This window comes from Macrobrachium rosenbergii, chromosome 28 (genome assembly GCF_040412425.1).
Source record: "Macrobrachium rosenbergii isolate ZJJX-2024 chromosome 28, ASM4041242v1, whole genome shotgun sequence".
Taxonomy (NCBI): Eukaryota; Metazoa; Arthropoda; class Malacostraca; order Decapoda; family Palaemonidae; genus Macrobrachium; species Macrobrachium rosenbergii.
In genome coordinates, this window is record NC_089768.1 from 17378582 (window position 1) to 17502500 (window position 123919).

At 38.3% G+C, this 123919-nt stretch overlaps 3 protein-coding genes across 4 annotated transcripts; 2 read left to right on the plus strand and 1 right to left on the minus strand.

The window, feature by feature from the left end:
• Positions 1-22815: 22815 nt before the first annotated feature.
• On the minus strand, positions 22816-91094 carry LOC136854088 (WASH complex subunit 1-like). 2 transcript variants are annotated; one of them, XM_067130242.1, is made up of 12 exons: positions 89359-91094; positions 85237-85382; positions 81393-81554; positions 77333-77424; positions 70676-70816; positions 63080-63234; positions 61399-61525; positions 55970-56075; positions 38653-39041; positions 37714-37839; positions 33751-33819; positions 22816-23336 (listed from the first exon to the last, which is right to left on the minus strand). In XM_067130242.1, exons 3-12 carry the CDS (start codon positions 81532-81534, stop codon positions 23169-23171), a joined length of 1515 nt encoding a protein of 504 aa, XP_066986343.1. In that variant the 5' UTR covers positions 81535-81554; positions 85237-85382; positions 89359-91094; the 3' UTR covers positions 22816-23168. The 2 variants fall into 2 exon arrangements, with proteins under 2 accessions (XP_066986343.1, XP_066986345.1); XM_067130244.1 differs by lacking the exons at positions 77333-77424; positions 89359-91094 and having other exon boundaries at positions 85237-85374.
• On the plus strand, positions 87886-92963 carry LOC136854090 (uncharacterized). Its single transcript, XM_067130246.1, has 3 exons — positions 87886-88278; positions 91091-91275; positions 92255-92963. The coding sequence occupies exons 1-3, from the start codon at positions 88002-88004 to the stop codon at positions 92687-92689; spliced, it is 897 nt and encodes a 298-aa protein (XP_066986347.1). The 5' UTR covers positions 87886-88001; the 3' UTR covers positions 92690-92963.
• Positions 92964-105634: 12671 nt separating this feature from the next.
• LOC136854089 (very-long-chain 3-oxoacyl-CoA reductase-like) lies at positions 105635-117815 on the plus strand. The gene is made up of 7 exons (XM_067130245.1): positions 105635-106014; positions 108679-108725; positions 111117-111192; positions 112673-112844; positions 115048-115210; positions 115436-115651; positions 116994-117815. Exons 1-7 carry the CDS (start codon positions 105873-105875, stop codon positions 117120-117122), a joined length of 945 nt encoding a protein of 314 aa, XP_066986346.1. The 5' UTR covers positions 105635-105872; the 3' UTR covers positions 117123-117815.
• The last annotated feature ends 6104 nt before the right edge of the window (positions 117816-123919 follow it).

Sequence of the window (123919 nt, forward strand, 5' to 3'; positions counted from 1 at the left end):
GTGAAAACCAGACAGCCTTTGCTTGTGGTGGGCTTTAGTGTCTGATATAGTGGTCCCTTTCTGCCTTTGGGTTGGGAAATATTTATTTTAAAAATTTTAATTCTTTTCTTCCAGGTTTGGGCAACTAAAGAAGGAATTAAGTCTTGACATTTGGTAAGTTTTTGACACTAGTGGAACATTGTTCTTGAGATACCTTCCATAGTATATTTAGTTAAAAATTAGGATTTCAACTTCAATTAGGTTATTAGCTGTTAGTTGCATTCACCATTAACTTAATGAGTAATGTCTATGTATTTTGCATTTGATTTTGTCTTGCTAGTACAGAGAAAATTTTCTGTGATGAATGTTCTTTCAGACCTTAGTGATTGAAAAAAAGAACGGCCATCTGAGCCATAATGAAAATTTATGTAATAAAAATTAATTTTACATGTTTTACACCCTTAAGTTTTTGTATATTCCAGATCCAATGTTGGGAAAGGAACACCTTTCTCCAGTTGACATGTAAGTTAATTTTCTCAGTGCAAAAGTTTTGTTTTAAAAAGCATATGTGATGAGCACTCTTCTCCACATTTGAAGATTGTAATGAAAATTGAAGTATTCTGACAACTGTTTAGAATAGTAAATATTCCTTGTTGCCAAAGGTATATTATTTGGATTTACTATTATGTTCTCAGGGTGCAGACCTTTGAGAAACCGGTTGCTGAACTCTAGGAAAATAACCAAGTTTATACATGGTAAGTAGGTAGAACTCTGAAAACTATTATTTCCCACACTGAAAGTAAATAGTCTTATAAACAACCTGTACATTTAAGGAAGGACTAGGTACTTTGGGGGAAAAAAATCATTAAAACTTGGAGATTAACTCTAATGCCGAGCCTCTATTTACAAAAACGTCTCCCGTATGCCGGCGGCGTTCGGGAGTTAGCGCCAAGCAGAAAAAAAGTTTTTTCAAAATATCACAGCATGCGTTTTTAAGTTCATTTTTTTTGGCTCCTTTTTTGTCATTGCCTGAAGTTTAGTATGCAACCATCAGAAATGAAAAAATATATATAAATATTGAAATATATGACTGCAAAAAAAAAATTTTTCATACATAATTTTATACAAATCGCGCTGTGAGCAAAAACGGTTAAAGCTAACGGGTTATTTTTTTTTTTTTGTATTGTACACTAAATTGCGATGATTTTGGTATATAACAAATTGTAAAACGATCAAAGCAACACAGAGAAAATATTATCACAAAGTGATGCATGAATTCGTAACGCTCGGACGTAAAAAAATATTATTTATTTAATTTTTTTTTTTTTTTTTTTTTTTTTTTTTTTTTTTTTTTTTTTTTTTTTTTTTTCAAAAATTCACCATAAATCGAAATATTGTGCTAGAGACTTCCCGTTTGTTGAAAAATGAAGCTAATTGATTGAATATTACTAGACTAAGTTTTTTAGCTTACAATTGCAGTTTTCGACCATTTCGGTCGAGTTAAAGTTGACCGAAAGTCTAATTTTTTCTATTTATTGTGATTTATATGAAAATATTTCAAAACTGATAAAAGCTACAATCATGAGTTATTTTCTGTTGTATTCTACATGAAATTGCACACATTTTCATATATAAAAGTTTATGTAACGACTAATATAAAACGGTGCAAACATTATGACAACGTGACAAAAGAATTTCCGAGATGTTCAGCCGAGTTACCGCGCGGACGTAAGGAAAATGTTTTTTTAACAAAATTCACCATAAATCGAAATATTGTGCTAGAGACTTCCAATTTATTGCAAAATGAAGGTAAATGATTGAATATTACTAGAATGTAAGAGTTTTAGCTTACAATTGCGTTTTTTTACCATTTCGGTCAAGTCAAAGTTGACCAAATGTTGAAATTTTTTGTAGTTGACGTACGGTACGTCCACTCGGCACCCAACAGACAATTTTAGTCGACGTATGATACATCCAGCCGGCGTTTAAGGGTTAAGGGTTAGAACTTCATATATAATTAAAATGCCCTGAGTTACGACATCACAGTCATAGTGTCGTAACATTATAATTATATAAATTTTTTCTCAGAACAGCTCGAAAGTGTGTAAATATTTCGAGAAAAGCTGATTCTGTACTGTGATCACTTATTTTACCAGGTAAAATGATCATTTTGGTTGAGTAACTAGGAACAGTTTTTACTATGCAGCAGGCTGTCTGCACCTTTATACCCCAGATGGCCCTAGGGACCCCAACAGCCCACCAGCTGATCTGTGGTGTTTGTTCAATGGAATCTTAAATGATTTGGGAAGAACTTTAGACATTTTTTAAAATAAATTTTTTTGACCCCAAAGTAGTTAGTCCCCCTCAAGCTCTACAGTACATTTAAGTTTTAAACCATAAGTATACCACGTATTGTTAGTTTTTGAAGCCTTTAACATTTATAGTTTATCTCAGTAATTGAAACATATAGTAAATATGGAAAATAAAAAATTTGCCAGAATAGTTATCCATTGATCATTATCAATTGAAGGAAGTTTTAAGGCCATTTGTTAGTCATTTACGTTTAATTCCCAGATTAATGTAAGTTTGCAAGGTAGTGATGATTTCAATATCCAAGGTGAACTAGGGAATAAATTCAATATTGACTGGAGATTGGCCTAGAGTTTGTGAATTATACGTATGGTCTTATGGAGTTGTTCTGAAGGTATAGCCAGATTTGAGGTACTGAAGGGAACTCATAAGAGGTGAACACAAATTTTGGTATATAGGTACTCTTTAGATTCGAGATCAGAGAATGACAAGTACTGGTTTAGTGGATTGCAGACTTCATATCTAACTTTACTTAGACAAGCCTCTTTCTCTCTATGGTGAAAGGCTATTGCACAGCCTTATCTCAGGTGCTCAAACTGAAGAGTTTGAATCTTGTCACCTTGTGGAATTATCTTTACTAATGTTGCCTATGAGACTTGAACAATCTTGTGAATGATCTCTCCAACCTACATTGTTCTTTACAAGCACTTAAGTTTTCTAATTTTTCTCTTCACAGACCTAAGGAAATCCCCTGTGCATGCACAGCTGGGAGCATGACATTAGCTTGTGGAATCCAATTCCAGACAGTGGCAGGATAATGTGGTGTTTTCTATCATTGTAGTTTATAGAGTATGAGGTTTTCCGTTGTAGGTAGGGAATATAGAATTAATTTGGAGAGTTGAGGTAATCATTGCAGTTAACTATCTAGTAAGGATAATGATGATGAAGGTTCCATTAACTTTGTCAGGCCAGCATTGTTAGTCAAGTATTTATAACTTGCTGGGTTAGCTAAACTGTTTTGCAGTCTCCCATCCCTCTTTCAGACCAAATACTTTTGTGCCATGAGTATGAATATAGAAGAAATGTTAGTGTAATTTATGTGTATATGTATATTTTTTCTTTTTAGGTCACAGTAGTCTGGTGGAACCCAGAAAAACGTCAAGATGATGAATACAGGCATGTTTTGGGTAAGAGAATTTAAATGGGATTGTCAATCATTTGCCGTATGTCCAGTTGTGATGATACCGAATTACCGTTTGAGTTATATGAAACCAATTTAGAGCTGCTATTACTATCTGAAAATTGTTTAATGGATAATACTGGTTTTGTGAAATGAAATCTTACTAATTCAACTTTGAATTTACAGGTCTATTCTGAAGACAAAGAATCCTATGGAAATCTTTTTAGGCAAGTATTGGTTGAAGGTTGACTACTGATTATACGGTTTAGATAAGAGTCTGTCCCTTCGGCCCCTAGCTGCAACCTCCTCATTTCTTTTACTTTGCCTCCATTTATGTACTTTCTTCGATCTGACTGCCTCCATTCATATACTTTCTTCTATCTGACTTTTCACCTTCTGAAAATGTTTCCAAGTGCAACTGCGAGGTTTTCCTCCTGTTACACCTTTCAAACTTCTTCACTGTCAGTGAAACTTTCAGCATTGAATGACCTCATAGGTCCCAGCACTTGGCCTTTGGCCTTAATTCCATATTCTATTCTATCTAAACTACACACAAGCATAGCTTTGTCTACAGAGCTTTCCTTGAGGAACTCTATGGAGGTTTGACCTTAGTCAGGTTGCTGTGGTCAGTTTTGAATATTTTAGATCACTCATAGTGATTTACTGCCTCCACTTCATCTGCCCCATTTACTCATGCATTTCAGGCCTTGAAATTTTACTCCCTTGTATATTTTACTCTGCCACGTATGGTTTACGTTGCTAAATTCACTCCAGCACTCAATGAATTTTCCGAAATGCACTAGCTCTTTCAGTCACCTTTTGGTTCATTTCAATCCTGTCATTTATGCTGGTAAATATAATCCTTAATTGGAACCCAGTTACTTTTTCTTCCTTCCCATTTACATAATTTTACAATAGGTTTAAAGTACATTTTGTCAAAGGTAACAGGTGCGTGAAAGGGCTATGACAGGAAGTTTTTGAAGTAATGTTAGCTGTTCCAGTCAAGTTTGAAGTCACTGCTGTTTAATGCTGGAGCTTTTGTAAAAATGAGTAAAGTTGGTGCTGCTATAACTAAAGTTCAGGACATAGGAATGCACTATATAATTGTATGTTGAGATGGTGTAAATTTAAATTCAATACAACAATCTACAGTACTTTGGATGCTGAAGAACATGAATATCTTTGGGCAAGTTTAAACATTAATGCTAGAAAATTACCTTGACTGTTGTAATATTGTAGAATTAAGTTTTGTTTTTAAGATGAAACTTGGAAGAGCCTGACGATATTTGAAGATAAAACTAATAATCTGAGTTACAAATGATAGTAGTAGTGTTTATGTTTGGTGATTAGTATTAATGTCATTTTTGTATGCTGGCAGATGGTGCAGAGGATCATAAATCCTGTAATGGTAGAAACAGATGCTCAAGACAGCCAAGAGATGTCAAGGCAAGTTTCATTACTGGAGAGATGTATCATAGCAGTATTCCCCACTTAACATAATTGAACTATTTTCTGCCAATTGCTATCTGTGAGATCTTATGATGAACAAATTGAACACCTCTTGGATGATATATTCATGAAATTACTAAAAGCTCTGAGAAAGCACCTATTATGCAGTAGGTATGCCTCAGGAAATTATTTAATACTTTTACTTTTACTTTTACTTTCTAGGTTTTGCTACAAAGATGGCACGGTTTTCAGCGATATAGAAGGGATGGTGCAGCATGTCGGGTTGCTCACAAGTAGGTTTTTACAAATACTTTTGCTTGATGTTCTTTAGGATTTTGGGTTAGGGTAGCAAACAGGATGTTAGTGAGAAATGTTGTTGCCATGAATTGTGGGTTACGATAGAGCCGTTATTGAGAAATATTGCCGTGAGTTTTGTGGCTTTTAGATTTTGTCATGTTTCATGTGAGGAATTATGGATCAGTAAATGATCATTGAACTTGATGCATGGTTGTGAAAAATATAAACAATAGTGGCTACCAAGCTTTAGATAACATTTCCAGTAACATTACTGCTGCATGGCTGGGAAAACAAAAAATCCTATGTTTCGGTAGTGTTTTTCCAGTATTGTTTATAAATAGTACTGGCTACCAAGCATTCGATAAAATATCCGGTAACATAACCGAATAGATAAATTGTATGATTTTCAAATCTCCATCACCGCATAGTGCTTTAGTCAGTCTGTATTTAAATAGTGATGGAGGACCTTAAATTTTGAAAACCCAAATAAAGATTTTTGGGGCTTTTGAAGTTACTAATCTCCTTCCTAGGAACTGGTCAGGAAGTTTTTACTTGAAGAGATGTTAATGCAAGAAGACTTTTCTTGCAAATTGCCTATGCACAGTGATAAAAGGAATGCTTGGTTGGCAAGGTGAACCAGAGTGGTCGATCTGTGCTAAGGGTGAAACCGCAGGTTCTTTAATCACCAAACTATGTGCATTCTCCTTCACAGGTGTTGGCAGAAGTATCACTCATAACTGTGCTGTTTAAGAGAAATTTGGAAACCTTCTTAAAGATTGGAAAAATCTGTCTGTATAGTGGCTACTTACAATTTCAGCTTTATTCTTTTACCTACGGAAATCAGAAGCATTACTCATAACTGTGCTGTTTAGAGAGGAAGATTGGAAAAATAGTGGCTACTCCTCAGTAGCTAAAAAGTTTAAAGATATGTAATATCTGTTTGAATCTTTATTTGATATCTGTAATGGGAGAAATGTTATTTGGGTTGTTAACCATCCATGCTAGACAACCACGCCAGACCATTTTAGAATAAGTTTCTGTATTTAAATAGGATGAACAGTTGTTTCTGAAGAGATGTGCAAGACGACTGATGCCGGATGACCCTGACAAGTGAGGATTGTTCAAGGAAAAAACCTGTGCATGATAAAAACCACACTGTTATTTATAATATCTGTTTGGTAACCATCCATGCTGACCAAATAAGTTTCCAAGGATGAACAGTTGTTTCTGACCGGATGACCCTGACATGTGAGGATTGTTCAAGGAAAACCTATGATAAAACCAAAGCTTGGTAGTTCTTTGATGAATGTGGAGTCATACTAAAAGTTGGATAACAAAGAAATTTACTTAGATGTGCTACAGTCTTGTGTGTACATTAAATCACAAAGTGTTGTACTCTGCTGAGTGTACTGTGCAATTGTGAAGTTGAACATATATTTGTTGTTTAGAATTCACTCGGTGTGGATTGTGTAATTGCAATACATAAGGTTATTTTGGTTGAACTTTAATTTTTTTATTTAACAGGGAAAGGCGACATGTGATCTACATAATATTACTGTGTTCTACTACTCACTATAAGGTAAGGACACATGCTTAAGATTTTCAGATTTATAATTGAAACAGGAATGATCAGATTCTAGAAAGTAATGAAATGCATTGAAAATGTGGCAGGATTTAGTGGTTTGCATTAATCATTGATAAAGAAATTGTATTCTATTGTTGCTTTTAAAAATTTCAACTTTCCATTGTCCCCACATACTGGTAAAGATGTTCTGAGAATTGGTATACCTGCAGTTCTGCTAGCAGGATGAGTAATGATGAGAAATTTTAAGACTGAAATGCTGTGTTGATTAATTTGGCTTAATCTTTGCTGACAAAATTGAGATTTGAACCCTGGAAATACCTTGTCCAAGGGGATAGTAACTTATACCAAAATATTTTCAGGACTAGGAAGGAAGAGGATTACCAGAAAACTGGCATTTTACAACCAAGGTTTGTATCCAATATTGATATCAAGTTTCTTTGCCAAGTTCCTTATTCCCCAGTGTTGGTTGAATACCAGCAACAAGACATATGGTGGGAAAAAGTTGTTTGTGAACCTATCCTCCCAAGAGGAAATATTGCTTTCCACATAATTGTGCTCTACAGCTGTTATGTCACTTAGTAATCCATGCTGCATCAGCTTATTAGATCAAGCCCACCTTGAATCAAAACTGAGAGGGGCTGCAGGGTTGTGAAAGAAAACACACAAATATAGGTGTGAATTTTGTGAGGCCCTTTGTTTCTTGTAAATATTTGTGAAGTATATATTTGCCAGTTGGCTTTCTTTCAAATATTCTATACATAGTGGAAGGTTTTGATCTTATGTCCCAATTTGTTCATTACATGAAGTTTGTGGTAGCTAGCTACATGGTTGTCAGGATAGGAAGTTTCTGCATGTGAAACTGTATTCGAGGATGTATTGAAAGCATGTCTTATTATATCTGTTACAATGGGTATACCATGACTTGTTCTTGTTTTCATAGATTGAGAAGGAAGGCTGGTTTTATAATTTTTCTTTGAAATTTCCAGTAATCAAGGTATTTACTAATGGAAAAGCTGCGTAAAATTTTTGAAACCTGGGAGTTGTATGTAGCTTGTCAGTTTAGCACAATTTCCTGAAGCCCATATGGTTTTTTTTTTTTTTTACCTGCTGATGTGTGCTTAGATTATAATTATTCATTACTTGAATGTAAAAGAACACATTTTGTGGGTATGGCAGAAATGAGCGATTTGTTGTTGGGAGGGGGAGCCAGCGCTGTATGGAAAAGATAATTTTCATACATCCAATTGCTGCAGAAGTGCTGTCCATTGTTGCCCCATCCTGTTGACCACAGAGTCGCTTGTTTGTTAGATTGCAACATGAGTGCTAAGATTGGTCAAAGAACAATCAGTGTTGATCACAGAGTCACGCTTGTTTGTTAGATTGCAACATGAGTGCTAAGATTGGTCAAAGAACAATCAGTGTTGATATCAATCACGCATGTGTGATGTTTTGTGAATAATGTTAACAGTGACAAATGATTCAATGGTGCTCACTTTTTTTTTTTTTTTTTTTTTTTTTATGGATGTCTGTCTTATGCCTAAGATTTTTTTTTTTTTTATTTTCATGGATGCCTGTCTTATGCCTAAGTTCAGCAAGCCATCTGTTATGCAAAATTGTGATCTATGGGTTTTTTTGGGTTTCTGAGCTTTTCCTTTTGGAATGCTTTCATATGCTGCAACCAGTTTTTTTTTTAATTGCACCGTAATGTAATAACCTTTTGGTCAGGAGTTAGTAATTAATTTTTTTAGTGAGTATAGTCATTGTTTTCACTCATACATGAATTGTAATCATGATATTGTATTTTACAGGTTTGCTCTGCTGATTAGTGCAGGTTCACATTTAACAGAAGAATGAAGAGGAAGCTGAGGTAGAACTAAAGGTGATATTATGCTTATATAAGTTTTGCATGGTATTTATAAATGTTATGGGATGAGACGATGACGAATCTGACGTGTTATCAACCTCTTGTAAGTGAAACAGTTGGCCATGTTCTATGGTTGCTGCTTTTAACTGCTAGGGATTGATGCATCTTTCAAGATGTTTTTAAAACGAGGCATTTGTCTGAAAAGTGAATCTCATAATTCTTTTACTGTAAAGTTGCTTAAATATTTATTCAGTGTTTAATTTTTCAGGACATTTTGCTTAAACGTGGAGTGGCGTGTACTCATAACAGGCAAGTTTCATATATATTACCTTATATAAGTAATATACGTTAAGTAAATTGTGAGTAGTTTGAAGGGAAGAAGACAAATTCACCAAAGTAAACAAGTATGAAAGCAAGAAGAGGAGCCAATGAATTTTGGGAAAGGAATTAAATACAAAAGGTCTAAAATGGATAAGGGTTTATAATTAAAGTTGGAATAGGTAAAATCATGAAAACTAACTTTTCAGTTTCCTACATTCAGAAATAGAAGTAAGAGGACAGTTAAAGTAGTGATTGCAATCATGTTATAAAAAATGGGAGCAAGGTGTATACAGTTCACCTTTCTTTGCTGCTTGTTTTTATTGCCTGAAGCTGAACATTTTGTGAATGCTTTAAGGATTGGTTCTGTATGAACTGCAGCTAGAAGTCTACTTAATAGTATTTAAGTAATAATTGCAAATTATAAAACTACGAAGGTGGAATATATCGTGTAGCAATAACTACATATGTGCGTTGTTTTTTTTTTTCCATCAAATTCTTGCGGTTTGACAGCAAAGGATGAAGCTTTATATCACTTCAGTGTATTAGGACTAATTATCACCACAAGGTTACTTATTTTTGTTAAATTAGCCTGGGATAGGCAGTTTATTGTGTAGTGTGTAGTTGAGCCGATTGTGGTTTTCATTGCATGAGGTTATGAAGGAAAAAATATTTGCTTTTTATGTAAGTGAATTAAGAGTTGCATAAATCCTATGTTGGTTCCTTTCAATTAGTGTATTACTACTGTATGCTTCATAATTAGGAATATTGTTGCTCATCCACTGCTACGCTTTCTAGAATGATGACTTTGAATTACCCACATTCTATGATCCTTATGATTTTAAATCATCAGTTCTGAATTACTGTATATGGAAAGCTGAATTGTCAGAATTTTTGCAGTGCCTTCACTAATTTTAGAATTACTTTCAGGTTTACTGGTGCTGTTTGCTGCAGCTTTCCCTAGTAAGTTGGAATGTGTTTTTGTTGCAGAGCTAACCTATAAATTTTGAAGCTTTTCCTGTCAGGTTCAGCATTACTTGAACAAGTATGAGTGCATGTATTTTCTTAGGGGGGATACAACCATTGCCTGGGAGTATTTATCCTTTAGTGCACGCTGGAAACAGTCATTGAACTTGGCAACAAGGTACAGTAGTTAACTTGTGGAGAGGGATGGGCATTCACTATCTGGCCCAGTGTGTAAAGACATGTTTCCTGCTCTACTATTTTGCTCAGAGTGGTGGCGTAGTGTGCTACCTTATTTTTGCCATTACTTTCGCCTTCTTAAATGCACTCTGTTTGAGATTGTTGTATATTATTACTTTGGTCCTGTTTTTATTGCATTGTGGAGGGGGAGATCTGGCTAAAAGCTTGGGTGAGAGGCCTTGGCAACTGCAACTGTGGTAATTTTTGTCCCATTGTGTATCCCATGTAAGTATTGCACTTACTCTGGCTTTCCCAAGTGATGTATGTTCTTGTCCTTCCCCAATGAGAAAAGTCTGGTTAGAGGAGAAAGGAGTACTGCACCCCTTCAGCTCTTGTCTTCACTGACTTCCATTCCATTCCTTCTCCCTCTACTGGATCTGCCCCTTTAAGGGGGCCAGCTCCCTCAGTTGTAACTAGCTTTAAAACTTGTCTTGTCAGGGGATGAGAAAATGTGACAGTGGGAGTCATCATCATTCAATTATCTATAGAAAATCTGGCCTACTTGAAACATTCCAGTCTTTCTGGCTGCAATCTTTGACAACCTGGCAGTAAAGAAGGGCAAGCTGCTGCCTGCTGTTTCTGCATTAATAGACATCAAGCCTCTTTTGCTTCATTTGGCTGTAGTGTGTAGGTTTTTTTGCACTCAAAGGATGGGACACTTGCTCCTTCTGAGTTTGTAGTAAAAACTCAGAGCAGCCTGTTCCCTTCCTTTTGAGACTGGAGACCTGGAAGAAATTCTTTGTCAGATCAATGCTGTTTAGTAATTCTTGTAGGAAGTTGAAGGGGAAAGTGAATGAGAAGATACGAGCAAGTGAAGGGTAACCCCCCCCCCCCTATTTGCACCAATTAACCCTTGGGACGGATTGAGCCTGAGTGTGAAACAATATTACACAACACTGATATGGTAAGAAAGGGGGGGAGAGAGGTGCTAATACTTCTACATGCTATAAATTCACTAATTGCAACTTTTATACTGACCTGAGTGGTACCGATGTTGCCACAGACATCTTTCCAGCCATCAGTAATGCTTGTGACTTGAAGGGGGAAAGTACTGCTTGTAAATATATGAAGGGGTTGCTGTTTTTTGTTTTTGACGTACAAGAGTATGTTGGTTGTAAACGTAATTTAAAAAAAAAAAAATGCAAAAAATTATTAGAAAGCATGTAAAAGTAAAAAAAAAAAAAGTTACAGAGTTCCATCTCGTAAATTTTTGTGTGAATATTTTTCAACAAATGCAAAAAATTTGTTACTGCTTTTATTTCTTATGTTTTGATATTGTGTGAGCAGTAATAATTTTACAAAAATATAAAAAAAACAATTTATAAGAAAAAACATAGTTGGTAAAATTTACAATTGTCTTGTAAATGAAGGGAAAATTTTTTAGAATTTTATTTATACAGTGTAAATGTACGTGTTTTAACAGTTCCATCGAAGGTCTCCAGAGCACACTGAAGGATGTTTGCCTGAAGGGCTCTGGTTCCTGTATCTAAAAGCACGAATTACTCTACTCTATAAATTATTTTATTTGCGGCCTTGTAATTTCTCTTATAGTTAGTGATGACATATTACCCACATTCTATGAGGTTGTGATTCAATCATTTACTCTGACTTAACATTTCAAGTTTAATGCTGTGTGGTCCTTGAACTGTGATTGAATTGATCTGGTCTGTTCACAGATGTGTGTGACCTTTCCTGACATGGTCTGCTTTATGAGATTTGGATGGTTCCTCAGTCTACTGGCCAGCTTCCATGCAAGTATGTCCTTTTTAAATATATATTGTCTTAGCTATTTATTTTTCCTGCCTGTGTTGGCATTGATTTTATAGAATTGGTGCTGCTTGGGTATTTAGTAAATTTTTAATCCCTTCTAAGGAAGTACTAGTTCATATACTTGTCAGTAGAAGGAAGTACTAGCTCATATACTTGTCAGTTTCTCAAGGTTAATCACTTTCTGAACAAAAAGTATTTGTGCATGCCATTGCTGAGGTAGGTCAAATTTGGTGTTCTACTTAGATCATCCACAGGTAGTTTTCAATACACATTTGTATAACATTACCACCACCATTAACTCTGCTAGCATTTCCCTTTGTTTTCTGTAAAAGAAAACTATTGTGATGGCTTTCTGTCCATCCACACTTTTCTGTCCCCTCAATCATAAAAATTACTGAGGCTAGAGGGCTGCAAATTGGTATGTTGATCCACATTCCAGTCATCAGACATACCAAATTGCAGCCTCAGTAGTTTACATTTTAATGAGGTTAAGTTAGCCATAATCGTGCTTCTGGCAACAATATATGATGGGCCACCACCTGGCCGTAAGAGGTTTCATTGGTTCTGGCTCATACAGCATTATACCTAGACCACTGATTGAGCTGAAGTTGCTTGTTCATTCTTATGTCAAAAGTTTTAATTCAAGCTTAGTGATTGGTCTTTCCCAGCCTTTTCATACCCTATCTGCAGTATATGCATTCTTTAGTGTATTCCTGCTGTACTTCAACGGTGGGTAGTGCTATCAGTGCACCTCTTGCAGGCGTTAATTAAGGTTCTTTGCAGTGTCCTTTTGGCCCCTGGTTGGAACCCCTTTCATTCCTTTTACTGTATCTCCATTTGAATTCTTTTCCATCTTCCTCTCCACCCTCCCAAAACAATTGATTCATTGTGTAACTTGAGATTTTCCTCCTGTTACGCCTTTCAAAGCTTTTTACTGTCAATTTCCGTTTCAATGCTGAATGACCTTTAAGGTCCCAGTGGATGGATGGCCTTTGGCCTACATTCCATATTCTGTTCTTCAGTGATGGATCTTGTGAAAAATTGTTCAAGATAAAGTGTCCATTTTCATTGTCAGGATCATGTTTGAGATAAGTCTTTGTTGAACTGTATACAGCCCTGTGAAAACTGAATGTCAGGGGGTTGGTAAAACTGTAATGATAATCTATAGATGGAAATCTTTATTTTCCTCTATCTTTCTAATGATAGGATGATATGTATATCAACCTTAAACCCTGTCTGTGCAAAACAATTTAATGGCAAATGCTGTTTTTAAGATTCCCTGACTATCCATTGAAAATTAATGTTTTTGTAATGCTGACTACCATTAGTAATTAATGATTCGGTACTTGGCTGTCCTCTGGTTTCGTAATTTTTTTAAATGATGAATATTATTAGTGTGATTCAAGAATGATTATAAACGTATTCGTACACTGATGTAAAGTTTTTGATAGATTTGATAAACTTAGGCTGTAAAGTTTTCTCATTAGCTTTTCTTTTATTACAGACTGGTAGTAGTTCAAGAAGGCCAGTGTGAATTTTTGTTTAGAGGGCAAACATCTGCTGAAGGATGGAAATCAAGAGGATTAAAAGTATGTTTTAGGTTTTGTTTCCTGTTTTGTAGATTTTGTTTGTTGTATGTGTATAGGGGACAATAGAACTTACCTTTAATTCCACTATGGCCAATTTACCTTGAATACTACACTATTTGGATAAGATTTGATCACCTTAGGTCACTTTGCAGTACGTATTTGCACCAGGTATTTTCATTACAAAGTTAGTAAAGATTAATTCCTCTCAACTTTGGAGAAAAAAAAAAAAAAAAAAAACACACATGGCTCTGTTTGCAGATATGTTATTGGTTTGTGTAATGTGTGTTGTTCATTTTCCTTTCAGAGCATGATAAGTGGTCATAAATATAGTTTTATCACATTTAATTTTCTGTACTGTGAATGATTGCAAGTTAATACTTTTTTTTTTCCAAGATCAACATTTTTAAAACTAATTTTTTTTTTTTTTTTTCTTTCTTTTCAGGATCACTAACATCATATATTTCATGGCCTACACTTCAGCTTGCAGTGTTGCAAATGTGAGATGAATGAATGATTATGCATTTGAATTGGGGACTATTGTGGTCCATGTGGATTATTCTTTTAAGACTACCTTTTGTAAACTGTGGAAGTAAACTTATATTTTATAGAAGCATCTTCTTTACCTTTGATTTTATATGCTTGTATAACTGGTATTGTAATATTCCTCAACTTTCCCCATCTGTGAAAAATTTTCTTGAGGTGGGGCAAACTCATCAATGCCCTTGAATTGCTATTTGGTACTTTTAATCTGACAACTGCTTAATATTTTACTGGATATTCTCTATAACCTGCTAAATATTTTACTGGACCATTCTCTATAACCATATAGGTTTTACTGGACCATTCTCTATAACCATATAGGTTTTATCTTGAATGCCACAGTGCATTAACAAAGCAAAATTACTCTATAATAAAGCATTGAATAGAACCCTGGGCCAACTGATTTGCACAACATTTTCCTAGTAAAATTCAAGGAACTAATTCTTGATTAATTTTGAGAACCAGGAAAAGAGAGTGTCGAAATAAAAAATTTTCAATACAGTACAGGCAGTCCCCGCTTGTTTGGCGGCCTTTTAGCTGGTACGACGTTCATTTTAATGTCGAGGTTACGATGCTGTTCAAATATATTCAGAAATTATTTCCGGTTTCTGAAATCAGTAAGATAAAACACAAAGGAATTACAACATAAAAGTGAAGAGAGAAGCATTTCATTCCGATACCTGTTTTTACGGAAGAAATTCATGGCTCAAGAAAAATAAAACGGCAGAATAATCATAATTTGAAGGTTTTTTGATATGTGAAAAAAATCAATAAAATCGTATTATGTTGCATCCGTTCTTGACTTTTGAATTGTTTGCAGATCAATGCACCCAAAGAGCATTAAAAGTAAGTTTTTCTTACGATTATTGAAGATATTTTGGTTTTACAACACTTTCACTTTCATATATGTTTGATTGACTATGGACAAAAAAAGAAAATGAAAAATCAAATGGATGCATCTGTAAATTTTTCATTCCTTTTGTTTCAATAGGTAACTGACATGACTATATGTATGATTTTCCATAAATATTTAAATAATGGTAATGACTATGAAATTTTTAATTCTTTTCATAGATAGTAATGACACTAATGAAGCTATAAAATTTTAGTTTTACATAATACATCAGGAATTTCAAAGTAGATTTAAATATATGATCTCTTCAGATTCTCAACCACCATCACCTTATAGTGATGCAGGGTGTGGGAACATTTTTACACTTATAGAAATGTTCAGCAAGGACTAAATGATATCGGAAGAGTGTTCTCTGGTTTATGCATTTATGTACAGAAAATTTAATGACAATATGGTAAATATTGAAAAAACTTCTCATATACAAATTATTCAAGATTTATTTATTTGAGTCAATTACGATGAACACAAACCATTGTCTTTTTTTCTCTTCACTTGATACTCTAAAATCTGAAAGCACCACCGTTGGGTGAATTTATTGTGTGAAATGATTTTATCTGATCGCATGAATGATGCAAAATCAGATATTAAAAACAGGTATAAAGAATGAAATGCTTCTCTCTTCAATTTTACTCGATCCTTTTGGTTTTATCTTACTGATTTCAGAAATCAAGGTTTAGTTGATTAATACTGAATCACCAAAACTTTCCTATCTTGTGTAAAACGAAGATAAATAAGAAATATAAAAATATTTCAAGTTTTCTGAGCTATGACATTAAAAATGAAACGAACCAGCTGAACCTGTACCAGCCAATCAGAGGCTGCCAAACAAACGTTGGCTCAAGAATCTAGCTTAGAATTTCTGGATATATTACAAGTAAGGGGTTCATGGCTAAACTACATCCCCCCCCTCCCTCGTATAGAGGCGACAAGGAAAATGATCTCCATCCCCAACAACAGATGCCACAAATGTACGTTATTGTAACTCGTTAGACTGCAGCATCAATACTGCTCCAAGGGGAAGGAAATCCAGTCATTCCACTTTCAAAATTATAACAAAGCTTACATACATTGGATGAGATACTCACTACTGATCTTGTCTGAATCCAGAGCAGCAAACGGTCACAAGAATGTACCTAGGGTCTTGTGGGTGACATCCCTTGGGTAGAATGAGGTGAATGTGCTCTGAAGATGCCAGGCACCTGTCCTCACACCTAAGAGGACCAAAAACAAGGAACAAACCCACACTCAACTTGTAAGACCTCAAATGGGAAGGGAGGCCAACCTTCTCAGAGGAGGTACTGGTCTGTATTATAGAGGGTGTTTCTAGACACCTTTTGCTTACCTGTATAAACAAAAATGCTCCTAAACCAGTTTCTAAGGGAGGGATCTTTTTCATGGGCAAAGCAACATCTCATCCGGGTCTCTCTAAAAAGTTTTGGAGAGATGATCGTGACACTGGAACTGCTTTGTCTGGGGATTGTCCACAAACTGGTACGATGGGAAATGAAAGATCCCTTCCAAATAGCAGACATGATAGGATGCCGTGTAACTAATCCTTCCCAATGAAGCCAGAGATAGGGTAGGGTAAGAGTAAGGTCTCAATCCATGGAGCACAACAAGGGCTTGAAGGTCACCCTGGGAAGACTCGAGCAACTAGGGCTACATCCAACTCTGGGGCCATAGATCCCGAGGACAAAACTGCTTGAAATACCTCATTAGCATGGACAACACGAGGAGAGATCTAGCCCTCAGTCCGAATACCAGTAACGACAGAACGATGGCCCTTAACTGCAGCTATTGAGAGGAGCCTGTCTCAGTGAAGGTAGATGAAGTCTTGCCAACTGGTAAACAGACTTTGATCATAGAGGTACAACTTCTATAACACCAACTGCAGATCACTTACCATGGTATACAGTACAGTACTTTTGTAGAGGAACACCTAAGGGTACCTGGACATCTTTGAAGCCCAATGAGAAGCTCTCTCGCAGGAGATGCTGGATAACCTCCATGCTTGAAAATGTAGGTAATGTTTGTACTGCCTGTGGCAGAAACAGTAAGGGGGGGATTCCAAAGGGCAGCTCTTTTGATGCCTTGACCAAAATAGACAGAAAATCAGGTGTTCTGCTTGGCATATGGCCAATGAGCCACCACCAGAATCACCCAAAGGCTGGGGGGTGACAAACACTTATATTGCCCTCTGGAGAAGATTAAAAGGTGGAAATACATATAGATCCAGGTTGTTCCAGGGATGCTGGAATGCATCTTTCTGCACTGCCCAGGGATCCAGAATTGGGGAGCAGAAGACGGCAACTTTCCTGTTCAAGCTGGTTGCAGCAGCAGCAACCTGCCACAAACAGTTACCATTTTCTAGCCACAGGTTTAATACTAGGTTTGCTATAGTCTCCCTAGCGTACTTAGTCAGAAGGGGTTCCCCCCAAATTGCTTTACAGCTGACATATCTCTGTTTCTAAGTTACTCGTGGATTGTGGATACCCTTTCCTTCCTAAGACCTTGACCTGTTGTAATCCTCTTTGGTATTTCCTGGTTTTGTTTCTCTTGTAAACAACTGAGTTTAGTGATAACTCTTCTTTTAAAAATGGTATTATCATAAATGAATACTGTATATGTAATCATAAATTAAATGTGATTTTTAAATATTAACTATCACCAGGTAACTCCCCACCTTTCAATGTCAAATCATAATTTTGGACTGCTGTGTTTTTTCACATCACTTCCAGTAATTATTAGCCTCGTTTGTCTCCTTTTAATCAGTAGAGTTTTTCTTCAGTTTCTCTCGTTTTTTTCTTGCATTTTACGTATTGTCGAGGTTGTTTAACAATTGCACAAATGTCATTTGAAAAATAATCTCTGCATTGGAAATGTGCTCGCTCTCTCTCTCTCTCTCTCTTTTTGCAGATTTCTTTTATTTTTAAATGTAAGTATAGTGTTTATTAATTTTCATTATTTTATGCCATAGTTTTGGTATGCTTTATTATTTTATTATTTGAAGTTACATTGGTCCACCTTTAGGAATTGAAGGGCTCATTAATTTATTATTCATTTGCTTGAGGGCTGATGCTTCATTTTGGGAAGCTATCCATTGTTCCTCATATTGACCTTGAGGTCCTTTCATGGAATCGGCTAATCCAAGACTGCTGACCCAAAACTATAATTGTTTCTTCCTCACCATCGCCGTATGGTAAACGCAGATATGGCAGCACCTGAGGGAAGCGGTGTCACATTGTCTTAATATTTTCATGTTCTGTTTCTAACAATATTATCATCATAAAACTGCCCTCAGTTATAATGAGATCTGTTTCTCGAATAAAGCTTTTTTTTTTTTTAAAGAATCGAAAGGGAGTCTTCAATACCCTTATTTGCACAATGAGGAAAGTATATTTGGCATTGCTCTTTCAACCCCCGAGACCCTCCTTTGACCAAGTACGCTGGGTAGACTATAGGAGTTTTATCTTGGCTAAAACTCAAATGTGAAATATTGTCTTCAAATGTTGAAGAGAAGAGCAAAGTCATTCCTGCTTGCTGCTGAAGTCTCCTGAATTCAAGCGTATCACTTTTACTATTCTCTGCAGGCTGGTTTCCCATTGGAGCTTTCTTAGGTGTACAGTCTATTGACTCTGTCCATAAGGGTTTCAAGCTAAAGATTTAAATAAAGAAAGAAATGGTTCATGCATGGGAGATCCCAATAGCTTGAACAATTTCTTGATCTTCAGTAACATTCTGGCTGCCCAGAATGTATCTCTCAAACAACCTGACAGCATGAGACACCGCCCACTCATACAACTGCACTGCAAACTGCCATAGAGGCAGGGATAACTTCCCCTCCTGACATAAGCCACCACAGTTGGATTGTCACTCATCAACACCACCAAGTAACCTGATAACGGCTCCTAAAGCACCCACAACACTTTGCATTTCTAGGGTGTTGATGTGCAAACGAGGTACATCCTTCAGTTACACACCTGAAACCAACCTTCCTCTCAAGTATGTCACACCCCTACTATACAGTATGCATCTGCAAATGAGCATTTCCAGAAGATGAGAATTCAGTGGAACTCCTTAAGAGGTTTCAGTTGTCTGTCCACCTTACTAAGTCCTACCTTACCTCCCAACACAGGGACGAGACGGGATGGAGGATCCTGAGAAGCACTCCAGAGCCACTAAAGTGAGTGCATGTGGCATTGCCTGTGAGGCACGAGCTTCCCAAAGGATGACTGATGACCCACGACCACCTACCAATGCTGAGTTGGTTGTTCCTGCCAGGACACGAACTGCACCATTACCTCTGTGAGATTGCTTGCACAAGAATCTGTGGGGTAGGCTTTCTCTGAAGCTGAATCTATGAGCATTTCTAGGTAGGTACTTTCCCTGCTGCTTGGGCTAAAGACCCAACTCCTCCCAGTCCCAAACCTGTGGCAAAATGAAGGAGATGATCTCTGTCCTGTAAAAGTAAAATGTAGCGCCTTCAAAGCCACAGAATTAACCGGTTGTCTGGGTATCGCAGTAAGCAAATGCCTACTGAACCCAAGCTGACACCAAGATGATTACCCAGGTAAACAGGCTGAAGGAGAGCTCTTTGAACTGGTAGACATCCCCTCTGCAGACAAAGAGGTACTTGCTGAGATCTCTGATGAATGGGTACTTGATACTACACACACATCTATTGAAATCATGAAGTTGCTCTATCAGATGGATTCCAACACAGTCTGTGCTGTTTCCATCCTGAACTGAGTCTGAAGAACAAACTTGTTCAGAAGGGAAAGGTTGATGACCAGTTGCCAAACCCCAGCCTCCTTCTCCACTAAGAATATGTGACTGTAGAATCCCCCCACTGACTTGCTGTGACATCAAAGGTGCCTTTCTTTGTCACCTCTTCAACCCCTGCCTCTAGGGCACTAAAACATCTATGATCCTGACGGTGGATCTGGAAGACGGGGGACAAACATCCTTGAATGGAATCAAGTACCTGTCCTGAAGGACAGATACTACCCAGGGTTCTGCTCCCTGCTCTTACCACATGGCCAAATGGTGAGACAGTTGCTCTGTACTCATGGCAGCAAGGGGCGACTGCCACCCTCAGTGACCTCCTTCCTTCTTCCCCTTACCACCCTCCTTGGCACACTGAGAAGATTCTCTGCCCTTCTTAGAAAATGGCTGGCCTCTTTGGGTTTAGTAGGAGTAGGCTTCCTAACTAACCTTAAAGTGGAAGGCTTGGCAAAACCCAAAGATTTGGCTAAAGCTGCCTCAGAAGCAGAAGGCTTATAGACAGCATGGGTAATCAGAGTTTTGGGACTACCACTGCTTCCAGTAGGTCACTGAACTATTACAGAAAGAGAGTCTACTCTCTTGCGAGACCTGGTGAGAGAAGAGAGAGACAATCATATCCCTACTACAGAGAACCAGGTTTTCCACTGGTTAGCACTCCGGTGTATCAGGTAAGACCTCTGCCTCCTGACACCAGCAACCTCAAATACACTGCCCTCTCATCCCTAAACAAGATACCTGAAGCAGCAAAGACTGTGGGTGAGTTCAACCACAAGTCGAGCCACAAAACTGTTTAAAGTGTAATCATTGTAATCCCCATTGCAGCTATCTCTGTTGCAGAGAATGAAGCACCTTCCTGACATAACTACTCCAATGGAATGTCATTGGCCAGTCTGCAGACTGATGCACCGAGTGTCAGTGAAGTAGCATCAGCATCCTCAGGTATGTAGTACCTCCTCTAGTGTGAAAAAAGTAAAGGAAGGCGTTTGCTCACTCTACTGGAGGCAAGGGACATTGACCCATATGTCAGGGCATTCACCTCCAAAACACTACAAGTAAACTCAAATCTGGGCAGCTGAAATGAAATTCTCACTTCCGGAGTTGACCCGAAGGTTAACTCTGTTGAAGAGACAGTAGACTGGTATAAAGTCATGGTCAACTCCCCTAGATTATTCTGCTCATGAATAAGAAGATAATCCCTGATAACTGCTGCTCCAGCTCAGCCTGAAGAGGTTCAGGAGGTAAGGATCCACCCAGACCTATAGATCCCCATGGGCATGAGCCACCTCTTCTTCAGCCAAGGGAGGCATGCCAGAACTCTGCTCCCTAAGGTATTCCCAGTCCTGAAACCAGATATAACTCTTACTTGGGAGAATGCACAGGACCCAGCTGAGTTTCTCAGAACCATGTTCTGGCTTTGATTGGGCTGTCCATCTGCTACAGTACCTGGTTGCAACCATGGATAAAGGCAAAGAGGAAGGACAGTCCCTTGCACTGCTCTTCCTGCCCCACTCCTGTACAAGTTGTGAACTGCATGAACGAGAGGTGGAAGAAGCCACTGGGGACCTTTCCCTTGAAAAGGATGACTCTACACAAACACAGAGACAGTGCAAACTTTGAACCCTTTGAAGAAGGCTGAGCTGAGGACCCTACCCAGCTGCTAGCATAGGAGTGATCTGAGGTCCGAACCCAAGCTGAGTGAGCAGGTTGTACATACCCATCCCTGAGCGACCCTGGAAGGTCACAGCAAGAACGACTGTATTGCACACCTGCCTTCCTGTGATCATGCGATCACAACCAAACAGCACAAGCAGAACATGCAGCCTTGTCTCCATGTGAGCCCGAGCTCATACAGTGCGATGAGGAGAAACAGGCCCCGAGTCTAAATGAGCTGGTCATTTGGTGACAGCAACCTTTGGTAACCCCTGGAGTGGGGAAGAGTGCTTTGGAGGGGTCACCTGGGACAGCTTGCACAGTGTCTTAGACTTCCCCTTCCATTTCTGCTGGGGTGGAGTGAAGTTCAGGGGTGTGGTAGGGGAAGACAAGCCTGATGACAAAACGGGAGAGCGCTGCTGGGACTTCTTCCCTTTCACCATGCTGGAGACACTCACCTTTATGCACCAGATGATTGGTCAAGGCTGAAACTGGAGACATCAAAGCACCAAGAACAAGAGTGTCCACATCAGAAAAACCACTGATACACATACCTGAGAGCCTTCTTCTTGGCCAGGTTGCCTAAGAAGGAAGTCAACACAGGGCTTCCCAGGATACTGAGGGAGGGCCATATTATCCTAACAACATACTGTAGAGATGACATATGCCTATGTTAACCAGGAGCATCAGTGTCATAGTCAGAGTGTTCCCAGGCAAACAAGGCTGCTGATGGAGCTCCATCTAAAGCAGCTATTTCCTCGGGAGACAGGCCAAGATGCTTACACCTAGTGTTACTCCCCCTTGATGGTGAAACACTTACAGAAGGAGGAGGAATGGAAGGTGAGGGTAAGGAACTAGATGGGTTCGATGGTGTCACTGGGGGAATGTTCCCCCCTGATGAAGCCAACAAATGCTTCTTGCCCTTAGCCTCTTCCCAAACCTAAACCAAGGCTATCCCATAATACACTTTCCTTGCAGGGGAAAGCTCTTGAACAAGCCCTTCTCCCTGCATGAAATACAGTATGAGGGCAACATGAATCCCCTACAAAGGTGACCACATCCCTTACACTGAAAATACAAAAGACAATACAAACATAATACTGGAAAAAATAGCAATACTCATGCAATCCAACCCTTTCAATCAGTCAACAACAGGAAGCGCAGCAGCATGTCCACCTCTCAGAGCCGCTGCAAGAAAAATGCCAAGTAACTCTTTTAACCACCTGGTTAACTGCCTCATTACCAAGCTTCAGCAAGTTTACAGTTCACACTGAAAGATACTCTTGTGTAAAAGGCGATAGTTTGTATTACCGTAGGAACAAACAAAATTTTAATGTTTTTGAAAGACCTGTCATCATTTCCAGGAAAAACAAAACTTTAATGTTTTAGAAAGGCCTGTCATCATTTCCAGAACAAACAAAATTTTAATGTTTTAGAAAGGCCTGTCATCATTTCCAAGTAAAATTTCTCATACTGCATAATTGTCACTGTAGGTTAACTACAATAAAATATAAATGTTTCAGTTAAAATTTCTGAACTACTGAAAGTAACCTCATACTAACTAGTTTCAATCAAAAGTAGTTCATTTTTATCCAAGTGTCTTTTTACAAATTACTTGCTATTAAAAATTATCTTTGCACTGGCACAAAGACACAAATATGTAATGACAAGTAATGTATATCACATCTACATTCAAAATATCTGATGCTTAAAATCAAACACTATGCAAGTTCACATTAATCCCAGTCATCATCGCTGCCATGATCTTTTTCTGATGCCTCAGTTGCAACAGTTGGTGGAGGTATCAAGGCAGACATTTTCTCCATTGTTGTCATACCTCCAGTATTTTCAGGTGGCTTTGAGTCAACAGCATCTTTACTATCCTTCTGTCCACCAGATATGCCCTGGAAAGAAAGGATAGCTTGGATGGCATACACTTACTTTTACATTCGAACCTGCAAAAAGCTCCACTATGTATCTGAGAAACTTTCATGGTCTGGCTGCATCACTAAAATACAAACTTCCTAGCTAACTTGAATATCAACTAATCAAAATCTGGTTTCTTTTGTGGGTTTGAAAATTAAAAAAAAATATATATCTCAAGGCAGGGGTAGCAATGGGAAACTGACATATTCTGTATTTTTCTCAAAAGTCAAAATATGTTTCTTGTAGTTTGAGAATGTTTCTCTATCATAGAATGAGAATACAGACAGGGCACTGTATAAATAGTTCAATCTAACAATAACAATTGCAGTGCCAAAACATTTTTGCCAATGTATCTACAAGTGTGTGACATCTTACATTATTTACACTACTTGTCAGTGCTTGAAGTTTAAATATAACATATGCTTCCTTTGACTTGAGAATGTTTTGGGTCATATAACAAAAATATAATGGCAAAATACTTATGAAATGGTGGCTTACTTGAATAAAAAGATAGGTGGAAACATTTTGATGAGAAACTTATGTTGCTAAGAGCATAAGTCTTCTCTAGTATGAAGTTGGAATACTGTATACAGTACAAGTACTTGTTCCTCATACTTCTGGAATGTTTGTTTATATGGCAATAAAAAGAAAATATATAATAGTAAAGATAAGCTTAAAATTTTTCTCCTGCCACATTTACCCTACTTGCTTTCAAAGCACTTGGATATTTTGATTTATATCAGACAGCCTAAAGTTTTAGCTATCTAACATTTAATTTTCCACACTTACAAATTCTATGATCTAATGTAACTGGAACAGGAGCATTTATCAATATTTACTACTGCAGCCATATTTTTTATGTAGGGGCCAACAAAACGGACATAATTTCATTGGAAACTCAAAAGCCTAAAATATTTCCTTGTGTGATAACTTTAGTAGAAAACACAATGAAGACAAATATATCATATAAGTTGTCAGAAAAAACAGTTTACCACTATATATATATATTGCTCTAACAAATCAATTTGGCTTGTTTCTTGGGGATACCTCCCATAGGAGGGTAGTGCCATCAGTGCACCTCACATGGTACACTGTAGGCATTACTTAACCGCCTGTGGACAGGTAACATACATATATGTTTACATATAGTTTTGCGGTGGATTCCGGGAAATATACACATATGTTCATGATTTTGCGCCATACAATATGAATAAATTCTGCGGGAAAAGTGCTCAGATCACTTCCATGGGCCATAAGTGAATCATGGCAACTCTTATCCCAACTCTAATAGCTATCTGGTACAGCAGAGAGGGATCAGTTTGCCTTGAGATCTCGTAGGGGAATGTTGTCCAAAATTCTCATCCAATGATGTCTTGTAAATATTTTAAAATAAATATACTCAGAATCTGTTATTGCTTTTAGCTCTTATCTGTTATGATATTGTGTGAGCTGTAATAATAATTTTACAAAGTGAGATAAAATAAAATATTAGAAAAAACTTATAACTTGGTAAAATTAGCATTTCTTCACGAATATCTTTTCAAAAAGAGGCCCTGCACCGGGTTGGAAATATTCACTTTCAACTTTCCCTTGAAGGTACAAAAAAATGGTAGAATTTCTTTACTTATACCATGTGCATATGCATATTTTCCTCTTTCCATTGATGAGTTTTTTTTTAAATTGGCCATCCGTAAGTTTAGCTAGGTCTAGGGGTGTGCTAGTAGAGTATATATTTTGCCCAGACTGTGATGGTTAAGGGTCTTTGCAGCATCCCTTTGGCCTCTAGCCACAACCTCTTTCATTCCTTTTACTGTACCTCCATTCATATTCACTTCCTTCCATGTGACTTCCCACCCTCTCTAACAATTGTTTCATTCCATGTGACTTCCCACCCTCTCTAACAATTGTTTCATTCCATGTGACTTCCCACCCTCTCTAACAACTGTTTCATTCCATGTGACTTCCCACCCTCTCTAACAATTGTTTCATTCCATGTGACTTCCCACCCTCTCTAACAATTGTTTCATTCCATATGACTTCCCACCCTCTCTAACAATTGTTTCAAAGTGCAACTGCAACGTTTTCCTCCTGTTACATCTTTCAAACCTTCTTACTGTCAATTTCCCTTTCAGCGCTGAATGACCTCACAGGTCCAAGCTCTTGGCCTTTGGCTTAAATTCTATATTCTATTCTATTCCTTGGGATGCAAGCCATAGCCTTTTCTATAGGACACTCATGGTTAGAATGAGTCGAGGGAGCTGGGTCACCTTTAACTACTTTCAGAGGGGGTTGTGAGGAAGAGTACATTGCCTTTAGTCAGGAACCTCTTGTACACTGGATGATTATGGCGTGTACCTCCATTTCCCTACAAACACCCTGGAGGAGTGAAGTGGGAAGGATTGCAGCACCCCTCCCAGCATCGTCTCAAGACCAGGCACTTGGAGAGTGCATAACTAGCAGGATCCACTGAGTGAGAATAAGAACAGTCAAGAAGTGAAGGAATGTACCCTCCATCTCATGTATACTGGAACATATATGAGAGTGATGTTCATGTGATGAGCAATGCCTCGAAGATCTTCTACCATGGCTACATTCCATGAGACAGATCTGGCATGAGAGAACCATGATGATGACAAGGAACGAGACGGTGAGTACTTTGTAGAGGACCATTTACACTTTCTCCTTTTCCTCTCTTCATACAGCACACTTGATATCCACTGACCAGGACTTGTAAAAGAAAGGACTAAGGAAGTAAGCTTGTACGGAGGAAGGTCAATAAGAAGGACCACTTCAAGCGATTGTTAATGCTCGACAGACATATCAACAAAACTACCACCAAGGAAGATTTGGGAGATGTGATTGCTGTGTTCTCCACTAAATTACCAAGAAAGGCAGGAAAGATGGGCTTACCTGGAACATTCAGCTTGGCTAATTCATAACTATTATCAGAGGGGGAAAATGCAGCTGTGGGAACATCAACCCAAGATAAGTCTACACTTTCAGACAGGGAGTGGCAAGATGTCTGTGGAGGAAGAGAGCTAACCCAGGGTTCAAAGGAAGTACCAGTGGGTAAGGGGGCAGAAGATTTTGAAAGAAAGGTCTCAGCTGGATCCGCCACATTCACCAGTGGAATAAAAAGAACCATGCTCGTTCTTCCTCTTCCTTGTCTTTGTTACCATCCCCTTTCTTGAGCTCATCACCTCCTGCCCTGGTATCCACCTTGGTCTCAGCTTGGGCTCACATGCTGAGTATTCATCTGTTGTGATACCTGGTAGGTTGGTTAGTCCTAGCATCTTCTAGGAAACAATTTTTACAGGAAAGGATTCTCTTCTCTCCTTCTGTCATAGGCTGGGTATTGTGATGAACTAGAGGAGGTCAACTCTCATCCCCAAGCAGAAAACAGAGTGCCTGGGTATGCTTATGGATTCAGCAATGGTGAGAGCCTTCCTGGTGGACATTTGCAAAAGCAAGTTCAGAGAGGTATAGGTGCAGTTCCTTGTTTTGTCAGAAACATCTCAGCTTTGGCAGGTGGTCCTCGGTAATCAGTTGTTGTTAGAGAAGCTTGTGCCTCACGAGTGGAGTCACCTTTCCTCACTTCAGTGGCAACTGCAGCAACAATGGTCTGCACATTGAGACCCTCCTTCTCAGCTTACGCCTTGAGCCAACAAGTCAGGGAGGACCTAAGGTGGTGGGTAGACAACAAAAGCATCTTAAAGGGAGTTCCACTGACCCTCCCCTCCTCTGACAGTCTTCTGTTCTCAGATGTATTGAAGAAGAGGTGGGTAAGAAGAGGTGGGTGCACACTTGAGAGGAGAGGTTATTTCATGTGTGTGGCCAGGAAACACACCTCATCTACACGTCAACATTCTGGAAATGTTGGCAGGGTACTTAGTGTTGTAATAATTTCAAGAATGGTTAAAGGGGCATCCAGTGGTGTTAATGAGGGACAACACAACCATCATGGCCTACATAAAAAAAAACAGGGAGGGATGGTGTCTTGGACTATGTTGGCTGGTGTTGCAGATGCACAAGTGGGCAGCCCTCCAAGCCATTGAGCTGTTGGCAAGGTTCATTTTGAGCAGGCAGAACATGCTGGCAGATCAACCTGTTATCAGGTCCAAGAAGTACAGATAGAGTGGTCCCTACATCCTTGAGTAGCAGGGAGGCTCTTAGAGATACAGGGGTCTCTCATGTTCAATCTGTTTGTGACCAGACTGAATTGAAAACTTCCGATCTCCTGTTCTCCAGTCCCAGACCCTTGGGCATTGATGAAAGATGCATCCCAACATCCCTGGCACAATCTGGATGTGTATGCATTGCCACTTCTCACTGATAGGGTGATCAACAGTGTTTGTTACCAGGGGCTTCAGATGACGCTAGTGGCTCCTAATGACTGCATGTTGCTTAGTATACGAATATGCTGACACTCTTGGTCGAGGCACCAAGAGAGCCGCCCCTGCAGCCCATGCTCCAGTATCAACCTCATGTTCGCACATACCACCAGACAGTCCACTCCCTGTACCTCTTGCATGGAGGTTATCCAGTCTCCTGTGAGAGGGGGTTTTTTCACAGGGCTGAGAGGGAGATGTAAGGTACCTCTGTTGATCATCAAGGATGTTTTAAGGAAAGAAGGCCACCCTCTGCAATTGGTGTTGTAGAAGGGGTACCTCTCTGGCTGGAGAGTCTGTTTAGTGGACCACAAACTTCCACATCTACATTTGCCAAGACAAGCTCCCCTCAGTTTCTGCAGTAAAAGGCTATCTCACATCCTTATTCAGGTCTTCAGACTGAAAAGGTTGGATCTCTCTGCTTCAGTTGAGTTATCCATGCTAATGAGAACTTTTGAAAAGTCTTGTCTTCCTCAAGAACTATGGCCCCTGGAGTGGGGTGATTCCATTGAGCCTCTGCCACCTACTTTAGACAAAGACCTCACTCTCAAGACTGTTTTCCTCTAGGCTCTAGCCTCGGGTGGGGGAGTTAAATGGCTTGTCCTATCTCATATAACACTCAGAAGCCATCTGTTTCAGATGTGAGATTTGAGAATTTCTTGATTCCATCCCTTTGAGATTTCACTGGTGGGGACACAGACAAGATGCTTCTTTGCTCAGTCTGCAGTCTTGCACAAGAGTACATGAAGTCTGAGCGTGAGCCTATCCCTAGTTTTTTGGAAGAATTTCCGTTTCAGGTAATGAAGGCAGAGGTCTGGTGAAGCCAGACTACCTTTACCTTTACCTTTACCTTTACCGGAGGGATGTCACCCACAAGTCCTTGGATACATTCTTCTTAGGACCTGTGGTGGCTGCTCAATAAGTTTTATAGTCACCCAAGCTCCAACCGAACAGAGAAGTATCTCTTCCGAGTATCTAAGCCCAGTGTAAGTCTAGAGGTATGAATGCTGAGTGCTGGACTCTCCTTCCTTTCTTTTCATTAATAAGAGCAGTGTCTGGGCCAAGGTACATGCTGGAATCAGGTGATATACAGGTGAGTACATAATGAGTACCCAGTTCTAGTTTTGTCTGAGGATGTGTTGCCCTCTGTCCTCTTTCTTTTAATGAAGACAAGTGGGGACAAGGTAGAGCTTATCCTACACCTATTATTGATAACAGCCAGTATAAGCTGCCTGCTGAAATTATATCAATGGGAGATATCATGGTTTTCTGAATTCTTTCCTTGTCTATCATAAAAAACATTCTGGCCAAGGGCCCTACTACCCTGGCCAACATTTTTGCCAGGCCATTAGGGGTTTCAGGAGTCATGACATCCCTGACTAGGAGCATGGAATTCTTGTTTGCTAGGGGACCATCAAATTCAAAATTTTTAAAATTTTCAAACCAAAGAAAGCTCTGCAGGTGGTTACTAGGTTCATACCTGAATGACATCTTACTCTTTTGCTAGGTATACAATATACTATAAGTGTTACCTCTGGCTTTGTCAGGTACTTGACAATTTTATGACTCCAATGAGGAGAATGTCACCCTCTGTACTTTTTCAAGGATACATGGCATCAGGGCATGGGGCCAGCCTTAGCCCTTTCAGATGTACTTTGCTGTACTTTTTGGCAATGAGGGAAGGTGTATAAGATGTAGCTTCCTTTCCTCCAATCTACTAGAGGGAAATCACCCATAGGCCCAATTATATTTTCTTGGGGACTGCAGTGCTTGCTCTACAAGTGGTGTAGGTACCATGGTCTACCTGGGCAAAGTAGTACTTGCCCAAGTACTTTAGCTTAGTGTTAGCCTCATGGATGAATCAATGTGTCTAGCTCTTTCTCTTCTAATTCCTTTCTGAATCACCATCTAGACTGAAGTATAAGCTAAGTGTCTAAGATGAATCTCCCCCCAACTCTCCCTGATAACAGCAGGATTGGGGGGGAGGGGAATGGTATAGGTAGGGCTACTAGCTAGACCAATTTTGGGTTCAAACCAGATGTAGCTGCTTTCTGCCTTGAATTCCCTTATCAGAGATTTCATGATTCTACAATATTTCCTCCTTCCCTGAGTACCTCCCATAAAGCCAAGTACCCTGGCCCAGGGACCTATTGCTTTGGTCAACCATTTCATCAGCCTGGAAGGTCACAGGAGTCATGACATTCCCTGATTGCATGTGCAACCAAGAGCACGGCATTTCCAATGGTGTTCAACTCCATTCAGTTCACAGGGACTACCTTCCACCAAATGGGTGGATCTCCTAATAAAAAAGGCAATACAGTAGCAGTTTGTATTACCATAGGAACAAATAATTTTTAAAAGTAAAATCTGTATTTTTCCTTGGTATGCAACTCAGTCTTTTATATACCAGTTAACAGCAGGGGTTCCGTTCCCAGCCAAGTGCCGCTAACTGAAAATCAGCAATAATAGTGCCGATAAGCCACTTAACAGCGCCGCTAACCGGATATTGGCGCTGATAACTGGTTATCGACGCCGATAAACTGCTTACCGATGCCAATATACCACTTACCGACACCGATAAACAAACTTACTGGTGCCGAAAATCGCTTACAGGCTGAAAATCTGGTTAATGGTATTGCTAGCCAAGCGCTGTAGCACTGAAACACCATTAACCGATGCCAACAGTAAGCGGGGACTACCTGTACTGTGGTTAACCTGCGAATAGCTAAAATCCGCGAATACTTAAAACCCTTCTAAAAACACTTAGAACTGCTTATTTTGATAGTTCAAACACTAAAAAAACTTTAAGAATGCTTATACAGGTATTATCCTACTTATGATAGGGGTTAGGTTCTAAAAACCCATTGTTTGTTGGAAAAAACGTGTATTTAGAATATAGCCTAGCCTACACTAGGGTATTCAATACCATGTATACAAATATGGTAGGCTAGCCTACACTATAAAGTATACTCTATACATACACAGTATAGTAATTATTAATATCAGCTAATTCTAGAGGTTCATGCAGTGACTTACGACAATTCAATAAAAAGAGAAACTGAATAACAAACAAGAATTAGGTTAGCCTACACTACAGTATATCATATACATATACGGTAGCATAGCCTACATTATACTGTACTGTATATTCATATAATATTGTATTATACAAACATCAACATAATGAATATACATCTTTTCCATGGATCTTTTACAATGTTATGCTTTAATTCACTATATCCAATAATACTGTATGTATTATATCGCTTTTCTATTATGAATTGTGATCATAGCAATCAATGTTTTGGTTTGGAAATTGATTACGTGGTAAGTTTATTTCACTGTGTTTAACTCAGTTCAGAGTGCTTTTCTTGCTTCTAGTTAGCATAAATGAATCTCTAGATACTTTATTTATATGGGGCAAGGTTATTTTTCATTATACAAAGTGTTTTTAAGTCAAAATATAACTTAAATGCATCCTGTTATGAAATTAACTTAGCTATTTTTTTTGTTAATATATAACGTTGGTCGTTTGGGGGCACCCTTGTTTTGTGTTAAAAAAAAAATCAAGATTCTGTTCACTATTTTCACTTGATTTCATCATAATATGATCTTTACGTATTTATCTTTTATCGGCGTAAAAACACTTAGAACTGCCCATTTTGATAGTTTAAACACGAGAAAAACCCTGTAAAAATGCCTATACCTGAGTATTTTAATAGTTTTATAACAAAAATGGCATTTATTCATGAAAATTATATGAAAATACAGTAATTAGTGAATATTTCTGTGAAAAATACCGCGTATGGGCGAATTTTCCGGGAATAATGGGTAGATATGTTCCACTGAGAAACCCGTGAATGCGTGAGTCCGTGAATCGTGAGAATGCGAATACGGGGGGTTTACCATACTATAATGATTAACATTTCTTACAATGTCAACTTAACTAGTGGACAGCTGGGGATCTGCCCCTTGTGGTAAGTAACGAAATTCACAAAGTAACAAAAACTGGCATATAACCTACACAACAGGGTACCTTGGAGCTAACTCTCATAGCTTATAGCCTACTGCAATTCCATGTAAAGTATCTAATAGTCTATCCTAACTGGTATTTTTTAATTTTCACTTGATTTAAAGTACTGATTCACTTATCATTCGAATTCAGAGATAATGTCTGCAAAATGAATAGCTTCTAACAATATGTGTATGTACCTCTACCTGTACTTAATTCAAAATCTTCATTATAAAAAGAGAGAGAGAGAGAGAGACACACACACACACACACATACTAAAGAATGTGTAACTACATTAATGTATTGTATGTAGTACAGTAGAGTACAGTACAGTGCTGCATTAAGTAAGAAAAAAAAAGAGAGAGAGAGAGAGTTGAGAGAGGCCCACAGTTAGTGTGTATTGTTTCCCAACATGATTTTCACAAAGAGGAAAGAGTGAGTCAACATGAGTGCGTTTGTTTGTTCACCCTCCAAACAAGAATACCTGGGTCTATTTCTGTGGTAAGTACAAAATACTTTTTATCATTTTTATCAGACTTGGGGGTGTCTGTTAAGCAACAAAATCTGCTAAGTTGAGGTCCGTTAATTTGAGGTGTCACTATTTTTCACATGAATAGCATTATTCATATAACCTAAATGAAAAATGCTGGTGCTGTGTTTAGATACAGTGTACTGCAATCAATTATCAAGTGATTGATTATTGTATTTGTGAATAATTTAGGCACGAATGATCCTAAGATTAAGCCCATTTTCATTCGTTACAAGATACATATCACTTGTTGAACAGTATGTCTCCTATGATATAAAAAATACTTAACCATGTCTACATATACTGTATATTTCAATAATAATAAAAAATCAAAGCCATCCCACAAGGTTCAAATGCCAAAAGCCCCCTTTGCAAAAACATTTGTAGAGGCAAACCCTTAGGTATCAGGTCCTAATGCTTTAACACACACAAAGGTATGATAAGGTTCCACATTCCGAAAACCTAATACAGACCAAAGAACGCACTGAGCAACTGTCTGAAGCCAAGATAAGAAAATGGACTGGCATCTCAATTCTCTCAATTCCACACATCTGAGGGTTTAACAAGTATGTAGGTATTGTAAGGCATTTACAACAAGATTTGATATTCAGACACCTACTAGAGACCAAAGAATGCACTGAGAAACTGTCTACAGCAAAGGTAAGAAAATGGACTGGCCTCTCAACTCTACACCTAACAGTCTAACTGGTATGTATATTTTGAAATTAAGATCACCTGCTAAAAACCAAAGAATGCTTTCAGCAACTGTCTGAAGCAAAGGTGAGTAAATACTGTCATTGCGATTTCACAACCAGTTCCACAACTGTATCCATTCCACCGTAATGAGAAGGGTCCCTTCTCAGACTTAAGAATACTTGAGGCTTAACACTACTTAATTCTTAAGAAACTGGGAGATGAGGGGCTGAATAAGTGGAAACAACCTTTTATTATGGTCTTGTGACATGAATTCTGTTAATGCTCACTTTCCATAAGAATAATAAGACTGAATCAGCTGACTAGGTGTAAGCTAAAAAATCCTCTTGTGACTTTGAATGATTTTAACTCATCATCATTGCCCCCAGCAGTGTGATGCATAGGACCTTTTTTAACTATACCTAATTTTATTACCTGCCATTCACTACTCATTCCTGTTAATAAGGCAGAACAACTAGTAAACACCTGCAGTAAATTCATGTCAAATACTTTTAGAAAAAATGTCACATCCAACACTAAATGTGTAGCCCTCCAGTAACATCACTCCCAAACAATGAACAAATAAATATCTGTAACGATCACTTGATTCTGTTACCAGCATTAATAAAATTAAGAGGGTTTGCATTTTCAGTTACTAAACACTCAGTCTGCCATAACTGGAATTTAGTAAAATTAACAGGATTTGCTTCCATGAATATCTGTAAAGATAACATGACCTTCAACAGTTTAAAGGTAGTCAACCACTTACTTTGCGTCTCTGTGAAAGTCTGTTGAACAAATCACTCATTAAATCACCAGCAGGAGGTGCAGATGCAGTCTGGAAAGAAAAAAACTGGACATAATCTGATTTTTCATACACTAACAACTTTAAATCATACATTTTTGCCACACCATAACAACTGCCTTCTGAGCAAGCCGCTGGATCCCAACACATCTTGACACTATTTATTCAAGTATATGTAAAAAGTGGAGCAAGGTAAATCTAAGGATGTTAGATAGCTAAGTGGGAAAAGATGAAAAGTGAAAGGTCAAAAGCAACATAGCTAATACCTTGAAGACACTGCAAGGAATCCCTAATACCCAGCTACATTGTACAGTAGTGCCTAGAAGGCACACTATATGTGATAACAATTACAAGTTCTAACAAGAATGTTAAATGAAAGCAACATTCCATTATTGTGGTCATCCTGTATAGAGTAAGTATTTTGTGTGCTATGCATAGTGGTGCTGCTTCTTCCAGGAACAAAATTTTATATAGGTATTTTTTTTTCTTATTTGTGGCAGTTTTAATTCCATTAGATATTAAATCTCTTTGATTTTACCTTTTTAAACACTGATCTCAAAAGGTTTTGTTCTGTTGATCCATACAAATCTACTCATTCAATTACATGTGCACACACGTGTGTATCTGAAATATTCTATTTACCATTAACAAAAATTACATAGAATAAAAAATGAATACAATAAAATAAAAAATCAAACATGTTTCATCTCTAGAATAAAATATTTTATCATCTGATGCCGTTGGTAATTACCTTATTTTTCAATTGTCAGTAAGAAAACATAAATGTTTAAGGTCTAATCATAAGGATTTTTGACATTACCTAATAGGCTACCAACCTTAACAGTTGCAATCATTATGCACTGGTTATTATGTTTCAACTGAAAATTGCATCAACTACTGTCAATGGTTGATAAATATCTCAGGATAACTACATTCCAGGCATCTTTTCTTCATACAAATGTCTAACTTATATAATTTTTGACACTACCTAAATAATAAGCAACAAACTTCAACAGCCGTTCAACTGCAATTGTTATCTGGGAGCATCAGCTACCAAACATTCTAGACTGTCTTACATCTGCTCTTCAAGTGCAGCAAGCAGGTACTGCCTGATTTGGGTCCTAAAATCTTCCTTCAAAAGTGCACCAGCAGTAAATGAACATGCTGGGATGGCACTGGAGGAAGCTGTATCACCAAGAAACACCTGAAAACAGAACTCTCTTAACCATTGGTGTGTCAGCAGCAAGTGAAAAGGGAATTGCTGAGGATAAAGAGACAGTCGAAGACTCCAATGTTGATGACAGGGACACTTCCTCCACAGTACTTTATAAACACCTCTTGTAACCTTCACAGGTTAGGTGACCATCCTTCAGTCGACAAGTGAGCTTGGGAGAATAAACTTGACACTGACAACTACTGTGGGTCCCTGTAAAGACTACACTTACAGGACATGGTTTGCCAGGCAAGCCATTACATCTGTGCTGAGACAACTCATGGTAAGTGGAGCAAAGATCGAAAAGAGAATACAATTTACAAAGCAAATACAAAGACTGTATGCTGAAAATCAGCAAGTATACAATAGAAACAAATACCAGAACAAAAGAGGTACAGATTATGTAGACAAGGAAAAAATTTACACATTAGGGCAATGAAACTAAAGAGAAAGCAAAAAATAAAATAATTCAAAGTGCAAATAAGCAAAATCATAATGCACAATTTGAAGAGTGGGAACAGTCAAATGCTGGATGCAAACAAAACTATAAATACTAGTACAATCATACCTCAGCTAACAGATGTCAATTACTGGACAATTTGATTAAAAGAAGTTTTGTCCAAGGAAATATCTGTTCCATTAACGATTTAACGACATAGATAACCAGCTATAAAATATAATATGGGATAAGGCAAGTCATGTATATGTGGTACCCAACTGAAACAAAGGGAGGATTCAGTCTACACATGGGTCTCACTCAGTGCACATCTCTGCTAAACTACCTCCTTTGTCTTTTGTGTATATTTTGCAATTCTAGTGGAAAGTAATTGCACTGTACATGAGTCACCATGGCCCCTAAGAAGGCTAGATATGACAGCGAGGCTGAGCCTGATCTGGAGGATATAGTGTCTCTCTGGGAAAGTCTATGGCCTTGGAGGTAAGTGATGATGTGGAGGAGCATAAAGCAGAGTTCACAATAGAAGAACTGCATGACCTTCAGGGAGAGCAGCATCACACATCATCTGAAGAACTGTCTTTCGAGGAGGAGGAGGAGAGAAGGAAGAATGTTCCTCGTTCACTGATAGAAAAAAAGTGTGCAAAATTGGGGGAAGTGCAAAGTTTTGGTGAAAATATTAGCCTGACAAAGTTGTAACAAACCATATTATAAACCTGCTGAATGACATTGGTATCTCTCACTTTAGGAACACTTTAGGTTGCAGACAATAAAACATCATCACAGGACAGGTTTTTAGTGAGAAAGAGACATTGAACCCGAAGGAGAAAGCAGTAGAAAGAGACAAAAAACCCAATAACATACATAACATCAAAATTACCTGGGTGAAAACCAAATTAATGAGACCAAAGTGTAATTCACTGCAACACATGCCTGCTCTAATCCAGATCATGAATTGTACAACTTGCTACCCCTTTATACAAGAGTAGATGCCAATCTCTCAACATTCATGTGAAGATCATCTTTACTTCAGTAAGCACTGGTGGCACTCAAGTGGTGATTAGTTCTCCCAGTTACATCCTTTTCAGACAACCTTAAGCTAATAAAAATGTATCTAAAATAAATAGACTAGTATTTGTTGAGCATTTTCTTTAAGGGATGTCACATATGACAACATGCCTATAAATGTTTGACTAATAAATACATCTAAATCATCAAATAAAATTCTATCTTTTCTACTATGTCTGTCCCAACAACATAATTACCATAATATTGCCCACAGATGATAATACAGCCTGTAAAATAATAACTTTATGATAAAATACTTCAAACCTAAGCAGAAAGGGTTACATAATAAATTCAATGCAAAAGCTAAAATTCCTCCTGATTTTATTCAAGGCATAGTAATTTAAACTACCTCTATAAACTGGGTTATTGTATTTTAATTGTTCACACCCAATTAAAAAAATCAACAAAAATCTTCCTTCATGTAACAATCTTTATTACAAAAATTTTAATGGTTGCATACCTAGCTCTTAAAATCAGTCATGTTTACAAACCCATTACTGTTATCCTATATACCTTTACTCAGTACAGAGGGCTCGCAACCTCACCAAGTGGACTGATCTTGGAAACAGAAAGCTCATGCTCCATTGGCCTGGAAGGCAATGCAGAATTTCTCCATGTGGCTTCACCAAAAGCAGTTTTACTGTTGAGCTTCTCAGTAATTTCATGAATTAAGGGATTCCTTTATTTTCATTATGTAATTTTTTTTTTCAAATAATTGCTATACACGGTACTGTACTTTATTATATAGTTGTTTCTGTAATAAGACCTTCCTTCTTTCAGAATCTATTGATTCATTATGGCTGGGAGCCATCTGTAAGGAGCCAAGTTAATGATAAAAGGGTTTGTAGAAAAATTTGTTCTATTGCGATAACACTGTTGGATGGTTCTGAATTTTTGGCTGAAATAATTATGATACATAAACTTTTTTTGGTATTTCTGTATACTTCGACACCACATTAAATGGCTGCCTGTGAGTTACTACGTAACTTTCTTTAGGATGACATGACCACATGCAATTAGCCTCATAGAGCTCTTACATTTCAAACAGTGATGAGTATAAAGACTATTCTGAATACTGAATTAAAACAAAATTTCTAAAAATCAACTTCTAATGGCTGTCACAAACCAGTTTATTAGTGACATTGATAATCTATTAAAAAAAATGCTTTGCACAGTAAAACACCCAACTAACCTCTTTCTTGGAATCTTTTTTACGGTCCTTACTGCTCCTAAGCTTGGCTTTGCCTGCCCCTCCTGCTGCCTGAATGGCTTTCATTAAATCACTACGTGCATCTGATGTTACTGCAGCTGGTACACCCTGCAAAAAAAATGTGCAGTTTGTGCACCTTTCCTTTATGGTATAATTAATCTTTTAGTATCTTCAACACCCATAAACATGCAACAACCGTATAACAAATATCTAGGCTAAATTACCATTACTAACAATAAACAGTTTGACCACACCATGGAGTTAAATTCTTAATGATTATACAGCTTGCCCAAAGTTGTTCTTAATAAATACATTAGCTCTTATTTAATAAATTGAAACTCCTTAAAATTTAACTAAAGGATAAAGTCAAAATACTGAAGATTTTGACAAAGTAGTTCAGTATTATCTACATTCTAGGACTGGTTTGTAGATTATTCATCAAATATCCAAGGGTCATAGAAGTGTGATCATTCACAAAACAGGGTGGTATTACTTCAAATGATGCATTCTCTTTGGAATAAATGATATCAGAATCCAACAAAGGGTATAATCTGCATTAATTTATTATCAGACTGATTATTCCACAAAATTTCCATTTATTGAAAACGATAGTTTTGGAGGAAGTAAAAATCTTTTGCAGGAATAGCTATATTTGAACTAGTCATAGCAGTTGCAGCTTTGGCTACTGTATCAGCACCTCAGGTTTTCTTTAATGCCTACAAGAGCATTGGACCAACATAGTTCAACTTTTACAATTAGCTTCATATAATTTGTGAAGTGACACTTAACCTCCTTGACAATATTCTTCTGACCAATGATCCTGAAGTGTTTCTAAAGCACTTCTACCAGAATAACTAAAAATTCTATATTTCTTTAGTGGTATAATTTTAATAATCTTAAGGTCCTTTCTCAAAATCTCACCTTTGGAGCATCCTGCTTTTCTCCGCTATCTTCAGTTGATTGTGCTGGAAGGGAAGCAGGAGGTGGAGGGGGAGGAGGTGGAGGAGGAGGGGGTGCATCACCAAGGGGAGGAGGGGGAGGTGGTGGTGGTGGTGGAGGTACTGCTGTAACACTTGAATTATTAAGAGCTGGAGGAGGAGGAGGAGGAGGGGTATTTGAAACACCTGAAGATGGTGGAGCAACAGCCATATTTGCTGGAGGAGGGGGTGGTGGAACAGATTCTTGTGAAGGTGATTCGGCTGAAGCTGCATCAGAAGAATCCAGTGAAAATGTAGGAAGGTCTGGCATTCCAAAGGATGGAGCAATGGTTGGCCCAATATCAGCACTATAAAGCAGATCATTAGCAATTCCTGGAAATTGTTTCACTAGTTAGTAAAAGACTGAGAAAGCCATCGAGAGCCACTTCATAGTTACTCTTCAACTATTATTATGGTGCTCATATATTACCTAGATTGATAGAACACCTCAAGTTACTCATAAATTACCCAGACTGATAAGACTTATTAAACAATAAGAAAGTACATTGTAATATTACTATCAAGGCAATACTATATACTATTCTTTATCATGAAGTAATATTCAAATCTCTCTTTTTTTTACAATCCCTACCAGTGGTTGTACTCCCTTAATTGTCTTTAACTTTAAATTTCTGACAGTACATTTTTAATTTAAAAGCTAAGTTGTTCACTGCAAACACATCAATCATAAACAGACCTAATCGCAGTGACAATAACCCAAGACATCAATTCTGAAGTCTTCAAATACTGAAGGGGTAGTAGAATGATGAGTGACTATGCAAATGCATCCTTGAGACATCAGTCTAGGGGGTAAGAACCTAGTTCATTTTATAGTGCCTTACTGCTATGTGTTTCATCAAGAGTTGTGGTGTAGCTGTAATTCCAGCTGCTGGATTTCACATATTTCATTGCCATTTTTCCATTTTTTTAATCTCTTTACCTTATGCTTAATCAATCTTTTTTCTAAGAATAAGTAATCAATAGCTTAAAGGCAGTTTGCACATAAACCCCCATTAACTTTCAAGCTTATTCCCTGTTTATTTTTGCTTTGTGTGTGGCATTCCTTATTCCCTATGCTACTGTGTACTTAATTCAACCAAATTATTCTTTTGTGCACTAATACAGTGTTTCAACATAAACAGTAAAGGTAGGTATTTTAATGTTTATATAATATGTACTATGTTTTCAAGTTTTTCAAGAGTGTTTAACAGTTTATGACTGCCTGCTGCCCACAATTATTATGTACTCGTAATGAACCTGTTACCTTCTCTTTCAATTTCATATACCTCAGTTCTGTTTAGGGTTAAAACACTGTTGTGTGTGTTTTACTACCATTTCAGTATTGGATAATTTCTTGCAGCTTAATATTTTTCTATTTATTGCTTGAGACTTCAAGGGTGTCATTCATTTAACCAAGCCACAGTTATTTTCCAGGTGTTTGTGTCTTCTTTGGAGTTGGATACACAACTTCTATGTGTTCCGTCAGGGTGATCGCTGTTCCCAACACTTTATTAGGCCCATAAGTACCAGAGTTCTATGACCAATGAATCAGCTCCCTCTGCTTTGACAGCTTTTCTGCCCCCACAACTCAAGCTCTTTGATAGAGTGTAAGACTGCATGCTGCATATTAATGTGCTGCTCCCTACAGGCTAGCCCTGCCTTCTCTAGCTTCTCTGCCCATTCAGCACCACAACCCATTTCCTTCACTTACTCTGCATGTTCCTGTATCTGATCATTCACCCTCTATGTGTGGTGACTGGGTCCACTCACATGCTATGCCAGTGCCAGTCTCAGCCTAACAACTGTTATTTTATGGTCACAAACAATTATGGTGAACTCTGCTTTTGCTCAGTTATAGGATATTTTTAGATCAATGTCAAGCCATCTGTGCTCTGATATTGCATTTTCCATTTATTCTTTCTGACCCATCCCGGTTCTTGATTCTTCTACTACTGCTGTACCTGTGTATTTGGCCACTCCAGCTCTACCAGCTTTACCCTCTTTGTTAACTTTTCAAGCAGATGTTACATCTTTCAATTCCTGCTTTGTTAGGTGTCTGCACATTGCACATAATTCCTTCTGGTGCAGGCTTTACAGCTACAGCTGCAGGCCCTCCTGCCCACTTGTGCAGCTTTCTTGACCCTTCCCTCAAAAATGACCAAAATTCTTATTGCACCTCTCCTATCAGTGCCAATTCCTCACTCTATTTCTGTAGTAAATGCTCCTGCTGTTTTGACTTCTGTACAATCTGTTCCCATTTTGCCTGTGACTACAACCAGCCAGCTGTTAACAGGACAGCATGCTGAAGCTTTGCTGACTGATGACACAACTGTGCCAACACCTCCCACTACCACTACATTCTTCCTGTTGCTATGCCAAGACTGACTACTATTGCCTTGCCTCTGGCTAGGATTATAAACTGTCACTGCGTAATGCTCTGTCTGTTTAGCACTACTTAATGCTTTGTCTATAGGATATTTATCTTCCTATTGCTCCTTCTACTTTGCCTGGCCTTTAATTACCATACCTGTCCAAGCACAAGTTCACCTGTTTTTAAGAAAAGATCATGGCCACTGCAAAAGCTTACATATCAGACACTCAAAAGTAAGTGGGGAGTGTTTGACACCTCTTTATTTTCCTGTGTCATCACCTTCCAGTGTCCTTGTTTCTACATTGAAGACAGTTACTCCTTGCCCACAGAAACAACCTGCTTTCTCTTGCTGATAATATCTAGTTATGGTTCCCCACCAAGAATCTTCATTTTAAAATAAACTGAAGGCCAAGAATCCTGTTTGTGATAAGCAATGAAACTGAATATATCAATTCTGCTTATTACTTCATATAACTGATTATTATACTGTGCTACTTTTATAACAAATGAATATATATAAAGACTACTACAATCATAATTTCCAAATAATGATGTATTTTGTAAGGTAAAACGAAAAATATTTCAATAAAAATCAGTTTTATACATATAAAGTACTGCCTCAAAAAATATGCTTGTTCTAAAGCGTGTTAAAGAAAGACTCTGATCTGTATGACAGACCAAGAGAACCCCATAAGTAGGGTTAACCACCCAAGTCTTCCTAGCTCCCAACAGTAGATGCTTTTATAACAAAACTCACTTTCTTTTGTGCAAATGATTCTCAAGCACACCAGCTTGATTTATCCTAAAGGACAAAAGATCCCAGTGTGCACACCCAGACAAGAACACTTGAAACAGAAATTCTAGCTTAGGCATAACTGACAGTAGTTCAGAGTAAATAAAAACTGATAAAATTAGCCCAACTTTTCTAAATTAAACCTAGACAACGCAGTCACAATTTATACACAGAGTAAAAAAAAGTCCTCTAAGCTAAACCCTCAGCTTACAATTGACATTCACTATCTAATTAAATATCATAAAACACTTGAAAATGGAACATTATTTAACTGAAAAACTTCAGCTAAAAGAAATTCTATATTTTTCTAAACAACTACACTAACATTAACATATAAAATTTTATTGCAATTTTCATTTTTCCTAGGTGTACAAACCAGAGCCTTATATACAGGAATATCCTTCAGTGCAAGCTGGAGACAAATTGCTGAACTTGGCAACAAAGTACAGCAGTTAACTGGTGTTTATGAGAGAGAGAGAAAGAGAGAGAGACAATGTGGGGTACTTGCAGTGAGAGTATGATAAAAGGCTCTAGTTTGTATACCTGGGAAAAACACAAGTTATTTTCAAAATTTTTTATATATCCATAAAGATAAAAACCTTGGGTGTTGACCAGTGACAGGAGTTGAGCTCCACCTGCAACTGTAACAATATTGGTCACAATAGAGAGCAAGGGATGCAATGACTCCCACTCAATCTGGCATATGGGATGACAGAGCTGTTCATCCTGGAAGCAAACAGGCTGAGTATAGGAGAATCCCACAGCTTTAACAGCCTAGACTCCATTCAAGGTAGTAAAGACCACTCCATCCATGCAACCCGAATCCAGCAACCGAACTAGTATCCCAGAATGTTCTGCCTATCTGCTAGACAGCTTGATGAAATGGAAGAGTTCAGTCACTCTGTATTCACATCCCCAAACTTAAATTACACCAAAGTACTGGGGAAAAATACTTGTCTGTCCAAATGGAGTTGGGTACCTACACAACTTATTGAGCAGCCACCAAAGGTCCCAAGCAGAAGGTATTCAGGGACTTGTGGGCGACATCCCTTAGGTAGAATGAGTTAAGGGTTGTAAATCTAAATGAGAAACCTGCCCTCAATGCCTGGCAAACTGAAAAGTTCCTCTGAAAGACTAAGGAAGGTATCCAACCCCCAACTTCTTGGGCTCTTGCACAAGTAAGGAGTGATGTCTCTCAAAGGAGTTAAGCTATGGACACCTTCTTATGTTTGTTTATGCTAACAAAAAGGCACTGACACTCTGGATGAAGAGCATAGACTCCCTTGTGGTTCTGCAAATGCCAGCTTGCAAAGCAGGATCAAGACCGTTCCCTTTTGCTCTGAAATATTTTACTAAAGGTTGTGTTTTTGCTCCATCAGCACAACCGAGTGATCTATCAACTGTTATTGGAAAACTTGCAAAGCAAGCAATGCTTCTGACATTTACATAAACATGTTATGCAGATGAGGCGTCCTGCACCCACACACATGAAATGAACAAACCGCTAAGGAGTGCATCCTAGCCCTCCTTCAATGATCTGTAAAAACCTGCATTTCAGGAAGAGGCAAGTTTAAAGAAAATCTTGCCAAGGGGTTCCCATTGTCCAGTTACCACACTGCAGGCATCTTCATCCCCACTGGGGGTTTGAAAGACACCCGCAGTGGATCAGGGAGTCTCAGAACTCTGACTTTCTCTTCTCAACCACCTCCAAGCTACCCTTGGAAAAGGAGTACAGTCAACCCCTGCCTATTTGAGGTTCAAGATTCATGGCTTCACCTATCTGCTGATTTTTCTGTGGAACTTATCTCCAAATTATTTATGGAAAATTCAGTAATTCATGGATTTTTTCGTTGAGCAATATTCACTAATTACTATATTTTCATGTTATTTTTGTGACTAAATACATTTTTTATGGTAAAAAAAATTATTTACTAATTCCCAAACATTAATATTAATGTAAACACAGCAAAATATCAATAAAATGTATTTTTTGCAATGTATATTTAAATACAGTACATGTACTTCTTAACTCAGAGAGAGAGAGAATTATGAAAGCCTGGGACAAGAAACAGGTTTGTAAGCTTTGCGCTGATAATAAACTAGTTTTCTCTCCCCTCTGTACAAGAGGGACCTCCTTATTGAAATTATACTAAAGTGATATTGAAATGCTATTAAATTGATATTACTGTATGTAAAGTGTTTCAGATGATAGTTCAAGGTACAGTAAATTCCCCATATTTGCAGGGGATGCATACCGCACGCCCCCCACGAATAGCCAAAATCTGCAAATACTTAAAACCCCTCTAAAACACTGGGAACTGCCTATTTTGATAGTTTAAAGACAAAAAAAATCTAAAAATGCTTATACCTGAGAATTTTAATAGTTTTATCACAAGAAGTGCATTTAGTCATGAAAATTATATAAAAATACTGTAATTAGTGAATATATCTCAGTGAAAAATACCTCGAACGGGTAAATTTTCCGCGAATAATGTGTATATACATTCCACAGAGAAATCTGCGAATAGATGAGTCCGCGAATAGTGAGACCGCGAATACGGGGGGTTTACTGTATACATGTGAACATAATATCAGTTCTCTCTCTCTCTCTCTCCAACTGAGATAAGAGAGGGAGATTTTTTATGTATATTTAACAAGTATGTTTATTTGTTTTGTACTGTATAGTTTTATAGATAAACGTGACGTTACTTTGTCATTCATTTTTTCATATTTTCCATGCTATAATTACAACTTTTTGCATTTCAATAACTAGGACAATATAGTAAAATTAGTTCAGATTTTTGCATAATTCTGTGGAATTCCCTGTCTTTTCTGGTAGACAAACAGGAGGGGGTGTAGCCCTAAATGCCAATCATTTTGACACAGCAATGTGAAGGGTATTACTGTATCATAAACAAAAATACGAAAAAAACCGAAAATGTATGCGAGAAAATGCTGTGCCTGAATACAGGGATAACTTGATTAGGTTTCCCATGTAGCTGTAAGCCATATATTTTTAAGGGTAATGTTGTAAGGTGATTTTGAAATGATATTAAAGTGTTTTAGGATGATAGTTTAAAGTACATTTGGTGTTTGAACTATTAAAATAAGCATTAAACTATTAAAATAGGCAATTTAATGTGTTTTTAGAGGGGTCTTTGGTGTCTGAACTATTAAAATAGGCAGTTATCAGCATTTTCATAGGGGGGTGGGGCAAGTATTCGCCAATTTTAGCCATTAGCGGGTGGTTGTGGTTCCTAACCCCTGTAAATACCAGGGGTTGACTGTAATGCAAAGCCCCAAACAGACCTGCTCCTGTGAGAAGTCCTCTGAGGTTCTCCCTCTTCTTTTTTTTTTCAAAGAGAAAGATGGAGAAGAAGAGAAGAACAGGAAATCATTCAACAACAATAAATTGGAGAAATCTGAAAAGCTTTAACTCCTCCTTGCCCATAGTTTAGGTCTTGTTTCCCCTTAGCACAAGAACTGATCTAGGAATGTATCTGCCAGCGCTGTCATCAACACAGCCATGATTGATTTCTGAATGGCAGGGAGCCTCTGATCTGTTGATCAGGTTGTTAACCTGATCCAAAGCAACAGCAACCACAGCAGTTGGAACAACCTCCTGAGTGGTCCCTAAAGAAAACTCCACTGACAACAGGGTTCAACAAGGAAAGCTGTGGTTACTTCCCTAAGATCATTAGGCTCATCATGAAGGATCCAAACAATCTCTGCACCAAAACTGCTAAAGAAGTTCTAAGAGGAGGACAAAAACCTCCAGGATTAAACAGATTCTCTAAAGCAAGAGTTGGAATATCCCACAAAGATGACAAAGCAATATCCTTGAGCTCTCCTTCAGATTGTGGATCTGAACAATCGGTCTAAATGTTGCCAATCACACAAAATAAACTATTACAGCAGAGATATCCACTTGAAATTGTGGTCTACCAACCTGCACACTTTTGCATAACGATTCTGAGTTAACACTTAACTTCTCAAAATCATCTGTTGAAACTGAATTCTGCTGGAAACACACGCAAGTAATAAATGTACTAGAAAATCTCTCCTCAAGTATCATACCAGAGAGAACCACAGTGCAAACATCCTGTTTATATCTGCATGGTAGAGTGCTGCATGCACACTGAAAGAGAGAGCTGTGTGACTTAACTACACAAACTTCTGGAAAAGAGTAGGTTAAGTACACTGCTCAAGAGAGCAAGTAAAGAGCAAGTAGCAAGTAAAGAGCAAGCAAAGTGTTGTCATGTAAAAACAACTCCAGGTCTGTGGCAAACCACTAGTACTTATAAGTACTGTAAAAGGAGGTCTGTCATACACAAACCACCAGTCTATGTGAATACAGTCCAGCAACTGTACGTATAAAGTCATTACCTAACTTATGAACAAGTTAAATTCAGGATGGCCATTTGTATCTTGAATTGTTCATAGGCTGGGTTTTGATATGTAGGGCATAATTTTTGTTGATGTTTACATTCCTGAGTTAACTTGGGAGTCACAGATTATACTTAAAAATTGATGTTTACATTCCTGAGTTAACTCGGGAGTCACAGATTATATTATTTTCATGCAGTATTATGAAAAATTACTTTGGATGTCAGAAAGGTAAAAAGAAGAAAATTACATTTTTATGATAAAATAAAGTTTTATATATACTTACCCAGTAATTATTAGCTAAGAAATTCTACTCGAACGCCAGCTTAAATTTTGAAATTTGCAGTAGCAATTCTTTTGTTTTGTGTAGGTGACAAGACCCCACCCACTTTCTGGGTAAGATAAAGGAACAACTAAGCCAATAGATCAATTTGTTTACGCAAAAAAGTCCATGCGCGGGGAGGAGGGTGTGCTCCATCCATAATTCCTGGGTAAGTATATATAAAACTTTATTTTATTATAAAAATGTCATTTTTATACAAGTAACTTACCCAGTAATTACTTTGCTGATTCCACATTGAAATAACAATCTACATATGAAAAGTTAATGACCTAAAATAGGCTAACTTTGAGACAATGTTTGTTGTTATCTTACCTGGTGAGAGAGCTGCGCAGATAATTGCTGCCTCTGGTTGGCGCTCATCTCAACCTGTAGAGACGTGGCGGTATTGCCAGAGTTGTCTCTATGGAGGTGGGATATTCTGCATGAAGGAGTGCTCCGAAGGCTGACAGAACATACAGCAGGAACTTTGTGACGAAGGTGAATACAGGTCAACAAAGCTCATATAATTGCCCCTAACCAGGGTGCAGTACCAAAAAACAATAAAAAACCAGCAACAAAATCACCTACACCATAAAAATTATGACCATTACCCAACACTAAAAAACTGGTGGGGACTCCAATCTTCTACCCTTCAGGCTTCCCTAGAACTCAACATCACGAACAAGGCAAAGAGGTAAATATTCAGGAAGGGATACTGCCTACACTTCATCACCCATCACTACTCCAGACACGGACACTGTGTAAACAGTTTGCACATCCCGCAGATATGGCATTGCAAACACCGACTTGCTTCTCCAGTATGTTGCCTGAAGAATGGAGGATAAGGAAAGATTGTGCTTGAAAGCTACTGATGTAGCGACTGCCCTTACATCATGAACTTTGACTTTCATGATTTCAAGTCATTTTCCTCCACTTGGGAGTGAGATTCAATAATAAGATCTCTCAAAAAGAAGGAAATGGCATTCCTCGATAAAGGTCTAGAGGGAGTTTTGATTGAGCACCACAAATTGGAAAACTGCCCTCTAATTTTCCTGGTTCGGTGCAGGTAGTACCTGATGGCTCTCACTGGGCAAAGCACTCCTTCCTCCTCTTCTGTACCTAAAATATCAAATAGGCTCTTAACTGTAAAAGAACATGGCTAAGGGTGTGAAGGGTTCTTGTTTTTCACTAAAAACCTTAATAAGAAGGAACAGACTGCATCTCTGTTTGAAAAGCCGATCCTTCTGTCGATCGCCTGAATCTCACTTACTCTCTTCACAGTAGCCAGTGCTATGAGAAAAATAGTTTTCTTAGTTAAATCCCTCAGAGAGGAAGAATGCATAGGTTCGAAGCACTCACTTGATAACCACTTAAGCACCACATCTACATTCCAAAGGAAATTCTCCTCCTGTCTAGATCTGGTGGTGTCGAACGACTTAATCAGGTCTGAAATATCCAGATTAAAACAAATATCAAGGCCCCTGTGACGGAAAACATTAAGTACCACATCTAGATTCCAAGGGAAATTCTCCTCCTTTCTAGATCTGGTGGTGTCAGATGACTTAATCAGGTCCGAAATATCCTGATTAGAAGAAATGCTGAGGCCTCTGTGATGGAAAACAGAGCTGAGCATTGCTCTGTAGCCTTTTATGGTGGAAGAAGACCTTCCTAGAGAAGACCTCAAGTAAAGAAGAAAATCCGCTATTTGAGGGATAGACTTCTGAGATGATGAAACTGTTTCTTCTGCACCAGGTCCTCAAAAACTTCCACTTTGCCTGGTGGAGCTTGTTGGACGAGGCATTTCTACATTTGGCAATGACCTCCGCTGCCGATCACGAAAATCCTTTCATTCCAACAAGTCTACTGACAGTCGAAAGCCTGTCAGGGCCAGAGTAGACAGGCCTTGGTGGAATATCCTACAGTGCAGTTGCCTGAGAAGACTTGGAATAGCAGGGAGGAGCTTTGGGAAGTCTATGAGGAGATCCAGAAGGTCTGGGAACCATTCCTTCTGTGGCCAAAAGGGGCCACCAGAGTTATCTTCACATTGCTGTGAGAGCTGAACTTTTTGAGAATTTCCCATAACATTCCAAAGGGCAGAAAAGTGTAAAGGTCCAGATTTGACCAATCTTGGATCATCGCATCTGTTGCCCATGTGAGAGGGTTTGAAACAGGGGAGCAGAGCACAGGTAGACGGTGATTCCGAGAAGTTGCAAATAAGTCTAGGGTTGGTTTTCCCCATATAATCTCCAAAGGTTGAAGCAAACCTGACTGTCTAACATCCATTCCATCGGAAGGACTTGATTCTGGCGGCTTAGCCTATATGCCAGGACATTGCATTTGCCTTGGATAAATCTTGGGACTAATTGGGTTTGGTTCTGGTCTGCCCAGCAAAACAAATCTCTTGCTACCTCGCACAGGGAGAACAAGTGCGTTCCCCCTTGATGTTGTATGTAGGCCAAGGCTGCAGTGTTGTCTGTATGTACTGTGATCGTCTTGTTGCAGACTTCTGTTGCAAAATAACTGAGACCCAGGTGAACCGCTTTCAATTCACGTAGGTTGATATGAAGCTGTTTCTCCTTCGGGGACCAAATTCCCAAGATTTTTCAGTTCCCGAGAAGCGCTCCCCAATCCAGATCCAACATGTCGGAAAAGAAGTCTAGGTCAGGGCTCACTGGGAGAAGAGATTTCCAATCTGTCAATCTTTCTTCTGACTTCCACTGACGCAGGTCCTCCTTTATCTCTGCTGTGATAAGAAAGAAGTGAAGATCTCAATGTACCTTCCGATCCAAGCAAGCTCTCAGGTAAAAATGTAGTGGCCTCATGTGCAGTCTCCCCAGCCTTACAAACTGTTCCAATGAGGCCAGTGTGCCTCGAAGACTCATCCACTGAATTGCTGTGCACAAATGAAGGGCGAGAAACAGGTTGACCTTCCTTAAACAGTCCTCCACTCTCTTGGGGGACGGCGAAGCCTGAAAACTCCGAGAGTCTACCAGAATCCCCCAACAGAGAATTCTCTGAGTGGGAGTTAGTTGAGATTTCTGGAGATTCAATAAACGTCCTAAATCTTCAGTCACGCAAATCGTTTTCTGAGAGTCCTCCATGCATTGATCCTTCATGGGAGAGCGAAATAGCCAGTCGTCTAAATAAAGCAAGATCTTACCCCTGCTAGATGAACCAACCCGCCAGGGAAGCTAGTACCCTCGTAAAAACTTGTGGGGCAGTCGAGAGGCTGAAACAAAGCTCTGAACTGATAAACTTGGTCCCTGAAGACAAACCTGAGGTATTTTCTTGAATCCTCGTGAATAAGGATATGAAAGTATGCGTCCAGCATGTCTAGGGAGATCATCTAATCGCCCTGACAGATAGAGGCAAGAACCGACTGTGTTGTCTCCATACAGTACTGAATTTTGTCTTCTCTATAAAGGCATTCAAGGCACACACATCGAGCACCAGTCTCCACTCCCCTGAAGGCACTACAAAGAGCTGAATGTAAAATCCCTTCGACTTGGAGTTCCTGACTAGTTCTATGGCCTTCTTGCTGATGAGAGAGGAAACCTCCCCTGAGAGGGCTGAATACCTCTCCAATCCTTCGGAGTAAGCTGTTAAGGTGACGGGAGTGTTGGTCAAGGGAGGTCTCTCCCTGAAGGGGATAGAATAACCCTCCTTGAGTACCTTGAGTACTTTGACTACCCACTGGTCTGCCCCTCTCGAACTCCATCTCTCCCAGAAGAGAAGGAGCCTTGCACCCACAGGGGCATGGAAGATTGGGGTCTCACTTGTGGGCTGAAGGTTTAGTTGACGACTTCTTGATGGTTCGGGGTGTGAACCTAACTGATCCTCTGGACGATCCCTGCCTGCCCCTGTGAAAGGGCCTTGACAGCAGAGGAGAAGTCCTGGTGGGTACTGCAGCCCAATCTCTCTGTCGCTTCGTCGACTTTGTCAGAGGATCCTGGGTAGACTTCTCATGCAGGCTGCAAACAATCTCACCAACAGTTGTCTGTGGGAAAACATGATGATTGTCCTGTGGAGAAAATAAAAGCCCTGATTTTTGGCACGATGTCACACCTTTCGACATAAAGGAAACCCAAAGTTCCCTCTCCTTGAGTACGCCCATTGCCTATAGCAAAGCATTCTCCTGTGAGCTGTCTCTGACTGCTTTGTCAGTGCAGGAGAGAAAACCTAGAAGTTCCAAAGCGTAATCAGGCGGTAGTAATGGCTCTTGAACTTTCTTGGCAAGAGTGCCTAAACACCAGTTCATGAAACTTAAAACTTCAAAAGTCTTAAATAGGCTTTTCAGGAGGTGGTCCATCTCTTGCAATGAAAAGAATACCTTCGCTGTTGCAAGAGCAGACCTACAGCCTGCGTCAATGAGACCAGATTAGTCCCCCTGGGAGGAGGCAGCCACTCCCAGGGAAGGAGCTTCTCCAGTAGCATAAGATAAGTAGCGAGACCTAGAAGGACGAGGAGGAGGGACACTTAAGCAAGCTTTCCCCTGCTCCCTCTTCTCGGAAAGCCAGTTCCCCACTTCACTAAGGCCCATCTCGGATGAGGACGAGAGAACCAATTTGGGGAGTCTGGCAGTGTCTGAAGGCTGACTACTCATCATGAAAGACGAGTCACAGGAGAGAAGACCTCCGAGAAATTCTGAAGTAAAAACTTCAGAAGGGACGTGTCAGGAGTTGTTGGAGAATCTTGATTGAAATCCTCCTCTTCCGACGAAACAGGAGACAAGGGAGCATCCAACAGAGATGCCTTAGCAGTGGATGGTCCGTGAAGAAGCTGCAGAATGCTATCCAACTTGCATTGAAGAGCCAAAGCTGGATCCAAACCTGAAGCCGACTGACAATTCATCACCGAACTGGATGAAGCTGGCGCTGGAGGCTTAAAAGCTGATGTCAAAATACTAGTTGGTTCCCCCGAGGCACTGGCAACAGGCAGAGGAGTAGATCCACGTCGATGTGTCAGAGCTCTAGAGCGAGCAGATGCGTCAGGGAACTCGGGCACTTCAGGAAGCTTAGCTGAGTCAGGATGTTTATTCAAAGGCTGGCATGCAGGTAATGTATGGCGCTCAGCCACTACCAGGCGCTTATTGTACGAAAGATGCTCATCAAGAACAAGGAGCTTGGCCGAATCCGGGCGCTTAGATGAAGAACTTTGTTGTACATTAGAAGCAGGGTGCTTAGAGAAAGACGCTTCTTAGACGAAGAGCAGTGACTCAATACTAGTTCCTGGCGTCCAGGAGAGGAGAAGCATTCAGGTCTGTCCAAATTATTGCAAGAAGGCTGAGGACTGAGAGGAGGCTCCCTCAACCTCTTGCTGGGAAGCCAAGGGGCTAGGTCCTTGGAAGAAGAACGCCTCTTCAAGGGGCGTGACTCATCGGTCGGGAAAACGCCACTGGCGCCTTCTGTACAGTGAAGAATCTCCCGAACTAGATGATAGCTGATGCACATCCGAGATGCCTTTCCAGCGGCTGTCTCTTGACACAACCTGGGATGCAACAGGCAGGTCTGAGGGGGCGACTGCTTGTCGGCAGACCCCACTGACCTCACCTTGGGCTAACGGTATGCTTCCTCCCTGGTTCAGGGGAGTATGGCAGTGACCAATGCCTAGGAAAATCAGCGGGATGAACAGCTACTTCCTCCACTAACACTTCATTTTCACTTTTCTTATCAAACTTATCCATAAGGACACACATCGATGCCCCTAATTAGGCCACTATACCTACCACCATACTGATTCTCTGATCAAATTTATTTTCCATGCTGGTGAAGCGATCGGGCTCAGAAGTGTGAAAGTTGGGAGTAGGGGTAGTGGTCTAGGAGTATGTACTGATACAGAGGAAACAGGAACAACAGGAAGGGATACAGCGGGAATATCTACATCTTTAGATTTAGGAGTTATCTGACTAGCTAATTTCTCGCCAACTTTAGCGGCTGCCTTCCTCTTGTGATCTCTCTCTAATTTATTTAAATGAGAAGTCAAGATCTTCCATTTACGTTCCTCCCAATCCCTGCATTCGTCGCATGTCAAATCAATGGTACAAACTTGCCCTCTACAATTTGTGCACAGGGTATGAGAGTCATGGGTAATTTTCGTTAACAGGCTGCAATACCAGAAACTAGAAGAGCTGGTGTCTGACATACTAACTAGCTAAAGGTCACAATTAGTAACAAAGTCAAAACAGGAAAAATCAATGTTGGGAAGAAACAACAATTGTCAAAACCAAGCTGCTTAGTCAACACAGTTTGTGGATGATACAAGCGGCAGAAACAAATTGATCTATTTGCTTAGTTGCTCCTCTATCTTACCCTGAAAGTGGGCGGGGTCTTGTCACCTACACAAAACAAAAGAATCACTACCATGAATTTCAAAATTTAAGCTGCCATTTGAGTAGAAACTCTTAGCTAAGTAATTACTGGGTAAGTTACTTAAATAAAAATAAAATTTAGATTCATGCAACATTCAAAATTTAGTTTATTTCATGCTTTGAAAATTATGAACTAAAGAGGATTTTGCAGAAGCAGCATCAGGCATTGGAAGTTCACAAAGTAAACAATGCACACCACTATCTATTGACAAAAATGCATACTAAACATTTCCTATGGGTAGAGGAACTACAGAAAATCAGAATTCATCAAAGAACAAATTAAATTAGGAAGATAGAAATTAGTATGAATGGGTATTCTCATGATTGTAAAAATACATGGTAGTTAATCAAGAGGATACTCAGGATAATCAGGGAAGGGGTTAAAGGAACAGGTTCGTCTTCTTCCTCGTGTCCTGTTCTTTTGCAAAAATTCTTACTAGCAGAATAGGTAAGCAGAGCAAAATTTGAACTTACAGGTGGCAAAGGGGAGCACTCCAAACACACTGTTAACTTGTGACCTTGCCTGTTCATATCTCTCAATGTTCGTAAGTAGAGTGGTGACTGTACATACTGATGAAAGGGAGGAGGTAGAGCTAACTCAACCGTGCATGCCCAGATAGGCACGGGTGACAAGCCACTGCACATGCACCGAGAAGCAGGAAAGTGATCTATTTCTATACCATTTCTCAGTATCATGTCTACATGTGAACAGGTATGCATACATGCACTGACATGCAATCACTGAGCTAGTATGTACTAAGAGGGGATATGTCATGAATGAATCCAGTGTCGCCCCTGCATACATGTACTGACATACAATCACTTAGCTAGTGTGTACTAAGAGGGGATATGTCATGAACGAATCCAGTGTCAACATACACAAGATCTGAGGATCGAGCACGTCAAACAAGTAAGCAGGGCTGGCTCAACCAGAGCTCATTCTCCTGTACTTCCAAGAAAGTACAGTAGGCCAAGTGTGAACAGGATTGCACAGACTCTATCTAGTGTGTTTCTAAAAAACACAGGAGGTAAAGCTAATCCCACTGCTTGCATGTCCCCAGTCCAGAGACCACCAGGAACACACAGACAGCAGGCAGTGCAGGCTCAATCAGGAATACTTCCAGGGAAGCACACGAGAAAAAACCTAACCTGATACCTGCCCTGAGTTGAGCCATGAGTTGAGACAAGACAGGATACTGAGTATGCTCAGTGAGGCCCATGTGTGCCCACCCAAAAACTAGTCGATCACCCATAGGTGCTCAAGAGTTCCTGCTGCCACCTTTCCAGGGGCTGGGTGAGTGCTTATTCAAAGCCATGTAGGACTTCTTCCAAGCAGCCTTCTGGATTTCCCTTTTTGCTTTCTCCTGCGGGAGGTGGGCAGAGGAGACAAGGAGGTGATGGTGGAAGGACAGCACATGCATTTCTCCCCACCACAACAAGGTCCTGCATCCCTCCTCTGAGGAAGTTGCAGTGGTCAATGTCATGGGGCATCTTCCACAGGAAGATAAACCACTACTGTAAACTAAACAGTGCTAGGCTACTATTATTATTCAGTATATGAAACCTATTCATATGAAACAAGCCCACAGGGGCCAATGACCTGAAATTCAAGCTTCCAAAGAATATGGTGTTCATTAGGAAGAAGTAAGAGGAAGTAAAGGCAAATACAGAAAGAAGAGATCCCACTCATTAAAAGAGAGAAAAAAATTAATGAATAGGTATATAGATAAAAATATATAAAAATGCAAAAAAAATAGTGTTAGGGTAGTAATGCATTGCATTTTTGCTTGAAATTCTGAAGTTCCAACTGCACGACACCCTATGAGAGGCTGTTCCACAGTCCAATGGTGTCAGGAATAAAAGACCTCTGGAACTGAGAAGTTTGACAGCAAGGCACATTTACTGCATGTTGGTGCTGCTGTTCAGCGAACCTGGTTGCTCTCGGCAGATAAAGGGGATCAGGGATCAATTGTGAATGTGACAGATCTCTGTTGAAATATAACTTATGAAAAAATGACAAACAAGAGACTACCTGTCAATGGTCAAATTCATAACTGCTACTATTAGGAAATAGAAACCTACCACCATGAACCATTCTATTTAAAAGAGATAAATCTCTGGCAGAAGCAGACATCCACATCAGAGAACAGTATTCCAGTAAAGGAAGTACAAGCTACCTAAAACAGGCTGCATTGATTTTATCACTGTTATAAATATATGAGGTCTTAAGAACAATATCTAACTTTTGTGTAGCATTTGCTGAAAAGTTAGATGCAAGTCAAAAGTTACACCTAGAATAGTTAACGCTTCAGATGCAATCAACAAAGTTCCATCCACCTGAGGGGGAGGATGGGGTGGGAAATCTATATGAGATCTGCTAATCAATAGTGTTTTTGTTTTACTGGAGTTCAGCCCCATAGCGGCTGCAACAACAGTAGATTTAGCACTCAACATCTTAAGGGTAAGTATATGAACTTCCCTTATCTGCGATACCAACCTCACAGGTAGGGGACGTATTCGTAGAAGAAAGGAGGTGGAGAAGGGAGGTTTTTGCAGCTAAGAAGAAGTAGGCTAACTCTCGTGGGCCACCTCCTCCACTGTGAACTTCCCAACAGCAGTAAATTCTCCTCTACACTGGCAATACTGCAGAGTCTGAAGTTACCGTAAGTAAGTAACAGTGGGGATGTACAGTACCTTAGAAAAAACAAAGGGGATGAAGGTTCCACTCACTAAGACCCTTCACACCTCCAAAAATTACCCTAAGTCTTAGCATTGTGGAGGAGGGCAGCAAGATGTCCTCACATGATGGTGGCTGAATAAAAAGTGCTTGGTGATGACAGGTGATTGAGAGGTATTCCCTTACTCAACGCCATAACCATCAGTTAACTACCTTGTTACAAAGTTCAATGGCCATCTTTAGCTCGCACTGAAGGATACTCTGTATAAAAGGCATATGGTGCACCTCCATATGAACAAATGATTATTAATCAATCTCAAAACAATCTTATTGAAAAGATCTCACCTGGCAGAGATGGAAGTTCCATTGGGAGATCCAATTCTGGTAAATCTGGTAAATCTGGCTGATACTGGTATTCATCCTTTTTGACTAACCCAAGATGATCACCCTCCTGTAATTGTTCTATTATAAGTATGTCACAGAGATATAAGAAAAGTAGCATTGACATGATAATAACTACTATATTCCATTAAGGGGGAAGTATTGTCCTAGCATTTTCTTTTACAAATTAAATTATTACTTTGGTACTATAATAAGATCCTTTTCTACCTTAAAATATATCTTTAATCATGTTTTATATAGGATAAAATAACAATTTCTAGTCATCTACACAGATCTACAGTATTCTGATTTGGACTTTTAAACAAAGTATCAGATGCATGTGTCCATGAATCACATGGTTTGTGCATACAGCATACTGTAAGTAAAGGTTTGCACAATGACTACTGGAATATACAATTTACTTTACTTACATTAATGTTGTAAAATAAATACACTGTGCTTCCACTCACAATACTGTATATGTAATATTATATCATTGGTATATTATATCATATATAATATATATAGTAATATAATATAATATATATATATATATATATATATATATATATATATATATATATATATATATATATATATATATATATATATATATATATATATATATATAAATATTCTGCTGTTTGCCCTCTCTGCATTATTTAGTAAGAATATCATTCTAACAAAGACAGGAAGGCGTCTCTGTTGACGCTAAGAGCAAAGGTAGGCTGTGTGTTTTAAAAAAAAAAATAACGTCTTTTAGTAGCTGACAGGTTAGCATCAGGGGGGCTAACCCACAGGGAGGGTTTTACCAAGTCACCTCTATTGAAGGTGGTCTTATGCTTCCTTTTGCTCTGTCCTATGCATTTGGCAATGTCTCTGTCAGTTTTCCAGACTGCCTGGGGGCTATGGTTGAACGTTGGAAAACCAGCCCAGGACTAGAGCTTTGACCTGACCCGAAGCTACCAGAGAGAGACTTGAAGCCGCGCAAAGCACACACGTTGTGCATAACTAATTCATTGTGCTTGCCCTCTTACTGTTTTATTGGTACTAGTGAGGTGTCAAACGGGTCGTTTCAAGACTTCTGATACGTCAGTTGCATGGCAAGCAACCCACGTCAACGGTAAGTCAGAAATTTGGGAGTTTCTTTGTCGATTTACTAGTACTGTATTTTTCCATTGTATTTCATCTTTTCCCTTTGTATTCACCACTTTGCAACCATCTATGAGAACTTGGTATAACCATATTTCTTTATGAAGTCTAGTGTAAGAATAATTAATATTGCCTGGTGAAATTGCGTAAGCTATTCCCGTGCAGTAAGTAGGAATTAGGGAAAGTTAAGGAAGTAAATTTCAGGCAGCCTTGTGTCTCGATCCCACTGTGCGGAAGAGAAATAGCCTTTATCAGTACTAAAACTGCGTACGATATCTATTAGTACGGCCATTCATTGCATTATATTTTCTTATATGGGAGCAGGGAAAATTGACCGTGTCCGACGCTGGCGAAAGCTCAGGTAATTTCCTTGCTATTCCTGCACATTCTTTCTTTGTCGAGACTAACTGGGAAGTAAAGGGGTTGATGTAATCCATTTGTTGCAGAGTAATTCATTATCCCATACATTGTTCCCTGGCTGGTGACCTTATTCAATTAATTGACAGTGTCATTGGCAAAGCAGGGCCCCATAAATTACATTAATTACTCAATAAACTCATCAGCCAAGCCCCACACATAACAATATATATATATATATATATATATATATATATATATATATATATATATATATATATATATATATATATATATATATATATATATATATATATATATATATATATATATATATATATATATATATATATATATATATATATATATATATATATATATATATATATATAATATATATACATATACATATAATATATATACATATACATACATATATATATACGTATATCTTCTTCGTTTTAACGTGCTTTTTCCCATTTTTATATCGGGTAAGCACGATGCCTTCTTTTCGAAGGACTGATTTGGCGTTGGGGTAGGCCGTAGCCTCGATCGGCTGCCCTGCCTGACATTGCTTAGACCCCGGTAACGATGTGTACGTGTATCATACCAATCCCCAGCTCCCTTTCTCCCAGCAGCAAGGAGAACTGGGTGGTTAGGTCGATAGTTCGAGACGTGTGAGGTGTCTGTTATTTTTTTAAGATGTTGGAGTGGCTTTGTTTATGTGTGTATTAGTCTGTAACACCCATTTGCTTTCAGCAAACCTATCCGTTGATTACATACGTAATCCCGGGGTGTGTACACGGATAGCAGAGTGTCCGCCTTCTCTGACCAGTCGGCTGCGGATTTGAACCCGCGCCACGGACCTCTACAAAGTCCTAGGCTGCTGCTCTACCGACTGAGCCATCGAGGCTCCTTGTATATATGTATATACGAGTATATGTATATATATGTATATGTATATATATACATATATGTATATATATACATACAGCGAAAATGCAACTATGAGGAGTTGTGAAACGTCAGCATATTATAATAAAATGCATTAGGACAGTGCCTTTCCCTGACCCGCCTTGCATTGTTCTTTGAGCTGTTGCTCTGGAAGTTAGAGGTATATATATATAAATATATATATATAATATATATATATATATATATATATATATATAAATATAAATATATATATATATAGAGAGAGAGATAGAGAGAGAGAGAGAGAGAGAGAGAGAGAGAGAGAGAGAGAGAGAGAGAGAGAGAGAGAGAGAGAGAGAGAGAGAGAGAGAGAGAATTTTAGGCAACTCAGACAGAAAATTCAGTAGAATATGATTTTGAAAGTTCAAGTTGTTTTGGATGAAGTATTATTTGATTAAAAAAATATCTGTACTATACTACAGTATACAGTACATTATTTATAACATTATTGTAGTTAGTTGCTGTATCTTGAATAGGCTTAAAACTACAGTACCAGAGGTGAACACTAACATGGACAGATAAAGATAAGACAGAAAATGTAAGAGTATGTTGTTAACTTTGTTTGTTGTGTTGTATTTGTTAAAGTATAATAACACTATCAATACTGTAATCTTAATTCAGCAAAATTAACTGTACTCTACCAGCACAATGACTTATGCAGTTAACTTCACTTGCTGTGTCTGACAGATTTATAATAATACTCTAATTTGACCTTACAGTTAAGATTTATGGTATTGTGGCAATACAATGACTTCAGGTGACCAAAGCAGCAGAAACAAACTATTCAAAATAAATTTCAACAGTAACTTGTTTTTTCTATGCACTTTACAAACCAGAGCCTTTCTTTTAACATTCCTTGGCACAAGACAGAGTCACCTGTTGAAAACTTGGTAAAATGACAGTTAGCTAGTGGTAGGAGGGCTACTGAGGCCGCCCCCCCTCCAACCACCTCGTCACAGACCACTTCCTCCAGCATCAGAGGCTGAGTGGGGTGGCTGAGGTGGGATAATGATAAAACTCTCTGATTTGCATACCCAGGAAAAAAAACAAATTACAGTATATTGGCGTCTGGCATCTTCTGATACTTCATAAAATTTTCATGCTCACATCAGATCACTCCTTACTATATTCACATTTAGAAAACCACACTCGTGCCTTAACAACTAGGTTAACACATAAGACACGTGGCCATCGTGCACAACCGAAACATTCAGTTTTCCATAAACTCTTCCCTATGTAGCCTAACACTTTCATCTCTCCTTGTTGTAGATGACATAATGCAAAAACAGAAAACAAGCACAATACCATACAGGAGAAAATCAGCCAAACAGCATAAAAATTACTACCAAAGCCGATTCACACCATCTACACAAGGACATGGCATGAAGAATTCTGACAAGAACTTAAATTCCAGTGCTGCCTGGTGGAAAACAGGTGATTACAGAGACAGTCCTAGTGGGTTAGACAAGCATTATTTTATTTTAAATGCCAATTGCATCTAATGGCATGAAGATATAAGCTGACTTTAACAATAGGTAAGGTTCATTCCAAATAAGTAAGATTAAGTGTCCCACTGCAACCACAGATTCAATGAATAACTATCTAAGTATCGCATCCACGAAAGAGAGATCACTAACGTGGTATGGAACCTTATCATGCAAACCTTAGAAAAACAGCTGCCACCAGAAACCAAGTCTAAAAGGTAGAGAAGCCTGAATAGCACTGATCTAGTGATAAGCATCATAACTAATGCTGTTCTGCCTAAACCTATAATGCCTCAAAAGAACTGCCTGAGCCAGAATGGGAGAGACTCTTTATCACTTACTCCTTGTTACAACCCATGGAAAGAAAAGCCTATAAGAATTTTTGTTGAAATTGGTTTGCAGCGTAATATGATGCGTTATTCCGACGGTAAAGGAGTTTGTCCTCTACATCCTTGGTAAGAGATGATAGATGGGAAGATAAGAGGGTGCAGTGGCTTGTTCTTGGCTACCTAAGAAATTTTTCCTACACAAGGTCTGAAGGTATGATAGTATCTATCAACCTCCAGTCCTTATTCTACAGAGGCGAAGTTCCCCAACTCTATTAAAAATTGCAAGAAGAGGAGGAGGATTGTCTTCATCATTAAGAAGAGCCAGAGAAGCCTCACTAAAGAGCTATACTGCAACCACACTGCAGGTTAGAGTCCTCCCACAGAATCTCAAATTCAAGTCAAGTCCACTCAGTTCAAAACCATAGAAGTGCAGACCTATAGTCATGGATGAGTGGTAACTTCCTATGCCACCTTGAAAACCCAAGGAAAACAGCTATAAGTATAATACAGGTAGCGATCACCCATCCCCTAGAACTACAAAAATTCTACTGAAATCCATGAGAAGTGATGAGAAATTTCTTGAATAACTGCTTCTTACAAATGTGACATTCGATTAATAGTAACTACTACCAGACCTGAAATATTACCAAGCATGAAGACAATATGTGGCAAACCACATTTGGTGCTTAGCCTGATTTTGACATGGGATACCTCATTTATAAATAACACTAAACTGAATAATATTTTCTTTTCGTTTTGTAAGATGATTTCTTAACAATTAAGCCTATGAGCTATATTCACAACAACCAAACCCCTAACAAAGGAATCTGTAACTAGTATGGGAATAAGAGTACCAATGACTTAAAATTACTCTTGTATTTTAATTATAAAGATTTTTAATTATTATTTTACTTATAAATAATAAAAAATTATAAAACCTTAGTAACAGTTCTGCTACACAGGTGTCATAATACTTATCCCTAATACCTAAGGTAATAATTTACAGCAAGAGAGAAAAAAGCTGGTCTAATGGGAAAACCACAATAAAGTAAGAATCTTCCACAAAAAAAACAAAAAACTAATAAATCCTTTTTACCTGAAGAGTTGTAGGAGCATCATGCAAAGTGGGGCCAGAATTAGCAGTGTCTGACCTACTTCTTGCTTCCTCACCACGGGTTCCAGATACTACACCAAGGGGATCCAACACCATATACTTCTTATAGCTGCAAATACAATAGAGAAAACTAACAGATACTGAGCATCATGAATGGAGTTTGTACATGTTTATACATGCTTTGTTAGTTTTGACTTTACACTTTCAACCCCTGAGTATGTTTTGCAAAATTTCAACATTCTTGGAACTTGTCAATTTAAAACATGAGTTTTTTTACTACAGTACAAACTGTAATTATAATCTATTGTTATTATTTCCAACAACACAGTCATCTTTGATTTGGTTTGTTTGTTTGTTAGCAGGACTACACAAAAAGTTGAGTGATTTCTATAACAGTATTATTAAAAGTGGACCTTATGACTGACAACACGGGATTAGTTTTGTGAGATGTAAGAACACACTTTTGGGGACACAAGGATCTTTTGGGGGATGCATTATAAAACCTTGTCTTTTGTTTTGATTAGAGAAGAATTAAACTTTTTCAGATTCCAAAGATGTAATTTTACAAGTGAATGAGTTGACATAGAAGTTCACACACATGATAAAATGTTTTTTGTTACTAGGGACCAACTAAGGAAAATTGTTTTAAACCATTTTTATACAGCTGTCCTTCATAATTTGTGGATGTTATAGTGCCAATATCTTTGAAAATCCATGATTAACTTTTGGCATTCAACTGGTCCATAAGCAAGTTTAGGCTTGGCTACAAGCAACTGAAGATTACTTCAAAATTTATTAACTCATAAGAATATTTATCATTATCATAACATATAAGGTAACAATACACACCAATAATCTTTACTTTGAAGAAACTTACGGTCAAATCCATTAGCATAAACACATTTTAGATTTCTGTGTTTCTGATATTCAGATATAAAATCATGCATCTTATCTTTTGTAAGTTTTTTTACAGTATTATGGACAGTGATACAGTTCATAATGAGCATAAAGTTAAAGTACCTTTAAAATTCAATGAAAAAAAGCATAAACACATTTTAGATTTCATGATGTCTTTGCAGCATGCCCTTACTGTTTCTGATATTCAGATATAAAATCAATTGCCTTACCTTTTGTAATTTTTTAAAAGCAATATGGACAGACATTACAGTTCATAATGAACATAAATTCAATAAAAAAAAATATATTAACACACACAACTGCTAACAGAGAGAAAGAAACAAGATTCACGTTAGGATAACACTGACATTTCATATTACAACTATGTAAATTCATGTAGCCTAGGACATATGGTTCATTGTGGTGCAGTACGAGAAATGAATGCTAACAAAGACAAAGAAGACAGAAGATTCAATGCTAGGCAAACACAAGATGCTCCATAGTCAAGACATGTTTTAGACAGCGAAAACAAGGTTTCTGGAGGGAACCCATTTCACATCTAAATCCTTTAAGGGAAAATGTCAAGGATATGAAATCTTGATACCAACACTGATCAATTTCAATATTACATAATGACCAGTGAAGCTGAGAGTGCAGGATGTTTCAAAACTAATATCTGCAGGGAATATAATGTATGGCTGTGTCATCAAGAACTAATTGTAGAGAATTTTCGCCTAACATTCAAATTAAATTATACAGTACATACGGGTTATGTGTTGTGTTATATAGCAGCAAGGAAGAGACAGATGAAAGATGAGGAGGTAATCTTCCTAGACCATCTGCCTGGTTTGCTTCTTCCAGCCCTCGTCCTTTGTTAGCAGCTCCTTGGCGTTCACGTACATGATAAAATTGCAACTTTTCCTGTGCAGATATGTGGAAAAATTTCTGTTGTCAAGGTGAAACATTGAAAAAAATGTTATATTTCCACAAACTATCTGTTGCGATCTAAATATGATATTTTTATGATAAAATAAGGTTTTACTTATACTTACCTGGTAGTTACATATAGCTGTCGTCTCTGATGTCACGGCAGAATTTTAAATTTCGCGCTAGCGCTATAAACACCTAGGTGATCCCTCTACCAGAGCCCTCTATAGGTAACAAGGAACTATCCCAACAATGTTCTAGAACCCATTAAGTTTTATGCCCACTTGACATGAGAGGGGAGGTGGGCGGGTTTACTCATGTAACTACCAGGTAAGTATAAGTAAAACCTTATTTTATCATAAAAATATCATTTTTACTTATAGAACTTACCTGGTAGTTACATATAGCTGATTGGCACCTTTAGTGGAGGTGGGACCATGTCAGCCGCATACATTGTTAGAAATCAAAACATGAATTTTAGTTCCTTACCTTGAAGGATTGCTGACTCAGCGGTTACTGCCTCTGTAGTCTGCTTATCCCTCGATTGTATAGACAGGATATAAAGGATCCGGGTGTCAGATACAATCTGTTAGTACTTGCCGTAGAGGACAACGCCGTGACGGACAAGACTTAGTATGCCCTTGCTCTGGGCGCAGTACCAAATTAACAATAAGGGATCACCTCTATCATCATAATATTAAAAATTAAAAACTTTCAACCACAAAATTAAAAAGACTGTAGGTACTCCTAAACCATCAAACATAGTACCTACAGACGACGCAACCAAACCCAATTTCCAACATCAAGGAGAAAATGTTAGTCGGATAGGATTGCCCCTCTTTCTCCCTCACCCACCACCGTGTCAGTAACTACTAAAGGCCCTAAGGTACTGCCATTGTCAAAATCTGTCTTCAATTCTGACAAGTAATGCGATGCGAAGACCGACTTACATCGCCAAAACGTAGAATTCACAATCTTTTGCACTGAGAGATTGTGCCTGAAAGCTAAAGATGTAACTACAGCTCTTATCTCATGTGCTCTCACTTTCAGAATTCCCGTGTCTGAGTCCTGACAATTCCCATGGGCTTCCTGAATAACTTCTCTTAAGAAGAAAGCAAGAGCATTCTTGGAAAGTGGTCTTGTCGGGTTTCTCACAGAACACCACAAGTTCTCCGAAGAGCCCCTGATTCCCTTTGTTCGGTGAATATAGAACTTTAAGGCTCTCACCGGGCACAACAATCTCTCTTGTTCTCGTTCTCCCACAAGATCTGAAAGGCTCTTAATGCTGAAAGACCTAGGCCATGGTCTGGACGCATCTTCGTTCTTCGCTAAGAACCTAAGAGAGGAAGCACATACAGCTTTTCCTTGAGCGAAACCAATAGTTTTGTCCAAGGCATGAACCTCACTCACCCTCCTGGCTGTTGCGAGTGCTACTAGAAAATTGTTTTCTTAGTCAAATTTCTCAACGAGACATTTGCCAAAGGTTCGAATTGATCTGAACAAATCCATTTAAGAACGATGTCCAAATTCCATGCTATTTGTTTAGGAACTTTCGTCTTCGAGGTATTAAAAGACTTAAGTAAATCCGTTAGATCCTGATTGTTCGAGATGTCTAGACCTCTGTGCTTAAATACCCGACGCAAGCATTGATCGATACCCCTTAATTGTGCTCAAAGACAATCCTTTTTCCTTATAAAGGGATAGCAAGAACTTCGCTATTTGATTTAGAGAGGTTTTAGAAGACGAAACTCCATGTCTATTGCACCAGTCTCTAAACTGACTCCATCTTGCCTGGTATACTCGTCCGATGACTTTCTTCTGGGTCGCGCAATAGCGCTTGCAACCTCCTTTGAAAAGCCTCTCTTCCTGAGGAGTCGCTCGACAGTCTGCAGGCGACAAGCCGTGAGCGGACAAGTTCTGATGGAACCTTAGGAAGTGGGGCTGTCCGAGTAGATCTTTCCTCGACGGGAGGATCTCGGAAAATCTGCGAGAGGAGGAGAAGATCTGGGAACCACTCCCTCGATGGCCAGAATGGAACAATTAGTGTCATCTTGGTGTTCTTGTGGTTCCTGAACTTTTCCAGGACCTTCCTGATAATTTTGAAAGGTGGAAAAGCGTAAAGTTCCAGGCAATCCCAACTCATTGTCATTGCATCCACCCAAAGTGCCTTGTCGTCCGGATCTGGGGAGCAATATACGAGGAGGCGTTTTGTTCTGTCTGTTGCAAACAGGTCTATTAGCAGACAACCCCACAGATTCCACAACTGTTTGCAAACCTGCGGATGTAAGGTCCATTCCGTGGGCAAGACTTGATTCTTCCTGCTTAAGAGATCTGCTGTTACATTCCTCTCGCCTTTTATGAATCTGGTCAATAACGTGACCTCGTTCTCTTCCGACCATTCTAAAAGTTCCTTGGTCGTCTGATACAGGGAGAAGGAATGAGTGCCCCCCTGCTTTTTTATATAAGCAAGAGCTGTCGTGTTGTCTGACTGAACTAGAATTACCTTGTCTTTTACCTCTTGTTGAAATTGCATCAAGGCTAGATGTACCGCTTTCAGTTCTTTCACATTTATGTGCAGTTCTTTCTGTTCTTCCTGCCACTGGCCCGAACATTCATTGTTGTCTAAAGTCGCTCCCCACCCTGATCCAGGCGTCTGACAAGAGTGTGAGGTCTGGGTTCTTGATATAAAGAGAAATTCCCTCCTCTAGTCTTTCTCTTGAATTCCACCAGACCAGCTCCTTCTTGATCCGATCTGAGATCTTGAAAAGAAAGGAATCCGGATGGGTTTTATGCGTGGCCATTGGCTTTGTAGATAAAACTGCAGAGGCCTCATCTTGAGTCTCCCCAGTTTTACAAACTTCTCCATCGAGGCTAAAGTCCCCAGCAAGCTCATCCACTGGTTGGCTGAGCAAACCTCGCGATGTAGAAAGTCGTCTATCATGCTTAGACAAGACTACTCTCTGTATTGATGGAGAAGCCCGAAAAGCCAGAGAGTCCATCCTCACTCCCAAATAAACCATCTGTTGTGATGGTGAGAGGGACGATTTTGGAACATTGACTAGTAGACCTAGTTCCTTTGCCAGAGATAATGTCTTTATTAGGTCCTCCACACATCTGGCTTTGGAGTGTGCTTTCATAAGCCAGTCATCCAGATACATTGACATCCTTATTCCTTGCAAGTGAAGATTCTTCGCCACCGTTGACAGAACTCTTGTAAACACCTGAGGTGCAGCTGACAGTCCAAAACAAAGAGCTCTGAACTGGAATACTTTGCCTTGGAAAACAAACCTCAGGAACTTCCTTGATTCCTGATGGACTGGAACATGGAAGTACGCATCCTGGAGGTCTATCGAGACCATCCAGTCGACCGGTTGAAGAGATGCCAACACCGACTCTGTCGTCTCCATCGAAAATTTCGTCTTTTTTACAAAAACGTTCAATGCGCTCACGTCTAGAACTGGCCTCCAACCTCCCGACGCCTTCGAAACTAAAAAGAGGCGGTTGTAAAACCCCGGAGAGCATGGGGTCAGCACTAATTCGATGGCTTGTTTCCTTAGTAGTGCTTCTACTTCTTCTCGAAGGGCGCAAAACTTCTGAGAGTCGTTGGAGTACGCTTGAAAAGTGACTGGAGCGTCCGACAACGGGGGCTTTTGTTGGAATGGGATGGAGTACCCTTCCCGAATCACCTGTAAGGTCCAAGGATCTTGAGTGACCTTTTGCCAGGCCTCCGAGAATGACTGGAGTCTGGCACCTACTGCTGTGTGGAGGACAACACACTCATTTCTTCTGTTGAATATTGGAAGGTCGAGTAGAGGATTTCCCTTTCCCACAGAACTTGGAAAAGGGCCGAGAAGCAGACTTGCCCTTGAACGTCTTGGAAGTGTCTGAAAACACTGAAGTTTTGGCGGAAGTTGCTTCAGGAGTAGCCTTCTTCGGTTTCTTTGCTGACTGAGCCAAAAGGTCCTGTGTTGCTTTTTGCGTGAGAGCTTCAGCAATCTCTCGAACTAATTCCTTCGGGAACAAGTGGTCCTTCGACAAAGGGGAAAAGAGGAGAGCAGACCTCTGGTTGCGGGATACACCCTTCGCCAAAAAAGAGCACCAGAGTTGTCGTTTCTTCAGAACTCCGGTTGCAAGAACCGAAGTTAGCTCCAAGGCACTATCGCATACTCCCTTGTCTATGCAGTCAACTACCGAAGTGAAATCCGTCAACTGCACATCCGAAAGTCCGAATTCTTTGACTTTCCTAGCCAGAGCCGCCACTGACCAATCTAGGAAACTGATGACCTCCACAACAGCGAAAATACTCTTGAGAAGATGATCCAACTCTGACTGCGTGAAGAAGATCTTCGCTGACTGAAGAGCTGTGCGACGACTTGAATCCACGAGACTGGAGAAGTCCCCTTGAGCGGAGGCAGACACACAAAAGGAAAAACGTTCCCCAGTCTCGTACCACATGCGGCTGCGATGAGCCAATCTGGAGGGTGGAAGACAAAACATACTCTTGCCTTGCTCTCTCTTGTCTGAGCGCCAGGTATTAATCTTCTTGATAGCCTTCCTGGCCGAAATCGCCAATACTAGGTGTGTAAAAGGAGCTGGATCCGAGGCATTGTCCCTCTTAAACTGCGATCTGGGAGATGCCGGAGTCGAAGGCTTAAAAGAGTCCCCAAAGTTCTTAACGAAAAACTTGAGTAACTTCTTATAACCAGAAGATTTCTCTTTGATTGCTGGAATGTCCTCTTCCATTTCTACATCTTCTTCATCTACCTCTTCTTCAGAAGACACAGGAGACAATTGGTGTGCAGGAACTGTTTCTTGAAACTCCTGACGAAACGTAGGTCGCATGGAATCGAAAGTCTTGCGACCATGCCGATGTGGCGCCGAATCCGCCAGGTGTGGCGCCGCGCCATGCTGAAGTGGCGCTGAATCCGCCAGGTGTGGCGCCCGCCAAGCTGAAGTGGTGCCTCGCCAACAGAACGTGGCGTATCCGGAGTCAGAGAAGAATGCTGAAGCGCCTGGTTGAGTCTCTTCACTGGTGCATGCGAAGTGGGAGGCTCTTGCGCCAAGACTTGTGGCGCATTCAAAGGAAGCGCCTCCGCAACAGGTGCTCCCGAAGCAGCACGAGCGCCACAAAAGAACTGAATAAGATCCGTCAATTTGTCCGTAACTTGAGCGACAAAACGGGGATCTTGTTGACCGGTAGTAGGAGGAGGCACTATCTGCGATGAAGCTGGACGAGATGTAGACACTCCTGGTACGAAATCACGCTTATTACTAGCAATGGTACGCGTAGGTTCCTTCCGACGAGGGGGCGGATCCACTGAAGAGGAGGAGGAAAAAGCTTCAGGATCCTCCCAGAAGCTACAGCCCGCTTGTGGATCCGTCAACGATCTTTTCTTAGGAATCGCTGCAGGAGAGACGGCGCGAGACCTCTTGAGAGGGCGAGAAGAATGCTTGAAGCGCCCACTTCGAGGAGGAGTCAAAGAATCAGCACCACTAGAAGACCCATCCCCAGGATTGCACAACAGGAAAACTTGAGGGGGCGACTGTTCGGGAGCAAGCCCCACTCGCCTCCTTTCGGCTTTCGACATGCCCTCTCCCTGAACCAGGGGAGTCCGACAGAGGTCTAGACCTGGGAGAACGAGTGGGCCGAACAGACACCTCCTCCACTAACACTTCACTTCGAGGAGCCAACTTTTCAATAGCTTGGCCCATCGTCTGGATGGCCGAAAGCACTGCTGAAAATTTAGTGTCCATCTGGACTTTTAACTCTGACACGGTGATAGGACTGGGATTAACAGGGTCGGACAAAGGAGAGTTAATAGGAGAGGGGTTAACAGATTGAATTACCTGCCCTACAGACTTAGCAGATGATGACCTCTGCAAAGCCTTCCTAACTCTGTCCTTTTCTAACTTTCGTAGATATTTCTCTAAGGCTGACCATTCATCCGTTGTTAGATGCATACATTCCTCACATGTATTCTCTAAATTACAAAATTTACCCCTACATGAAGAGCAAACTGAATGGGGGTCGATAGTCATTGGGCAATCGAGTCCTACAGCCTAAAGCACAATATCTATACTGAGATCCAGAATCAGACATATTGTACACAATGAATTAATTCCAACCACAAATTGCAAAGCGCTAGCTAGCAAAAAACCACAAAAAAATACTTAAGTATAACTTGCAGACAAAAAATTCAACCAAGAACGAGACCGTGTTGCCGGTCTCTCGGCAGAAAACTTAATGGGTTCTAGAACATTGTTGGGATAGTTCCTTGTTACCTATAGAGGGCGCTGGTAGAGGGATCACCTAGGTGTTTATAGCGCTAGCGCGAAATTTAAAATTCTGCCGTGACGTCAGAGACGACAGCTATATGTAACTACCAGGTAAGTTCTATAAGTAAAATTAAAAATCCACATCTACAGTCCATCAAGGCAAACTATCCAAGATCACATTTTAATCTGTCTAACTTGTACATCATTCTTATTTTCACAGCCATGTGATATACAGTAATGGAGATCAGTAACAACTGAAATATTGTAGTTCCTTTGTCAGATCAACATATAATTCCAGTTTTCCTTCTTTGCTAATATGAGAGTACATACCTCTTTGTATATGTTCAGAAGGACAAACAATTTTAAGTCATAAATACTATTGTATAACTTGTAAATCTGAATCATAAGGCTTCTTTCCACCCAAACCAGATGATGCTTTTCTGTAGTTAATAAGTAAGGAAAACAAATTTTTCTTCTTAAAATGAAGCATGTTAATTATCTTCAAAAAGATTAAGTGGTCAGGAGTCAAAGAACCTGACAAAATCTACTTGCACCTCTCACATCACACTACAGTACTACAGTAGTCTCATAAAATGAACCCTAAACACTGAGTGAACCAAATTACCCTGGAAAGTAACAGCATGATACCATTACTTATCTGTATCTTACTTTCTATTTTTAGAATACAATTCCAGCTTACTTTCTATTTTTGGAATACAATATACTTATTTATTTTTTCTAAATAAATTCTTTGTTCACTGCGGAGTTATCAAGATACAAGATACAAGATCATAAATATTGGAATATCACTTTTCCCCCTGACTATCCATGGAAAGTTTTTAAAGAGATGAAAAAGGACAAAGTCAAGTGCAGAGTACAGTACTTGGTTCACACTAAGGCCCGTAGCAAAATCAAACCAAGACTGGAGAGCATTTGGAATTTGCAGTATTATTATTACTGTCAATTACTTTAACCAGACCACTGATCCAAAATAAGTAGCAGTGGAATCCACCTTATCAGTGAAGGTCTCATCCATCTAACTAGAGATTCATTCTTCTTAACTAGGAAGTAGGCACTTAGTTTCTCTATTCTGCTTGCATAAACTTGGGTTAAAGTAACAGATTTGTATTTCACATAAATATATATTTTTCTTTCTTACTTGAAGTGCTGCTGGACTAATGGGAATGCCATCTTTCAGCTTAACAGGTGTTGCAGTGAAAGGTATAGGTGTTGTGTTGCTCTGTAGGGGAACATAAGGCTCAAACTTTTCCCCACCAGGAAACTGGGCACATGAAAATACCTGAAATACAGAAAAAAAAAAAAAAAAATTAGCTATTTCATTACAGTAAATGAAACACAGTGTAAACTAATCAAACTGTAACAAAATTTTTATTAAATGTGAATAAAGTAAAAAATACTAGATATTCTTCATTAAATCATTTCACAAAAATGACATTTTTATAATAAAATAAGGTATTATATATACTTACCAAGTAATTACATAGCTATAGTTTCTACTTAAATGGCAGCTTAAGAATTGAAAATTAGTGGTAGCGCTCTTTTGTTTTGGTGCAGTTAAGTGCCCCGCCCACTTTTGGGGAAGAATAGGTACAATGTAGCTAAAGAGCCCAGTTCGTTTACGCTCTAAGTCTGTTCATGTACTGTAATTACTTGGCAAGTATATATAAAACCTTATTTAATTATAAAAATGTTATTTTTATATATGACACTTACCAAGTAATTACATAGCTGAATCCCACATTGATAGGAGATGGGAAGAATGGACATGTGCTACTCCAAAAACATTATAAAGAAATACATTTTGAAATAGAAAAGAAAAGCTAGCATTGTGGTTTGGTAATGCTTGTTGTAACCTTACCTGAGGAGAGAGCAAGAGCAGGAAGATACTGACTCTTGGTCGTTGCTCATCTCGACCCGTAGGGACATGACTGGTAGTGTCAGGATTGTCTCTACTTCAGTGGGAGCTTTGTGGTCAGGGAGTGCTTCTATGACTTGACAAAGCTTAAACACAACCATTGCCCTTGACCTGGGCGAAAAATAGACATTAACTAACATACGACCATAAAGTTATATTACCTGGGCACCATTTAAAAAAAATATATTACCCATCCATTAAAAATGAAGATTGGAGGGTACTCCAGGTACTAAGTACCCCTGGCTTCCCAAAAACTCAACAACCTTAATCAAGGCTAGGAGACAGAGAAATAGGAGGATCACCCCTACCCCTCATTCCCCAGTGACACGCCAGCCACAGAGAATGGACCCAGTGTACTGTAGTCCTCGAACACACTTTCAACGTCACATAGATAATAGTTGGCAAAGACCGAGTGACACTTCCAGTAAGTCGATTGGATTATGGTAGCTAGAGAGAGATTGCATTAAAAAGCCAACAAAGTGGCTACTACCTGTACTTCATGTGCTTTCACCTTTAACAGTAGTAAATTATTCCGAATTCCCAAGTGAGACTTTATAACAATGTTTCCCAAAAAGAAAGAGATAGCATTCTTGGAGAGAGGATGTAAAGGGTTCTTGACAGAACATCAGAGGTTACGAGAATTTCCTCTGATATTCTTGGGTCTCTCGATGTAAAATCTCAATGATCTCAGTGGGCATAATACTCTCTCTTATACAGTTCTGCAAGACTCTGGACCGAAAAAGAATGAGGCCAAGGGTTAAGACAGGTACTCGTTTTTGGTTAAGAAGCCTAAAATATATATATGAGCAAATAGCTGTCTCTTGCAAAAAAGCAACTTGTTTGTCCAGGGCTTGTAACTCACTGACTCTTTTGCTGTGGCTAAAGTGATTAAGAAAAGTATCTTTCGAGGCAGATCCCTAAAGGAGGACATCTGCATAGGTTCGAAAGGCGGGCCTGAAAACCAATGTAGGGCTACGTCTAGGTTCCAAGACACTGGCTGCTGAGATTTCCATTTTCTGGTGTCAAAGACTTGACTAAGTCTGAAATGTCCGGGTCTGAGGAAATAATCACATTTCTATGCTTGAATACTGAGTTCAGCATGGATCTGTAACCCTTTATCGTAGACGTCGAAAGGCCTCTCGAAGATCCTGGGTAAAGTAGAAATTCGGCTAGTTGGGCTACAGTGGTTTGAAGAAGAGTCGCATCTACATTTTGTGATAGGATTCGCAACTTTTCTTGAAAATCCTTTTGCTCTAACAAGCTTCCTGACAATTTAAAGCCTGTCAGAGTGAGAGTGGACGAACCTTGATGATATCTGTTGAAGTGAGGTTGTCTGAGAAGATCTTTCCTCTGTGGGAGGAGCCACGGAAAGCCCGACAGAAGTTCCAGAAGGTCTGGAAACCATTCCTTTTGAGGCCAAAAGGGAATACTAGGATCATCGATGAGTGATGAGAAGTCCTAAATTTGTTGATCATATCTCTTACTAGACTGAACAGAGGGAAGGCATACATTTCCAGGTGTGACCAATCCTGAAGTATCGCCTCCATTGCCCAAGTCTGAAGGTCCGGTGCCAGAGAGCAAGACAGGGGGAGGCAATAGATCCTGGATGTTGCAAACAAGTCTATCGACGGTGTTCCCCACCGATTCAACTGGTCGGTGCACACCTGTGGATTCAGCGACCATTCCGTGGGTAGAACCTGTTGGCAATGGCTCAATTCGCCCACTAATGCACTTAACTTGCCCTGAACACAGCAGGTGAGAATCTGTGTATTGTTGTTGTGCGCCCCAAGAAAGAGATCCTTGGCTAACTCGCACAGTGACAGAGAGTGAGTGCCTCTTCGGTTTCGAATATAAGCCAGAGCCACTGTGTTGTCGGAATGAACCACAATCACTGAGACTCAAGTTACTGCGGCAAAATGTTGAAGAGCCATGTGAATCTCTTTCAACTCCTACAGATTTATGTGCAGTTTCCTCTTTTGAAGAGACCACTTCCCTGACACTTCCAATCGTCCTAGTGTCGCTCCCCAACCTAGGTCTGATGTGTCGGAGAATAATGAGAGGTTCAGGTTTGGATGACATAGGGACTTCCGTGAGTGGAACCTTCTTACTACAAGCCTTTTCAGACATTGTCTCAAGGCTCTGGCAAGGCAGAGAACCATCTCATCCCTATCCCCCCTGTACAAAGTCTTTCAAAGACAGGGAAAAAAAATACTCAAGCCTTAGGTCTGGGACTATGGGGTTCTGGGTCTTGGCCACAAAGTCCAGGACATATTCCAACAAGATGGAGGACCACCCTTCTGAGTGTGAGACTCTATACGACAGGGTATATAGTTCCCCCGCCCTGTTAGCTGATGCTAGAGCAAGGAGGAAGATGGCCTTCAACATTAGATCCCTATCCATCACCTTCTTCAGGGAGTTCAAATGGAGTGTTCCTCAAGAAGCCTAGGACCCTGGTCACATCCCACTTCTTAAAGTGTTTGATGATGGTGGACAGTTCCCATGCATTCGTCAGGTATATCTCCCTGGCCCTGGAAACATGGGCTACAGCTGCTGAGTACCCCCTTGACTGTTGCAACGGAAAGGCTCTTCTCCTCCCGTAGGTACAGTAGGAAGGTTCATCACCTCTCTTAAAGAGGTCTTAAGTGGATGGTAGTCTCTCTCATGGTGCTAACTGCAGAAGGCCACCCATTTTACCTGGTAGACACCCCCACAGATGAGGGTCATAATGCATTAGTGATTGCTTTGGATGAACATTCTGAAAAGCCTCTCTGTCACATATGTTGGATAGCCTCCAGCCTTGAAGCTGAAGGGATCCTACCACTAAGTGGTACCTCCTGTTGTGTTCCTGAACCGGAAGGTTGAGAGCTTCAGAGATCTGTCTTGGGACGTCTACTAGGGTGTGGAGTAGGTCTGCGTAGCACACCACCTGCTGCCACAGGGCACCACTAATGTCATTCTCAGCCCCTGGGAGATGAAGAACTTGCTGATGACCTTCTTCAACTGACTGAACACAGGAAAGATGTCAATGTCCATGTTGTCTGATGGGTGTTGGAAAGCATCCTGTAGTGCTGCCCTCTGCTCAGGGACTTGGGAGCAGTACAGGGGGAGTTGGCATTTCTCGCTGTGGTGAAGAGGTCGATCATTGGAGCCTACCATAACTCTAGGCGGGAATCGACCACTCTTTGGTGTAGGGACCACTCACTGCCTACTACCTGATCCACCCTGCTCAGCTGGTACAATCTTGCTTGTTTAAGTAAGCAAGTACCATGGTCTTGTTACACATGATGACCACCAACTTTTCCTCTAGCCTCTCCTGGAAGTGCTGGAGTGCCAGCCATACAGCCCGAATCTCTGGCAGGTTGATGTGATCCTCCTTCTCCGTGGGCCCCTTGTCCCTCTCCTTCCAGGTGCACGCCACACCCCTTTCAGGATGCATCTGAGAACACCAACCTCTTGGGTGGGGGGCAGCTGAGTGGTACTCCCTGCAGGTGGTTTTTGGAGTCTCTCTACCACCACAAGTCCTCTGACACCCCTGTCTGTCACCTGCACTGGGTACAGCAGGGGCTATTGTTCTTCCTCCAGGTAATTTTCAACTGCCACTGGAGGGACTTGATGCAGGCTATCCCCCTGCGAACTAACTACTCTAGGGAGACCAGGTGCCCAATCATGATCTGCCACTGTTTTGCTGCATGGTGAGCTGACAAAAGGAAAGGATAGGAAATTTTCATCAAGTTTGCACTCCTCTCATTTGATGGGAAAGCTTTGCCACTGTTGTGTCGATTCTCATCCCCAGGTACTCGAAGGTCTGTTTTGGGGAGAGGTCCGACTTGGTTAAATTGACCACTACTTCCAGGTCCCTGCAAAAAAAAAAAGAAAAAGGACCTGGTCCCTGTGGAGTTCCACTTTGATGGCTGAGAATGCTAGGATCAGCCAATCATCCAGGTATCTCCACAGTCATATGCCCTTGGTGTGTGCCCAGACTGATACTAGCTGGAAAACATGGGTGAAGACTTGGGGCACTGTCACCAGCTCAGAGCAAAAGGGCCTTGAACTAGTAAACTATTCCCTGGGAGACAAACCTCAAGAACTTCCTGGATGTCTTGTGGATGAGGATATGCAGGTAGGCAGCCTGCCAATCTATGGCTGCCATATAATCCTTGCCCCTGATGGAGGCCAGGACCGACTGTGGCAGATCCTTGGATGGTTGTCAGGGAGGAACCGCTGGGGAGATCTCTGGTTGCATTCGTTGCTGCTCTGCCTTGAAACATGATGATTGCAGGGGCGAGGAGCAGAATGGGACGAGGGCCTGTCCCAAGATGCACTGCAGTCCCCAGTCCAAACTGCTCACTGAGCAGGGTGTGGGGCGTCCATTAGCAGGGGCTTTTGCAGTGTCAAAGGGCAGTCTGTACCCTTGCCTTGGGGCAGACACTGTCCCTTCCTCCACTCCTTGAGAAAAGGGGGGGCCGGTACTGACCCCTATCGGTGATTGGGTGCTAATTGGAGGGGGGGGGTGGTTGCAGCAAGGCCTCTCAGCTCCTGCACACCCTGCTGCTCAGGTCGATGCAACTCCTCCCTCCAATTGGAAGAGTAGGAAGCAGAGAGAGACGTTGCTCCTTTAAGTTGTTTTATGCTGCGAAGGAACAACCCACCGAAGGAGAGAAAGAAGGGGATGAAGGGCTGACACTTTGGGTGGCGTCGAGATCGAGAGCAAATAGAATTGCTTGGATCTCCTTCCGCTAGTGAGGAAGTTATCTCTCCTCCCCCTCCCAAACTCTAATGTGTCAAAAAGTCTTTCTCTCTCTGGGACTTGGCAGGGGAAGAGGGGATCAAAAGGGTCTCGACCACTCTATGGGCATAGACTGTTCTCCCTTCCCCAATACTCGTCAAAGTTGGGGGAAGGTGGAAGGTAGGGGAACCCACAGGAAACTCACATGGTTGCCATGTTGGGATCCTGAACGTTCCCAAAGGATGTAGTCTCCCTACACCATTGTGCCTTCTCCATCTGTCTGTCACAGGTGGTGAAGGCAGGAACACTGAGGGGCATGGAGAAGAGCTAAGGGTTGTTTCCCTAGAGGAGCTGCCCTTCTTACAGCATTTCTTTTGCAGAGAGACCATCGGGTTGAACGACCCCACACATTCATCATGTGCTCGTCTCCAATATGACAAACATGCACGCTGCGGGTCAACCGCAATTGGGGACATATGTTACTATAGGGCTTGCTCTTGCCCACAAGACAGAAATTGGGTTTTGAAAACTCCACTGTAGCCCTAAGCAAAAATACAGAAGGGGCGATGAAACACACAATGCTATACAATGTGCTAGGTCACACATAGGAGGTCACTCACATGGCTGGGTGATACAAAGAAAAAAGCACTGAAATGCTTCCCTCCAACACAAATTAACTATAAACAGCACAGACCTAAAGAGCTACTGGAGGAGGTTATGGCACTGGAAGGACAAGATGCTGCAGCAAAAATGAACAAAGGTTACAAAAATGTGACACATGCACAATCAAATCTCAACTAAATGAGACAATTTCAACAGACAACAGTACAGCTACATGGCTGAGAACAAAATGGACACACTACCCCCACCTATGGTCAAAGGTTAACATGCCCAGTGAGCATTTGTTCTTCATTTATAAGTCAGCAGACAGCCACAGCTCCTCATGGCGCCGAGCACTCCATCTATGAAAGAGTGGGTTTATATACCCAATGGAACAAACCACACTTGACTTATAATAAAATGCATAAAAGTCAATACTTTATATTATACTGTGTAATCTTTAATCTTTAGTAGCCACCATTTTAGTAATGGCTATTATAAATATCAAACAAAAGTTATATAATCAAGAAGTTATACAGTATGTCACAACTTACTTGAGTAGCTTTAGTAACACCTGTCAATTTTTCCACTTTTGCCTGTGCATTTGCTGCCCGCTGTTTCAGATCTTCTAAGGTCTTGGATGTTTCTATGGAAGAAAAATATATACTGTAGAACTGAGCAGGTATTTCTTTTCATAGGAGCTAATTATTTACATAGCCATAGACTCCCATTACCTATAAATAGCATTTTACCTTCACTCTTACTAACTTCTATTTAGCAAAGATGACAACCTAGAGTAATTTATATAATAAAAAGAGATAATAGAAAATTATATGTTACCTTACTTCTCTAAAAAGCTGATAACTTTCCTGTCTTTACGCATAATGCATCATGAAAGCCAATTATACATTAAACACATTTTCTGTGGTGTGACACCCAACTAAGTACAGTACAGTACCATATTAAGAGGAATATGTTGCGACCAATCACTCACATACGAAAAGCACAGTCATAGGTTGGAAAAGTTTGCTCTTCCTATGAGGCTCACAAGCTAGTTACCAGCTTCATGAAATGAGATGAAGGTGGTGATGAAATGGAGCATCTTGGATGGTGCCTCTCATTTTCTGGTGTGGGGAGAAGCACTCACAACAATCGCGCATGCCAAGTTCATTTTCATGTATGTATTCATAACATAGTGAACATTTCAGATGTCAATCAGCTTCATTCCATTTAGCATGAACACTTTAATTTTGTTGTATTAAAAAATGGAACCTAGAAGTGGAAAGCTTTCCAAGGTAATGAAGATGGATTCCCAGATGTAACCAATTCCAAAGAAGGATGCACTGTAGAAAAAACAGAGTTGGTCATGGTTAGACACAGGTAAGAGAGGAACCAGTACAGAAGTCCATCTTAAGAACATTTATCATTTAGAAAGTATAAAAGGGATGTAAAGAAATGAAGAATATATGATGGTGTACCTATTCTAATGGGTGTTTTAGAACCTCTAAGACTACTATGCTATCAGGCAAATGGATTTCAATGGAGAACCCTTATCAACCAATGCTACTGCTGTTGCTGAATAACAGCAATGTGTTCTTGTAGCTTGTACAAGAGCACAAGCTACAAGTCTACCAAATCTGAAATACTGATGAGATGGCTGTATTTTTGGGGATATACCTGTAAGAACTTTGACAGGTTTATAGGTCACTCATAAAATGCAAGGGTAAGGGACTGGCTGGATTTCAAGCACTGGTGCACAATGCCCTAAAAAACTGAACATATGCACAAATGATCAGCAAACAAGCCAGCTTCACTACTCGAACTAGGAACAGAAATCAGGTTGTCATTGCTAAGTTAATGTTAGGTTTTCTTTTGCTGCATTCTTATTTTTTAGTACGTTTTGTTGCACTTAAATCGCTATGTTATAACAGGCTATTAGTTTTCTCTTTAAAGTTAGCTTTTGTACAGTTCTCTGCTAACTTTAAGAGTACTCAGGAAGACTTGTGCCTGCTCTACTTACAGTCTAGGTTACCCTTGGTTGGCCTAACACCAATGCTTCCCAGAGCCTGGGAGAGGCAGTTCATTTGAAGTCTTGTGGGACTTCTTCTAAGAGGGCTTTCCTGAAGATGAGGAAGAGAATGGGAAAGCATTCAACAACAATACAAAGGAGTAGTAAGGAAAATGCTTGTTATTTCCTTCCTGTTCCTGGCTTGAGTATTGCTTACCCCTTGGCAAAAAAACTTCTAGGCTAGGTTTGTTGTAGCTATCATCAAAGGAGCCATGACTGATGTTGCTAGGTCATCTCCCATGATAGTATGGTAGTGGTCTGCTTGACTGTTGGATGGCAGGGAACTGTTACCCTGATCCAAAGCACAACAAACAAGAGAAACCATACAAATTGGAACAACTGCTTTACCTCCTGAGTTAACTCTAATGAAAGCTCCATTGACAATAGGGTTCAAAAAGGGGGCTGTACTAGTTACTTTCCCAAGATCATTAAGCCCACAAAGGAGCCAAAAGATCTCTGCACAAACACTGATGAAGGGGTTCTAAAAGGACAAAAACTTCCATGATTAAACAGTCCTTAAAGCATGCAATGGAATCTCCTAAGAAGAAAGTTCTCCTTCAGATTGTTTAAATTACCTATTGACCCATCCCTTCCAGGTGGTGTGAGCATCTACAGTTTTCCATCCAATTTTTTCTTTTGTCCACATGAGTGGGGAGGGGGGGGATACATAATAGAGAGGTAAAGTATGCATTAAAAAAAATTTTGTATTCTAAAAATTTGTATTTATGAAATGAATCTTACCTCTCTATTATGATAGTTGACCCCTGAATTGAACCAAGGAGGTGGGAAAGGTGCTAGGACAAAATTAATAAACACCAATAAAATCATAAAATTCCACCAGGAATAACATACTACTTACCTAATGATTAGCATCCATCTGCTGGTACGGCTGCCAAGCAGGGACTAATTCATTAAGAGGCAAGACCTCTGAACAATGCTGGAGGTTCCTTGCTAGGGATACTACCCTCACTCTGATGCAAGAGGGACACAAGGCCTTGTGCCTAGGCCAGCAGAGCAACAACAGTAAAAGAATCAAGGCCCTTACCTGACATGGGAAATATAGCTATCATAATAGGGAGGTAAGATTCATTTGAAGAATTAATAATTACAGTGGACATTACTGCTCTGAACTGTGGTCCACCAACCCATAACCTGCATATAATTATGATTTTATGCTAACATGTACCCTCTCCAAATCATGGTAGAAAATCTATAAACTTCAATATAATCAGTCAAAACAGAAATTACAGCTGCAAACACGTTCGTTGCTTTAGTATGGAAGTACTAGCAAGCAAACTAGAAAATCCCTTGTGAGAACTTTAGCACAAACATCCTGTTAGTTTGCCCTGGTAAAGCACTGAATGCAAACCAAAAGAGGGGGCAGTATGACTCAACTACATGAACTCTGGGAAAAGTGCAGGCAAAGTATGGGCATTTGAGGAGACCAGGTAGAGTGCTATTGTGTAAAGAAAACAACTAGTCTATGGCAAACATTAGTAGACCTGGGTATGACAAAACTGCAGGTGAACAGACCACCTCAGCACTCATAAGTGTTGTATGAAGAGAAATGTCACACAAAAACTCCTTCCTATATTATGCACATTCTGATGCCAATATATAGAGACTAAACAAAAAGGAAGTGGTAGTGCTGACTCAACCATGCACGCCCAGAGAAGAAGCATGGATGAAGAACCATGCACGCGTGCTCACACACACACACAAGCACAGGTGAAGGTCATTGCACTTCCCACACACACTGGGAGAGCCACTCTGCTTCTGTACCCGTTACTGTTACTGAGTTCTTCAATCAGTACCAAAGACACTAAGCGAAAACACGAACTGAGAGGTGAACAAGCACGCAAACTGCAGAGCAGTGAGAGGGAAGCTGACAAATGAAGCAATATGGAAGCTGATGACAGTAGTGTGACGTAAGCTATTTTAATGGGTGACACTATGTTTGCTAAGTTAAAGGCAGTGAGTGAGATGGATGCTACCCTCATGGCAATGTCTGAGATGAAAGCTGACCTTATGGGGAAGAATGAATGAGAAGCTTCCCTCACTGACCTAAGGTCATTTAGGTAATATGGGAAAACCAGCTAGTGCACTCTTGGTAAATATGAGTTTTTGGTGACACTTTTTGTACTTCACGCATATACCGACACAAAATGTAAAGTAAAGTACTGTACACATAGATTCAGGGTGCTACTGTTTGAATTTTCCTTAATGCAGTACTGTATTTAAATTTTCCTTTATGCAATGCATTACTACCCTAAAACAAGACTCCTTGTATTTTAATAATTTACTTACATTTTAATTTATCTATTCATTAATTTGCTAATTTACTTCTTCTCATTTAACAGCCGATTTCTTCTTCCTGTATTTCCTAATACCTTCTCTTATTTTTTTCAAATGAACACCACAATCTTTGAAAAATTGAATTTCAAGTCGATGGACCGTGTGGGCTTCTTCCATATGAAAAGGGTTCATCTTCTGAATAATAATAATAATGAAAAAATAAGAATAAACTATAAATGCTTCTGACTTACCATTGAGTCGAGTGATGGTGGAATTAAATACGCTATCTATCACTTTTTCTAGATGTAACAAAACATCAACACAATTATTAACTGTTGCCACCCTGTTTTGATCTGCTGGTAAGACAGGAATTTCATGCTGCCTGTGCACCATTATTTGTTATGTCACACAAGCTGTGAACAAAAATGCAATATCGTAATAGTTTGTATCTGAAAAGCATTAATTGTGAAATTTTAGTTTATTCATAAAAGTTGTTTAACTATACAAAATACACAATTTAAAAAATACATTACAGTACAATATTTGTTATTTCCTAAATATACAAACCAAAACCTTTTACTATTTAGGAATATTCCTGGCACATGCTGCAAACATTTTTGAAGCTTAGTACTGCGCTGTCACATCCCTGAGCAAGGGCTGACAAAAAAACTCTTGCTGCTGCTGTCTCTATTAGTGTACCAAGCCAAGGTACTTTGCCTGATGCTTGGGTATGAGAACCCAAATCCTCCTAGTTTATCCCAATCCCCAGATCACAACAAAACGTAGTCTCTGTTCTGGAGTGAATGAAAAAAGTATAAAATTCAGGCTATAAATTAAGTACTGGGGTACTTTTAACAATTCACCACTTGATACAGTGAAAAGAGGGAGTCTGAGTAGCTGAAAAGCAAAATAAAAATTTTTATGATAAAATTGATTACTGTACTTGTTACTTACCTACTGTTAAAGTTTGCTTACATCTTTGTGCTGTTAGGCACAACTGGCATTCAAAATAACCAAAAGAATAATGCTTGGCTGATCCAGATGGACTGTCTCTGTAATCACCTGTTTCCCACTAGGTGTTGCTGGAATGTTTACATTCTTGTCAGAATTCTTTATGACCACCCAATAAGATGTGGGGAGGCTAGGTAGGTTTCCACTTTAACAGTGAGTAAGTATCCTGGAGGAACACCCACTCAGCCAAGCGAACTAAAAGCTTTTTAAAAAGTGTGATCCTTCCTCGTAAGTACTGTTGCCAGACTGTGGATCCACAGTAGGGTGTAAGGTCCTCATTGCAAGACTTGTCGGCAGAGCCTTACAGGGGTTCCTCGCTGGGTGAGCAGGTTCCGTTCTCAGCTACCACTATGTTGGTCGCGAGTTCGAATCTCCGACCGGCCACTGAAGAACAAGAGGAATTTGTTTCTGGTGATAGAAATTCATTTCTCGCTATAATGTGGTTCAGATTCCACAATAAGCTGTAGGTCCCGTTGCTAGGTAACCAATTGGTTCTTAGCCACGTAAAAATAAATCTAATCCTTCGGGCCAGCCCTAGGAGAGCTGTTAATCAGCTCAGTGGTCTGGTTAAACTAAGATATATTTACTTTTAAGAGCCTTACAGGGGAAAAAGAACACTGTCTCATGGAGTACTACAGTCAAGTTAATGTATTGCAGCAGCACAAGGAGGGTTTGGAGTAAAAAGCCACAATGCCACATTTTTTAAAACAATTAGGTAGGTAGTTAATTCTTTAAGAAAGTTTATCGGAAATCTGAGAGATGGTCACAAGATATATTATGCTAATGAAATTAAATAATTTATAGTACTTTACATCACCTGTAAATAATGGGTTAAAATGTTATGTACTTTAGAGTGGTTTGGCACAAAACTGCCATATCTCTGGAAAACAAAGCCAGGTCAGTTTGGGTGCGTCCACCTCCTTAGCGAACAAAAATACACACCATACATACAAAAACAAAAGTTTCAATCCCCAAGTCAGGCAGCAGCACACAAGTCTACACCCAGTGACAGTAAAAAAAAAAAAAAAAAAAAAAAAATGCTGCCTACAAGCAGGTGAGTGGTGGACTTTCCTTATTCACCCTCTTACCTCCAAGTGAGTGGTGGACATTCCTTATTCACCCTCTTACCTCCAATTAACTATCTTACCGCCCAATTTCAATGACATTTTTCTGTTTGTGCTAAGGAATATCCCTACAAAAAAGGCAGTGGTTTGTATTTCCTTAAGAACAAACAAACATCAGCTGCAACCATAGCTGAAAATCATATACTGGTGTTGGGAATGGAGAAGAGGAAATGTGTACCTTCTAAGAGTGTACTTTCACAACTTCAAGGTTAGGAATATTATCTGTACAATGTTAAGATGAAAACTAGACAAGTACTCTTGCAGTGTTCAAGGTTGATAGAATTTTCAATTTAGGCCAAAGGCCAAGCGCTGGGACCTATGAGGTCACTCAGCGTTGAATGGAAAATTGAGAGCAAAAGGTAATAAACGTGTAACAGGAGGAAACCCTCGCAGTAGCACTATGAAACAATTGTTGGGAGAGGGTGGAAAGTATGATGGAAGAGAAAATATGAATTGAGGTACAGTAAGAGGAATGAAAGGGTTTGCAGCTAGGGACCAAAGAAACACTGCAAAGAACCCTAAGTAATGCCTACAGTGCAGCGCACCTAAGGTGCACTGATGGCATTACCCCACTACAGGGTGTTCAAGGTTGATTTGAGATGAATTTCTGTATTTTTGAATTGAGATAAATTTCTGTATTTCACTTTTATGATTTGTAGTGCTCTAGGTCTGGTCTGTCAGGTTAGGTGGAAGGTCATGGGTAGGAGGGGCAGCCACAGGCCCAGTAAGACCAAGCACCTTGATTAGGTTCGGTTAGGATGACCCCTGTATATGTCCTTAGTATAATTTTATAAATGGGTGGAAATATATATGGTTCATGTATTTGGATACCATAGGATTTAAAGCATAGTATTATTGTCTACCGGTGCATCTCTTAACCTGGCACAGGATACCACAAATCAAACTGTCTTGTCTTAGTAACAATCCTTGGCTTAAACATGTTAGGCCAGCATTGTTTATAATAACAGGATAAGGCGTTTCTCAGTATTAGCTCCGCATGGACTGTATGACACAGTTCCGCGAATATGAGACACATTATGGAGCCATATGGGTAAAAGTTCGTTTCCAGTCCGAACTCTAATTCCACATGAGGGCTATTACTAAACACGGCGAAACAGTGATTCATCCACTCTGTTTCGCCATGTTTAGTATTTCGCCGCGTTTAGTACTAGCCCGTGGGGGATTAAATGTCCCTTCAAAGTGCATTTTGCAAAACTGAAACTTAAAAAAACTCCTCAATCATTTAAATATATTCTATTTTTTATTGTGATAAATATTAATTTGCAAGAATTATGTATAAAGATTTTTTTTTTATTTCTTTATAAAGAATCAATATAATAAAAAATTGAGTAGGGATGTTTGGACCGGAAAAGGACATTATCCGCCATATGTTCAAGAAGGGATTGGCTAAGGAAATCTATTATAAAAGGAACCATACTAACCTAATGTACCCTAACCTAACCTAACCTAGCGTATTAGGCTGTGTTACTTAGTCTGGGGGCTTCGCTCCCCAGACAACCCCCCCCTAGTGAAGGAAACTCCACTTTTTACCAAAAGTTCCCCCAAAACACTGCGCATGTGCAACAGCAAAAATATAATCAGTTCTGAGGTTAATTACGGGTTAATTACAGTCGAGCGACAAAACACAACAGTAAATTCTTGATAAGCAACCAAAATACTATAGAAAAAGTCAATTTCCAAGAAAATTCCCGACGCGCAGCTAATACTTAGTTCTACCCAGGATAATAACGAGACATCAAAACAAACAAAGAAATCTTGCAAATTCAAAATGTTTCAGACTAGGTCTAGGCCTACCTAAACCTAACAAGACTACCTAGCCTAAGTCAAGGTACTCAAATAGGCTATCTAGCCTGTGCAAAATAAATACAGGAAAATACAAATAGGTATTCAAAAGTTAGCTGATTAACATATCAAAACTACTCCTTGGATAAAAACTCACCAAGACCAAGGCATTGGCCTGCTTGTTTATCTGTCAACGCCTACTTCGGCAACAGCGTCTATACAGTCACGTTGGTCTCCCAGAACAGCTGACTGGTGTCATTATCATATTCATTGTTTGACGGATGACGATTACTCTTCCTGCTTCTTCTTACACAAAATGTTATAATTAATTTAATTATCTACGATACTATACGATACGTTTACATATATTACTCGCGTATCTTCAAGATATACCACAGATAAAGGAACTCTGTTTACAAGGCTTAAATATTTTTACATATAATCTCTCGCCCCCTTCTTCCTTCTTACACAAAATGTTAAAATTAATCTAATTGGCCGTAATGCTACACGATATGCTTAATATATTACCAGGCATATCTTCTATATATACCACAGATAAAGGAGTCCCTGTTTACGAGGCTTCAATGTTTCATTTAATAATCTCTCGCCAAAATTAAAACCTGGTTACGAGAAGTCCAATGAAGAGCGCACGAAGACACTCAACAGAAAAAAATACCTAAATAGTATACATTTATCTGCATGAGCGTTAGATACCTGAACCAAGACGTCAAAGTCGCATACAAGTCAGGTACTACGTCAAAATCTCAAGGAGAAAGAGCCCGTGCTGACAAGCCAACTTATTTTAGAAATTCGATAAATCTGTTACATGATCACTGTTTCTTCGCATTTCTTGCTTATTTATTTATCTAGTTATTTATGCATGTCTTGTTTATTTACTTATTTATTTATTTTTTATTTGTCGGCTACAGTCTGTAGAAATCTGCAAGTTTTATGTCATGATTAATAAGAAAAAAAAAAAAACTCATAGAATTAGGTCAGTCGCTTCAGAACCCCTTGGAAAGACTTAAATTCATATCCCAAGAAATTCCGAGTTACTCAGAAATTAATATAAAACACGATTCATCATCAAGACGGTAACAGGAGATGGATACTAGTAGCAAGGAGACACATTTACCAAACGTCAAGACAGAAATCATCTGTTTACGAGATCATTGCAACGCCAACTATGATAGGCTTACTTCAGTATTTTACTATGGCAAGTCTGTAACACGACTACTGTTTTCCTCTATAGACCTAACCTACCTAAATGAGGGCATTTGTTTGCTGGCTCACTGAAACTGCTCTTAGTTCCTTAAACACTCTTAAATCATCATCATTATAATTGTTATATATATATTGTCCACATCCACAGTGGGCCTACATCAAGGGATTATATATATATATATATATATATATATATATATATATATATATATATATATATATATATATATATATATATATATATATATATAAGTTAAGCTGTTACCATTATCAGGAGGTGGTTCCCAAGAGCAGAAAGGACAATGGCTACTGCCACATTCACACTTAATCTGCTGATTCGTATAATGAACCATATAGCGTCAATATCATGGAGTTACGACCTCCCTGCCGATATTATTTACCCTCTATGATATGAACCCATATACAGGAAGCTTCAACACCACCAACCGCTTCATACACCTTCACAGATACTTCTTTCATCCACCTAGCCATCTCATTCACTTCCAAACTGTATACTCCTTCTTCCCACATTGCTAAACCCTCTTGAAGCACTTCGATCCATCTCTTTACCTGTGCTAACCCAATTGCCATTCTAATGCACCCACATGTGCTCCTCCTTAACAGTTGTTATACCACAATTGTCTACCTCATAACTATCCACCTCTCAAGTTTCTACCTTCTTTCTTTCCTTCACATTCAACATCTACATCTCACTTCCATAAGGGAAAATTGGTACAACGATGCATACATTCTAACCTCGGCTTTAATAGACACCACCTCCTACTTCCACGTTGTCACTGTCCATAATAACACTTACTTCCTCGTATCAATAGCCTTAATCTTGCTCAAGTTTACTTTTAACTTTCTTCTTTTACAAACACTCAGTCATCTCTGTAGTTTCTCTCCAGTCAGTATGGAACAGTCTGCAAATTTCACTCATTTCATATTGCATTCACAACCTTGCCTTTTATTCCTCAGCAATATTAACCATGCATCTGGCTGGATGAGAATAAACCCTAGGCTCAACTCCATTTGCACACCAAACCAAACACTCTCCCAGCCACAAACTCTAACAAACACAAAATTATATATATATATATATATATATATATATATATATATATATATATATATATATATATATATATATATATATACATATATACACATATATATACACATATATATACACTACGTGTGTGTGTGTGAATCATCCAACAACCAACTGCTGACACGTAACGTTCAAGGAGATTATATATATCAATAATAATGACGATAACGAAAATGTAATAAGATGATAACTTCCACCCGGTAAAAATATATTAGATTCCTCTATAAGAATCTTCACTGAAAAATTGTTAATGGCGCAGTTAATTACAATTTCGTTATTAGAACACATATCACTATCATTTGAACAACGATTGAATATTACATTCAGGATCTACCTATTGTAACTCTACATAAAGTAATTAAAATGAGAGCACTGAGAGTTAACTTTTGTATATGTAGGTGGTTTTCAATATTTTGGGAGGGGTAAGATGGTAAACCCTTAGCATCACTTTCTAAGTTTGTCGCTCTTGTATATCAGTGGCTGTCATTATACAACTGTTGGCTTGACAATACCAAAACAAGTACAGCTGGTTTCTTTAAAAGCTGTGATAAGTCTTCATTGAAATTTGCAGTGTGTAATATTACATTATGGCAGCGGACTCGTCACTATCAAATCCTCACTTCGAAAGGAATCCTGTACCACCTGAAAGAAGAGCAAATGACGACTGTGTCAATGAAATTAGACCTCTTTGGACAGCCTTGATGGAAGAGATGTTAATATATTACATTAGAGCAAACAGGCTTCTTTGGGACCCAAACCACCCTCATTTTACAAAGCCGATGCTTAAACGGCGTAAAGTCGAAGATATTGCCGCTATTATAAAGAGAGAATCGGGATTTGAGGATGATTTTGTACTGTCTCCAGGTAAGGTAAAATGGTGAATAGTCCAAAGCTTAAGTGAACTTATTTAAACCTACACTGTTGTCGTTCCGTCGAAAACTGGTGAATTATTTTTTTTATGATATTTTCAGTTATGTAAATTTGACGAATTTGGTATTTCCAACTGGAATTATTTTGACGAATTTGATATTTCCAACTGAAATTATTCCTTAGATGGTTAGGCTAGTGCCATCAGCACACCTTTCGCGGTACACTGTAGGTGTTAACCTACTTAAGGTTCTTTACGGGGTCCGTTTGCCCTCGACGTGCAACCAATTTAATTTCCTTCACTGTACCTCCTTTCTTATTTTCTTTCCTCCATCTGACTCTCCACCCTCTCCTAACAGTGGTTTCATAGTACAACTGTGAGGTTTTCCTTTTGTTACACCTTTAAAACCTCCATTACTCTTAATGACCTTGCAGGAACCAGCACCTGGCCCTTGCCTAACTTTTATAACTTCTATACCTATGTATTCCAGTTCCAACTGAAAGGGTTAGTTAGATTAACTTCCTCCCCCCACCAGCAGCAGTATGTTATGGAACGGGAATATATGGTTAAATCACCATAAATTCCTTAGGCTATCAATGGTAATGGTTTCCTTTCTAGTGGGAAACAGGTTATTTAGGGGCATCAGGTGGATGACTGAAATTAAGTGAAAACTGGGTATCTTTCTAACCTAACCTCAGTATGGTTACTGAGACAGCTGAGTACTAGATATCTTGGTAATTGTAAAGGAGATGGCCACACAAAAATAAACCTTATTAATATAATTTTTTTTTTTACTCAACTATAGAAAAGGGTGTATGTAATACAGTACAGGTGAGATAATAGGAAAAATTTACCAAATTAGTGAGAAATTTACGGTATTTTGTTTGTACATTCATCCCCGAGGGACTGTTACTAAACATAGAGAAAGCTCATTTTAATTTTCCCAAACCATCTCTCCTGTGCTGCTGTACCACATTATATACCCCCTTTTCTATGTTATTCGGTCAAGAAATTATATCAGTAGACTGTATCTTTGTGCAGCCGTCTCCCTTTACATTTACTGATATTTTACTTACCTGACCTAAGGATATGGTGGGTAATATGTAGAACAGCATGCAAGGCTATATCTGTTGATGCAATCCTCCAATCAACAAATGGTGTAGCAAGTCTGTAAACCTCCAAAAATAACATTACTAGTCCAGGGAAACAAACCCCTCCTGGCCAAGACGGGGGATGCAGCCACACTATCAAATTTTGTGGGTTCCATTGTGGGCAAAGCTGCCCCCGCCCCTGTCAGGGTCAGGGCATGTTGCCAAATGATACATTAGGCTGAGTGGTTTTTGTTTAATTTATTCTCCTAACAACACAAAACCTAAAAACAATGAAATGAAGAGTCATGATGCCACCACATAATGCAAATTAACAGTGCTAGATATTACATGAAAAAACTGCTATGGAACAAATTTTACTGTGCAGTGCAGTCACGAGTTGCACCAGACTTTGCGGATGGGAAATGCACTTGGTACAGACCTGGATATCAGTCACTGAAAATGTCATCACAGTGTAAATAAATTAAGAATGATTTAACACCAACCAGTGATAGGCTCTTACTGTCCATTTCTGTAGGTGTTTGCATAAAATTTCTTAAACTACGAAAACTTTCTGAAATATAATGCATTTGCTAAAGGTAATGACAAGAACAGTATATTAAATACTGACCAGAGCCTACTTTTAAGTTAACTGGCCTTACTGTAATTATGATTTGCAGGTTTCCCTGCAACAGTGAAATGCTGTCTGAGTTCTTCTATCAACTGTAAGATGTTTTGTCTGTGTAGAAATTTTCCAAAGTAATACGTGGGATAGTCTTATGGGACAGTATCTTATCTTAAAATTATTCTCAGACCAGCCCAGGCCTACAGATATTTTTGAATTGTGACCCTTGTTCAGTTTGGTTATTGCTCTTATTTGTCCTTACCAATGGGCCTTCCTCCTTAGTTCCTGCTTGTTTTGACAGGTGCAACACGTAATGTTGCACATGTAATGTTATAGCTTATGTAATGTAGTAAGTTCTTTTGTGTTCTCAGAAGAATTTTGCATGAGTAAAATAAAATACTGTTTTAGTGAAATAACCAAAAATCTAAGAAGATTAGACACTTAAGTTGTAAAGTTCAACTCATGTGAGTCTGCCAAACAAAAAACCATGAGAATCCTCTTTGAACTAATGGTGATTCAATGATTTGCTACATAACTAGGAAAATCATTCCTTAATTTGGTCACAGCTGGGACTAAACTTGTAGAAAGTTGTTTGGAAAGCATTGGGTTTGATTCTTGGTTAACCCAGAAAATTGTATGGTAAAGGCATTGGGTTTGATGTTTGGCTAGCCTATTACTCCCATGGTCAGGTAACTGTAGGGGTCCAGGTAGGGTCTGGACTGGTATCTTAAGTTATGTAATATTAGGGAGGTCAGGTCATTGGGCTGACAGAATAGACCTTAAACCCCTGGCTATTAGGATATGTTTACATATGATATTGATATATACAGTACTGCACATGTTGGTGTGAGGCCATTGCAAATCGCCAAACTGAGGTACAGGGGCCTTAAAAACTTTTTGGAATTAATTTAATTTTGTAAACAAAATTTAACATTATGCAAGGTTCATGTTTATTGTATTTGTGGTTCGTCTTTTCAGGTATGTAAAAGAAATGTTATAAAATCAATACAGTATTAATTTTGTATCTGAAGTAAAAGCAATTATTGAAAATACCTCTAATTACATTTTAAAAAATGTTATATTAATTTTTTGCAGAAGATGTTTGGAGGAAATTCAGGAACTTGAGAACATTTTTTGTTCGTGAAGTTAGGAAAGTAAATGAGCGCAGGCGTCAGCCAAGTGAGGAGCCGTATGAGTCCAAGTGGGTTCACTTCAATCGGATGCTTTTCTTGGTGGATTCATTGAAGAAAAGTATCCAGGCAAATGTTCCTCTGCCTGGGGTAAATTAAATTAGTTTCTTTTTGTAATTACGTCTTTACTCATTAAAGTATGTATATGGATACTTTTCAAGGCAAAACATATTTTTAGTTACAGTTATTTGGGCAGCTAATTGTTCGCTTTAAAAAAGTAATATGGAATTGAAATTAATGGTTTTGTATTTTATGCTGAAGACAGTAATGCAAGTAAGTTATTCCAAATCTGGTATGATACTTAAAGTCAAGAATGGAAAGTTTTCTTTTTTTATTATTACAACTTTCATGTTCAGTTATGTTTTGCATGATTTAAATTAGTCTGTGGTGAGATGTATGACAGTCTGAATCAAGAACTTGGTTTTATGAGTTGGGTTTTTATAGATGAATTTGCAGATTTTCCTTGGCCTTTTTTGACAATAAGACTATACAAGCTATACAAGCAATGCTAGTTAATCACGCTGATAGAATAAAAAAAAAAATAGCAGATATCTTTTGATAACAGAAGGTTCATTGTCATTGCTAAAAGGAATGCTTTCTTTAAGGAATTTTATTTGAGATGAATCTTACCAACTGTTAGAGATCCAAAACTACCACACAACTGTCCTTGGGTAAATTCTCTACTTCAAAGCCTTTTTCAACTTTATGAAAGGTAATTTTAATTTCTGGTTCCCTTTTATAAACTCCAAAGTGTACATTGTTACAGGTAAATGCCAAATTTCAATGATTAATGTGATTATCCTTCATTAATATGTACCTCTTCTTGGTATGGAATCCTTTGTTGCAATGCAAGATATTCTGACACCACACTGGTAACACTTACTGAGTGTCACAAGTTGTTCCTTCAAAGTTTTATGTATTTTTGAATAAACTTATTATCTTATCCAGAATGTTACACTGGTTTTTCTTATTAAATGCTCTCCAACAATGCTATAATTGTTCAATAGAATTTAAAAGAATGACAGTATTAGTTCTAACTCATATGCAGTAATTTACTGTTTTGTTTCAGGAGGGAGCAAACCCAGCTTCAGTCAAAATTGAAGGCTCCAGAGCTAGAGCCCCAGTTGGAAGTCTGTCTGGTTTGAATGAATTACAGCAGCAGTATCAAGAAACAGAAGATGAACTCCGGATTGGTGGTGAATGGAGTGCCAGCAGCAGTACTGACAACAGAACTACTGTAGAATCATCTGCTGCTAGGTCTTCAATGTCTGTGGGTATAGACAGAGGGTGTGATAATGTAATATCAAGAAGTAGTTCCAGAATGGGGACTTACGCTGCTAAGAGAGCAAAGCTGTCTATGAATCAAGAGAAAAAGGTAGCGGAAGTGACTGAAGCTTTTGGAAAATTTGTCACAGCTTCAGTGAGAAGATGCCCAGAGGAGAAACAACAGTCATTGATGGCACATATAACTCAGTGTATTGCAGAGTTTAGTAACAAAAAGTGACAAATTTTTAATATCTTTATGAGCTCAGGGTGGATGTACAGCCATCATCCCTTTTTATAGCACCAAGTTTTTTACACGGTATTATCATGTGAAGAAGGGTTGTATGTTTTTAGATAAGTGGTTTTAAAGTGACTTTGTGTAATTGCATATTTTTGGACGTACTGTACAGTTACAGTTCTTTATGCTGTTTATCACTCAGGAGATTGTTTGTATCTGTATAAATTTGATAGTGTGTTCTTATTTTGTCATAATTTAATTCATATTTCCACTATCACAGTGCTGTTTGATTATCCTGAGATATACTTATATTGTCTGATAAATTTTTTGTAATATTCATAGTGTTAAAAGAGTATGCACGTCTTGGGTATTGTGTAAATTTTCTTCTGCTTTTGAGTCTTGATGGCTTAATGGGTTATGAGACTTTCCTTGAAAAGCAAATGCTTCAAATTTCATTTGTAGACGACAAAAATGTAAGGAAAAGTCAAATATACACAAAAATGATATTCTGATTGCTTGATATGTTCATACAGTTTACAAACTTATTTTACTACTGTATTGGTCAGTTCAAGAAAAGGTAAAGCGAGATGATTGCATCAACAAATGGAATATTTCATTCTTGACGAATCTTATCACAAGGGCCAGTTTTAGGTGTGAGTGGGTGGTTGTGTAAGTTTTATTTGTTTATCTTCATCTTTGCATCACCAAAGAAAGCCGGTACAGATATAGTAAGGTCATTAGCACTAGAACTGGAACGCTAAAGAACAGAAGTACATCACGATGTTCATTTATGGTAATTACATGAAGCCCACTGCCATACCCTAATGCTACAGTGAACTGCACCCCTTTGACTCTTATCCTGTTGTATGGGATGTAGCTGGTTATTAGAAAGCAACTGCTTAATCCAATTCATGAAGGACTCTTTAATGTAATAGGTTAAGCACAGTTCTTTTTACCTACTTGCATGATTAAACTAACATAGATAAATGTATGGTAAATGCATTTACATTTCAAAGAATTTTCAGTATTCTTGAGGTCAAAGAAAACATCTTGAGAATTCAATTGTTTTCCCCATTGTTCCTTGTGCTAGCTCTGTCTGTTTTATCTAATGGGTGAATATCATAACCATGTTGTGCATGTCTACCCCCATTTTCTTGGTGTAGATCTCTAGCGTCTTCTTTGGTATATAATATAGCAAGTTCAAAGCTCTTTGTATCAACTTGTTTGGTAACAGCACCTTTTATTGATCTGATGTGATTTCTGGGTAACTGCTAAATCATATAATTGTCCCTGTCGAATTTCATCTTTCATTAAAACATCACCAGTCATTGCCTTCTTATGTTGAATTCTCCCACCTTTCAGTTTATATGTGGTTCTGTCATGAAGACTACTGATGTACTTTAAGGTTGTGTAAGGAAAATGCAAGATTCCAGTTGTTTTTAGATTCCAAAAGTCATCTATGGAAGGTTTTTTAGGTAAACATTTACCCAATATAGACTACTTTGTCGTTAACAGACTTGTGTTTTGTTCATCAAAGTTCCTTGTGTTCTTCCACTAAAAATCCACTCAAGCTTTGACAAGTTAATGTGATCCTGATTGAATTTTATAGTTCTATGGCAAAATTATACCCAAATAATTGTCATCTCCAACAAGAATATATATCATTGAATTTATCAAGTTTGTGTAATGTATCAGCAAGCTGAGGATTTTTACACAGGTTGTGCCATTTTTTATGAACCTACTCTTGTTATTTCTGTGATTTTAGGCCCAATATTAGCTTCAGCAGTCATTAAAAGTTCATATTTACTGGTAAGTTTGATTTTCAGAGAAACTTCAGACATGTTGAAAATCTGTGGTTGATCTGCACCAGCAGTTATTAACAAGATCTCTGTATATTTTCCCAAAGCTTCACTCACTCTGCCAAATTTCCAATGGTATTTGTTATTTGAGATCCTTATTCCATCCATAGTGTATTCTCAGAGTTTTAGTTTTCTGGTGTTTTTGTAGGTATTTGGAACATCTGTTGGCAGCTTGCATCAAAACATCAAAGCAGTTTTCCTGTACTTCTCTGACTTCTATACTACCAGATAATTCATGTATTTAATGTGAAGTTTTTTATTTTGATAAAAGAAGATGTTTTTATGGCACAAACTGCTGTGATCATTCTTTCTGTTGTAACAGCTGAATTTGTAATTCTTGAAACTAGAATTTGCTCTTGCATTTTGGTCTGCAGATTAAATGGTCCATTGTGAAGTCTGTTGCTGATAATTAGTTTTTTACTAAATGCATTTCTGTCTCAGAGGCTGTCTTCTAGCATCATCTGCTCTTCAGTGCAATGGCAGATGATTAACATAACATTCTTGCTCTTCATCTAGTAGACAGAATACTCTAAATACAGTGCAGACTCTCAAGACTTCATGAATCTTGCTAGGTAAAAAAAGATAACCAGTCATTACATTTGCCTAATCACTGAAGTACCAAAAACCATGGGTAGATTCATAACAATTTAGATGTGACTGTCTTAGATGAAAGTTTACATGAGAATTCTTTTAGGTACGGTACATTATGATTAATATTTATACAAGAATAAATCATGAAAACCCTACTACAGTATAGATATAGTGTATACACATTTACATTGCAAAGAATTTAAAGCACAAAGCACAGATTTACTGTAATTGACCCCTACATGACCCCGAGTATAGTTTTGATTCTTGAAACATACCCAGCAGAAGGTGGCAGGTCATCTCTCTCATACTATAAATAAGTGACATAGTCAGGTTAGTGTAAATTATCTTTTCACCTTCTCTTAATGCTGGATCCGTTTTTAAGACTGATGGTCATTTTGGATGGGCAGATGTGAATTATCCTTGATCCCACCAAAAGTTCTCAAAAGCAAACAAAATAGTTTTCACATTTCCTACTGTATGTCAACAATCCTCAAACAGACCGAAACAAGAAGACTATTTTTATATAGTTATTAATTATTATTATTAATCAGAAGATGAAACATATCCATATGAACAAGGCCACAGTTGCCACTGACTTGAAAATCAAGCTTCCAAAGAATATGGTGTTCATTAGGAAGAAGTAAAACGAGTTAAAGGGAAACATCGAAAGAAGACACCCCACTTATTGAAAAGAAAAAATAAATTAATAGATAAGAGTAATAATATATTGCACCTTCGCCTGAACTTCTGAAGTTCCAATTGCAGTACTTCCTCTGAGAGGCTGTTCCACAGTCCAACGGTGTGAGGAATATTAAAGGATCTGAGGAACTGAGAAGTTCGACAGCGAGGCACATTTATTGCATATTGGTGCTGCTGCTGTGCAGCGAACCTGGTTGCTCTTGGCAGATAAGGGGGGATCAGGGATCAATTGTGAATGTGACATCTCTGCTGAAATACAACTTATGAAAAAGTGACAAACAAGAGACCATCCGTCGATGGTCCAGGTCACAACTACTACTATTAGGAAGCAGAAACTTACCACCACGAACCACTTTGTCTCAAAGAGATCAATCTCTGGCAGATACAGACATCCACACCGGAGAACAGTATTCTAGTAAAAGGAGTACAAATGACCTAAAACAGGTTACATTTTACAAGCATGGATTACCAAAATGACATTGTTCATGAAGTATTTGAGCTGTGAACTGATATAATAGATTACAGAAAGATTTGGACCGAAACGCCTTGTGTAATGAAGATATTACTGAAAACCGTTAGTTTGGAGAATCCACATAAAAAAAAAATGTAGTGGTGGTGCCTAGAACTGTGAATCCTGTCGACCAATAACATTTCAAAAGCAAATTCGACGTGAACATAATACATATCCTAAAAACATTGTATATGGGTATCAGATGATGACAATATCTATTCACAGTGGTATAAGTAACAATTTATAGTTAGACTTTGAAAGAAGTGCTAGAGATATAACGACTTCAGTGAAAATACAAAATAGCAGGAAATACATTAGTTTGAATTTTGTAATATTTTCAGTATTCATCAGGTCTGTAAAGTTCTACATGTAGTACAATAGTCCTCAATATATATATATATATATATATATATATATATATATATATATATATATATATATATATATATGTATGTATGTGTGTGTGTGTGTGTGTGTGTGTGTGTGTGTGTGTGTATGTATATATATGCATATATACTGTACACATACAGTTGTGTGCGCGCGCGTGCGCGCAATCAATCCACACTAAGGGAGTGTGAAAAGAAGCAATACAGTTAGTTTATGTTAAACTAAACTTCATTGTTTCCTTTCACAATTCCTTCACGTGGATTGATTGCACACAATTATTTCTTCGTGTCTATGAAAATTACAATATATATATATATGATTGTGAAATTTTATATAAGGGCAAAGTCGAAATGATTGGACAGCACTACCTTTTTACCTTTCGATATAGAATTACAAAGGGAACCATCGCTTTATGTATTTGACGTGTCAGTATTTTGCCAAAAACAGTCTTTTATAAACAGATTATCCAGTATTTTTGCCAAAAACAGTCTTTTATAAACAGGTTATCAGAGAATTTACGGTGCTAGATATTTACCTGGTCTAAATCTGGGATTCATAAACTGCTTGGAGGAAAATGAAGCACCTCTCTTGTGTCATCTGTTAATCGCGTATCACTCCGCGAAATGTCTGTCGTCACAAGAAGTTGGGAAAGAAGATGCAGTGACGTTTCAAGTCTGGACTCGTATATGTTAAAAGTAAAGTGGAGATATTTTGTGATATCTAGTTTAGAAACATCTGTAATTTTTCGGGGTTATTGTTGCTGAAAAGGGTAATGGACAAGAATTAAAAAAAACATTTTAGATGTACTGTAAAGTAAAGCAATACTAAAGACGATTAAAATTGTAAACAACAAGGGAATAAAGCTTTGCAACTGTTTTGGTGGAGTGAGCGCTTAGGAACCAGGAATCATCTGCTGTATTTTTTTAAAAGCAATATGATAATGTTTTTTTAATTAACCTTGGCAGACGTCCAGCACCTCAAAAAAGGAGGCTCTATGGGATAATCAAACTACTGCTCCTTTCCACCCTAGGACTGACTGGCTGATGGGAAAGCGCCAAGGAAAGTGGCAGACTGCAGAGAATTAAAAAGAGGCTGAGAAATCCGACAGCTGCTGACCTCTAGCCTACAGAATAATGGTTGGATTTAGCATCCTAGATGATGTTACTGAGCCCTGAGGAATTTTATTTCACCGTTACTGTTTGCCCTTCTCATGGATTTCTTAATGAAAAAAGTATCGGATATGGATGAGGTTAAGATTGGGGTAACAAAAACTTGACATACTTAAAATATGCAGATGACAAAATTAACAAAGCTTGCTTAATAGAATGCATCATACATCTATAGGGAGATGGGACTGAAAATAAATAGAAGAAAAACAGTTGTTAATGAAGACGAGTATTTACAGAGGGATGGAATAATATTAGATGGAAAATATGATTAAGGTTGAATCTATCAAATATTTAGTACCTGTTCTCTCTAGCTGGATATCAGTGAAAGATGCAAATCAAACAATGGACGGGCTGATTAGGGTTTGTCAGTCATGTAAACCGAAACTGCATACGAAAACATGATTATACCTAAGTCTGTTATGATGTGTATTGCTACACAGGCATGAATGAAACTGTATTTAAAAGATTTCGTCGACTGAGACTGAAGTTTTAAGAGTAAAATATTAAATGTTAGGTAGCAGGACAGAGTTAAAAACTATATCATAAGGAAGGTTACATGAAGTTCCTTACGTAGGTGAGACAGTGATGAAAGATAGATGGAGATAGCTTGCAGATGTCCCTCGCACGGCCCCTGGGAGAACAGTGGGAGATAGTGTCAACTTGGATCCTCTGGGCGCAGGAAGAGTTGGAAAACAACAAGTTCCATTTTTTTTTGGGGGGGGGATGAGAACTATGAGGAGGGAGAGTGTAGAATTATGGAAGATAAAAATAACAGACAAAATACGAGTGGCGAAGACGCCCTTTGTTTCGCACGGCGTTGGAGGCGATGATGATGATGGGAGATGTTAGAAAGCGCTTGAAAGAGAAAGGAGTTTCATGTCTCAGTGTAACAGCAGTCATTAAAGCAGAGAGAGAGAGAGAGAGAGAGAGAGAGAGAGAGAGAGAGAGAGAGAGAGAGAGAGAGAGAGAGAGAGAGAGAGAAGGGCACCTTTTGATGGCAAAAAAAAATGTGGATTGAAAAATGCAATAATAGTGAGGTTGTATGAGACGAATTTCCTTCATTCTGAATCTCTCAAAAATGGAAACTATTTCAAAATATGTACCTCAGATGGAAGGAACATTCCACACAAGGACGAAAAATCCACTATCAAGCATTGCCAACTGTTATGAAGACAGAAACTTCTTACGACTCCAAATCGTTATCTAGAAACATATTTAGCAACTTGACGTCATGAAATGCCTCCAAGACCAGTTTGAAGTGACCTGGACATCGAAAATGGAGATGAAAAGAGAATCTGAATTTCGTATTCATATTATCAGAAGCTCGTCGCTGAGTCCCAGAGTCTGAGCTGCTACATGCACTAAATAATGGTGAAGAAAATTCACTGAAATTTTTCATTCAGATCAATATACTTAGTAAAGAAGGAGTATAAACTTCAATGTTTTTCGATAAGATATCGTTTGGTTCTAATATAGATAAAAACTGTGTTGAATATATGAAAAAAAAATATGCAAGACTTTCATACTTGTTACTCTCAGGAAAAGACATGGCTTTGGGCCTTGGTTTTTCCTTGTCATGGTCTGGGGTTCGGTGGGGGTCGGGTGGGAGAGAGGATTTCGAAAGTGAGACAAGAGCAGGGAAAGATGATGTGCAAAACTCTGACTTGACATCATTGGGCGTACGACTCTCATTAGGCTAAATCCACAATATTAAAAATTGTTTATTAACTACACGAAAGCCAGAATATTACTGACGCGTAAGGTGAAAAACTGATGATATAAAAATAGCAAAACCTTAACGTCAGTCTGTGGAGGCAAATGCTGTGCTGCCAGCCTCAAGCAGCAAAAAATGGAACTTGTTTGACAGCAAAAAATTAAAACAAAAACCGCCCCCAAATGGCATTGGATGGAGAAGATTGTTTTTCCTTTTTTTTTTTGCCACCACTTATTCTTGATTTTTTTTTATATGGCATTAGACCTTCAGAGTCTGAAAACTGATTCGTCATTTATTTTTTTGCTGTTCGAGAAAAGGTTCTAAAAACAACGTGAATAATAATAATAATAATAATAATAAATAATAATAATAATAATAATAATAATAATAATAATAATCGAGTTAAATGAGACAAGATTCCTAAACAAATTTAAGTTGCAACTGCAATAATTTTTAAAAGTAAATTTCGCTGGTAATGTGGATCTTTTACAATAATTCAGCTCTCGTCACTGCAAGATTTTCTCCATGAAATTACGCAAATAACAGTAAAACGTATCCGAACACAGAATAAAAACTTATTGTAGGTAAAATCCGTTGTATTATGATTTCACAGATAAAACGTTAAATGATTGCATTGAAGCCTTCAGTCTGTAGCTAATCGAACATCCGGCGATTCAATCTCTGTTGGTAACAGATTTTGTCCATAAAGAAACAAACTTTATTTCCTGGAATTTTATCCGTAGATAATTGAGATACGAACTGTGTGCTAAGTTACTGTATCGGGGCGCAATTCACCACAACTCTGATATCTTTAGATTGTTTCCATGTGCGGGCGTGTTATGCAATAGTGATGGGTAAGGTTTATAGACGTAACGTCTTCCGATGTCTGGTGATACTAAAAGATAACTCAAGATCTCAGTTTTACTATCACGCATTTAAAGATCAAGATGATGATGGGTTCGACTGATAGCGTCCAGATTCTTCTCGTTAAGAGATCAAATATTTGGCAACTCTGATCGTGGACATCTGACTGTGCATCGTAAAAACCGTGTTTCAACTTTATTAATCGGAGTGACTCTTATGAATGATTCTAACATGAGATGAAAAGCGATCATTAATGCTTTCTCTTATGTCATTAAGCAAGGCCTTTCCTCCATACGTTTGCAAGCAATCACAAACAAGCTCGGCACACACACACACACACACACACACACACATATATATATATATATATATATATATATATATATATATATATATATATATATATATATATATATATATAAATACATACACAGACACACACACATATATATACACATACGTACATACTGTATATACTGTATATATATTCGGCAAAAACAATCCTACCTTTTATTTTCCATTCACCTATCAAGGGGCAATTAAGCCAAGGGAAAGTTGCTGACATCGTCACTCACATCAGAGAATGATTTCATAACAGAGAATGAACATAAGCTAAGAGGAACTGTATATATAAGAAATATTGCTGGCATTAATTTGAGCTATTTGGACGAAGTTTGTATATTCTTGCAACTGAAAGCGAAAAATTAACGATTACCTTCCCAGGAACCTAATATGCAACGCGGAGGAATCATTACAGTAGAAATATTACAAACAGTGATATTTTAAACTGTGAAAGCAGTGTCGGCAGATGTCTAAGTGGAGAGTCTGAAACATGGCACGTACCAGTTACTACTTTTTTTAAAGGGGCTGAAGTTGCTGGTGCAACTTTTTCTGACAGCTTCTTTTTATCGAGTGTTTTTTTATGATTCCCGGAGATTGAATTTATGGCTCAGCGCAATGAGTGCGGTTTTGAAAAAGAACTCGAAGAGCATAACATTTTACAATATCAAACTGATGATTTCTTTGGAAACTCAGATAGTAGTAGTAGTAGTAGTAGTAATGAAGATGAGATTAGTAACGGTAATGATGATAACATAACAATAAAAATTATTGTAAAAAAGGCTACGCAATAAATTATACAACAGGTTTCGGTACTCAGTTAACATCATAATGATCAGATAAATAGCCTACTGATCAGGATGAAGCCACTGCTTGCTGTGTGGAGGTGTCACGCAAGCGCATTCTTCAAGCACACTTAGCATCTTGCCACCAAGATGTGCATAAGGTGACAATATTGGTGGCAAAACAAAGACGAAAGCAAAGTGATGTTGTTACCAAGGGAAGGGAACTGACACGAAATGGCGTCCTTTGTGACACTTCCATGAAAGTGCGTAGCTCAAGGTGTTTGAATGAATAAACTTGAAGTGACAAGTGAATGCTTTTTGAAAGACTAGGGTCTTTTTAACATCTAACTGATATATAAAATGGCTATGGTCTTTTTCACACCTAACGGATAAACAAAATGACTATGGTCTTTTTCATATTTAACGGATAAACAAAATGACTATGGTCTTTTTCATATTTAACGGATAAACAAAATGATTGTCGTCTTTTCCATATCTAACGGATAAACAAAAAGACTAGGGTCTTTTTAACATAAACGGATAAACAAAAAGACCATGGTCTTTTTCACATCTAACGGATAAACAAATAGACTGTGGTCTGTTTAACAATTTAACGGATACACAAAAAGACTATGGTCTTTTTAACATTAACGGATAAACAAAAAAGGCTATGGTCTTTTTAACACCTAACGGATAAATAAAAATACTATGGTCTTTTTAACATGTAACATATAAACAAAAAGACCATGGTCTGTTTCACATTTAACGGATAAACAACGATAAGCTCAAGTGAATACCGGTCAGGAGCTCGTGAATTAGACCGAGCGTACCAGAACCTCAGAGAATCAGCGAACTTAGGCTAATGATATTGCAGAAAAGGCCTTCGTTACTGAAAGCCTTTCATTGAGAACTAAAGTCTACCTGCAAAGATGTTTTTACAGTTAACTAAAATACCTTTAGGTGGGTTGGCTTCAGCAGCGTACAACTTTCCGATTTGCTCAGCTAATCGTTACGGGTGAGGTTGTTAGACTCGAGCTTTTTTTTTTCAGTAGTTGCTTGTGCCCATTGCAGCTGAGTGAGCTGGTGGGCAGTAGCAACGTGATTTGCTGCTCTAACATTCATCCATGGTATAAACATGCAGAAGATTCGGCGATATATAGAAATATATATATATATATATATATATATATATATATATATATATATATATATATATATATATATATATATATATATATATATATATATATATATATATATATATAATCAAAAGTATATACTGTGTGCATATATGTATAATCAAAAGTGAGTGTTCGTGTAAATATAAAACCCATAGCCTCTCTCTCTCTCTCTCTCTCTCTCTCTCTCTATATATATATATATATATATATATATATATATATATATATATATATATATATGTGTGTGTGTGTGTGTGTGTGTGTGTGTGTGTGTGTGTGTGTGTGTGTTATTAGCTGACATTGCTGCTCTTCGTAAATCCATGTAACTTCTCGCGACACATATGACTATTATTTCTTTTCTTTTTATTTTAAATTTAGCGTCTGTTGCTGATGATATATGTGAGGCTTTTACTTCCAAAACGACAGAAGCCCTCCGCAAAGCTAGTTTTTAAAAGCACGTTTCATAGCGCAATTTTGGTGCAATATGTTGTGAATTCATTCAGCACAATGCGAGCGTAAGCATTTTATACTAATAAAATTATGTTGCGTGGGATATCCGAGACGGTACATTTTTTATTCCTTTCGTTGAAAGACAGTAAAAATCAGGTTTACCACAGAGTTTGGCATATATCATTTATTCATTGTAAAATCTAATGAACCAGCAATTAACTCCGAAGTTCACGGTTCAAATAAAAGAGGGTATTTTCGAGAAGGACTGCATTAGATGTATCACTCCGGTAAACGGATAAACACCTCTTTCTTTCTCGTTGGAAGAAAACACTTGACACAGCAGCAAATGCTTCGGGCATCGTGATAACGTATGCACTTCGACTTCTTAATCTGTGGCGAGACAGCAGATGATGCCGAATGGATTCAGTCGTGATTGACATCACCTTAAAAGAATTCAGGTGCGGTTGCTGCACGATCAAGTTCAAAGATGTTTCCACGAGTTCCAGTCACGTGTCATTAACGTGTTTCACTGAAATCTAACCTCGAGGAGTGGTTAAGAAATGCGAGTTACATAAATTGTACCTACTGTCATAGTCCCTTGTTAATAAAAGCTGAACTCAACTTCTACTCACCAGGGAAAACGGAGGTAGAAGGAGATTTCGGAAGCTTGGCCGTATAGGGAATACGTAGTAGTACTTGTGTCAGGTGGGTATGGGGAGTGGGTCTGTAAAACTGGTTTCAATCCCCTTGCCCCCATAAGACCTTCTAAGAAGTATTTCAAACACTTTATTAAGATAATTATTGACATTTAGCAAGAAGTCTGCAATGAGCGTCAACTTTAGCTGAGATAAGACAATTATTCACCCGGAGTGTGTACCTCGGCCTTTTGAAGAGTTGCAGTGGATTCCTATGATTATAGACACTAATCTGAGCAATTCAAGGATTATTGATCTTCAAAGAGTAAATGTGAGAGTTACAATGTTTCTTTAAAAAGAAGGGACTCTTCATATACACGAAAAAAATATGCTGAAGGAGAGAAAGAAACTTTAGGCATCTGGTCACTGATCAGACGAATTTCCTGTGATTTAATCTTATCAAGAAGTATCTCAAAATATAGCAACAGACAGGAATGGATAACATTATCAACGTCTGTTTTCAAAATGAGATGTCTGTCAGAAAAATGAGAAACGGGCTAAAAACTACTTGATGCATTTCATTTTAAAAGAATTAATAATTAGTTTGTATTAGATAATTTTTCTAAATATGAAATGGTTTAACATCTCTTTCTAATTAGAAAATCAGCTTGTAAGGTGCACACGGCCATCAAGGGGATCACAACCTTCAACACAAGTCCTAATTCAATGTTTCAATCAGTTATACGTGAATAAAGGTTGCAGTTGGAGATACAGAGAAGATTATGGGTCATCACGGGACAACTATACAGTATTTCAGAGTGAGCAGATAAGCAGATAAGGGCGAAGGTCAAGTGTTGTATCGCAGAAAGGATATTGTTATCGTTATTATCATCAGAAGAGAATACATATACCAAAAAAAAGAGAGTAGATATAAGTATATAACACTAATATATATTAATATATATATATATATAATGAATAATAACACGAACAACATAAGCAAAAGCAAAGGAAAGCAAACTTCACTGTTCACTAAGCAGGGCAACTCATGTTCAAGACTGAAGACGGTCATGGCACATCCCAGGGCTTGAGAAATTTGGTTACATGGTTATCCCCACTACTAGTAAGAATGCAGATCTGATATGAAGCAGCTGACACAAACAGAGATGTAAAAATTCGAGTTAATTGAACACAGCACCAACGCAAAGAACTGCCGGGAGAGGAGTGGCGTCATCCCAATCCCTATAAAGCAATAGTGTGCAGTGTATACAGAGAGAGAGAGAGAGAGAGAGAGAGAGAGAGAGAGAGAGAGAGAGAGAGAGAGAGAGAGAGAGAGAGAGAGAGAGAGAGAGAGAGGTGTATATAATATTAAGGAACATACTGAAATCAAGAGAATCATCAAGTAAGCGATCCCGCCTACTCACCAGTACTAGAGTTACCGATTCTTCCTTTATTGTTCATACCTCTAAGCGTATAAGCTTTCATTACATTTTATCATACAAGGAAAGGAAAATACCTAGGATGACATGAAAGTATTTAGATTGTTAGATGATATCCTATAAAGCGATGTCTATCGTAGACATAGAACGAATTCCGATTAAAGTATTCATAGAAAGTGAAAGCAATTTAGAAAGAAAACTCACATATCTTCATTGTAAAGACAAACGTTAGCATATTTTTTACATGATATAACTTTTACATCGAATAGGTAAAAGGATATCACGTAAACTTGAAATGAAGTAATTGCACCTATGGCTTCGGTAGGTGGAATTTTTCTTAAGTTGACATTTGGACAGTTCCACTCAATAAAGTAAGAAAGCCGCTTCGGCAGGATTTTCACCGCGAGTCAGACGGCCGGCCTCAAAAACTTTCACTGACTAAGGAGAAAAAAAGTGGTTTACGCCGATTTCGTTCCGGTTCCCGAGCCGAACATCGACTCAGCAACCTCAGTATCAGAAGTGCTGCCTTGATTGTTGGAAGTGACGTTTCTCTTCTCGTGAAGATGTGGGAAGCGATTGGAAAGTTGTCCGTGGCATTCCTCGTCCTGAGGTTTGGATGGTCTCTCCTTAAAGGCGTCTATGGGTCTTTCATAGCAGCTGCCCTGGGGTTAAATTTAAATGTCAAGAAAACAGGAGAATGGGCGGGTAAGAATCAATGTAGCTCATCCTTCTCGTATGCTAAGTTGGTTTTGGTTGATAAGTTGGGTGGTATGCAGAGTAGGGAGACAAGAGTGAGCTAGCTTAGGCGTTTGCATTTCGCCTCCCCGCGAAATTTTTTCCACGGAAATAACCTTTTCTAGGTACCCAATGCTTGATATTAAGTGTTACTTGGAGGACTCCAGGGAGGGCAAGGCCTTCCCCAGGCCAGGCCAGGGCATGGCGTCCTAAGTCATAGGGCCTTGTTAGGAAGGTAAGTTTTGGTTAGGTCAGGGCACGACGCTCTAGGGAAGGTAAGGTTAAGGTTTGGTTAGGTCATATCCAGTGCCAAACCGCATGTCCCAATATAAGTTTAGCCCTGCCGATCTATTTCCAATATTCAGTGTTAATGTGGCGGGGAAGAGGGGGGGGGGGCGACGTCCAGGGGTGTGAATCCTTCCAGTCGGCATAGCACTGAAAGTCAGGTTGGGAGGTAAGGTCTGGTTAGATCAGGACATGGCATTCTAGGAAAGATTGGGTTTGGCCTATATTCATGGTGAGATTTCTCACTCCTACCCCTTGCTCCCTACTCTTATAAGTTTAAGGCATAACTGGTAGCCTAATGGTAGGAATATTAGCCTACCCTTGGCTTAGTAGCTCCTGAATTTAAAGCCTAACCTACTAGGTTAACTGAATGGGTGTTAGGATAGTGGTGCATGAAAGTAAAACCTTTTGTGGAACCTGGCTGGCAAGATTTACTGGTCTATGTTTAGGATTATTCCTGTCTTTTAGGTTTAGGCCCACCGGGAGTCATAAAGGTAATCATGGCTGTGCTTAGGTAGCAGGTTCTGGTAATTCAAACCTAATCCTAATGCTTTCTTGGAGTACTTTCTACTTCTAGGAAAATTAGCCAAGCCTAGCCTGTTATCCTCTGTTGGAATTTGAAGTGTTGTTTTAGAAAGTTGGTCTGAATAACCTAACTTAAAAGCCTTAGTTTTCAATTGTTAAATGCTTTTCAAGCTAGTTGATCAGCTTATTCATTACTAAAAATGTCTTTGAAATATCAAACAGATGATGTGCATGACTGGCACCATGCTGTTTATGAGGCAAATCCTATTGCCAATATTCACCACTTATAACCTGAAGTAGATTAATATTCATTGTGTACCCTCAAGTTATGAGATATCATCTTTGGTCCCCCATCTTCTAGGTGATGTCAGTTTAGTATCTATAGGATGTCATTATAATTGTTGGACTTAGATTCACGGAAATCTTATAACATAGGTTACCATCCCATAGCCATCAATGGATAGGCTAATCATCTGGTCAACATATGATTTAGATGGGTGAAAAGGGGTAAAATGTATAATATTTAAAAAGATGCCGGCAGAGTTTCTTAAACTCTACCAACTCACTATTGCCTTAACTTGTCAAAGTGGTTGGTTCATAAGTGAAATCAACCTTTGCTCTAGCCTAACTTCATGATAAAAAATCATGTGTCTGCAAGGAAGGACAGCTATGCCTGTTCAGGATGGCATGATAGAAAAGTACAAGGACCTTCCTTAATAACGCTTTGTATTTATGGTAAAATGGTGGAACCTTGCACACTTAAATGGTAGGTTTTGTCTTAACATTCCAGATTGTTGAACTGTTTGAAAACATGTTTATTTTGAGGGAGGGGAGTGATCTAGATTAATTGGTCATTACATAGCAGGGGTAGACTCCCATTAAAGGCATCTTGTAAGAATGTAGAGCTGTATTTGTCACCACTTCAAAATGCCATGCTATATTATATGTCTTGTTGCCCAATTTGCTAATGTAAGCTGATGGAGATGTCTGTGAATATGGAAACTTTCTCAGTTCCAGTAGAAAAGGATAGGCTGGTGGACTACCAAGCTACTATCATGGTAACCTCATATCTTTAGCATTTCAATTCCAACAGAGCCAGTATTAGTGTTGCACACTCAGTGGTTAATAGACTCAGTTTGGGTATACTTATATGGAGAAAACCTAGAGCAATAGTGAATACTCAAACTACATCAATAGCGAATACTCAAAGTACATATGCATAAGAAGTATATGATAAACCACCCCAGTAGTAATAGTGCAAATGATCCAAGTTACAGGTACTTATCATGATTATGATGGTGATCTCCATTTGGATGAAATTGCAGCTGACAATCTTGCTTCTTAATAGCTGATCAACATTGATAAGTTTGTGAGATTTGCATTGTAATGAATCTTTACCTAAAAATGTGTGGAATCTTTATTGTTACTTAAAAACATATGTGTTAGGTGTGCCACTGACTGAACAGATAGTCTTTTAGTCACTAGTATATTTGGTAATTAGGACAGCTAATTAGCATGTTGATCTACTTGTAAATTGCAATTAGATGTAAGTAGAAGTATGCAAATTATGTAAAATTTCATTTTCCTCTATAGAAATATGGGTTTTGAGGTTTTCATTTGCTTGCCAGGTTTCTTAAATTTTTATATGGTTGATATTACAGTTATGTTAGCATTACTCTTAATATAAATGAGTTGAAGGTTGAGAGCATTCTTAACTAAATAGCTAGATGATTACTGTTAACAAGACTTCAGTATTTTTACTTTACTAAACCTCAAATTTATCTTTTTCTTTTACTCATACTGCTGCTTTCTTTTCCCTCACAGTGGTCACAGGAGCTACTGATGGAATTGGCAAGGCTTATGCTTTTGAGGTACGGTAAGAATGTACTGTATGTATATATTGTATCACTTTTTGTATGTTTGTCATTTTACTGAAATGGTCTTTGTAATTTTTGGCACTTCACTCCGGTTCCTGGGAAAATTAATTAAATATAAGAACATAGAATCAATGTTGGTCGTGTTTCTTGAACTAGTTAAAATTCTCTTGCACTCCTCTCTTAAATATGGACCATTCTCTTTTTCTTGCTATTGGTTTTAAACTGCAAAAATTAGCAGAGGATTGAATTGTATTTAGGATAATCCATGTCATGCAAGTTATGGTTAGCACAGTACTAAATTGCTCAAAGAAAGGATGTGCTATTGCAGACAAAAGAACAATTGAGGCAAAGTTCACAATGTCATCTTTCTGTTCTTAGTTTGCCATTTGTGCAAAAGCTATTTAGGTGCTGTCTGACTGTCTTCTCTAAGCCCCTCTGTAGTTTGATATGGTGACTTGAATGGCCATATCCAAGAGACAAAGGGGAAATTTCTTCTGGCTAAAGTGCAAGGTGAAACAGCAGAGCTTAAATAAAGTGGTTCCACCAGCTCCAGTACTTTCCCTCCACAAATAAATATGACTGCTGCTTCTTAGTTGGCAAAGGGAGGCTTTGTTTAAAGGTGGGGGTTGTTGTCTGGTTTAGGCAGGAAAATCTTTATTCATTAGTATATGGCTATTATATTTACATTCAGTATTGAATACCATATACATTGATTTTAATGCTAAAAATAAATTTGTGATTTTTTAATTGAGAAAATAAAAAGAATTCAAATGCCAGTTGTTTTGAACTTTAAAATTAATGTGGTATGAGAACCTTGTATGGACCTTCAAAAAAATTAAGCTAAATCTTAATGAAATAGTCTAAATTTTATTTCTTGCCACCCTAAAAAAAATGCAAAATTTTGTTTTCATTTATACCAAAGAAAAAAAGGTTATTCAGACAGTTCTATGCTTTTTGTGTTTGAATTTCTTTTTAAATTGGTTTAGAAAAGAGTATCAGATTGAAGGTAAGCTGTTTGAAATCAGGGCTTCCCGAGTTGGAGCACCCTGACTGTGGGCAGATGCATCAAAGGATTACTTTGACAAAAGTTGTCTTTAGTGTAGCACTAGGAGGAAGAGGAGCCTTTGGTCAGTTTATAATGTGGTACTTTTTTTGACAAAAATTATTGTAATTTATTGAAATATCTAGAACATATAGTATACAGTATTGTAATGATCAGATGTGCAGTTTTCACTTAAGATTGATGGAATGGTTGAAAATCCCCTTTAATCATGAAGAACTAGATTAATTGGTTAATCACTTCATATCTGAGTTGTCAAAACTAAAACTAGAAACAGCTATTCTGATTTCATACATTCCTTGACCAGATGCCCCTCTCAGATTGAAAGATGATACCTGCTTGAAGACAATGTCATTGGGAATAATCATCAGACATTGAATAGACTTCTTGGTATAGTAGTCTAGTATCAGAACATAACTGTGCTAATTGTTTACTAGTAAAATAACGTAGGAACCTCTGCATTTCCTCCTTTCTCTCATCTGAGAAGAGTAATCAGTGCAGTAATGTCTTCCATGGTGGTTCCAAAAAGGCTGTGTTGTTGAGCCTCTATATTCAGTTTGCTAGGAGTTTGATCTTGGTTACAACTGAAATGTGGAATAGTTTACCTATTGCAGTTGTTGAATCATCTGATCTTGCTGACATCTCCTGAATTTTAATTTTATGGGTTTTATTCTATTCAATCATATTTATTTATCACCTTTTCTTATTACCCGTTTCTCTCTCCAGGCTGGTTTCCTTTTGGAGCTCTCTCAGGTTTATAGTATGTTCATTTTCTTTATTTAAATTTTCAGCTGAAAATTTAAATAAAGAAAGAAAAGAAAGACAGAATGAGAATCTGTAAGGTGTCTTTATTATTACTAACAATGTATGATGGATTTGTATCATGCAAAGTGGCTCATTTTCTGGAATTGGTGCATATTGTGATGCCTTAACTGTCTCATTACATGATACAAAAAAGATTTTCGCATCTTTTCTTGCCCCCCAAGTGCAGTGATGTCTGCCATTTATTTTCTTCTATTCCCTTTGGTTTCTTTGAACCACCGTGCTTCTAACTACCTAATTTATTTCCTCTAAATTTTACTTCTAAAAATTAATCCTTTGGGTGAGCCATATGAGATTGTCAAAGTATGTTTTAGTGGTTTCACTAAACTAATTTTTGATAATCCTGATTTTTGCATTGAACTTTTATACTTGTTTCTGTAGTAAAGCAATTTTATTTGTACTAAAATTACAGATGACCTGTAGGAGCTGTTCTCAGAGATATTTGTAAGAAAATGTTTAACATTTATTTTGGGAACTATTTTTATAATTGTTTTAATTTACAGCTTGCCAGAAGGGGGATGAAAGTTGTTCTCATAAGCCGTACACCATTCAAACTCCAGAATGTTGCAGCAGAAATAAGTAAGTCTTTCGAGTGCTCATTATAGGGTTCCAATAGCTTGTGCTTTTGGAATTATCATCTTTTCATTTGTTCAGGGATCTATTTAGAAATTAGATTATTGCTGGGGGATAGTCAGGATAAGGAGGTAAATTTCTAAGAATAGATTGACACACTGTAAGTGATGTCATAACATGCCATTGCATATTTTCCATCAAGTTTGGCTAATTGTCAGGTTTAATGACCAGATGTTAAAAGATGTGAGGTGAGAAGTGAGCTACTGATTGCTGGTATGTGTATGAGCTTATTTATGAATCTTGGCAGTTTGTAGCTTTAATAGATGAAAAATTATTTGTTAATGGTATCTACATGATGAATGACTTAATTCCTGTTAATCATTCTTCATTATTGGCATTAAACTATTACCAACCATTCAGTTTCCATGGGAAGGAGACCAGATTAAAAATAAGTATCAGTTGTCTAATTTTTCCTATAGATGCTACTCTTTTTTTTATGTGAGCAGTTCAGGTTCTGTATATCCTATGTGAAAGGTAGGCTTGTGTTAACTTTGCCATCATTTTCCTTCTACAGTGATGTTTAACAGTTATTTTATCATAGATTTGTTGAAGCACCTTCCATTGAACTTCTTCCCTTTGTATCTCCATTGTTTTTAAGTGATTAATAGTAGGTGGTATTGTTTTGAAAGCCTAAACTTCTCATATCTGATGTTCCACAGGGTGTCCAAGTCTTGACTTGCAACGTACAGTAAATGTTGGCACTGAAAATAAGATAGTTCAGGGAGCAAATGATACAGTATTTTTGTAGTATTACCTTCCAACCATTTGCAAATTGAAGTGACTACTACCTTAACAAAGATTTGGAGCAAACTGGTAAATGATGTATAGTCGGTGGTATATAAAGGTAAACTAAAGAAATGTTGTTATTGACCACTCAGTTTGGTCTTGTAACATTGTAGAAAATGATCCTCAGTAGTTGATAATACTAAATGTTAACTTCAATTTCAGGAGAGCATATCACATGTAGGCAGTCATTTCAGACTAAAAATCTGATGGTTTATGATTATTTTTAAATTTATGGTACTTTTGATTATTTTTAAATTTATGGTACTTTTCTTCTATAGGACCTTTTTTTAGTCCTATTATTACTGTACTTGTAGTTGTATATATTTTTATTTGTTGCATTTCATCATAAGGCAAAGGAATTTTAATTTTATCAAGTTATGATAATTTAGAAACTCAGTGCCCTTACTTGTTTTAGTATTTCTGGCAGTTGAAACCTACACATGTCAGTAAAAGATGCTTTAGAAAGTTGGAATGGTTTCTGTTGAAGTTACATGGGTTTAGTTCTGAAAACATGCTGTCTTCAGTTTAGGACTTTTAAAATTTATATATAGTAAGTTTTTCATTGGAAAGTAAAATTGAATATATTGCTTTAATTTTTCAAGTAAAGTATACTTTAACTTTTATATCTCTTTTCCTTTAGATACAAAATATGGTGTGGAAACAAAAATAATTGATGTAGACTTCACTAAAGATGACATTTATGACCGTATTGAAAAAGAGCTACAAGACCTGGACATTGGAGTTTTGGTAAACAATGTTGGCATGAGTTATGATCACCCAGAGTATTTCAACAAGATTGCAGATGCGGATAAGTAAGTCTAATTTTCTGCTTATAATATTTGCATACAAATAATTACATACAGTAGATCATTAGTCCCAGAAACTAAAGATTGGGCCCGTACATCTGGAAAATCTATTTGTTTTACTGTACTGATATCATTATGCCCAGTATGTATGGAAACAGTAACCAAATTCTTACTACACAAAAGAAGCACGTAGTACCTGTTGCTACTATTAGAATTACTCATTTCATTTTATGTACTTAAATTTTGTTCAGTTTTGGTAGGAGCAAAAAGTGTAGTGGGTGCTTTCCAGAACGAGAGAACCTTGACAAGGATGCCTGCAGACCAGGAGACTTGATAAAATTGTACTTTTCCCGTAGGAGATCAATCATAGGGATAGGGTAGCGAAGACATTTGTACCCATAAAAGGCTGTAGTAACCTCATGGTTCTCCAAGATGATGGAGCACTAGTAACTGCTAGTCTATTAGTTCAAAAGTCAGTGGGATGGGGATATAGATACTCTCATCTAGTTCAGCCCTGAGGAAAAAAAAAAAGAGGAAGGAGAGAAGAAGGGTAGGGCTCAGTCATGAAGCACTGTAAACCTACAGTTTACATTTTGAAATGTTAATGAGTTTGAATTATTAGATAGGAAAAGAAATCCAAAGCTTAGCTGTACTGGGAAAAAAGCAACTGAATACTGCCATTTGAGGATTACTAATTTCCATTAAGTAAATGTAGGAAGAGGTTTTTTGACAGATATCATGAGACCACCTAATAGGGTTGGAGTTTCCCATTTAGTTCTGAGAAACTGAATGGAATGGAACTTTCAGAAGAGGTACAGAGAAAAATTAGAGTAGGGGTAAGGTCACTGGTCAAGCAAATATTTGATCAGTCTTATTGAAGAGAGAGAGACATAACGTGAAGTATCCCTCAAATGAGGGTGAAAACTCAGCTGGAAGATTCAGTAACTGAAATGATGAAAAAAGTTTTGACAGCTGAAAATTACACCTAATTATTTTAACTCACAGCTGCATCATAAGTCCAGATCTGCAGGCATCCACAATTAGTTTGATTTCTTGGCTCCTCCTCCGGCCTTCTGTTGTTGTGTAAACGCTGTCATTTATTGAGATGTTTTATATATAATGTGTGATTTTGTAATGTTCTTGATGTTTTTCCTGTTGTCCTCTTCAGTACTTAGGCTTCTATTCATTTCTTGAAGCAAATTTAGGAATTTGCATTTTGTGTTCTCTCCAAGACATGTTTAAAGTGACATGATTGCTCAAAATGTTAATAGATGTAATAGGTTCAGTTATATTTTTGTCAAAATTAGTAAAAAATATTCGGTGGAAGAGGAGACAGCAATAAGTAAGCTCAAAGATCATTGATGATAGATGTGTGGCAATTTGAAATGGTGGGGAATAGAAGAGGGATAAGAGGGGAAAGTAGAAATATGCAGTGTTGAATCATTGGCAAAAGCATGGAGAGGAGAGGTCATTAATAAAGTGGGTGAGAGAATGAAAGCAGGTCTTACTGTCAAAGGATTGCAGATGAGGATTGATTTCTTCTGTATAAAACATTTTGTTTCAAAGAACATTGTTTCCTAGACTTAAGAGAAGCATGTGTATGAGCAAAACAAAATGCGCTCAGTCAGTTCATGCACCAGGTCTCTTGACTAGATGCTGAGGATTGGGGTTGGTAAAACTAAGTTGGCCGAAAAATTGATAACAGAAGGAGCATAAGCCTCCGTGGCCCATTTAATTTCTCTGAATGCCTTGATTTATTTACCTTCCTACCTGACTGAATTTAGCTCTAGTAAACTTGTCACTGGTACATTGCTTAGACACACTTATGAACCCCTGCTAGTGCCCATTTGATAATTTTGGTAGTTAGGAATGGTTTTCTCTTTACAGCAGAGAGAATTAGACAAGTAAAGTGAACACATTTCCATTGTTGAAACATGGAACCTAGTATAGGAATTTTAGTCTTCCTAGTGAATTTAACTTTTTTGTTTATATATTTTTGATGAAACTGGACTTTTGGAAAAGATTTGTATGTTCCACCAGGCAAAGCAGGTGTGATCAAATGTATATTATATGAGTGAGTTTTTCTTGATTAATGTGAAATGTGTTTATGATTACTATACAGTGCTTTCTTTAAAATGTAATTCCTGTATTGCTCTATTTTTTATTTTGTGATTTTGATGTTTATTATATAAAATATTTTATTTTAAAGGGTATTTGACCAGCTAATAAACTGCAATGTGAAGTCGTTGACGAAGATGACTCGTATTGTTCTCCCTGGCATGGAAGAAAGGCAAAGAGGTCTTGTCATTAACTTATCATCTCTCTCATCAATTATTCCTGCTCCTTTTCTGGCAGTATATGGTGCTACCAAGGTATTCTTTCCATTGCTAATAAGTCTTTGGAAATAAATGAGAAATTGGAAGTGAAGCAGCAGCTTGTTTTATGGAATATATTTTTATAGGAAGTGCTTTTGTGGGTGGCAGTGTCATAATTTTGTAGATAACTCCTTGATAGCATGCCAGCAGAGAAGTTTGAACATTTTCAGTAACTCACAATGTATTTTTGTATAACTTGTTGCTTTGTTGTTTTTCTTACAGGCTTACATTGAAAGTCTGACAGAGAGTTTGGGTGTTGAGTATGCAAGTAAGAATATAACATTCCAGTGTATTTTGCCTGGTTATGTTGTTTCTAACATGTCCAAGATTAGGCGCCCTACACTTATGGCTCCAACACCCACAGCCTTTGTTAGATCATCCTTGAGAACCACAGGCGTTGAAAAACGTACTGCAGGCTACTTCATGCACAAGTTACAGGTTAGTGTATACACTTTGTAGGTATGGTTTTACTTAGATCATAAAATTATGCAGAAGCTTTTTCAGTTTATTCTGAGGATAATGCCCCTCTTGTGTATGCAGTTACACTTGTTAAAAATATTACTGGGATACCAGTCTTTTAAAAAAAATTAATATGGATATCAGGGTTCATGGTGATGGGACAAGTACTTTTAAAATTGACATTGCATAATGCTTAATAGAGCCAATCGTTAATTTGTTCTCTTATGGACTGAGAATTTGGATGTTGTGCCAGTTTAAACTGATTCATTTCTGGCATCCCATACAAAAACATAATGTTCAGAAATGGACAGGTAACACCTTGATCCCCATCCTTAGAGGTAAAAGGAGATTAACCAAAAAACAAAAACAAAAAACTGCTGCTGACATCATCAAGGCTGTAGAGGCTTTTCATCAACTCTATTTTTTGTAGGATGGAAAGAAGTAGTTTTTGAAACTAATAAAGTGGTCAGAACAGAAACCAATAAATATCCAAATAGTAATCAGAGTAAAATGAATATGAAAAAGAAGAAAAAGCTCCTTCACCTATCCATTAAAAAAAATCATAAAATGCTTTCTCAAAATATACATGGACTATGAATATTTTGAGAAAGCATTTTATGATGTTTCAGAAGGAGAATGAATTAATAGGATAAGAAATTTTGCTAAATGCAGTAAATATAAAATACCTAAAGGCTAGAGTAATATAATGGAAGTGGCTTTATATACTTATAATTTTTATGCAGAGAAAATCATACACATTGTCAATAAATATTAGAAAAGATGAAGAGTTTCATAAATGTCCTCTCAAGTAATTTTTGTAGACTAATTGGTAAAGATTGACTAAGGTGAAGTTAAAGAAGCAGCTTGGCATCCAGGTGGGAAGAGATCAAAGAAAAATTACCAAAGATTAAGGGCTGACATTGTTCCTGGGGCCTGATGGGATATTGCAAAGAACCTCTAGTAATGTTTACAGTGTGCTGTATAAAGGTATTGTTATTCTTATGAGTTATTTTAATGAGACCACCCTGCCACATTTCTAAGCTTACAGGGCTGGTGTAAGGGATTTGTTTTTTGAAGGAGTGTTGCAAATTAGCTAGTGTAGTTGGTAACCACCTGTGAGACTATGAGGCTAATGATGAAAGCAACTGAATATGAAAATTCAGAATAGTACAAGAAATCTTTCATTTATAAGTAAAGAATTATCTTTGAAATCTGATTCTGCTGTTCTTGTGGTTCATTTTGATGTGAGACATTTTGTTATGAAATAATTTGCAGGTTAGATGAAGAGAGTTCAAAAACTAACGTTTTCCTTCTAATACAGGTGTTTGGAATTGAATTTCTGAAGATGCATCTTCCTGGAAGTGTCCTATCTTCTATAGTGTTCAATCAGTTACAAATTGTACGCAACAAAGCTTTGAAGAGGAAGGAGAGGGAGGCAAAAGCAGAATAAACAAATGTGGTACATTCCTTTTGAGCAGTGTTAATTACTCATTGTGTAGTACAGTATACTCCAATTTATTTTTATATTAATTTTTAATTCGTTTTGTCTGGTTATGCATACAAAAGACCTAAAATCATTTGTTGTCTTAAGTACAGTTACTTGAAGGTAATTGTTATGTTTGTGCCATTGTTACTCATTAATTTCATGATTGTACTGTTATGTGTGTCTGCTTTGTTTTATTCTTTGGAAATTTATTTGAATTTGGAAAAATAATTGTGATAGTGAGAACAGCTTATTTTTATATTTTTGTTAACTTCAAGTATCAGTACTTAGAAAATTGAAGTTTTTGCACAAGCAGTGGTTTTTATATCTCTGACAGTTAATATATCAAAGCAGCCTATCATATTCCAGTGTAGTAATTCTAGTATTGAATTGGGAGTAAGTATTGTAACAGACTTTGGTGTATATTTTGCTTGAATGAAACAAAATATTACTGCAACAAATATCTTATAATTGCAAGTATGAAGCACTTCTTATTTTTAATGTTGCTGTAGTGTTCTGTCTGGATTCATATTTGAATTTTTACATTCCTCAGATAACATGTGAAATATTGTAAGCTTCAGCACAGTGAATGTAGATTAATAACCTTGGTTGTCTTTGGCTTCTTTATAAATTGTTGAAATAAAGGTTTCTACAAACATTTTCCATGACTTAATTTCTTTTTTTTAGAATAAGAGTATACATTTTGCCCAGGACCAGTGGCCTTTGGTAGATCTTCAATGCGCTACAGTAACTTTGGGGTCTACCCTTTAAGTCTCCCAATAAGAATACTGCTTATCTTGTACCTTAACTCAAATTATTTCTCTTTAAACCAGAACATATTATCTAGGTAAGCAAGATAGACAGTGTCTGCCTATATTAAAATGAAAAATACAAAACAAAAAGAAACCTTAACTGGTGAAAAGAACATTTACGTTTGTTGACATTACTACTGTTTTTGTACAAGTCCCTTTACACCTTACCTTCTGATCACATCAAATTTTGATGTGATCAGAAGGTAAGGTGTAAAGGGACTTGTACAAAAACAGTAGTAATGTCGACAAACGTAAATTCTGGTTGAATGGTAGTGAAAGGTGACAAAAGGAAATGGGCATGCTGGTCAAAATATGAAATGGATGAGGATTGTAAAGTGTAGTGAATAAACGAAAGAATAATATGGTACAGTATAACATGATCTTAGCAAAAAAGGCAGATTACTTGTTTCTGTATGTACTTGACACAATAAGGAAGACAAGAAGCAAAAACAGACTTCACATTAATGAGAGAAGTGTCTCTTGTCAGTGGGGGTTACCGTTATTAAGAGGCTTAAATGGTTACAGTAACACTTTGTTCTGAGGATATGGAGGAAAGACATAGCTGAGGAGAAATCAGGAGGAAGAAACAGTAAGGGAATTCTGCTAAAGTTCAAGGATTCAAGTTTCTAAACAACATTTAAGGAACCCAGAGTCTGATTGAAAACGAGAGTGGAGGTGCTGAAACGGATTGAATTTATCCTAAGTACAAATGGCATCAAAGACAAGGATTGCAATGTTTTACCACGTGAGGCATAAGTTACTACGAGCTGATTTGATAGAGAGGGACAGTGAGCAAGAAAAAAATAGTGTCAAAAGAAAAAAAATCAAGGAAACTGAGAAATATATCCAAAAATTAGCATAAAACATGGAAACAGAAATACAATAACCAAATCTAGCATCAAAGAGTGGCCAGTGGAAACCCGAGTTGATACAGAAACCTCTGGCAGAGGGTAGACAGGAGACAGGGAGATGGGAAGGAAGGCTAAAAGGCAGGTGGCGAGACACACGATTTGCAGGAATATAATCAAAATATCTCGCAACAGAGGGAAAAGAAAATATTCGAGGATAGCTTGTGAGAAAGGTGCGAAATAATGAGCAGGAAGACAAGTACTGCTGGTTTATTGAGTTGTTGTTCCAGATTTGCCAGCACGGGCTTGTTTATTGATGAAGCGACCCGCTTATACAGCGGCACGCGGACGTCTGCGTATAACGCAGAGACCGCGGATACAAAAATTTACAAGTGACCTGAGATCAAACTATTTCTCTACACAAAATGGGACAGGTACATACAGAAAACATAATGATTAACAATGACTGGTTAGACATAAAAATACTCTATCACATATGCATGGTGCAAAGTCAAATGAACAGATAATAAATATACAATTATAATAATGATAAAAAATTGTGTCCGTCCGACCCTAGGTCGCACGTGAAGGCACCGTAGAAAACGGGATGTTCATTACAGAGAACCCGTTGAGCGGGGACTTTACAAGCTAAGTGGCAGAGGAAATGGGGAAATGTCTAACGGGCAAAGTATATAAAAGAGACAGTAGATGGAATGACTGAGGCAGCATTTTGAATATTTTGGAATGAAAAAAAATTAATATGAACGAGAGGATGCCGACATGTTAAAGACCCATATGGAATATAAAAAAATGAAAATGTTAAAATAGCCCTTATGAAGATGTAAAATCAAGAAGTCACTGGACCATCTGGAATACTGTAACCTGACATTTAATCAGAGGAACAGGGAGCAGTGCAACCACCAGTCAGATTATCTGAACATGTTAAGAAGATATTGGAGAAGATGCAAATTCGTTGCCAACTGAGAATTAATGTTTTAAAAAAAAATATAGGCTAAGAATAAAATTGAAAGCTTTCATGATTTTGTTCAGTTCCCATCTTCAACCATGAATATTTTAATTGAAAAATGTTGTGTGATGCCAATGAAAAGAATAGTTCTTTCAGTGCATACCAGTCACCAGTCTCGATTTATCTAACCGATTGACTAACTACTTGTTATTAATGCCTCCTGCTGTTGTGATTCCCAACAGGTGCCAGCAAGTAGGGCACAATCTGCAACTCCGTTTACCTGGGTTGGGGGAGGATAGACAACAACAGCATCTCCGTTGACACATGAAAGACTCACAACCCCGTAATTACTGTGGAACTCACTTGGCTTACAAAATTATTCTTTTCGATAAGCAACAATGTTCTCCACTGAAAACCCTCACATAATCACTGGGCCTCTTTAATGAGCAGAGATAGGGAAAATAAGTGATTAAAAAAAATATTTTTTCACATAAATGTTTTTTTTTGCAAAAAACCCCCTAAATTATGATTTTAGCTAGAGATATACCTAAACAACATTTTTATCCAATCTCTGCAAGTTTTTTTTTGAAAATGAGTTTTACGTAAAGAGGTTAAAGATTAATTACTAAGTTTCAGGCGCCTGTGCACCTTCACAGGAATGTTTGCCACCAAATGACAAAAGGACAGATTGTCAGACGATTAGGAGACCGAGAGGGATGGTTGGTTTGCCCAAAGAGAGCAAAGGATTTCACAAATTTGCAGAGACCGGATTTCTTTCTCGAAAGCACTGGTGTCCACATTTATTATCATTAAAAAAAAAAACGAATAAGAATCATATGACTGAAATTGGGAGCTGATCATCCTCTTGAAAGTTCCTAGCCTTATCATACTCAATTTAGAAATGGGTGATACATTACGATGTCATGCTTACTATTATCGTCACTACAGTGTTACCATAATATAATTAGTAGCGAAACCCATGATAGGCTATTTGGGGGAAAATCTAATGGAATTTTCATTGATAATTATTGCGCATTTATTTGGCTTCCTTTCAGTGCAGATAAACCCAAATCGGTTGAAAAAAGCATATTATTTTGATGATGATGATGATCATCATCATCTTGTGACATTTCTAACGGCATCCTATTCATATAATTCAGATTTATCCTCTGAGAGACGAGTTTAATATACTGACACGCCGTTCGGAACAGAAACACGGAGGATGCTCATTAAAAACAGCAACCCAGACAGGGGAAAGCTTTCCAGGGAGGAAAGATGGAGTATAAAACCGGCAAATTTGGCTCTTAGGCGACAAGGTGAGGATGGATCATGACGCCACAGAATTCAGCAACATTACTGACTGTGAACCACTCTGTCCTTAGGGAGGTTTTAAGGGTTAAATACGTGAAGATAGGTCAAAGTTGACCCATAATAAGTCGCAGATTTAAGCCAGAACTTATAGTATTACAAGAGCCCATGGGTCTAAGTCAAGTAGTTATGAATGATGCCTTCATAAATTCGCTCAATAATGAAAGTAACATATTCTATGCCTATTAAAAAAGGTGATACTTGTATGTTTATATGTTCGCTAGACTCCTTAAAGTTTCGTGGAGTCATGATCCATTCTTCCCCTTTTAGCTGGTTCTACTGAGATCTAGGTATCTCATTTTCAAATTGCCCAAACGCAATTTACGCAAGAACATATTCCTCCGGGCAACATTACCATCGTCGGTAACAGTAGCCGAAACCTGTGAACTTTCCAACATGTGAATCGCATTTTTTTTTTTTTTTTTTTGCTTATTTCAACGTGGATAATCTACAATTTGTGGAGCCTGCTACTGACAGTAATGAGGAGAGAAACGGGAGAAGAACTCAACCCAATGCCTCTTTCCGTGTCCCCAGTGGAATAACCGAGGCAATAATTCATTGTAGGGACAAATTAGCGGTCTCCTCCGACGCGTGTTTGAAAAGGATGCTTCCGCCTTCCTTGCTGTTCCTTGGGCCACTTGTCCTAAATTTAAGGGCAACGGAACGACTTGGCATGTCGGGATGTTTTGGCGTTTTAAAAGTCTTCTTTGTGATTAAGTCTTAACTGAAGAAGCTTATAGACTGTATTTAATTTACGCTTCATATGCTTGTTCTAAGTTGCAGGAATTCAGTAATGAATTTCAAAATAATTATCTTGAATTTCAAAGTAATACTAATGTACCATTATATTTTCAGGTGTGGTGATCTGAATTATAGAATTCATTCTCATAAGGAACAAATGACAGGGTACAGATGGTGCTGAGAAATCGCATTAAAAAATGTTCAAGATGAATTAACTATAATCAGTAGGGGGAAAGGAGGAGGAGGAGGAGGAGGAGGAGGAGGAGGAGGAGGAGGAGGAGGAGGAGAGAGAGAGAGAGAGAGAGAGAGAGAGAGAGAGAGACATCACCATCCATCACTTTCCTATCACGAGGAGAAACAAGGTGACCCACGGCTTCCCCCAAACCTCCCATGGGCGAGGGGTAACCTCCACCACCGAACTGAGGAAATTGTTTGAGTAATTTGCACGGACCATTGCCATTTCCTGGTTACTAGCTACTTAGGGTAACTTCACCCGCGCGTAAATCTTAGATGACCGCCTACCTGACCTCCCTTTCTTCTTCTTCTGATAAGCTGTATTTCAACAGAGATCTTTCACGTTCACAATTGATCCCTGATCCCCTTTATCTGCCGAGAGCAACCAGATCGGCTGAACTGCAGCACCAATATGCGGTAAATGTGTCTCGCTGTCGAACTTCTCAGTTCCAGAGGTCCTTTATTCCTCACACCGTTGGGCTGTGGAACAGCCTCCCAGAGGAAGTCGTGCAATTGGAACTGCACAAGTTCAAGCAAAAATGCAATGCATTACTACCCTAATGCTGTTCTCCTTGCATTTTAATACATTTTTTGTCTACTTGTTAATTTATTAATTTTTTTTCATTTTTAATAAATGGGATCTCTTCTTTCTGTATTTCCCTTTACCTTCTCTTACTTTTTCCTAATGAGCACCATATATTCTTTGGAAGATTGAATTTCAAGTCAATGGCCCCTGTGGGCTTGTTCCATATGAATAGGTTTCATCTACTGAATAAAAAAAATAATAATAATAACAATAATAGTATACTTTGGCTATAGGCCCTCTTTCAAACATGTTTTGTTGAATATGATGGCAGCCTTGGTTGCATTACTCTTGTAGATTATTCGTTCAACTCTTCTAATTAGAGGAGTTGAGCGAATAATCTATAAGATTAATGCAACCAAGGCTGCCACCATATTTAAAAAAATAAAAAAATAATAATAATGAAAATAATAATAATAATAATAATAATAATAATAATAATAATAATAATAATAATAATAATAATAATAATAATAATAATAATAATAATAATAGAGAAGGACTCACTGCATAAAGAAAAAAAAAGTATCTTTCAGCTCAAAAGATTTAAATTTTGGACAAAAAATGAGAAAGGATCAATTTTTTCTGGATCGCCACAGGTAATCTTATTCTTTGACTTTCAGGTTCTTGGGGTGGAAAGTCCTTTACAATTTTTCTTTTATTCAGGCAGTTGCTGTTTCTAATTGTAATGAATATAATGACCGTGATGTGGATGATAATGACATGGTGATTGGCTGGCTTCTATTGGGCCCCAAGTCTTTATTATATTTAATTAGAATATTCCTGTCACATCGTGATTAAGATTTTAGTAAATGTTCAAAAACGGCTCCTTCTTGAGCTCATTCCTTCATGCTCAAGGACACTAGCGGATCCAGAAAAATTTGGTGGGGGTGGGGGTCACGAATTTTCATATTATACATGTATGTATAATATATATATGTATGTATATATATATTTTTTCTATAGATTTTTTATTTTTTTCCCATTTTTATATTTCTCATTTATGTTATTATCTAAATCTTCAATATTATTATTTTGTCATTATTTTTCAAGGGGGGACACGTGCCCAGGTGGTGGCCCCCCCAACCCCTGGATCCGCTGGTGCTCAAGGAGGACCTATTTGTGAATATTTAAAAACAAAAATCATAGTGCATAACTTGACATGCATACATCAGTTATTACAGGAACTGCAGGAAAGTGTGGCAATATCT

What these genes read in the sequence shown, in the direction of transcription:
- LOC136854088 (XM_067130242.1), bottom strand. Translation starts at nt 81,534, where the DNA reads ATGGTGCACAGGCAGCATGAAATTCCTGTCTTACCAGCAGATCAAAAC. An exon ending in GGAACTTCCATCTCTGCCAG is followed by an intron (nt 39,042 to 55,969) that starts GTGAGATCTTTT and finishes AACAATTTCCAG; the next exon opens with GAATTGCTAATGATCTGCTT. An exon ending in AAAAAGATTCCAAGAAAGAG is followed by an intron (nt 33,820 to 37,713) that starts GTTAGTTGGGTG and finishes TTTTCTTTCCAG; the next exon opens with ACTGCATCTGCACCTCCTGC.
- LOC136854090 (XM_067130246.1), top strand. Translation starts at nt 88,002, where the DNA reads ATGGCAGCGGACTCGTCACTATCAAATCCTCACTTCGAAAGGAATCCT. An exon ending in TGATTTTGTACTGTCTCCAG is followed by an intron (nt 88,279 to 91,090) that starts GTAAGGTAAAAT and finishes AATTTTTTGCAG; the next exon opens with AAGATGTTTGGAGGAAATTC. An exon ending in CAAATGTTCCTCTGCCTGGG is followed by an intron (nt 91,276 to 92,254) that starts GTAAATTAAATT and finishes GTTTTGTTTCAG; the next exon opens with GAGGGAGCAAACCCAGCTTC.
- LOC136854089 (XM_067130245.1), top strand. Translation starts at nt 105,873, where the DNA reads ATGTGGGAAGCGATTGGAAAGTTGTCCGTGGCATTCCTCGTCCTGAGG. An exon ending in GAAAACAGGAGAATGGGCGG is followed by an intron (nt 106,015 to 108,678) that starts GTAAGAATCAAT and finishes TTTCCCTCACAG; the next exon opens with TGGTCACAGGAGCTACTGAT. An exon ending in ACTTCATGCACAAGTTACAG is followed by an intron (nt 115,652 to 116,993) that starts GTTAGTGTATAC and finishes CTTCTAATACAG; the next exon opens with GTGTTTGGAATTGAATTTCT.